We start from the raw sequence: 121896 nt of genomic DNA, 5'->3' as shown, positions 1-121896 counted from the left end.
TCATAAAGTTGCAAAGGGCCCATCTAGGTTTTGAAAAATTTTATGTATAAATTCAAAGAGAGGAGAAAGTACTCAGAATTACAAGTTTTCTAAAGTAAATTTTCTGAGAAAGAGGAGGGGAGGAAAAATCTCTTCCCTTATTTTAAAGAGAGAATTAAACCTCTTTTTTTTACATTTGCATTTGTCCTTACAATTGACATTAATATAATTTTCCTCCAGTTGTTTTTTGTCTAACTTCAGATTTGTTCTTTTTCTCTGTGAGGGCAGGGTGAAGTAATGATCTCTGACAGGGGTCTGCAAACCAGAGGGCACAGACCAAGTGCAGCACACTGTTTGTTTTCTTATGGCTTATAAACTAAAAATGGTTTTCATGTCTTTGTTTTAATGTTTATTTTTGAGAGACAGAGACAGAGAGACAGAGTGTGAGCAGGGGAAGACCAGAGAGAGAGGGAGACACAGAATCTGAAGCAGGCTCCAGGCTCTAAGCTGTCAGCACAGAGCCCGATGTGCAGCTTGAACTCACGAACCGTGAGATCATGACCTGAGCCAAAGTCAGACACTCAACCGACTGAGCCCCCTAGGCGCCTCAGTTTTTACGTCTTTAAATGATTGGGGGAAAAAAATCAGAAGACTACTATTCTACCACACATGAAAATTGTGTAAAACACAAATTCCAGTGTCTATAAATACAGTGTTATTGATTTTTTTTAACACTGATTTGTTTTCAAGAGACAGAGTGTGAGCAGGGGAGGGGCAAAGAGAGAGGGAGACACAGAGTCTGAAGTAGGCTCCAGACTCTGGGCTGTCAGCACAGAGCCCCTGTCAGGACTTGAACCCTGACATGAGATCATGATCCCAGCCGAATTTGGATGCTTAACCGACTGAGCCACCCAGGAACCCCTAAATACAGTGTTATTGAAACACAGCCATGCCTCCTCCACTATTTACTGTGGTTACTGTCTAGCTACACCAGCAGAGTTGGTTGTGATGGAGACCATATAATTACAAAGCCTAGAATATTTACTTTCTGTACCTTTACAGAAAAAGTTTCTGGATGCTTAGTCTAGGACCTTAGTAATCAAAGTATAGTCCCTGAACAAGCAACTTTACTATTTCCTAGGAGTTTGTTAGAAATGCTAAATCTGGGATCCAGCCAAAGCTGCTAAATGAGATCCTGCTTTTTAACAAAATATCTAGTGTGATTTGTTAAACTCTGAGAAACACTAATGTAAGTAATTATTTCTCTGAAAATTCTATTGCCCCTCTGGTTTTGTCAATGAAGTTATCAAGTAGGGAGTCAGCAATCTTGCTCAGTTCTCATATTGATCCATGTACTCCAGTATAAACTTTATCAGGAAGAAAAGTAATGCTTTGGTTCTCATCTGCTTTCTCTTTGTCTAATTGTTTTTTTAATTGGCATAGAAACTAGATGGGGAAGGGTGCTGCTTATTGGATTACTCCCAAAACCCAGCAGAGAAATAATAGCTAGGTGAACGGGGTATATGATAAGCAGACTGTTCCAATTACAAAAAGCTGCAATTTTTTACAAAGGAAGATGCAAGAGAAAGTAGGTCATATATTTATACTATCCCCATTATTTTATAATCTGTTTCAGTATTACTGAGACTGGAGAGGACAGTAGTCTCTGGTTTCATGTAGCCAAATTTCTGGGGTAATAATCAATCACAGTTATTCTTACCAATCCTGGATTCTTTTGAGATGGTAATTTTAGTTTGGGAACTAATCCCCAGTTTACCTAGAAGGGCAAACCTATTTACCTGCCTACTGAGGAACTTGTATTTTCAAAGAGACTTAGACTTCTTATATAGAGGATGGAGAAAAACCCACAGCAGCAATGCCTTTTGCATTAAACTGAGAGATACAATTAAAATATTTGTAGTGTTAAAAGATAAACTGAGACATAGTAAATATTTTAAGAGTTAATTGAACAAAAATAGATTTCACTGTGGCGGCACCAAACCAGAAGTGGTTTAAAAGCATTCCACCTAAGGGAGCCAGGGGAAAGACTTACATAAAGAAGGTACAGAAACAAAATAAAACTCCATTGACTATAGCTTGAAGCTTTGTTTGTGACTGGTTGTTCTTAGCACTCTGATTTCATAACCTAGAGCCATTTACGGGTTTATGTTTTGATTTGCTTATGTAGGCCACCAGGGCATTAGAACCATCTCAGTCTAATGGACTCCTTCTTTAATTAATTTAACAGTATTTATGGATTTTGATGCGTTAGAAATTCTTTACAACGGCCTTAAGATCCTGGTAAGTAATATTAAGATTTAGGAAGTAATACTGATTTGAGATTTTAAATTTTATGTGGAAGGGTAATGGGGCACCCGGGTGGCTCAATCAGTTGAGTATCTGACTCTTGAGTTTGACTCAGGTCATGACTTCATGGTCATGAGATTGAACCCAACATGGGACCCTGAGCTGACAGCTTAGAGACTGCCTGAGATTCTCTCTCCCTCTTTTTCTGCCCTTTGCTGCTGGTGCTGGCTCGCATGCCTGCTCTCTTTCTCTCTCTTTCTCAAAATAAATAAATAAGCATCTTTAAAAAAGTCAAAAAATAAATTTTATGTGGCAGGGTAAAAGAAAATGTGATGAAGATTATGGACAACACTTGAATATTAAAAATTAAACCACTGAATTTATAATTTTAATGTATTATTAGAGTTGGCTAATGTTTTAATGTTTTCTGTCTCAAGATAATTACTTCACACACTTAAAACACAAGTGTTGTTATATTTATGAATGAAGATTAAAATGTTGGAGGGAATTTAAATAAGTTCAAAATGGGATTGATCGTTTAAGGTAATTTAATGTGCTTAAATTTATATAAGTATATATTAATCAAGGGCTCCCTTAAGAGGGACTGTTACTATTTCAGAGATTTATAACTAAAGCACCAAGACTTTGAAAGTTCAATTTAGAAACTTAAGGAAAATATTGTTTGTCTACACTATTACCTTTAAAAGTTTTTTATTCCATGAAGAAAACCACCACTAACAGTATTTTTTGCATATAGAGCACACTCACTCAAAAGCAAAAATATTTTTCATGTTTATAAAGTACTTTCATATGTATTAATAATTCATCATTACCTCAATATTCAAAATAACAGTTTTGTTTTTAGATTATACTGTATCCATCACAGAACTAAGAACAGAATTACATAGTACAGCTATCACAATTCATTTTATTAAATAATACTTATGAGAAAATAAGTATTGGCTCATACTGGCTCAAAACCCAACTTATGGATACTAGATTACTTATAGTAAAATGTAAAGTGTTCTTATTCTATATAGATAATGCTATGCCAGTTGCAACTTGATACGATATGAATGTTTGGAATTTCACAATTGTCATATCCTTTATCCTTCATGCCCATACACAAAAATGTCAAAGTCCTTTTATGATAGGGAAAGATAGGATTCAGTAAGCAGAAAGGGAGAGGCTAGGGCTTGAAGGTCCCTGGGTGGGGAAAAACACATATTTTAAAACATTTCTTCTGGGAAAGTCTGAACGCGAGCAAACTCCCTCAGGCATAAAGTTCCTCTTAAAAATGTAACAGACAGCACTGACTTCCCCTCAGGTTTCCCTCAGGAATTTGACAAACAGAAGACCTGACTAAAAATAAGTAGACCATAGAACACATGACCCACAAGGAACAGTAGTATGGCCATAGACCACCTTGTACAATGGAAATGAGCCAATCAAAAAAGAATGACTAGACATTTAGAGTTAACCAGCTGGTAAGGGTAGAACTTGAAAAGGAACAAGGGGAAAGTAGAGAGGCCAACCCAAACCCTAAAAAACACAGCCCTTGCTTATAGCTGCTGGTGTCCCCTCTCTGCAGAGAGCTTTCATACTATTCTTACTTTCTAATTTTTTAAAAAATCTTTACTCTTATTTTTGAGAGAGAGAGAGAGACAGAGAGACTGAGTCGGGGAGGAACAGAGAGAGAGGAGACAGAGAATCTGAAGCAGACTCCAGGCTCTGAGCCGTCAGCACAGAGCCGGATGCAGGGCTTGAACTCACAAAATGAGAGATCAGGACGCTCAACTGACTGAGCCACCCAGGCACCCCAATACTATTCTTACTTTCTAATCTTATAATAAGCTTTTTCCTGCTGCTCATTTTATTCTGTGTCCACCTCTTCATTCTTCGAAGTGGTGAGACAATGAATCCTGTGTAGTGAAGTAAAGAATCTTGCAACACTTTTAAAAATAATATATACTTAAATGCCTATGTTTCTTCAAAGTCCAAAACCCATTCCTTTCCCTCACTTCTATTACCAGATACAAATAATGTACAATAATTGGCTGATACAAATGGCAACTTTAGATTTTAACTGGTATAGAAGATGCTTACAGGGAATTTATTTTTATTTTTTATTATTTTTTATTTTTATTATTTTTATTGGGGAAATTTATTTTTAATTTAAATACTGAAAAAGGATTATATTAAATGTAGTTTGATTTCAATTAAAACATTAAGATAATTCCTAAAGGACTGTAGAAAACAGGCTATGAAGTGTACACATTAGGGAGAATAGCTAAATTGCACATCCAGGTACTGCCTTGATTGATTTTTACTCTCATCTTCTCACCAAATTACATTTGCAAAAGTAACCATGGAGACTAAAAGCTTGACTACTGAATTGAACTAGCAAAGTAATACCAAAGAATGTAGTAAAAAGAAAGCAAAGGTGTTTTCAGGGTAAAAAGGTGCCTTATTTTAACATACAATGACACTACATTAATGTTTCTAAGTCCTAGGAAATCAACAGTGTCTACTTACTCCCTGGAAGAGTAGGAATAGAGAAGCAGATTAATCAATCATAAAATATTTTTGTTTGGATGGCTAGTCTAATATTCTATGCATTTGTTGATTATCAAATGGTTTAGTGTATAAAATTATATTTCTTTAATAAATATATCACTGGGGCACCTGGGTGGTTCATTTGTCAGTGAAGTGTCCGACTCTTAATTTCAGCTCAGGTCAGAGTCTCACAGTTCATGGGTTGGAGCCAGTGTCGGGCTCCCTGCTGACAGTGTGCAGCCTGTTTGGGATTCTCTCTCTCCCTCTTTCTCTGCCCCTCCCCCACTCACTTGAATGCGCGCTCTCTCTCTCTCTCTCTCTCAAAATAAATAAACTTAAAAAAAGGGTATATATATATATATATATCACATTCCTAGATCTACATTCGCAATCAAAATTAATCAGATCTATGGTCATAAAAAGACATTATTTTAGGGACTGAAAACCTTTTTGGACTAATGCTACTATTCATATTTTATGCTATTAATTTAAACAGAGCGCCAATGGGGTGCCTGGGTGGCTCAGTGGTTAAGCGGCCAACTTCGGCTCAGGTCATGATCTCACGGTCCGTGAGTTCGAGCCCCGCGTCAGGCTCTGTGCTGACAGCTCAGAGCCTGGAGCCTGTTTCAGATTCTGTGTCTCCCTCTCTCTGACCCTCCCCCGTTCATGCTCTGTCTCTCTCTGTCTCAAAAATAAATAAACGTTAAAAAAAATTAAAAAAAAAATAAACAGAGCGCCAATGAAAACAATCAGGAATTTTTAGAAAAATCTCAGTTATTCAATTGGCTTGAACTTATGTAAGCATATAGAAATTATAGATCTATGTTAAAATGAATATATGATTCTCTGTAATTTATAGGGTGAAGATAAGTTAAATGTAATATGTTAATAATGCAATATATTCATCTGTCAAATATTCATTGAAACCCTTCTATAATGCCAAGAATCCAAATTGGTGTTGGAAGCATAATTTTAAACAACAAATGGTTCTTTATATCCAGAACAGTGAGAAGAAAGGCATTTAAAAGCAAATAATACCCGGGAAAAGTGCTATGAGAGATTAAGTATCAGATGTAAAAGACGTTGATCAGGTAATATCAAACTGCTTGGGGAGATGAAGAAAAATTTACCCAAGACACTCTTATTTGTAAGTATCAAAAGGTAATGCGTAGGGATCCTAAGTAGTCTTGGAGTGAGATGCGCTTTCTCTCACCACTTCCCACTTGTCTCCTTGCATACCTAGCACTGCTCAATCTTGGTAGGAGGAAGGTATTTCTGCTCGTCCTTTCTTCAAAGGCTCAGAAATAATCCCAAACCGAATCCCAAAGGATTCATCTTTTCTGCCTTTCTCTCGTGGAAGGCCGTCAGAAAAAGAATCATTGTATGCATTTACCAGTCTACTTTTCTTCTTTGGAACTATAAATTATGGATAAGAGTAGCAGGAATTAGGGAACGAGCTTCCCTTTTACTAGTTTAATTCGGATAGATTTTTTTTTTTTTTAATTTGTAGTAAGTTTGATAACATACAAAACATTTCCTTAAACATTCTGGAAGTATTCTGAGTGGTTAAGAGGTTACAACTGGGGTTCAGGTCACTCAGGCTCTGTCTAGGCTCTGTCTTTCTCCATGTATGTGAGTAGGGCAAATTACCTAACCTCTTTGTTCCCGAATTTCCTCACTGTAAGTATATTGAGGATTGTGAAAATAACTTAAACCATTTAGCCCAATGCCTAATCCTTAGTTAATCCTTGATAAATGTTAATAAAACAAAAGAAATAAAAGCTCCCTTGAACTGTAATAACAAGTATGCACAGTAAATGTTTACAGAGAAACTAAAAAAATTTTTTTATTATAAAACCATTTTAAGAGAAGCAATTGTAAAAATACATTTTTCATAAAGTTTATTTATTTTTTCTGTGAAATGTAGGCATATTAATAGAACCCAGGTGAATATTAGCACTAGCTCTGAATCAGAACACAAATAAACAAAAACCCTTTTAAATATATATATAAACTAAGAAAATAACTAGATCATCAAATAACCTCATACATTATGAAAGCAATCCTGTTTGTAGTAGAGTCAAGGAAAAAAAGGAAAAACTTCCTAATATCAAAGAGAGGAAAGTAAACTGTCAAAAATTAAAATATAATTATAAATATTAAAAATTATCTCTCCTTGTCATATCCAAACCTTCCTAATGTCCGCTTCTCAAATTCTATTCACTTTATCGATCTAAAAAGTGCTGTGAAAGACCAAATTACTTAGATGGTTTTATTCGGGCTGTTGTAACAGAAGGAACATTCATTAATGAAGACATTGTAAAAGACTAGTGAGGAAAAGGAGGGTTCACAGGGAAATAAGGAGATTATGGAGGAGGACAGTGAGTCTTATTTGAAGGCTGGAGGTTTTTAATTCTTGAAATATGCCAGGAAAGTCACTCCCTTGCAGTTAGCCATTTCTCAGAACACAAGAGAGGAGGGGAGGGTCTCTCAACAAGATTTTCAGGAAGAAAGGGCTCAGGTAAATGCAACAACATTAGTCCCCTATTTATTCAATATTAATATGATTCAGTCAGTGTTGAACAATTCAGAGACAATCCTAAACCTCCTGAGTAGAGTGGATGAAAAGCTGAATGAAAGGTTAACCGGAATAGGTAAGTTAAGCTTCTGATAGTATCAGAAAACCAAAACTATTACTATACCAATGGATGAACACAGGATCATAAGGATAAAACCTCACATACTATCTTTAAGGTATAGTCCACAGGTCCAGCAGATTTTTTTTTTTTTTTGCAAGGGTGGGTGTTGTCTTTAAAATGTTTTAGTTGGGGCGCCTGGGTGGCGCAGTCGGTTAAGCGTCCGACTTCAGCCAGGTCACGATCTCGCGGTCCGTGAGTTCGAGCCCCGCGTCAGGCTCTGGGCTGATGGCTCGGAGCCTGGAGCCTGTTTCCGATTCTGTGTCTCCCTCTCTCTCTGCCCCTCCCCCGTTCATGCTCTGTCTCTCTCTGTCCCCCAAAAAAATAAAAAAATAAATAAACAAAAATAAATAAAACGATCAAAAAAAAAATGTTTTAGTTAATTCACAAAATTTAAACATATCAAACTTGACCAATGAAAGCCCATTTCTAACATTTACTTGTTAATGTTAACCAGCAAATTAAATTCATTCATATAGTCTTCCTTCCAGTACTGAACTCACAATAAGATTTCTTCTGTTCAAATCTCTTATTTAATATGATAGAGAAAAAAGAAATGAAAAAGTCAAGATGATTTCCCTAAATTATTAGGCATTAAATGAGCTCTTATATTTTGAAAATTCTAACAGCAGTCTTTTGGAAACAGCTGTAATATTTACAGACTAGATACAGTTGCATTTTCCAAATTTTCTCTTTTTGAATACCATAGGTTTTCTAAGTTCTTTTTTTATTTCTGATGTTGTCATCTTCACAACATATGTTTTTATTTTGGAGAGAGAGAGAGAGAGAGAGAGAGAGAGTGGGTGAGGCAGACAGCCAGGGAGAGAGATCACCGAGCAGGCCCCGTGCTGTCTACCCAGAGCCCAACGAGGGCTCAATCTCAGGAAACTTGAGATCATGACCTGAGCCAAAATCAAGAATTAGACACTTAACCAACTACACCACCCAGGCACACAGTCATCCTGATGTTTCTTAAAGGTACTGTTCAAAAGGGAGAGCAAGCTTGAGATGTGTGTTACAATTGCTGTTGGTATTTACAGTGGTGCAGATTGCCATTAATATTTTCAGTTTGCTAAAATATGATTAGTTGTATACTGCTTATTAGGAAAAGCTGATCATCCTTTCAGAGTCCTAAAATTCTTTCATAAAAAGGTATAGATAGTAATTGCCTGAGAGTAATTGAAGTGCCAATATTACAGCTGTATTTCAGTTAAAAAAAAAATCCAATGTTACATTTCCCAGTATTCGATATATACCTAACACTAGCATAAATATAATTTTTGAAGGGGTCCAGGACACATTACCCCAACATATTGCACACTTGCATGTTGAATATTTTCAGCTGAAGGAATTTGAGAGTTTGAGTCACTCTGGCCTTCTCTCCCAGCCCCTTGTTCTTTCTTCAGAAACGGGTCATAAATCTCTCAAATGAGAGGCGCCTTCCCTATACCAGAAGGAAAGGAGAATCCTTACCTTTGAAGACAAAGACCATCATGAAGAGTCTAAATAAACAGACCAAACTTGCTACAATTATCTCATACTCCTCACCCTATCCTATTCCTTCACAGCTGTCTACTCTTCATCAAACCTACATAAAAGTGCACAGGTCTAAGTGTTTCTTTGGGTTTTCATTTCTTTACGAAGGTTCCCATGTCATATAAAACTTATAAAATTTTTTAATGTTTTCATTTATTTTTGAGACAGAGAGAGACAGAGCATGAGCAGGGGAGGGGCAGAGAGAAAGGGAGACACAGAATCTGAAGCAGGCTCCAGGCTCTGAGCTGCCAGCACAGAGCCCGACACGGGGCTCGAACTCATGGAGTGTGAGATCATGACCTGAGCTGAAGTCAGACGCTCTAGGGACTGAGCCACCCAGATGTCCCGTCATATGAAACTTATAAATTAAATAAATGTATATGTTTTTCTCCTGTAAATCTGTCTTTACAAATTTAATTTTCAGGTACAGCCAGGGACCCTAAGAGGATCAAGGGAAACCTTTTCCTCCTCTACATTTTCATTTCTGTCTTTTTAAAATATTTTTCTTGTTATTGTTGTTTATTATTATTTTATTACTTACTATATAGTTTTGTTCTGTTTTCCTCCCTTCCCCCCACCATGTTTAACATAAACTTATTTACGTGAAAGCCATATAAAATAAGAGTAAGCCCCTATCTACGAAATGGGGTTGTTACTCTTTAATGTGATTTAATACAATACCTGAAATAAAGTGAGTACATACTAAAGATTAGTCATTAGCTGTATTAGACACATTCAATAGTTACAAGTATATTGTTTATTTAAGTTTTAAACAAACTTTATTTCTCTTTACTCCTTTTAAAATATGTCAGGTATAATATATCATGAGAAACATCACAGTTTTACTTGTTTTTGAGAATTGTAATTTAATTATATTTATACCTCTTTCTTACTTAGATGTTATTTACCCTCAAGAATTACATTCTCTCCAAATCTGATTGGAAAAGACATCCAATTCCCCCTAATAACTGAGCTACGGTTTATCTTTAAGTGGCCGTAGGTAATAATAAAACTGTTTCTCTCTCTCTCTCTTTTTTTTCTGTATTGTTCATAGTCAGCAATAAAACCAGAAGCTGGAGTACCCATTAAGTTGTATATTTGATAGACTTTCTAAAGCAATCTTCAATAGCAAATAAGAAAAAACAAAATTGAGCAATAAATAAAACCACAAATTTGAAATGAATTGCACGTTGCCTGGAAAATCATGAAGACAAGGAATAAGAACATTATCTTGCTTGTGATGCAGGCATCACTTGCTTTTCTTTTCCTTTTTGTAAAGGCTATTTGGGCGGGGGGGGGGGGAATAATATTTTTTTTTTGTAGAAGAATGGTGATTGTTACATTTAAATTTTATTCCCCTTTTTGCTATGGTATGATACAATAATAAATTAACCATTGCCCCATTTAAACTTCTTCCTGTGTGACATCACACTCCCACCACACACTTGTAGGAACTATGTAAAATATAACAAATTCCATCCCCTCTACTTTCTCTCCCTCCCTCATTCTTGTCCTTCCCTTCCTCCACCCTCCTTTCTCTGCCCTTCAGCAATTGCATTCCACTTCTAGAAAAATGTTTTACCTTGAACTCTATCCATTTGGGTTATTCAAGAACCGTCATTTATATTGACTTTTTTTTGGGGGGGGCCAAAGTTAACTTGTTTAGTGGTAGATATTTCTCTACAGTTGGGCCTATCATTATGCCCTCACATCCTGAACTTCGATGTTCTTAGGACCAAGATTTTAGCACAAAGATACTCATAGTACCTCTGTTAGAGTCTCTTGGGGTACCTGGGTGGCTCAGTCAGCTGAGTGCCCAACTTCGGCTCAGGTCATGATCTCACGGTTCAGGGGTTCCAGCCCCGCATGGGGCCCTGTGCTGACAGCTCAGAGCCTGGAGTCTACTTCAGATTCTGTGTTTCCCTTGCTCTCTGCCCCTCCCCCACTCATGCCTGTTCTCTCTCTCTCTCTCTCCTCTCTCTCTCTCAAAAATAAGTAAATATTAAAAAAAAATTTTTTTTAAAGAGTCTCAATACTCACACACATGCTTGGCACATTTTTCATACCTGGGTTTTGGAATATGTTTGGTGCAAGAAATATAATTCCAAGAGTAGCTAAAGTGGGTTCCTGATCATCTTTCAGGGCCAATAGAAACTGAGAGCAGACATAGAATGACTTCATATCTGTTAAACAATTTTAAGCTCTTCAGATAAAGCCTGTCCTCCATTAGATATTTACTAGCAAGTGGAAATAATAATTACACACACACATGCACACACACATACACATAATACATGTTGCCTAATAGTTTCAAATTACCTGTGATAAGGATCTCTATTATTTTTCTTATCTAATGCAGATGAATATTTTTGTAAAATACAATAAAAACATCATATTAATGTTAATCATTGTAGAAGTATCTGAATGTTTATTTTCTATTTATGTACTTACCTTGTTAAAGACTTGTAACAAGCAATTTATAGCATATTATACTGGACTGAACATCTTTATTCCCAGGAAATGTCACTCTATCCGCTGGGTTTAGAGTTTAGTGGAAACACCACAATTAAAGGGTCATAAACCAGAGATGATATAAGTATACCACTATTTCATATAAAGGCTGAAGGTGTGCATGCCAGGGCTGGTATGGCAACTCTGTGTCATGGAGTCCCCAGATACGCAGCATCCTTCCATTCCATTGTCAATATACTTAGGCTCTATTGGTTTTCCATTTGGGACATATAGAGGCTTTAGCACTTAGTCACCACATCTGTATAAAAGCAGTAGCAGCCAGGAAAAGACACATAAAACAAGGAAGCACTGGGGGACTGGTTAGCTTACTCGGTTGAGTGTCCAACTTCGGCTCAGGTCATGATCTCATGGTTCGTGGGTTCGAGCCCTGCGGTGGGTTCGAGCCCTGCGTTGGGCTCTGTGCTGACAGCTCAGAGCCTGGAGCCTGCTTTGGATTCTGTGTCGCCCTCTCTCTCTGCCCCTCCCCCCCACTCACACTCTGTCTCTTTCTTTCTCTCTCCTTCAAAAATAAATAAGCATTAAAAAATTAAAACAAACAAAACAAGAAAGCACTCATGTGAACTACTGAAGAAATTCCAAGCAGCTGACATCTGACATTTCTATCTTTAATTATTAGCCAAAATTTTGTCACAGGGCCACACTTAATTACATAAGAGTGTTTGAAGTAAAATCTTTATCCTGGAGAAGTTTGACTAAAAACAGAACAAAACAAAACAAAATAAACCAGTTAGGGGAAAGACACTGCAAGCTATACATCCTAACTTACTAGATAGCTACAATTTAGTGTTTAAAAGAGTTCCCAGCAGGGGCGCCTGGGTGGCTCAGTCGGTTGAGCGGCCGACTTCGGCTCAGGTCACGATCTCGCAGTCCGTGAGCCCGAGCCCCGCATCGGGCTCTGTGCTGACAGCTCGGAACCTGGAGCCTGTTTCAGATTCTGTGTCTCCCTCTCTCTGACCCTCCCCCATTCATGCTCTGTCTTTCTCTGTCTCAAAAATAAATAAATGTTAAAAAAAAAAATTAAAAAAAAATAAATAAAAGAGTTCCCAGCAATAACCCATTTGATTTATCTCTTTAAAAAAGAATATATCTGAAGTTTATTTGCCCTCCAAAACTTTTTGAAATAGTAGAGACTATTTTTTTTTCCAAAATTGGAATTATTGAAGCTCAGTTTCTGTTCATCCTCTGTCTATTCCAGGAAGTAAAATGTAGGTTTAATTTTAATACAGTTCAATGACTCTATTAGATATGAGTGATAAAGTTCATTTTACTGCCTCAGTGACTTTGACATCACTGGACAATCATATCCTCTAGAGTGTCATTCACTGAGAAGAAAAAAGGAGGATATGCTATTATCACTTTAACTTGGCAAAAGCATATCACTTCTGAGATGAATTAAGTATGACCATGGCAAATTTTATGGTCACTTTTGATATTTCAGAATGAACTTTCATAACATATGCCCTTTGAAGAACTAATACAAAAGGATAGTGCTTAAACACACATGGAGGACTTTTTTCCCAATAAAATTTATGAAATCGTAGTTGCTTAAAGTCATTGACAATGTAACTTGCTAATCCAAAAGGGCCACCGTGAAGAACAGAATATTCACATTAATTTTAAAATATATGAAGATTAGATTTCTTGGTAAAGAGAGATTTAACCCTTACGAACTTTTGGTAAGAAGTCACAGAAAAATTTCTGCTTCCCTCCCAAAACTTCTTTTCCTTTTGCAGTGTCCAGATCAAGAAGAGAAAAAAAAAAAAAAAAAAAAAAAAGGAAGAAATGATGGCTTGGATTAGGATATATTAGAGGACACTATTTAGATTACATTATGAGAATTGGGCATTAGTTGGCATACATATGCAGGTACTGAAAGAAGTGGGAATTTATAGCATGTTTATTTTTCTAAGATTGGCATAGGTGCTTTAAAAATGCATTTTCTCAAATTGTGATCTTAAAGACTGAGTCCGGTTTATAGTTCAGATAGAAGTAATTCAGTAGTTTAAGTAAGAGATGATTATATCTTGCATGAGGTTAGTGTGGTGAAGATGAATAAATGTGAATAAATTGGAGCATCCATCAAAGGGCTTAGTATGGATTCTATTTATAGAGGAGAGGTAAAAAGAATGATGCTGGGTTTCTAAGTTGGTAAAACTTAATGGATATTGATACCATTCATTGTGATAGGGAGACTGAAAGGGAACCATGCTTTAAAATCAGTGTCGTGCACAATTTCAAAATGGATGCAACAGAAAGTATTATTATCTCACACAATTACTAAATATATTCTTAAAGTAGAAAGAAACCTTAGAAGTTATCTAGTCCATCATCTTAAATGATGATAGCTATACTGTTTCTGCTCAGATGTCACAAGTGATAATATCCTCTTGGCTTTATCAACACAGAATAATACATTTTAAATAGGCATCGTTGTTTTGATATTCTTATGCTCAGACAACATCTGCCCCTTTGTAGATGATAGTAGCAATTTTGAAAGTAAAGTAGAGGTCTATAGGGCTTTCTCTACTTGTTCAAAAATATCTTGGTATTTCTTAATGAAATATTTGTTGTTTAGAAAGGCAAACCTGTTCCCCTGCCTACTGAGGAACTTGTGTTTTCAAAATGAGAGAAACTAAGAACTGATACTGATTGAAGACAATCAAACCCACAGCAGCAATGTCTTTTTTTTTTTAATAAACCAAGGAATGCAATTAACAGGTTTGTATGGTTAAAAGATAAACTAAGGTACATTAAGTATTTTATGACTTATTTGAGCAAAAATGAATTCCAATGGGACAGCGCCTAACCAGAAGTGGTTAGGAATGCTCCACTGACCACAGCCACCTATGCAACCCCCAAATCTGTGGAAGACGTCATTGCATACATGCATGATTATTATATACATGTGGTAGTTTATGCTCTTTCAGCTTAATCACAGTTTGTTGATTTTTACCACAGCCATAGATGCTTGTTTGTTTTTTGGATAGTATCATAAACCGAAAACCACAGACACCAAGATCTTGAAGGAAACAAATCTAAATATTAAGGATATTATTCAGACTGATATTATTGATTCTGTTTTGTAGAACAGATTCTTTTGTTTGTTTGTAGAGAATATTTTATGGAATATATGTTAAGTCAGAAAGTGTGAAGGGTCTGAGACTTTACCCTACTTGCAAGTTAACAAGTTAGTCTATGTAATTTCATGTGTATCCTGACAGAAGTATCAGACTGCAGAAAAACAGGCCATGCATTACTCACATCAAAAACACCAGCCTGGGTAGGATCTTAGTGCCAGTTCTTTGAGCCCCAATCCTCACTGGAACACACAGTGCAGTAGTCCAATGAGACTGCTATAGAAGAACACCATAGACTGGGTGGCTTATAGATAACAGAAATTTATTCCTCACAGTTCTGGAGGCTGAGAAGTCCAAAATCAAGGCACCAACAGATGTGGTGTTTGGTGAGAGTCCACTTCCTGGTTCATAGACAGCTCTCTTCTTGCTGTGTCTTCACATGGTGGAAGAGGGGAAGAAGCTCTCTGAGGCCTGTTTTATAAGGTACTAATCCCATTAATGAGGGCTCCATTCATGACCTCATCGCCCCAAAAGCCCTGCCTCCTAATACAATCACATTGGTGTTAGGATTTCAACATACACTTTTGGGAGGACACAAACAATCAGTCAATTGCTCAGAGTGAGAACAAGGTATTATTTGGGAATGCAGTGAGTTCATATCACAGGAGAGGCACTCCAAAATTATAACATTTAGTGCTTAAGTTGGATAGCTGGTATTTCCATCCATTAGCCCCTGTGGGAAAAAGAGAAAAAACTTTATTTTGGTCTAGAATGTCAAAGGCTCTTGTGATCTGAGGAGGGGAAGGCCTTCTTGGTTTATTACACTGAAATCTAATCAGATGTCTCTCAAGGGATGGTATATCTAAGTTTCTTAATACTCTAGAATGTAAGCAAATCTTCATGAAGATGGGAGGAATTTTTATTATCCTGAAATGTGTCCAAAGAGAGAAATGTTATGTCAACAGCTTGTAATTCTTTTCCTATAAAGACCTGAAATGTATAGGGAAAAAAAAGACAAAGAAGAAGAAGAAGAAGAAGAAGAAGAAATAAAAACAGAAATCTAGGAAAAACTATCTTCTGTCATTATACTTATACCAGAATCAACTAAGATTCTCATAGGTGCATAGGATTTCTAAATGTAACAATGGCTCCTGATCTTTAACAAGGTCTCATAGTGGTCAATCAAGACCCTGTCACCCAGGCCATTCTTAGTGAATCTGTCATGGAACCTCAGGCTCCTAATGAAGTAGATGATGATGAAGAAGGAGAAACTGTAACAGAAGAAAGTGAGAATGAACTGGATAACTCTAAACTCTCAGTCAAATAGGAATGCAGACAGGTTTCTCCCCCAACTAAGAGAATATAATTCTGATTTAATTAAACTGTGGACTGATATTCAGCAAAAAATAGAAACACAGTCACAGGTAACCCCTCCAGGAACTCCATCATCTGTCCCTCCGTCAGGGGAACAAAAAGCTGCTTTAAATCCTACCAGTGCTGCCAAGAAAATCCACACCAGGTTTCAGTCTGAAGAATCTACTGAGATTCTAGACTCAAGCTATATTGTGGGACAGGCGCTAACCCCAAGGAAGCAAAAAACAGTTGTTAAATAAAATAAAAGGAAAAATGGATTTGTTTGCTCCTTCCAAGCAGAAGAAAAACATGTCAGCAGGTAGCATAGCCTCCACAGACTTACCAAATAGCAATAAATTCAGGCTAGATGTCCTCAAACACATGATACATAAAGTGGAACACTAAATGGAAGAATATGAATGGTGGACAGGATGTGAAGTCAAGGGACTACAGAGTAGTCAGTCTGACAGGTTTCACTCTGTAGCTGGTGAGCTCCCTCTGTTGCCTGATTTGGTACCTTAAAGACAGTGAGCTGCAGCTGCATAAAGTAGACACAGGCAGCTGCTACAACAAGTGTTAGGTGATCATCATGAGCTCACTAATGCTCTTACACCTGAAATTCTTCTTGGAGAAGAAAATACTACCCAGGTTAAGACTTCAGCAGTACATGGTCACAATAGATTAAGCAACTTATATCACTCACACATGCCATAAAGAATTGTCTTTGATAAATAGCAACACAGAAAATCAGGCATTAGAAAGGGGATCCATGGGTAGGAATTACAGATAATTCAGAGGGCCCTGTTCTAAATGCTAATGTCTCTGTGCCATCGACGGTCAGAGGGGAAGAAGTGGTTGAATTCCCACAGGAAGACTTGGCTGTTAAACTATCCCAGGTGCCAACCCCCTCCCCCAGATCGTGTGGATCTGGCCAACAATTTTCCAGCACATGTATTTGAGCTCAAATAACACCACCAAGGCAGAAGATCAACTCAGAATTCTCTCCCTTGCAGCATGTGTTGAGGAGGACTGTTCAAACTTGTCCTGCTCCACAAATTCTTCCAAATATGAAAATAATTGAGAAGAAACAAAATTGAGAAAAGACCTTACCTACTGCACAATCAGAATTCAAAGAAGTTGCCTCTTCACTCAGAGGTGGAGGGTTTCTCATATGGGGGAAGATATGGAGAACAAAACTCAGGTTCCTTTTTTTAGCCTCTTCCAGACCCTCCGCAGTTCTCATTCAAACATTTAGCAGGACAGAACCCCCAATTTCTCAGAAGAGCCCCTAGTACTGGGAGATGGGCCATAGCTTAGAATAAATGAGGCAGGAATAAGAAAGGATTTCATGGCACAAATTGTTGAGTCGACACTGCAGAATTTAGCTATCAAGACACATCTGAGCAATAATATTGGGCCAGAAGGAGAGCAAGGGGATGGACTTCAGGAATTCAATAAGAGACAAGTCATACAAGTGACACGACTGCTAATTTTCCAGCAGCACAATCTCTACCACCAGGAAGCATGAAGGAACAGATTGCAGGAATGAATCGACAGAGTATACTCATAGAAAAGTCTTGCAGAGCAGCTGATACTTGTTGGTTTGGACCTTTTCTCTCCACCAGTATCGCCCATTCTGTCACGGGCCAGAGCACGGACTGAAGGAGAAAAGAGGACAATTGAAGTATTTATTATACAAGTACAGCCCCCGACAGCTCAAAATGCAGTGCTGTCTCTCCTAATTGAATAAATACAAGATCTCCAGGGACTGCTAGTAATTCTTGTTCTCCATTAAATGCTACCTCACAAACTGGGTGATTCACACCTCTTAATCCAAGAACAAAGACTGAGAAACAAAATGAAGAAGGCTCGTTTGCTTTTGCTACCCACTTGTCATAAATGAATTTGGTTTTACAGAGTTTGTTCTCAGTAATATATTCTTGAGCTTCCACTCCCCTCTCTGCTCCTGCTTTCAAGTTTTCATGTCCTTCTTTTAGATAAAACCTGCAAAGATCTTATGACTTAGTATTTTTGGAACAAAGAATAAAGCAATTATTTTAATTTTTGACTTCTTCCAATAGATTTCCAATAACTAACCAACCTACGACTTCTTGTAAATGTTGACAACAGGGAAAAAATACAAATTTTAAAAGTTTCCAGAAAATTGTTTGAGACTCTAAGATTTCTTAATTTTCAATATTATTTCCTTGATTTATTCTATCATTCATTTAAAGTATTATTAAGCTCTAATGATATAATGAACAGAGTCACAATCTAGTGTTGAAAACAATCTATAATCATACAGGTAGACATAAAGTATCTATGAAAAGAGCTACTAATAGAATTTTTTAGGTACAGAGATCAGAGAACTTTCTCCAAGGCACTGATGCTGCTTAATGAGAACGAATATAATTTACTTAGAAGAACAAGGAAAGGGGGACACTCCAAGGAGAAAGAATGGCATGTGCAGTGTTCTATGGTGAAGCACAGCCTGTTCACAGTCCAGAGCAAGCATAGGGATAAGAGCAGGTGAGATCCTGGCATAAGAAAGTGATGCTATAATATAGACTTTGCATTTGTTTGGGGATAACTGGCCTTCTTTATCTTAATAAATAAAGAGTCATGAATGAAGGTGTTTTTAATGGGAGAGTTTGGTAATTTAATACAAATTTTCAAAATATTACTATGGCAGATTTATCAAAAGAGAAGTAGATCTGACTCCCAAGATAAATCTATCTTCCAGTATGAATTCCAGAAAAGTAGAACCCACAGTGAAGTAAAAAAGCAGAGTGCAGACTTCCTATGTAACTAGTATTTCATGACACGATATCACATCTATATTATGATAGGCAGAATTCTGAGATAGCCTTAAGATGTCTGATTCCTACATGGTGCTCTATGGACTACTCTCCTCTTGAGGTAAGGAATAATTTGTGAATATGATGAGACAAAGATTGCCCTGATTAGGTTACTAATCAGATGACTTAATCAAAAGGAAGGTTATGTAAGTTGGCCTGTACTAATCTAGCGTGCCCTTCCAAAGGTCTTCATCCTTCTGAATTTAGGGAGATTTTAACATAAGAAAGCAATGAAGGATGGTGCATATCAAGGATCTGAGAGTACCACCTGGGAGCTGAGAACAGCCCAGATTTCACAGCCAGAAGGAAATGGGGCAGGGGGACTGCAATCAGACAAACACAAGGAACCAAATTCTTCCAATAACCTGGATAAGCTTGGAAGAAAATTCAAGCCCCAGATGACAATCTCCATCCCACCTAATAATCAATTTCAGCCTTGTGAGACCCAGGAGGAGGATCCAGCTAATTTGCCCAGATTCCTGACTCACAAAAACTATAGGATAATACTTGGGTATTGTTGTAAGTGCCGAAGTTTTTGATAATCTGTTATATATTGATAGAAAACTCTGTGCATTTGAGTGTGTGTGTGTGTGTGTGTGTGTGTGAGTGTGTGTGTGTGTATACTCATTCCATAATCCATTAGTCTTTTTCTTTAATTGCTCTCGACAAGCAATTGTGCCATGTTACAGAATTCCAAAACTTTAGTCAAAAGTTGTGATAAGGCAGGTTAGTCACAACTAAACCTTTATTAAAAAATTTATTTATTAAAATTTATTACACTTATTATTAAAATTTATTAAAAATATATTGGTATGAAAATATAATTACTCAAATCATTAATATGAATTTTGAAGATATGTCAAAATTTAGTAATAAAAAACAATTTTGAAGATGCTTTCCAACCAGGTAGATTTGAAGAAGTTCAAATACATGGTTTGAATTGGGGGTGGATGCAGCTGTGTAGTCATAGGTTAAATTAATGCTTTCATCTCAACGTTGTCCTCTTCAGATTAACTTCATGTCAGTACAGTGCATAACATCTCACCTAAATAGTTTCAAGCAGTTTTATTTTCTAAGCTGAAAATTAAGTGATTTGAAAACTCTTCATCCAGTATATTGAAACAGAGAAATCATGGTGGTTGGCATCAGATCAGTCTGCAAGGTCAATCATTTTGTTACCAATTGTATTTTTAATCCACATATGCACTATAACTTCCTATAGTGTGCACTATAACCAGATGTCCATTGGCTTTTCCCAAATAAATATCAAAATGATAAATATTTTGATAAATAAATAAATATTTCCCAAACAAATATCAAAATGAAGTTTTGATGACTACATATAGAGTATAAAATAGCATAATTTTGACAGTTAAATAAATGTCCATTTTTTGCTGAATATCAGTCCACAGTTTAATTAAGTCAGAATTATATTCTCTTAGTTGGGGGAGAAACCTGTCTGCATTCCTATTTGACTGAGAGTTTAGAGTTATCCAGTTCATTCTCACTTTCTTCTGTTACAGTTTCTCCTTCTTCATCATCATCTACTTCATTAGAAGCCTGAGGTTCCATGACAGATTCACTAAGAATGGCCTGGGTGACAGGGTCTTGATTGACCACTATGAGACCTTGTTAAAGATCAGGAGCCACTGTTACATTTAGAAATCCTATGCACCTATGAGAATCTTAGTTGATTCTGGTATAAGTATAATAATAGAAGATAGTTTTTCCTAGATTTCTGTTTTTATTTCTTCTTATTCTTTTTTGTCTTTTTTTCCCTATATGAGTTATTCTGGAGAATGTTCCATGTGCACTCAAAAAGTATGTGTATTCTGCTGCTTTAGGATGAAATGAATATATTTAAGTCTATCTGGTCCAATGTGTCATTCAAAGCCATTGCTTCCTTGTTGATTTTCTGCTTAGATGGTATGTCCATTGTTGTAAGTAGGTTTTTAAAGTTCCTTACTATTATTGTATTGTTATAAAGAGAGTTTCTTTATGTTTGTTATTAATTGATTTATATATTTGAGTTTCCATGTTGGGGGCACAAATATTTACAATTGTTAGATCTTGTTGGATCGGCCCTTTCATTATGACATAGTGCCCTTCTTCATCTCTTGTTACAGTCTTTGTTTTAAAATCTGGTTTTTTCTGGGGGTGCCTGGGTGGCTCAGTTAAGCGTCTGACTTCGGCTCAGGTCATGATCTCGTGGTGCGTGAGAGCCCCGCATCGGGCTCTGTGCTGACCGCTCAGAGCCTGGAGCTTGTTTCAGATTCTTTGTCTCCCTGTCTTTCTGACCCTCCCCCCATTCATGCTCTGTCTCTCTCTGTCTCAAAAATAAATAAACGTTAAAAAATTTTTTTTAAATCTGGTTTTTCTGAAATAAGTATGGCTACTTCACCTTTCTTTGACATCCATAAATGGTTCTCCATTCCCTCACTTTCAATCTGCAGGTGTCTTTCGGTCTAAAATGAGTCTCTTGTAGGCAGCATATAAATGGGTATTGTGTTTTTATCCATTCTCATATCCTGTGTATTTTGATTGGAGCATTTAGTCCATTTGCATTCACAGTGAATATTGATAGATGTGAATTTAGTGCCATTGTATTATCTATACATTTGGTGTTTCTGGAAATTTTCCCTGTTCCTTCTAAGTCTTTGTCACTTTTGTTCTTTCTTTCCCATTCAGAGTCCCCATTACTATTTCTCGCAGGGCTGGTTTAGTGGCCACCAACTCCTTCAGTTTTTGTTTTTCTGAGAAACTCTTTATCTTTCCTTCTATTGTGAATGAGAGTCTTGCTGGATAGAGTATTCTTGGCTACATATTTTTCCCATTCAGCACATTGAATATATCATATCACTCCCTTCTTTCCTGTCAAGTTTCTGTGGAGAGATCTGCTGCTAATCCTATTTGACTTCCCTTGCAATTAGGGATTTCTTTTCTCTTGCTGCTTTAAGCATTTTTTCCTTATTTGTGTATTTTGCAAATTTGGTTTTGTCCTGCTTTCATTGATTTTGATGGAGACTGTCTGTACCTTCTGAATTTGGATGCCTGTTTTCTTTCCTAGATTAGGGATATTTTCAGCTATAATTTGCTCAAATAAAATTTCTGTCTCTTTTTCTTCTCTTCTTCTTCTGGGACTCCTTTGATATGAATGTTATTATGCTTTTTTGGTGTATTGAGTTCCCTAAGTTTATACTCATGATCCAATATCTTTATTCCCCTCTTCTTTTCAACTTTATTATTTTCCATAATTTTATCTTGTATATCTTAGTTATTCCTCTGATTCTTCCATCCTTGTAGTCATTTATATCCAGATGTTTTTGCATCTTGGTTATAGCCTTTTTTATTTTGTCCTAACTAGTTTTTAGGTCTTTTATCTCTGTGGTATGGGACTGCCTGGTGTCTTCTATGCTTATCTCAAGCCCAGCTAGTATCCTTATGATTGTTGTTTTAAATTCTAAGGCACATTACTTATGTCTGTTTCAATTAGATCTCTGGCTATGACCTTTTGTTGTTCTTTCTTTTGAGATGAATTCCTCTGTCTTGACATTTTTCTAGGTCTCTGTCTTCTGTGTGTTAGGAAAGCCTATTATGTTTCCTGCTCCTGAGAGTAATGGCTATATTAGGAAGTGGTCATATACTATTCATGGAGGGTCTGTTGCTTCAAGAAGTGTTCTGGTGTATGCTGTGTGCACTGTGCTGCTGTGTTTCGTCTGGTCTTTCTCTCAGGTCAGTCCTATGCAGAGTTTCTCTCTACCTGCCGTGGGGAGTGTTTGGACTTTGTCCAGTATGTGGCAAGTTATGACAAGGTGTACTTTGGTCTGCTTGTTAAAAGAAACTAGGTCCTATGTCCAGTAGAGTTGAACCTTTGCAGCACTTTGGTCAGTAGACTTGGTCTGTCTCAGGTCATGATTTCATGGTTTGTGAGTTCAAGCCTTGCACTGGATTTTGTGTTGACAGTGTGGAGGCTGTTTGGGATTCTCTCTCTCTCCCTCTCTCTCCTCTTCTCCCACTAGTGCTCTCTCAAAAATAAGTGTAAAACAACAACACCTTCAAATTTTTAGCGATATGGCACAACTTGGATATGCACTGATCTTCTGGGGGAGGGTCTCACCATGCTGTGGCTGGTGCTGGTTTTTCCCAGAAGGGCAGTCCCATGAATGCACAGGGGCTTGGAGTTTGTGGTAAAGCACAGTAAAAAGCCTGAGTCCTGGTTAGCTGTCCTCAGCAGGTGTTTCTGTTTGTATGCTAATGAACACAGAATCTCAATGGCACCCCCTCAGCTCTTTTGCCCCAGAGAAGCAGTGCCGCCTCTCCCAAATGCACTCCAAAAAAGAGAACTGTCTCTCCCATTGTGACCCAAGGGATTCTCTGGCCATACTGTCTGTTCCTGGGTGTCTTCCCTACTTCTTCATAGGAGCATGCTAGGCCTACCAGGCTCCACACTGGCAATGACACAAACTTCTAAAACTTCAGTCTTTGAGCTCTACTGCTTGTAAAAACTCAAAATAATCAGCCCCTTTCATTTTCCCAGTCAATGGTTTTAGGGAAGTGTTTTTCTTTTGCAATTCCTTGTGTGCTGTTCTCTCTCTCTCTCTCTCTCTCCCTCTCCCTTTCTCTGATCAGGGCTCCTTCCCCTCCACAGCACCCATGAATCACATCTCCACACCTTTTCCCTTCCACTACTGGGCCTCTTTTCTCCCACTAGCTGTGTAGTTTGTTTTTTCAGTCCTCAAATCAATTTCTTGGGTAGTCAGCATGATTTGATATTTATCTAGCTGTGTTTGAGGGAGGAGGCAAGCATAGGTTCCCCCTACTATTCTGCCATATTAACCATTTTATTTTATTTATTTTAATAATATTAAAAACATTATTATTCTTTTCAGAGTAAAGAAAAATATACCTGTCTCAGTCTTTTCAATTTTTCAAAGGAAATTGTACATTTTCCCATTGATGAAGAAAGCAGTAGCTTTCGCTCCCTTTTGAGTGACATACCAGGCAAATGTTGATCGTTTTGTCAGCGCATTGCATAGGGAGATATATTTCCCAAAGGTCTCAAAGTCTTAATCAAATAATTATTAACATATAGTTAATATGTTAACATATTAACATAACAATTTGATGGATTACAGTATACAAACAATTCATAAAATATGAAGCAAGGTGAATGAAAATATAGACTCTTCTGAAATTATAATTTACCATCATAATTACCCAGTATTTTAATATATTTCAAAATATGTTACCCAAATTTATCAGTAGTTTAATTACCAACTGCATCACACTAACCAAAAGACATTGAATTAAAAAGATGCAGTACAAAAACAAGGTTTCTCAAAGCAAGGTGTTGATATATCTCTGTATAAATATCTCTAATTTTGATAAATTACCTATTTATGGCATTTTGACATTGTGTGTTTAATATTCAGATATTGTAAAAAGAAATTTAGTTATCTATATCTTCAAATGAAGACAACATTAGAGGCAAGACAGTTAAAACTAATTTTTTTTCACTGAATTATCTTAATGACATTACTGTATATTAGCTTTGATACTAAGATGCAGAAGGATTACAATTGGTGATGATGTACATTATGTGTTGTGTGATACAAAATACTGGTATAACTCCCTTTTCTTGGTAGTATCCCACAATTTATATTTCATAGAAATTATGCTTAAGATGTGGTAAGTGTTCAACAAAGACAAATGAGTCTTTAAATACCTAGTTTTTTTATGTATGACATAATGCATATTGAGCTTTCCTCAAAATAATCAAGTCTTTCTATATCAATTATTTACTCCTTTTTAAAAATAAAAAAAAAAGAAATAATGTTTAAGAATTTATGAAGGATATGATTTTTTTAATGTGTATTTATTTTTGAGAGGGGGAGAGAGACAGCGTGAGGGAGGGAGGGGCAGAGAGGGGGGAAAGAAGAGAGAGAGGGAGAGAAAGAGAGGGAGAAGAGAGAGAGGGGAGAAAGAGAGGGAGAAGAGAGAGAATCTGAAGCAGACTCCAGGCTCTGAGCTGTCAGCACAGAGCCTGACGTAGGGCTCGAACCCATGAACTGTGAGATCATGACTTGAGCCAAAGTCGGACGCTTAACCGACTGAGCCATCCAGGCACCCCAGATATGATTTAATAGTAAAAACAAATAAATTGGTTGGTGCTATTAATTTATTATATTAATTGTGCTATTAATATAGTTAAAAAACCATTTTATTCGAAAATATATAGAGCATTCACTATAGAAGTTTTTCATAAGACCCTCTAAAAAAATGACTCAGGTTAAATTAGCATAATCTATTTGTTTGGACTGTAAAGATTTTAATGTTCCCATTTCTTTAAGAAAAACAAGGCTTGAAAGTAAATATATTGACCAAGATCATATAGTCAGTTAGCAGCTAAATCTGTTTCATATCCAAGACTTAAGTCTTGTAACCATCCTGCTTATACAGCAGCAGACATAACCAATGAACTTGAACTTTTAAGCATATGAGGAAGTTTTTGGAGGAAAATTTTTTTATTTAAAAAATAACTTTTGATTGACTTTGAAATCTTTGTACAAATTGTTGAAGTAAAACACATACCTCTCGCTCCTTACTTCATTACAATTTAAATAAGAAATCAAGTGAAAGAAAAACAAAGACAGTGGAAAAATGAAGCGTTATTTAATGTGTCAATGTACAAATATTTTCACTAGAATAGAGTGCTTGCAAAGTAGTTGTATTAAGTCTTTTCTGAGAATAAAATGAAGATTTGACTGACAAACAATACAGCTTTAATTTTTTAAGTGAATTGGATTTTCTGAGTGCTTGATGTGTTGTCTCTGTAGAATCAATGAATCTCCTTTTTTTTCCCCCTGGATGGAAACAGTTGAATGAGAATGCGTGCTTCTCTTTTTCAGTCCATTATAAAGCCTAACAGAGTAGCCAGTCAATGTCAATTTGTGCGTAACATTTCCAGTTAGGTTCCTAGGAATAAGAAAAAAGAACAGCATGGGAACGAAGAGCCAGGACCTGCTGTTTAAGTGATGTTTCAGAAGAACAGAATCGTGTGCCTGTTACTACTCTTCTGAGGGTACCATGCAGAGGAGAAGTCTTTAGCAAACTGAATCTTAAATGAACATGGATCTCTTTGCAGAAACAGAAACAGCATTTCTTGGGAAGGAAACAATTAAGCAATTTGGTACGAGAAAGAAAGAAAAATCAGACGAGCTTGTCAGCTTAAAATAAGGATGATAAGGAAGTAGTCAGGGAGAAGCAAATCATTTCATCCACCTAAAATACTGAGTTGTCAGGATAAGAAAATACCATTACCGAATGTGTCTGTATTAAGATTGAAATTTGACATTCTAAATGAACAAAATATTAATATTATATTAAAAATCAGCGATAGCCAGTTTGATGACCTTATGTAAATTAAATTGTGTAAACAATTTGGTTTTCCAAAGTATATTTATGGGGGCATGTATTTCAATTGATTTTTATAGGTGTTGAAAGCTTTCTGTAGAATATTAAGTATAAACATCTCGATTAATAATTTTATTTGATCCAAGACTCCCCACTGTCTTTAATATACAAATATGTACTACAAATCTCTAAGATTAGGATAGGGTATTCAGTATTTCCTTAGTAATTTTCCTTTATCATTCATTCATTCATTCACTCACTCAGCAAAACTTTTTTTTCAGTGTCTTCCAGGCACTGTTCTTGGTGCTAGGAATACAGCAATGAACAAAACAGATAAAACATCCTACCTGCAGTGATTTTGCATTCTAATTGAGTAACTGTGGGTCTAATGTTCTCCATAGCAGTCTTCCAAAAATACTGACAAAATATATACATATTGTCTCAGAATTTAAATAGGGTAATAGGTAACATTTGTCTGAAGTAGAGTAACAATGTGGCTTTCGATATTTCATTAACAGAGAATTTGAGACTATTTATCTGATGCCACTTTGAGAATATATAGTCAAAGAATAAAGCCATTCATCATACACAATTGATAAAATTCGAAGATAAACCATTTGAGAATTCAGACAGGTAGGTTAAACAGTGAATTAGAAAATCATACAATTTCATAGTGAGGGCTACAGTTGTAAATTAAAAGAACTTCTGCACTGAAAATTCTAAAATTTTAAGGTACAAGTGGCAGGATTCAGATTATTCTCGAACAGAATAAAGTCTACATGCAAAGTGATATTCTCTTCAATATAGCCACAGACTACCACACTGCTTTTTGCCTCCTAAGAATTCCAGTAGTTGGCATTACTAGTTGAAAGACATAATTTATCAAAAGTAGAACAATTGTTCTGTAGTATCTTTCAGAGTGGTATAGAGCCATGCTAATGCAGCGATACTCTCTGGAAGCAATAAGGGTGCCCACCAAATATGATGGCTGCCTGCAGAGGAGGCTATCTACATTGGATTATCAGTGTTAGTGCCCATATGCTATCAAATGGAATCTGATCAAAAAATATTCGCAAACATCTACATTAAAATGAGACAAGAACCATTCAACGTCTCCACATATTTTGGTCACTTGAAATCTCAACCACCAATAATGCATTTATCAATTCTCACAATTATTTATCAAGGCATATAATTATTACTTATGATTTAATTACAGTGAGTTGCCATCTGTTGAGTTGTCTCCTATACAAGCACTTTTCATATCATCTTATTTAGCCCTTACAAAAGCCTTGGAATTTTATTATTATTATCCTAATGTTACAGAAGAAGAAACAAAGACATATCAAAGTTAAATAACAGGCAAAGCTCACACAGTGGCCCTTATTTTTGAAATCTGGTCTATGAGAGGCCAAAGACAGTACTGGATCCACTATTCTTCACTATAATTCAGGCCTGAGCTCTTTTTTAAGACATTTATAAACATAGGATCCTAAACACATTAGAACAGTGCTCAGAACAGACAGATTACTCAATAAATATGTGTGGATAAAATTAGCGATATGAATATATTTAGAACCCCCTTCATTCTCATTTAAAAATGAATAAATTCCATAGTAGGAATAAATTCCATACTAGGATTAAACATTAAGGTGATTGTCTCAACTTTGATCATGATCTAGCAATAGGAAGTAGTTGCTTGTTTTTTTTTTTTTTTATTCCCAACCAAAAGTGTGTTTAAAATGTGCTTCCTATCTTGAGACATCACTTTCAAACACATATTCCCTACTCGACTCATCTAAACTTATTTGAATATACAGACTGACTCTTAGATATGCAAATATGCAACCCAGTTTAAATTAAATTTAATTTGATTCCATGTAAAATAAAACCAATGATTAAATTGGTTTCTTTTTATTGTATATTTACTTCACTTTTGCTAACAGAATGCACTGCTTAAAGGGAGACAATTTTGGTGTTTATAAATGTGTCCTGATTTGCATTCATTGGAAAAAATTGCAAACAACTCAGTTCTGTTAGTCAATACTTATTGATCACAATCAGAGTTAGTTATTCAGGTGTAGTTATCATAAATTATAGCCATAACATTTATTTTATAATAATAAATTACAACTTTAATTAGAAACTCTCTCATGTGATGTTTTTTGTTTGTAAGGATCTCTTTATTGTTATTTAGGGCCCTTATACGTAATCAATACTCTATTAAGGCTTCAAGTTAATAGTTTATATGAATCAAAAATTTAAAAGCTGTCCTCAATGAAAAAATCATTATCATTATTATCTTGTTGTTTAATATTTATTATGCACTACATTTCACTGAACTTTGACATTATTAATATTGGTCTTAAAGCTCTCAGTAAAATACCTATGATAAAAGTGAAAAGATTTTCTATTTGCTTGAGCTTGAAAGGCAATTATTTTTAAACTTGAGGTTTTCTATATTCTGAATTAGCTAGAATTTTATTTGAAGAAAGGGGACCAGAAAAGATAAGCTAAAAACTTCAAAGATTTCTAAAGTATGAAAAATTCTCTTTTTGCCTTTTACTTTGATATTATTCCAAATCACTCAGTAATCAAACCAATTAGTAATAAATATTGTACTCCATTCTCCCCCGGTACACTCAGTATTTTGGTTTTACTTTTTAGAATGTAGTATGTTGTAAAGACAATTACATATTCACAAGCCTCCATGTTCTCTGATATATTCCCAAACTCACACAAAAACATATATTAGAAATTTGTACAATTATTAAATATAGATGTTATTAAGACATAATTTTTCAAATAATTATTACTAGGGTAAATTATGTTACCACGTTATCCTCTAGGAGGTGTATGAAATGTGATTACCTTTGAATTAGGTTGGGGAAGTGAAATGCACATAAAACATAACAAGTGAGAATAGAGAGTAAACAAATGTAGGAACTCCTAGGTAAAAGGCGCTCATATTGACAGGAGCCATGGGAACAAGCCCCAAGTGAAGAACATTACGCACTTGGGGCATTTTCTGTTGGCTGTTATCCTGCTTCTCTTAGCAAAACCAGGATGCGGGCCAGTATATGAGCCAGATTGAAGATGAAGGCTGCACAAACCTGAGGACCCTGGCTCCAAAAAGCACCAGGGAGTTGCCTGAGTTGCCCACCAATATCAACCAGCCTGGAGGTGGCCCTTCTGACCAAGCAGGAGGAGGCCTTTCCAACCAATCAGGAGGAGGCATTTTTTTTTCTTTCCCTTATTAGCATATTGGACCAGGGTGGGACCCTGAGCAAGAACTTTCTCTAAATACACAGGACCTCCCCTTTGTTGGGAAGGCCCACCTAACTCCTCTCTGTTAGCGCCGTGTCTCCCTTCAGCTCCAGCTGTAGCCCCAAGAAAGTTTTGCCTGTACCTTTGACTTTTGGGTCCACCCTTGTTTCTCTCCTTTCTATGGTTATTGTTGGGTCCAAAACCTTCTTGGTTCTTGGTTCTTAGTTCTCTGACCTTCAGGAACACATACTGTTGGTGAAGGTCAAAGAAGCTATTTCGGAATCCCTTTGGATTTGCTACAATTCAACAAACAAGCAATAAATTAGATTATGTTCAGTTGAGAGCAACAGAGACCCAAATCGCCCAATGGCTTAAACACGCAGAACATCTGGAAGTATGCAGTCTAGAGCTGATATAGTACTCTCTGCTCCACAAAGTCCTCACAGACACAGGATCACTTCAGCTTACTACTCTGCTACCACTAAAGTATATCCCATATTATCTAAATCCAAAGAATAATCTACATCCCAGACATAAGGATGGAAGAAGAAATTAATAAAGGGCAAAGGTCATCAACATTTTTAGTTTTGTTAAAGGATAACCAAGACTACCTCAGCTTGATTAAAATTTAGACAGTTATTTTCCTGACTGTAAATCCCTAATTTCTCTTTTGTTAGAACAATTACTTTAGAAAACTTCTAATTGCAAATTCTTCCTCTGCTCCTCTGAATCGTAGATAAATTTCTCAGCCTCTAGCCAGTTTTACAACCTAGAAATGTCTTTCTCCTGGACCTGGAGATAATCCCTTTCAAATGCAATCAAGAAAGATAGTGCCCCTATTTCCCAGGATCTGTGGGAGCTTAGGGACCTAACTTTGATGAACACTAGTTAGGAAACACAGATGGCCTAATCACAGAGAAAAATATCTGCAAATTCAGGAATGATTCAATGTGCTTAACACATCCCAGAGATCAACCTGTCCCCAATAAAGTCCTGTCCTCTACCACTTTTCACTACTTACTCCACTGTTTAGAAACTACTCCATTCATGGGCACCTGGGTGGCTCAGTAGGTTAAGCTTCCGAGTTTTGATTTTGGTTCAGGTCATCATCGCATGGTCCTGGGATTGAGCCCCGTGTCGAGCTCAGCACTGTCAGCCCAGTGATTAGAATTCTCTCTCTCCCCGCTCTCTCTGCCCCTCCCCTCTTCTCAAAAATAATAAATATAAATAAATAAATATTAAAAATTACTCCATTGCTTAAGAAACCTCCTGCCTTTTGTTTCAATCAATGGAGTTGATTTCAATATCTCTTCCTTATTGCAACAGTCTTGAATAAAGATTTCCTCGTCTATTTAAGTTTTTTCAGTACAATGTCTTTGACAAAGATTTTGCCAGAAGTTGCCACATAATATTTCCACCTATTGACTAGAATTTTGGTGGTAGGCCACCGGGAAATGTAGTCTTTCTTTTGAATATCCATATATTAAGTAAAAAATGTTATTATTGTGAAAGAAAAAAACATTTCGAGCTGACAGTAATTTCCATGCAACCATTTACTTAGTAACTTACCATGTGCAAAACAAACAAACAAAGAAACAAAAACAAGAGGTGAATGTTATTTTTTGGCAGTTTTAAAAATACACAATACTATTTTCAATATTCCTTGTGTTTTGTGTCTTTCTTCTTTTGTACACTTACTTATCCTTCAAAATCTAGCTTCATAATTAAAAAATATATCTCTTCAATTGTTTTTTTTTTTTAATTTTCATGCCTTTGTTCACTAATGACATTGGACATTGTTTTTGTGTTGTGTTGAGGCATTTATATTGCTTCAGTTTTTAATTACTTCTCTTCCCCAGTGTCAGGAACAAAAGCCTCTGGATGACTCATGTTCAGATTGTGTCATGTGTTCATCCTTTATCAATTATTGTGGTCAAAAGGATAGAATGTGTTGTTTTTGTTTAACTTCAGGTTACAAATTCACCCCACCGAATGGGCTTATTTCACAAAACCTATTTAAGATTTACTCAAATTCAGTAAACCCTCATGGAAACAGGGGAAATGTACTGAAACTGATCTTTAAAAAAAAATTTTTTTTAATGTCTATTTATTCTTGAGACAGAGACACAGGGGAGGGGCAGAGAGAGAGGGAGACACAGAATCTGAAACAGGCTCCAGGCTCTGAGCTGTCAGCACAGAACCCGATGCGGGGCTCGAACTCACGGACCGTGAGATCATGACCCAAGCAGTCAGATGCTTAACCGACTGAGCCACCCAGGCACCCTGAAACTGAACTTTAATGTTAATGTTTTAGGGTTTTCTTTTGCTCTTTGGTATCTCTCTGTCTCTTTGTTTTTGGTTCTGTCTTTATCTCCCTCCCTTCCCCCCTTGTTTATGAATGAACTGTACTGCTGGATTATTAAAGCTTTAATAAACTGGGTTTTTTAATTTAATTTTTTAAATGTTTATTTATTTTTGAGAGAGAGAGACAGAGCACAAGTTGGAGAGGGGCAGAGAGAGACAGAGACACAGAATCTGAAGCAGGCTCCAGGGTCTGAGCTGTCAGCACAGAGACTGACATGGGGCTTGAACCCACAAACTGTGAGATTATGACCTGAACTGAAATTGGATGCTCAACCAACTGAGCCACCCAGGCACCCCTTAATAAACTATTTTAATATGTGGTAAAGAAAGTTTCTCTGTGTTACCTCTCAATTTCAATACAGGAATGCAAATAAACTTTATTCAAAGTTACTTTAATCTTTTCCTAACTTATGCAACTAAGTTGTGATCTTTTTAAGAAGAAATAATGTATTTTGTTTCTCAATATATGCCTAATCTTGAACGCAGAGTTATTTTTGTTTGCTGATTGCTAATATGGCTTAGGAAAATAAATGGAAAATGATTTTTGGAGTGTTCACCTTTGAATGGTGAAATAAATTTTATATGATAATTTAATGATAGATATGATAGTTACATTCCTTATTAATTGCATATTAATAAATTAATTTTAATGCTGAGCAATTACACTACAGTTGGTTAGCAATGACTCTGGACGAGAATAAATTTTACCAAATACTATAGTGCTCAATGAGCATGAGTGTACTAAAACTACCATGAATGCTCTTTTTCCAGTAGCAGATATTCACAGTAAAAAATCTGAGCTAATTAGTCACACCCTAAAAGTACCCAGATTACAAACATAGAGTGTGCTAGCCTATCTGGGTGTCCATTTTGAGAGTGTTTATACATAACACATCCGTAGAGCTTTACAATTTATTTCTACCCCACAATTTATTTCTTGTCCTGCAATGATGCTTTATGTATTACTTCTTTGCAAACAGATTTTAACACTGGTTTTACATTTTTTGATATCCTCAAAAACGTCTCATTTCGTATCCTACCCACTTCTTATCCCCAACCCTCTCTCACTTATTTTTAATATCATTTTGTTATTGATTTATTTAAAATTTCTTTAGCACCCATTTTAGATTCATTTTATAGTTATAATACAAAGAATACCATTAAAACTGTCTTTCTGTGGCAATCTTTCCACCCCCGCCCCAAATTATGCTCTATAAGCCAAATTGGGAAAGAAAGAATGTTATAAAAGACATGATAGAAAGAAAGAAGAAATTGCTGGATATAAAATAGATCTCAATAAAGTCAAAACCCAGTTTGTTTGAATTACGATGAGGAAATAAATGTAGTCACTATAAGTCAAGCTCAGCATTTGAAATATAAGATTTTAGAGATATATTTCTGGGGAATATCAAGGTCTTAGGTCCTCTTGCAATGGCTGGCTAAATAGAAGCGTAAATAAAGAGCTGGTGGTTATTGTCAAGATCAAAATCTTAAGACAAGATCAAAATCAAATCTTGTGATACGATTATATGGATATTGTAGTCATTAATGTACATTAATATAGCATAAAGTTGAAGAATAATTGTGAGATCAGTTTAGACAGTGCATGTGAAAAAAGAGATAAGATTCATTGTTAAAGTAAAATTATCTACTTTTTTAATTTTTAAATTAAAAAAATTATTTATTTTTGAGAGAGAGACAGAGAGAGTGTGAGCAAGAGGGGGAGGGGGACCAGAGAGAGGGGGACACATAATCTGAAACAGGTTCCAGGCTCTGAGCTGTCAGCAAAGAGCCCAACACGGGACTCGAACTCATGAACTGAGAGATCATGACCTGAGCCAAAGTCTGATGCTTAATCAACTGAGCAACCCAGCCACTCCTAAACTAAAATTATTTTAGATGAGGGAAAAGCCATGATTAGCTGGCATTAAGATTCCAGGCCACATAAGTGAAAATTTTAGGAGATAGAGACTTTAAAAGTCTGAAATATGTCAATTTGTTCTAGTCAGCTGTCTCCAGTCTTTATCAGCATTCTAGAAAGAATGCCATTGGGTTGTCTGTCATGATTCCAAAATGTGAATGAGACTGTCACAGTTGGGCAAACATAAAAATAGAACCAACTTTCCCTGACCAGATAGTACCAAGAAAGTGTTCTCTGGCTTTATTATCTTCTGATAGAAAATAAAATGTGGTCTGGGTCATTTGGAGGCCTCACACTTCACAGGTAGAATTAGTCTTTTTAAACAAAGTTATTTAGTGCCTCCTTATAATAAGTCATTTGAATTCAGCTAAAAAATATATAGGTTTTAATTTACCTTTACTTACTGCATTGAGTGAGTAATTGAGATTGGAAAACATCAGTGTGCTTCCTCTCATAAACTCAAAATCAAATATTTTATGTGATATGATTAAAGGGGCAAAGACACAAATTTTTAATCCACTAGATTATTGCAGGGTAGGATGTGCTTATATGCTGTCTCAATTAATTAGATTATAAATTATTGCTGGCAAAAATGGTGCACATATTCATTTTAATAACATGTTATCCAAAACACTGCTATGTTGAAACCTAATCATTACTAATAAATAAAATTGAGCACTAAATATGTAATTTTGTATTCTTTGCATGAGAGCATAGACCTTCCACTGAGTTTGCATTGTCAAGAGTTAAACTTATAGATACACCTGATCACAAATACTCTGATTGGTGATTTTTCAGGAGGTTTATCACATGTCACATTCTGTACCTTCTACTTACTTATTTTCTATCAGAATATTCTTTGAATGCTTCCTTTTTATGTGATTATTTTCTTATGTATGGTAAATGCACAATATCTTACCTTTGACCGTTGGTCTTACATGTATAGTGTTACCTCCCTAGTTTTGATTATTTATTTCACTTTCCACCTAGAATCTATTTTTACACACTACCAAATGTGTATAAAACTGAAGGAATAAAAATAAATAATTCATGTAATTGAGATTTTTGAAGAAGTACTGGAAATTACTTAATATCAAGAAGAAGCAGCACTCTAGAGAAGAGGATGTAGAAAAAAAACTAAGATGGAATTCAGGAGCTATTATTTAACAAAGAATAATCAAATGAAGACATAATGAAAAGTAATGCTAGAAAAGTAATAGTAGTTAATGTGATCTGAATGCTGATTAAAAGTTCTGAGACTCGGGGTGCCTGGGTAGCTCAGTCGTTGGGCTTCTGACTTTGGCTCGCAGTTCATGAGTTCGAACCCTGTGTTCATTATAAGATTAGAAAATAAGAATAGTATTGGGGCGCCTGGGTGGCTCAGTTGGTTGAGTGTCCTGATCTCTCATTTTGTGAGTTCAAGCCCTGCGTCGGGCTCTGTGATGACAGCTCAAAGCCTGGAGCCTGCTTCAGATTCTGTGTCTCTCTTTCTCTCTGCCCCTTCCCTGTTCATGCTCTCCTCCTCTCTCTCTCAGAAATAAATAAACATTAAAAGAAGAAAAAAAGTTCAGAGACTTGATACAATTAGCTATAGGCTATCTTTTTAAATTCCCAAGTGAAATGTTTATTCAATCAACAAATATGTATATTCATTCATGGAACAAATGCATGTGAATACTACATCAGTGTATAATTTGGAAAGAAGCTTCTCTGTCTCTCCCTCTTCTCTCTCTCTTCCCTTAAAGAAGATATCAATCCAAGAGCAATACGAGCTATAATACTGTCTAATAGTTAAAAACCCAGTAATACCTGATAGTCGCTTAATCAGTATGTGTTACTCAACGGGTTTATATACATAAAAATGGGGACAATTATACAATTCATTAATAAAGTTTTTGACAGTATTGAATGAAATAATTCATGTTGTGCTTTAACATTATTTTATGGCTGAGGACCTGTCTCTGACATATAAATCAGTATCACTCAGATGTGGCAAAGTCAGGCAGTAAGTTCTGGGGGTTCCTTCTCTTATTCACATATTAATAATGTCCAGGGAACCTTTCCTATCTATGCCTATTGTCCAGATAAGTACAACCAGTCTTATGTCTTTAAATATGATATTATATGCTTAAAATTTCACTTTTATAACTTCAACTCATCTTTTTCTTTAATCCTCTAGACTCGTATTTCCAACTTTCTCCATGATGCCTCTATTTGGATATCTAAACTTAAACTTAACATGTCCACAACTGAACTCCCAAACTTTTCTTCCAATATCTGACCTAGCCTCAGCCTGTGATCCCTCTAATTTCTCAGGCCAAAAAAAACTTTGTGCTTTCTTTGAATTCTCCTTTTTTCCCTCTGCTCTCATTCAATAATATTTTATATATTATTGTATATAAATATATTTATTATATACATAATACTATAATATTTTATAGTATTTCAAACATAAACTAAAATATATCAAGTATTTATACTTTAGTAATTCTGGAATTTTCACTTTCATATTACTGTTAATTCTTCCAGTATTTTCATACAAAATAAACAGAATATTCTTTTTAAAAAATGTTTCTATTGAAAATTAGAATTATCTGAGATATATTTGCAACATTAGGTTTGGATTTAGCAAAAGTGCCTTATTATGTTGGGGCTGCTATAACAGAATACCAGACTGGCTAGCTTATAAACAGCAGAAATGTATTGTTCATAGCTCTAGAGTTTGGAAGTCCAAGATCAAGGTGCCAATACGACCAGGCAAGAGCCCTCTTCTGGGTCAGAGACTTCTCAATGTGTCCTTACGTGGTGAAAGGGGGTAGGGGCCTCTTGGGATCTATTTTATGAGAGCATTAATCCAATTCAGGAAGGAGTCACCCTCATGACTTAATCACTTCCCAAGAGCCTCACCCTACTAATACCATGAACTTTGGAATTTAGAATTTCAACAAATTTTTGGAGGACACAAACATTCAGACCTTAGCAAGGGTTGTTTCAAATTTCTTTTCTGCCATTTGGTAAGTTAGGTGTTATATAATACTGATCAATTGTGAAAGACAGCAAACTGTTCTCCTTCCACTATGTATATATCCATTCCTCACTTCTTCCTGGACACCCAGTAACACCATTACAGCTCCCAAATAAATGGAGATGCATACTAGTAGCTCCGGTGGTTCCACGAAAGAAAAATGTATTATAGACTTCAAGAAATGTATCAGGTAACTTAGATATTCTGATACTCAGTTCTTATAAGATCTGGTTAATAACAATAACTTCAGAAAGTAGATGAAAATGTGAAGACATAATTTGTAGAAAAATGTCAGCAGCAGTGACTGTATCTTCAAACCTGCTATATTATTTACATGTTTTTCTCTCAGGCTTTCAGGTCTTTAATTGTATAACCATTAAATTTCTCAAATATATATGAAATATACATTATATATAAAAAATACTATATACCTATATAAGTGGTAATTTAATGGCTATCCTATTATTTATATATATATATATATACACAAACACACATACATATGTATATATACACATATATACATATATGTATACATATATATACATATACATATATACATACACACACACATATATATATATACATATATATGTGTGCATATACAGATGACCCATTAAATTACCAAAGAGATAGAAAGATGATGCACCAAAGAGAGAGAAGGAGAGAGAGGGAAATAGGTTTAATGTGAATATGATATTAAAGTATGGGAAATATGAAAGAAAATCCTGCAAAATAATCACACATTTGTTTTGACCTTATAGATAATATGTGTATATTAAATTTCAGCTTATGTGAATTTATTTTTAAAGCACAGCTATGAGTATTTTCATTTTCCTATGATTCAAAACAATGAAGTACTATTGGTTTTCTGTGTTATTTTTTTTAACTATGTGGTATAGGTGAGTTTGGTTTATATATCCTGTATAATTCAAATTTGCTGTTTACATAGAGCATTTACAGAGTTTATTTAGACAAGTTTAAAACCTCCAGGAAACTGTGAAAGGTGATGTCTTGTTTGTGTTTTCTCTTTATTCTGTGATTTTACCAAAATCTCTTAAATGCTTTAATACAGAAAGAATTAAATATATCAAGGAGTATCAAAGTATTATGATTATAACAAGCAAAGGTTTTAAATAGTTGTACTGTTAAAAATCTCTTGCAGTCTAATACCTGAATCTAACTGGTTCTTCTAATTCCAATAAGTTCTTTTGCTCTCCTCATTCTTTTTTATTTTATTATTATTAAAGATATAATTGACATGTAACATTGTGTAAATTTAAGGTGTACAACTCATTGATTTGATACAACTCATTCATTTGATACATATATTGCATTATGTTTACCAGCACTATAGCATTAGCTACAACCTATTGAGTCACATATTTATCATTTCTTTTTACTTGTGGGAACAAGTTTCTTAGCAACTTTGAAGAACATAATGTATTATTGTTTATTGCAACCACTTGCTTTGCATTAGATTTCCACAACTTTTTTTATCTGCTAGTTGCATGTTTGTACCTTAAACGTCTCCTGAATTCCCCCATCCCCAGCCCAGGTAACTATTATTCTACGCTCTGTTTTTATGAGTTTAGCTTTTTTATTTTACTTGATTAATTAAGTACTTAATTAATTTTAAAGAGAGAGTGAGAGCCTTAGTGGGGAAGAGAGGCAGAGGGGTATATAGAGAGAAAATCTTTTTTTTTAAATTTTTTAACGTTTTTTATTTATTTTTGAGACAGAGAGAGACAGAGCATGAACAGGGGAGGGTCAGAGAGAGGGAGACACAGAATCTGAAACAGGCTCCAGGCTCTGAGCTGTCAGCACAGAGCCCGATGCGGGGCTTGAACTCACTGACCGCGAGATCATGACCTGAGCCGAAGTCGGCTGCTTAACCGACTGAGCCACCCAGGCGCCCCTATAGAGAGAAAATCTTAAGCAGGCTCCACACTCAGCACGAAGCCTATTCAACATGGGCTCAAACCCATGACTCTGGGGTCATGACCTGAGGAGAAATCAAGAGTTGGACACTCAACTGACTGAGCCACCCAGGGGCCCCAAAGTTCATCTTTCTTAGATTTCATTTATAAGTGATAACATTCAGTATTTGTTTTTCTCTGTCAACTTATCTCACCTAGCTTAACGCTCTCAAGGTCCCTTCATGTTGTTGCAAGGTCCCTTCATGTTGTTGCGATTGACAAGATTTCCTTCCTTCTCACAGATGAACCTTCCATTGTATATATACCAGTCATCCACTGATCTAGTGGACTTTATCCAGTCATCCACTGATATACTTGGGTTGTTTCCACATCTTAGGTAATGTGAATAATGTTGCAATAAACAGAAAGGGCGAATTTTGATATGCTGTTTTCATTTCCTTTGAAAATATACTCAGAAGTGGGATTGATGGATCATATGGTAGTTCTAATTTTAATTTCTGGAGGAATTTCATGCTGTTTTCCATATTGACTGAACCAATTTACAAGTGTTGCCTTTCTCTGCAACCTCATCAACACTTGTTGTCCCTTACCTTTTCCTGATAACCATTCTAACAGATGTGATTGAGTCTGATTGCAGTGAAAACACTGCAATTTTGTTTTGCATTTGCCTGAAGATTAGAGATTTTAAACATCTTTTCATGTACTTGTTGTCCTAGATGTCTTCTTTGGATAAACATCTATTCAGTTCCTCTGCTCATTTGTTAATTGGGTTGTTTCTCTGTTATTGAGTTATATGAGTCTTTTATATATTTGGATATTAGCTTCTTATCTGATATATGGCTTGTAAATGTTTTCTCCTATACTGTAGGTTGCCTTTTCATTTTGTTGATGGTTTCTTTGCTGTGCAGAAACTTTTTTTATATAGTCCTATTTGTTGTTTTTTGATTTTGTTGCTTGTGCTTTTAGTGTAATATCCAAAAAAAAAAAAAATTGCCAATATCAATGTCAATGAGTTTCTTTCCTATGTTACTTCTAGGAGTTTTATGGTGTCTGATCATGGGTTTAAGTGTTTAACTCATTTGGAGTTAACTTTTATAAATGGTGTAAGATATGGGTCAACTTCATATTTCTGCATGTGGATATCCAGTTTTCCCAACACCATTTGTTGAACACACTATCTATTCCCCTTGTCAAATATTAGTAGACCTTATATTCAGGGAGTAATTTCTGGGATTGTTATTCTGTTTCATTGGTGTATGTATTTATTTTTATGCCAGTGCCATATTGTTTTAATTACTATAGTTTTGTAGTACAGTTGGAAGTCATGAGGTGTGATGCCTCCAGCTTTGTTCTTCTTTCATGTGATTGTTTTGCTACTAGGAGTCTTATAGACAAACTCACAGCTAACATCATCCTGAACAGTGAAAATACTTCAAGCTTTTCCTCTAAAATTAGGAACAAGACAAAGACAAAGTTGCCCACTCTCACCACTCTTATCCAACATAGTACTTAAAGTCTTAACTAGAGGAATTATGCAAGACTAATAAATTAAAGGCATTCACTTTGGAACAGAAGAGGTAAAATTATCATTATTTGCAGATTATATTATTTTATATAGAAAAAAATACTAAAGACTCAACCACAAAACTGTTGGAACTAATAAAATAATTCAGTAAAGCTGCAGGATATAAACTCAACAGAATCAGTTGCATTTCTAAATATTAACGATGACTATCTGAAAAAGAAATAAAGGAAACTTTCCTACTCACAATAGCATCAAAACAATAAAATACTTAGGAATAAGTTTAATTAAGGAAGTGAAAGATCTATACAATGAAAACTACAAGATGTGGATGAAAGAAATAAAGAGGGCATAAACAAATGGAAAGGTATCCTATATCTATGGATTAGTAGACCTAATATTGTTAAAATGATTAAACGAAGCAATCTACAGACTCAATGCAATCCCTATCAGACTTCCAACAGCATTTTTCACAGAAATAGAAAAAAACAATCCTCAAATTTGTACATAACTGCGAAAGATCCCAAATTATGTTCTTCTCATTCTCAAGAATTAAAAATATATGTATATATTGGGGGAAGCACTTTAAATTATACAAATTAGAATCAAGTAAGTAGAAGCTTTCCTGATTGTTAAAGATACAATAATCTCTGTAGCTAGCAACAGCATACAAGGATACTTTAAGCTTTCCATAGGGAAAAATCTATAGCTGCAATAATCTTGTAATAACCCCTAAAGTTGCCAATGTTAAGGAAGATACATATTTTCATCAATCCTAAAATATGTACTCTGTATGTATTGACTTTTCATATGGAGAAGGAGATAAAACGAAGTGTGAATTTCCACTTTCAGTACAGTATAAAAAGTTGTAAACATAAAACTAATGGTTACAATGTAGGTAAAATGTTAAAAATAAATGGTAACTAATACAAATTCTATTTTAGATGCACTCTTCATTTGGTCTCTTAAAAATACATTTTATACAACAAAAGGCACTGAGTGATAGAAGATTTAGATAGCATCTCTACGAATTAAGTTTTGTTATGTATGAGTCATTTTTAATGGCTTCCCCCCCCCCACCTCTTTTGGAATTAAATTAAATATAAGAAGACCAGAAATCTGAACTGGTTACATAGATTTTAGACTAATAAATATGTTAACATTCAACAATGGTGTATACATTTTTAAAAACTTTATCGAGAAATATCTAAGCGTGAAGGTATGTGACTGTAAGAGTATGGGTATATATGAGTATTGTAAAACCATTAATGAAATAGTAATTAATTTGAGTAGTTCCTAATACACTTCTGAGTCTTATGCATAAACCTTGGCAGGTGTTAGACAACATGATAGATTCTGAAATGCTGCCAAATGTCAATGATAATGACTGCTTGACAGTGATAAGTATAAAATGTTAGCAGAGAAAATTACTTCAAGTAGATTATTACTGTCAAGCCTCAGCTGGCTGAAAGTAGGAGTGAATATAACAGTTGCTTTGATGTCCCCTAGGGTACGCGCTGGGAGAAAATGTGGGTAGATAGTGGAAAAATTTCCCCTAATTTCTGAGATTTGTGTTCTGTGCTGAAGAAAAGAAAATTGAGGACAACATTATACATTATTACATTCCATCATTTTGAAATAATGTGGAGACTGTTAATGTCTTGTGCTGTTCTTGACTTTAACAATCCCACAAAATAAGTTCTTCTATATATCCTTCAATGTGAAAGTTTGCTTAAATTTCAAATGTATACTCATTTCATCACCACATTTCTGGAAAAGGTAAGGATGCACTAGTGTAAAATCTTTTGGTCTATCATCATATTGGAAAATCTAATAAAATATTTGGAAAAGCTTATCCATTACATGAAATAAATGTATGGATTTATCTAATAGGGTGTTTTGCCACACTCTTGCCCTCCACTACAGCATGCAGGTGTCATACATTCACTGGTAATGAAGTAACTGTTTTAAACTCAATTACACACTAAGATCTGATTTTGGAGGTTAATAGTTGGAATTAAATTGTGTCTAAACTGGTGGTAAAAAAGAACAAGTCAAATACTAAATAAATAGGATAGAATTATTCTCTAATTTTAACATACTCTAAAATTGCATAGAGGAAAAATATAATTTGTCTAGACGCAGTTGTCCAATTCATAGGAAACAAAAGGATCATGAGATAGTTGTGACAATAGTATCTAAAGTCTTCAAGCAGCTGCTTTTCTATTATGTGTCTTGATAGAGTGCTTAATATAGTGTTTGTTTAAAACTAAACAACTCTTCTCCAGCCAATATAAAGGATCTTAGTTCTTTTTCTTACTTTTACATTCACGTGGATATTCTGAAATTTTATCGATATTAAAACAACAGGCAACACAGTAAGGACCATAAAAACTCAGCGAGTTTTGCTCTTTGGCAGTAATTCTCATTTTTTTTCCATCAGAGCAGAGCAATAAAAATGCTGAGAAAAAAAATCTTAATAGGATATATAGCAATTTCCAGCCCCGAAGGCTGAGTTTTTATCTTTTCTATAAGCTGAACCTGCCTTTACTATATTCTTCTGAGTGGTAAAGCCACTTGGGGTGTGTGTGTGTGTGTGTGGAAAGGCAAGGAGAGATTCATAGACCTCCAAGAGTCTCAGCAAAGTTTTGGCTTTCTTTAAATTTTTAAAAAAAATTTTTTATGTTTATTTTTGAGAAGGAGATAGAGCGTGAGCATGGGAGGGGCAGAAAAAGAGGGAGACACAGAATCTGGAGCAGGCTCCAGGCTCTGAGCTGTCAGCACAGAGCCCAACGCCGGGTTCGAACTCACAAACCATGAGATCATGACCTGAGCAGAAGTCTGAGGCTTAACCAGTACCCAGGTGCCCCTCTTTTAAAAAAAAAATTATAATTTTTTATAATTATATATTATATAATATTATATTCTATTAATATATTAAATTAATATTATATATTTATTTATAATTGAGAGACAGAGAGACACAGAGCGTGAGCAGGGGAGGGGCAGAGAGAGAGGGAGACACAGAATATGAAGCAGGCTTCAGGCTCCGAGCTGTCAGCACAGAGCCCGACGCGGGGCTCAAACTCACGGACTGCGGGATCATGACCTGAGCCGAAGTCGGCCGCTTAACCGACTGAGCCACCCAGGCGCCCCTCTGTTTTGTTTTTTGTAAAGCATTTAACACAATGCTTTTGTGTATTATTCTGCAATTTTTTTTTCACACAGTATTATATTTCTATGAGTTAGCCACGTTTTCCCTTTAGTTCTTGCATACGTTGTCTTATAAAATTAAACATATATATATAACCTACAATTATATTCTTATGTGTATACATAGGAAAAGAAACGTGTTCATGTTCACTAGTGGATATGTACAGAATTGTTTACTGCAGCATTGGATAACAGCAAAACACAATCTAGAAGGAAGTCAACACCTATAAAGTTGAGAGAATTTGAAATTGGATGAATTGTGACAAACTTACATCATAACATATCATGCAACAATAATTTATTTTTCAAATACAGAGGTAATTAGTCCTATTTTTTTTTTTTTTTTTTTTAGCTAGCATAAGAGCTATATTCTAAGGGTATCATTTAGAAGTTGACAATCTCTGATTGGAATGCAACTACTATCGTTTTTTAAACCTGCTTAGTTAATATCAGCCTTTCCCCAGTTTCTCATCTCCCTTTTAGTAACCACCTTGTTAGAGATATGAATGAGCCTGCTTTGATCCAGAGCTTCTTTTCCCCAGGTGCTTCTATCTGCAGATAAAAATCTTTCACTGTCCATACAGCACTATCAATTATTGATATAATATAGATTCTACAGCTGCTCTACTTTTATAAGTGCTCTAAACCAACAATGAGAATGGCATTAATAAATAAATACCTACCAGGAATTTTGCTGGTTGAAGAACAATATGCTGGAGAAAGGAACTCTAATTTTTTTTTTTCAGTTCAATGATTTCAGCTTGAGTTAGACATTGTTTCCTATGAGGTTTGTGGATGAATTGTAGAGCAGGTCAGAGTTTGGCAGAAAAGGGATATTGCCTATGATAGTGTAAAAGGGTCCCTAGGGTATGTATAATACATCCACAATAAGAATGATACGTTACATGCATTAGGATGAGGTTCCCAAGAAGATCATCCTGAAAATAAAAAGATTAACTGTTATGAAAAATTATTTCTTTCCACTAAAATAAATTTAAGACTGTTCAACATAATACTTATAACAGCGCACTTCTACTGGCATCCTCGAAATTTGGTGACACAGATGAGGCTAAAAGGATGGAGAGAAAAGAACACAAGACACAGAAATATGGGATGCCTTGGATAATTAGGTATGCTTTCTTTCTTCTCTTTCTCTTAATGTTAAATTTCTCATTATAACACATCAATTCAGAGAACAATAATTCATTTTGCTTACTGATAAATGTTTATTATGCTTGGTACTGCAATGCACGCTAAAATTACAGTGGTGAGAAAAAGAGAAGTTACCACCCCTCCTGACATACATATGCTACTACTATCTGTACTTTTGATCCCTTGAATCACCAAAGACAGATATTAGTAGATAAATTGTCAAAGATGTTTGTCTTATAGTTAGATTACAGAGTTGAAAATTAAATTATAGTTTTGGTATAACTATTTTACCAATACTTACTGTAAAACATGACAAAGAAATTGGTCAGAGTCAAATCATGAATCAGGAGTGTGAGCAGAATTACAAAAAGTAAGCTTGCAGTAAAAAAGAAAATCTGTCTATTGGTTAATCTAGCTATCTACACACACACACACACACACACACACACACACACACCCCTACATTCATACATATATATTATATACTATAAATGTAGAGAGTACATTTTTTATTGCTTGAATTTAGATTCACTGAGTGAGCCCTTCCTAGAGTGTAATATGACTTGGCAAAGCAAAAAATCAAAACAACAACAACAACAAAGAAAGAAAGAAAAAAAGAAAACAATATATTTGTATTAAAAAAGAATTTAATGTTTATTTATGTTTGAGAGAGAGACAGTGTGAGCAGGGGAGGGGCAGAGAGAGAGGGAAACACAGAATCTGAAGCAGGCTTTAGGCACTGAGCTGTCAGCACAGAGCCTGACATGGGGCTCGAACCCATGGACTGGACTGCTAGATCATGACCTGAGCCAAAGTTGGACGCTTAACTGACTGAGCCACCCAGGTGTCCCTCAAACAATATATTTGTATTAAAACAACTGTTAGAGGTGCGTAGGTGGCTCAGTTGGTTAAGCATCCGAGTTCAGCTCAGGTCATGATTTCACAGTCTGTGAGTCTGAGCCTGGCATTGGGCTCTGTGCTGACAGCTCAGAGCCTGAAGCCTGCTTCAAATTCTGTGTCTTCTTCTCTCTGCCCCTCCCCTGCTTGTGCTCTCTCTCTCTCTGTCTCTCAAAAGTAATGAAAAACATTAAAAAAATTTTAAAACAACTGGTAATATCATTTAAAATTTATTAATTTAATTTATTAATTTATTTTGATTTATTTTGGCTTAATTTTTAAATATAGCTAGGTATTGTACCAGAACATATGTGAAGTAATATTTGTGACCATTCTTTATTGAATATTCCAATTCAAAGAAGAAATACTAAATAGATAATATTGACATGGGAATAATCCTTATTTAAAAAAAAACAAAATTAATGGAATGGAAAACATATTGTAAGCGAATTAGGTTCAGTACACCATGAAGAAATCACTGGTCTCTGGCACATAGAACCAATGATACATAATATATTTGGAAAACATGTCTGATGCAGCATAGTGGAAGAATGAGGCAAAATGTAAAGCCATCGAACATTATTAAATCTTTCAGTACAAATGATTAAGTAGATTTAATTTCAACTGGATTTTCTGGTTACATTTGACATTGCACTATTTACGTTAGTAATGCACATTTGGGAAGGACGATAAACAAGGAAACATCACTGGTATATCACAGTAGATGCTTGTTGAACCACTCTAAAGAATTGTATATACATATATGTATTTATATATGTACATATATAAAGAAATGGATTAATTCTATTCTCACAGAATATAAATGCATAACACGTAGAAATATTAAAATGTATCAGGGACTTCTGTTTTTACTCTTACAGTTTCAAAATATTTATGCAAGAGATTTTATTTTTTCACAACAGTGTTTACTATAGAGAAACTAACAATTTATTCCACTAAAAATCTAGCTGAATATTTTCTTCATATGAAAGCTATATTACATACTTTAATCTTTTTCATGGTAGGAATATTCCCTAAATCAAAGGACATGAAAATGCTAATAGATAGTATATTGGAAAAAAATGTTCTAGCACCTTCAGAAGTCCAAGAAATTAAATTACAATAACAGGAGTAATAAGAATTAACTTACAACCCCCCTATCAAATTTGTGAAATTAAAAACAAACAAAAAGATAATAATCAATGTTTGTAATGCCCTTCTGTATTAAAAGACAGTGAAGATATAAATTGGTGAAGCATTTTTGGAAATCTTTTTTTTTTAAGTTTATCTATTTATTTTGAGAGACAGAAAGATGGAGAAAATGCAAATGGGGGAGGGCAGAGAGAGGAGGAGAGAAAGAATCCTAGGCAGGTTCAGCGCTGTCAGTGCAGAGCCCAATTCAGGGCTGAGCCAAAATTAAGAGTTGGACACTTAATTGACTGAGCCACCCAGGAGCCACCTTTTTGGAAATATTTTTAAAAATATGTATCAACAATCTTAAAATTGTTTATACCTTTTGACTGTGGCATTTTATTTATTAAAATATATCACAAGGGAGAATTAAAAATCCAGATAAATATCACCTTTGTCAAAATTTGAAAAAAAAATAAGTCCAATGTTACTAAAAGATACTTAACACATAATCACATAAAGTAGAAAAAATTTAATTAAAAAATAATTTATTGCATCCTTTCTTTTTTCCAAGCACCATATTTCATAGATACACAAACAACACTTACCTTCAATGAACTAAAGGGAATGTGTGTATTTCTTCATTCTACTCCTACTCTTTGATCATGATGGATTGCTCTCCTTTACTGTTTTTTACTTCTCTTTATAGTTTAAATATAACTGCTCCTTAAGACTCAGTGGCTATCCTCTCTCTATAGATTCTTTCTTGCATGTATCATTGAATTTCCTCCTGGTATGATAATAGCTTCAACATTATGTTCCTATCCAGAACTCTTGCCTGTGCTCTGAACCTATATTTCCATTCCAAATCATCTACCCAGATGTCTCAGATGAAACACAAGATTAACACCCCCCAAACCAAACTTTGTAATTTCTCTGAAACCTGCTTTACCCTTGATATCTGTGTTTGGTGAAGAGCTCCAGATCTTTACAGTTGTGGAGAGGAAGCTACCCTCCTGTACCATTCATATCCAGTCATCTTGAATTCCTGTAAAATATTAGTCTTCAGTAATGCCATTATCTAATTCTTTTTCCAAGAGGATCCATTTATTAAACGTGGTATGTCCTCATGGTTTAGGCTAGTAACTAGTATTAAATTAGCTCAATAAATGTTTGCTGAAGGATTGTTGGATGAATGAAAGATACTCGAAAATATCTTTAGAGATATTTCCATTTCCATTAAGAAACTTAATGTTTTTGGGTGATTTAAGTTCTGCCACTAGAATGTTATGATTAAAAATTGACATACAAAATGAAATGGATTCCTACTTACGTAGCTATTAATGAAAATTGATTTTTCTCCCACAGCTATGGATTTTTTAAAAGAAAAATATCCCCTTTCTAGAAACAGAATGCACTCCATAAAGATTCCTTAGAAAAATTCAGATATTAAAATTTCCATTATTTCTATAAGCTGTTCACAAAATAATATGAAAATACAAATAGTTCTGAGTATATTATATCGAGGACAAATTCTATTGTTAATGAAGGTAATGTGGATGCGTGTTTTTCACTGAAATTCAGATTTAAAATCTAAGGATTGTGGATCTAAGGATTGTATTAGAAAGACAAAAGGAAACAATCCTTTAAAGTAATTTTAAAATACGTATGAGAATTTCTATACAGGAAATTCACTTATTTACTTTCCACTTCAATAAATATTTATTGAGCATCATTACACGACATTGTTCTTGGTACTAGGATACATTAGTGAACAATAGAGACAAAGTTTCTTGCCTACATGTGGCTTACATTTTAGTCATAGTCAATAAATTGGAATAGACAATAAATAATACATATGGTAAGTAACTGAATTTTATGTCATAAATTATATGAAATAAACCAGGCGGTAAAACAGGGTTAAGAGGAATGAGAATGTTTATAGAAAATGATAGATGTAATATGAGATCAAATTAGAATTTAAAATTGGGATTAAGTTAGATATCATCAGAGAGGTGAAATTTGAAAAAGATGTTCATTTGTCTAGGTTAAGAGCATTCTTTATTTTGCAGGTAGCCAATGCCCAAACTGTAAAGTGAGAGAGGAATGGGAGTGTTAGAAAAATAGCTAAAGGGGAAGCAAGAATATAAATATGGTTGCAGCAAAGTGAGGTGAAGAAAATAAATAATAAATAAATAATTGCAGTGATGGAGAGCTGACTCTGAAGGTACCTTTAGGATATACAAGGACTCTGGCTTTTCTTTGTGTAAAATTGGGAGACAATTCAGGTTTCTGGCACAGAACTGATATGATCTGGCCAACATTTCAAAGATCTCTGTGGTTACTTTCAATATTATGTAAGAAAATATTAAAAAAAATAAAAATAACTATTTAAAAGACCTAGTGTGGTTTCTGTTTCCACAAGTATTTCTTGTTGGATCATGGTGAGTTAGGTAAAAAATGGCTTCTGAGCATGGGGGTGGGGGGTGGTGGGAATGGAGTTTTTCATCAGTAGAGATAGGCAAGTCAGTGAGTATAGCAGGATGCAAATTAAGTGGGCATCATGATCTTTATATATTTATAAAACATAATAGTGGAGATATTGAATCGAAAGTTTGAATAAAATAACGGATCAATGAAAAGCGAATTCATAACTAGAAATATAAATATGGAAGTTAATACAGAGAATTATGGTAGAGACTGCTAATCATGTAACACAATTTCGTCCCTTCTTTTTCCATTATAATACAATTTTCGCTTGCACAATGCTATTTGACTAGATATTTTTAAGCCTTCTCATCTTAACTTAATGAGTTAAGTTCTGATCACTGGACCACAAGCAGAAGTAATGTATGCTAATTACATATCTAGGACTTAAGACATGAGACATGCTTCCTGGAAGCAATCTTTCTTCTCCCCAATGATTGGAAACCAGGTATGAATTTGAACCATAAAGACAGTAGCATTATAGGGAACTGTGAGGTAATTGTCCGGATGACATTTAGGTCTCTGAGGTACAAAGATGAAACACTTATTTCAAAATTCTAATGAAAGACAATAATCTTTATGTTGTATAAACCACTGTATTTCAAGGTCTCTTTGATATAACAACTTTGACCCTAAAATACACAGACACTAGAGTCACAAATGTGTGATATTTATTTAAGACAACTTCTCACTTTTTAGTTCTGGGTTAACTGTGTTTCAAAAAGCTCTAAAAACTTGCAAAAAGGGAAAGTGTCAGTTATATTTCAGACAACTGTGAGAAATAACTTCTGGCAGAGTCTTGGAAACAAACCACCGTATTCTTCCTTGTATATTAACATTTTCTTTAATTTCTTGGCCAATTTTTTTCCAGAGGTCTCCTCTGCCAAGATTAGCAAGCACTGCAACCCCATCTGTCCTTGCACCCTAAAGTAAATTTAATTGAATAAGTACATAGCTCTCAGTGATTATGATCACAGAATGTAGATCAAATATATAATGAATTTGCCGATTTCAACTTTTTGTGCTCTTTTTTTTTTACATACTTCATTATCTGTCATTGATATATAGGCATTAAAGTCCACCAGTACTTTTTCACGCATGTTAACTTCTTCCATTTTTATTTTTTAAAAAAGTACACATCAGTTTAATAGTATAGATTTATCTACATGTTGACCTATTGTTTTACCCAATCATATTCAATTAAAATAAATAGAAATGTCTTTTAAATATTTTAGGAATTTTTTGACAAATATATTCACCACAGTCATCCACACCATATCCATATTTAGCATATAAAAGTTAAAGTATTCTTAATTATGGTCTGAACTCTACATTTTCTGTAAATACATTATGAATCCTTGTGTTGAAATTAATCATCCTCTCTAAATCAAAAGAAATGGACAGCAGTCACTGAACTGCAATTCTGGGAGACTAACTGAATTGCATTTCTGGGAAGACTACCTGTAATCTCCGAGGCATACATTTCAGAAAGAAAACACTAAACTAAGGATTTTCAATCATATCATTTTCAAAGGGAATGAGTTTACATTTTCTCTAAATATAAAAATGTGTACTAACTTCTGCCTTCAGCCATAAAGAGGTAACAAGAGGTTTACTCTCTTAAGCAAACAAAGAACTAGAAAGTATATGAAATAGTGGTTTTCAGACATTAGACAAAAGGCAACAGTGGACAATAATTCCTGAAGTGGGAGAGATTCCAGTCTGCAAAACAAAACAAAAAAAAAGGAAATGTGAACAGAGCCAGCCTGTAGTCCCTTGACTATCGTAGAAGCTAGAACTTACAGGGAAGAGCTCCAGAGAGGAGAGAGCTCTTTTTTTTTAAATGTTTATTTATTTTAGAGAGAGAGAGAGAGAGAGCACACAAGAAGGGAGCAGGCAGAGAGAGAGAGACATAAGATTCAAATGAAGTGGGTTCCATGCTGATAGGAGAAAGTCTGAGCGGGGCTCAAACTCACGAACCCAAGATCATGACCTGAGCCGAAGTTGGACACTTAACCGACTTAGCCATCCAGGTGCCCAAAAGGAGAGAGTTCTACAAAGAAATAAAGAGTTCCAGAGATTTTCACAGAAATCTGACTGAGTCTTTACATTAAGCAGAATCAGAGAATATGCATGAGAAAATAACCAGAAACTTGTAAAAGAAACTCTAGAAAGGATCAAGTTGTCCTGAGGCTCATCTAGGGTAAAGAATTATCTGTGTTTCCACCAGCCAAAGTACAGAAATCAATAAAATATAGGGCTTGAGGGTTGTTGAGTAGAGTACTCAGAATGACAATGTCTTGATGGTGGGTCAAAATTCCTACAAAGTAATGCCCTGCCTAATAAAGCTTAAAAGTGCATTTATAAAGGGTAAAACTGCTTCCAAATAGTGAAGTTTTGTCACAGAACAAAGGTCAAGGATATTTTTTTGTATCCAATTTTTATATAAAAATTATTTGGATATATATAAAAAAACTGCACATGTTTAATGTATATATTTTGATGAGTTTGGACATATGCACACACCCACAATACCATCACCACAATCAAAATACTTAATATATTCATCACCTCCAAAAATTTCTTAGTCAGAGCACCTGGGTGGCTTAGCTGGTTAGGTGTCCAACTCTTGATTTCAGCTCAGGTCACGATCTCACAGTTTGTGAGATTGAGACCTGGGTCAGGCTCTGCATTGACAGCGCGGATACTGCTTAGGATTCTCTCTGACCCTCTCTCTCTGCCCCTTTCCCTCTTGTCCACACTAGCACACATGCTCTCTCTCTCTCTGTAAAAATAAATAAATAAATATTTAAAAAAATCCCAGTGTTCTTTTGTGATTCCTTCCTTCCTTCCTTCCTCCCTCCCTTTTCTTCTTTCTTTTCTCTTTTTCTTTTTTTCTTTCTTTCTTTCTTTCTTTCTTTCTTTCTTTCTTTCTTTCTTTCTTTCTTTCTTTCTTTCTTTCTTTTTCCCTCTCGCTTTCTTTTTCTTTTTTAGCTTTGAAAGAACACTTAAATGAGATCTCTCTTCTTAATATATTTTAAGTGTACAGCGATGCCTGGGTTATGCATCCAACTCTTGTTCTTAGCTCATGTCTTGATCTTACGGTCATGAGTTCATGAGTTCAAGCCCTGTACTGGGCTCTGTGCTGGATGTGAAGCCTACTTAAAAAAAAAAAAAATATATATATATATATATATATATGTATATACACATAGTGTGTGTATATATATATATGTATATACACACATAGTGTATATAATACACATAGTGTGTGTGTATATATACATATATATATATGCATAGTGTGTGTGTATATATATATATATATACATAGCGTGTGTATATATATATATATATATATATATATATATATATATATATACACATATAATTTTTAACTTTATAATACCATATTATTAACCAAACATACTATATTGTGCAGTAGATCTCTGGAATGTGTCTTGAAAAAATAAGGGACCTGCTCAATGGGGTAAACATCAAGGATATTTAAAGAACTACAAAGACATTTAGCACATAAAAAGGTAAAACTCATAATGTCTGGTATCCAATCAACAGTTACTAGACATGTAAAAAAAAATCAAGAAAAAATAAACTATACTGAGAAAATTAATCAAAGAAAAGAGACCAAGGAATAACACAGAGGATAAAACAGTTCTTAAACCTGTTATAACTATATTCCACATTTCAAAAAGGGAGAGGAAAGCATAAGAATATTTAAGTATTGCTGTTCATATTTAAAAAAAAAAAGACCCAAGTCAAACTACTGGGGGTGAAACTAAAAGTGTCTGAGGAAAAAAAAAAAAAAGGATTAGACACTATTGAAGGAAATATCTGAACTTGAAATATAGCAATAAAAAGTATTCACATGAAGCACAGACAGAAAAAACAAAACTAAAAAAAATATTCTGATGATAAATGATATATGAGATAACTTCAGACAGGCACATGGACATATAATTTAATCTCTGAATCAGAGGAGGAAGTAAAATAGAATATTTGAAGAAATAATGGCAAGCATTCTCCAAATATGATGAAAAATTCAAACCTCTAGAACCAGGAACTCAATGAACCTCAAGAACAAAAGCATGCAGAAAACTATACCAAGGTGTAATCCAACCAGTGTTAAATATACATTTTTAAAGAAGTCACAGGAACAAAAAAGAGATTTTATATACAGAATAACAAAAATAAGAATGATTACTTCTCATCAGAAACCATACAATGCAAGCCAGACATCAGTAGGAAAATATTAAAGTATTATAAGAAAAATACCATCAACCTAAAAATCTATATATGGTAAAAATATCTTTCAAGAACAAAAATGAAATAAAGTCTACTTTATATATACACAAGTTAAAATATTCATCACCAATAGATCTGAAGTATTACAAAAATAAAATTAGTCTTTCAAGCAGAAGGATATCAAATGGAATGTCAAATGGAAATCTGTATCCACACAACAGAATAGATAGATTGAAAATGGTAAATATGTGAGCAAAAATAATTTTTCTTATTTATCTAAAACAAAAGTGAAAAAAAGGAAAAGGGGAACAAAGAACACATAAAAGAAGTCAAAACTAACAGCAAAATGGTATACTTAAATAATTCGTACCAATAACCAAATGAAATTGGGGTCTACATATCCCAATTAAAAGTAAGAGATTAAATTAATTAATTAACAAGGTTTTTAAAAAGTAAGTAAAACTCAACTAAATGCTACTAACAAGAAACCAACTTCAAATATAAAACTACAAATGAGTTAAAAATAAAAGGACAGATAATATATACTACCATGCTAACACTAGTTAAGAGAAGACTGCTGGAGTGGACATATTAATATCAGGCAAAGTGTATTCCAGAGAAAAGGATATTATCAGAATGAAAGAATCATTTCACAATGATAAAGGGGTTAATTCATCAAGAGGACATAATTAATCTATAATGACAGAAAGTACCTTCATGTTTGCATGCCCATGGATTGGAAAATCAGGGTTGGATAACAAAGGACACAAAAAAGTCTTCTGTGGGTGACAGATGTACTCATTTTCTTGATTAGGGTTATTATTCCAAGCTGTTTATATGAAAGTTTATAAAATTATTTAATTTAAATATGTGTAATTATGCCTTCATCATAACTCAACAAAACTATAAAATGATACATGCTCTCTAATAAAATTCAGAAAATAAAAAGTAAGAGGGGACATTCCCACCTCTTTTAAAACCTTAGGGGAAAGTTACTCAATTTTTTACCAAGTGTGATGGTAACTGTGGGTTTCTCCTACATGCCCTTTATCAGTTTACATTCCTTTCTGTTCCTAGTTTTCTAAGAGCTTTGTAATCAATGAAGGTTGGATTTTGTAAAATTCTTTTTTTTTTGCATCTATTGAGATAATTTTACCGGTTTTCTTTTTTAGTCTCATTAGCATGGTGAATTACATTGCTTAATTTTCAAACTTCAAACCACTTTGCATTTCTAAAATAAACCCCATTTAGTCATGATAAAATTTTGGATTTTATTAAAATTGTGTTCAGAATTTTTGCATCAATGCTCATAAGTTATTTTCTTGTCTTGCCTTTTCTGGTTTTCTGCCAAGACATTGCTAGCCTTACAAAATATGTTCAGAAATATGCCTTTATCTTCAATTATCTGGAAGAATGTATGTAAAATTCATATTATTTCCTCCTCAAATGTTTGGCAGAACCTGCAAGTAAACCCATCGAGGTCTAAAAATTTTTGTTAGAATATATTTAACTGCAAATTCAATTCATTTAATAACCACAGAAATAGTCTCTTTTTGAATGAGTTTGATAGTCTATGTCTTTCAAGGAATTTGTCCATTTCATCTCTGTTACTAAGTGTATTTATATTAAGTTGTTTATAACATTCCCTTATTAGTCTTTTACTGTCCATAGGATTTTCAGAGATGTCCCCTTTCTCATTCTTCATATTGGAGGATATGTTCTTCATTGTCCCCATTGAAGCAGAATATACAGCTCACTATAGAATTTTTAAAAGACTTTGTTGTCCTATTAAAGAAACTTTTCTTTGACATGAGGCTGCACTTCAGCCCAGTATAAGGAGAATCTATTAGGTACAAGTTCTTCATGCCTATTTACCCACATGAGTGATACATTGGTTAACTCCAATTCTATAACAAAAGGTTGCAGATGAACTGACACCAAAATGTTGCAAACATCTAAAGCCAGAGTCTATCATTTAGGTTCACCAAGATATGATAACACTCTTTCCTCTGTCCATACCTACAGACTTTAGTCCAGTAACAGTTGCACGACCAGGTGTTAGATGTCATCTGAAATGGATAGCTACACTCATTTCAGGCATCTTTCTCTCAACCTGGAGCATAATGATTTGAACATTATATAAACTATTTTTAGAATAAACAATCATTATTTTATACCATGCTTTTTAATAATCTAACCCACTAAACAGGGAAGAGGTCCCAAACATTTGCTATAGATCACCTTAGATGCTTCAGTGGTTATTCTCATAAGAAAAAAAACCACATTCCACATAGGAAGCCTAAGAAAGTGCTTCTACTTTTAGGTCAGGATTATTTGGGTGAGTTTAAGGGTCTACAATGTGCATCAGTCTGTCCAGAAAAGTAACACTCATGGAGCCTTTAATATTCCCAAAAATAGTTTCAGAACTGCCAGACTGATTTATCTATACCTCACTAAATCATTTTGTTATTCTGTTACTGGATCCAACATTCCTCAGTAATTCAGTCCTTTTCCTTTAAATCCCTCAGTTTGACAAACAGCTTTATGTATATTATCTAAGAACATATATGTCTCCCACAACTTTTTATCACCTCCCATATGCATATACCTTGGACGCATTTTTTAATATTTTTAAATTTTTGAGTTCTCTTCCATGGGAATAAAGCCTAATTGAGTGCCCTTTACAAAACAGTAAATTCTTCAGTGTCTTCATCAAAAAGAAGAGAAAATACAAGATGAGAATTCCAGGAAAGTATATTGTTAGGTGTATTTATAGCCAAATAAACCTTCAAATTATATCTATGATACATTCAAGTTATAGCTATATATACATAATTCAAATTATATACATTGATATACAGTTTCAATTATATCTATGTATAGCCAATTAAACTACCGATAAAACTGACCTTGAAATAAGTGTAGCTTTAAGTATTACATTACCACAAAAATGATCAAGATGATGTGGTATTGAAGTTATTATAACTATTGTGTTGTGCAGTTTGGAAAGAGGAAAGGCAGTGTTGCTAAAGAGCTTTGTTAAATCAATATGTGATTCATTAAGTAAAAATTCCAAACCCTTATGCTAATTTCCCTTTGAATGAATATTTCCAGTGGCAAAACTTACACATCAATAGCTAAGAAATTCATTGTCTATTGAACTGTTTACTATGAAATCAAAATGAAGTCTTCACAGAGTTACTCATCAAATGAATTTATAACTTTGAAAATAAAATTTTTGTAGTTACTATTGAAAAATAATAAAATTATAGTCAGTCATGGCTAAACAAAAAATACAACCTAAGAAATTTAAGTACCTTCCTGTTCTTTGATATATCTGTTATAATGGAAATTTTCCCTTCTGATGAGAGCTTTTAACATCAATCTGAGCCCTAGGTAAAAAGAAATTGTCACGTCCTGTATATATCTCCTGTATCATACAAATGTTTTCAGGACAATTTTTTAGATGAGAATTGAAGTTTATATTCATTTAGCACCAATCCAACAGTTCTAATTGGATTGCAGTTCTAATAATCATTGAATGACATTCCCCACAATGTTGTTTTAAATTCCCAGTATGGAATTCACAAGTGAAGAAACTTATTCATCTTTCTTAATCAGTGTGAAACATGTGGTCTACTATCACTGCATTGGACTTGCCCAGCCATAATGCATCAAGCTGTGTATACGGAGTCAAAAATCAAGTTGAACTCAGAAAAGAAATAGTCACAACCAATGATAATCCTAATTTTAAAAGTTTGGCCTCTCACTTAGACAACTGCCATAGACTACAAATTCTGCTCTCTGCTTTCTCATATACTTTCTTCAGTGGATTACACAAAGCAGAGAGTTTTTCCTAAATAAATCCTAAATCCTCCATAAATTATGTTGTGCTATCCACACTTGCTTAACACTTAATATCCTTGGGAAAAAACTGACATTTCTTATCATTAGCTATGAGGCTTTGTATCTTCTGGATCCTGCAGAGCACAATACCCTGATCTCTAGCTCAATGCTTCACATACACTGGCTGCTTTCAGATTCAGTATTATTCCAACCTCCCTGCAAAATAAGATTGATTCCAGTGATTCCATTAGTGGAATCTTAATAAATATAACTTCTGAAACTTCTTCCCTGAACTCCTTCTCCAGAATTGTTTGGCTTTTGTAACTCTTTAGTTTTAATCATTGCAATTTCTTCTTATAGTAATAGCAATTGCTATCTTTTTATTATTTTATTATTTGGCTGATTAACTGTATTTCTCTCTTCCCTCCCATATTATAAGCTTTATAAGGAGAGGAGCTATATTTGTTTGTCTTTATCCACCCAGCACTCAGCACAATGTTGGCACAAAGTAGGTGAACAGTAAATATTTTAGCAAATAAATAATTTACACCAAACATCTGGACAAGTACTTTTAAAATATTATACTTAGTGTAAAATTGGTATTTTACTGATAGAAAAAAGTCACTGCTTTTCTATTAGCTTTGGTGAATATGAACGCAATTTACTCATATCCTCATGCCTTATTCCTCTTGTGACTAATAGCATTCATTAGCAAGTTGGCTTTTAAGAATCATGAGTACATTTTGAGTTTACATAAGAACCAAATTTATGTCATTAATATAATTCCTCCTAATAGCCCTTTGGTAAGAAACTCAAGAAGGTCACCATGCAGGGATAGACAAATTTGTGTGAAACCAAGGGATCTCTTATGAGTAAAGGAAGAGACATCTTTCCTCTTTTTAATGTTACTAAGGCATGATGAAAAAAGTTTATCCAAACTGAGAGACACTGGGACCAATAACGGAAATGACCATGAGGAAGCAGGAAGTCTGGGCAGGTAATCCAGGTTTAGTACCAGGGCCCAAATAAAATTAGAAAGGGGTGGCTCTGGTACAATGTGTGGCTGCTCTGGAACACTTTACTGACACAATCACCCTGGATGGAGGAAACACTTTGGAAATATGGTCATTCATGGAACTGTAAACTAAACAGCTACCATCTCTTTGGAGAAGATTGTCTGGAAGTAATCCAGGAGGTGTAGTATTGTGTTTTACTGAAAGACCACTGAGGCCTGTATGAAAAACAGCACAGAAGTGAGCAAGATTCTCCTGAATTGTGAAGGACTAGTTTTCTACAGGAATCATAACAAAACAAAAGCAACTGCAGCCAAAAGTCTGGCCTACTAGAAGATTACTCAGTGAAGACCTACTGAGGTCAGGAGTTGAACAAATTTGGAGAAAGATCCGTGGGCCTGATGGTCCATATAGTTTGAATGTGAATAAACAACATGGATTTATTTGAATATCTGTAGCAGACAACTGTCAGTGTTTCATCTGTCCTTACCATTTCCAAGCACAGAAGCTTTAGTTCCAGCTGCCAGCCTTTGTGCCCTCTTGACTGAAAGACCACCAGAACCTGTTCTGCTCAAGTGCTTAATGTATCAGAAGTGTTGGGGAACAAAAGAATTCTCTGGAAAACAGCATTTAACCAATGGTACCTGGTAGAAAATTGCCCTAATTCCTGCATTTTCAAGAGGAATAACTGAAGGATGTGTTCTGTATGGATACTCAGAATTCCTAGGTGGGATTAAATTGCAGTGGCTCAGAGCTTGATAACCCACCCTTTCTTGACTTTCTTCCTTTCCCTGCCTGTGTTATTTCTTACGGCTGCTTTTATAAAAACCAAGGAAGCTAAGCGACTTAAAACAACAGGAATTTATTCTCTCACAGTTTTGGAGGGTAGAAATCCAAAATAAAGGTGTAAACAGGACCATGCTTTTCTCTGAAGGTTCTAAGGAATTTGCTTCTTCATTTTTGATGGTTGCCAAAAATCCCTGGTGTTCCTTGTCTTACGTCTGTACTGCTTGAGCCTTTGCTTCCATCATCACATGACTTTCTTCTGTCCCCTCTGTGTCTCTGTATCTCCCTTTTCTATCTTTTATAAAGACATCAGTTGTTGTATTTAGGGCCTACCCTAACCCAGTATGACCTCATCTAATTACATATGCAAGACCCCATTTCCAAAGGTCACATTCCAGGTAGACATGAATTTTGGGGGAACACTGGCAAACTTCCTCATTTGTTTTCTCCACATATAGTGTTTCTTAAGATCACCCTTCAAGGAAACAACTTGCATTTAAATGCTTTTTTCAGGGATAACTTTTGGGAGAACTCTCACTCCTTGCCTAAAAACCATGCTAAGGTCTCACAGGAAGTAGATGTCTGGCAAGATAATACCTTCCTCCACTTTCCCTCATTGCTTCTGGAATAATACATGTGACCAAATCTCGGTATGGATTAATGAAGGAAGTACTGTCTCTGCTGTAGGAAGTAAGGGATTATTCATTGAAAGATTTGGCAAAACCAGTTATCAGAAACCAACCAGAACAGAGAGATCATGATCGGGACTAGATTGTGATGATGCTAGGTCAATGGGGGCTGAATATAAAGCTGAATAAAGTAGAGTGTATTAATAATTGGGTTCCTATGATTTCATAAATTGTACCTGTCAAGGACACCTGGAGATAGCCCTAATATTATGTTGATAGGATGATTTCTTCAAGAATGGGAAAAAAAAAAAGCTAGGTGATTAGCAGTAATGAAGTAGAAATGCCAGAACTGCGTATGGTCAAAAGGCTGAAAACATAGCAAGCAAGAGTAAATTTATTATACAAAATTAGATAACCCAGTAGTTGCCTCTGATTTCCAAGGATTATCTTGAAGGATAATGTCTCCAAAGCAATGAGGAGCCACCAGTATTGTTGAGAAGCCAGTGGTGGCTATTCACCTGTGGTGGGATTGATGGTAGAAAGTTAGCTGTTCAACTGGATAATACAATGTCAGTGAGAAACACAGAATTCCAAAAGAACAAAGATCAAGTTTCAGCACTTAACCATCAGAGACAAAGTAGGCATAATTGTGGTAGTAGCAGAAAGGATGAAATGACACTTGTGACTCCTAGGAATCTATGGATGACTAACAGACTCTGGTATTCTTCAAAAAAGGGGCAATGAGCAGTCAGTGATTTCTTAACTTTTATAATGAAGAAATTTAAACAGTGGGGAATAGAAGGCTGATGGCAATTGTTATAATGCAAATTATAACAGTGAGCCCAATTTCTAGACCTTCAACATTCCTCAAACACAAGTCCCTTCGACTGAAGGGGAGGCCAGGGCTCTTTGAGAAGTAAGTATTTGGTGTTACAACATGTATACATAGTAGTAATTATTACTGTATATCTCAAAGAAACCTATGGTCATTCACCAGAGTAACTGTAGAAAGAGGAATACTCAAATATTTCAGGATTGTTGAGTGTACTTTGAACTGTCATTGATACTAGGGACTCCTAGCTGGAGTGGGGATTTCAAATTCCAGATGCTAAGTGAAAAATTGCTCCAAATCCATCTGACAGTGTATGAAGTGGGCCTTAGTGTCATATTCTACATCATCAGGAAAACAGCTAATCTGATAGAACATTGGAGTGTACACTTGAAGATATAGCAAATGCCCTGATTATGACATCCTTCTCATCAGGGTAGTGCTCTTCAAGATGAAAAATATACAAGGGCCCAATAGCCAGTACATGCTGCTTTATCCCATACGTGCTTTGAGGTCTAAAGTTTGGAAGTAGAAGAAACCTTTTACTGTCATTATCAGTGAGTCACATGTGGAATTTCTGCTTCCTTCTCCCTGTAAACATAGATTTTGCGTGATGAAAAGCCCTGATCCCTAAAGGCACTTTTCTCCCAGGGATCACAGTAAGCCAAAACTGTGGCTAGTGCCTAGTCACTTTGAGATCCTTATACCAGAAGACCAAATGGCCAAAGTCACTACGTAAGCAGGAGGAATTGATGATTCTACTATAGAAAGCATACAGAAAACAATGTCTGAAACTCATGGGATTGGTGTTTCCATGTCTAGTGACCATGGTAAATGAGTATTTATATCAGCTGTGGCCTGACAAGGAAAGGGTCATCTGCGGGCTCAAATCCCATCATGCAAGTAATTGAGAACAACAAAACTGTTGACTATGGATGTAGATGAGGGGAAATCTAGGAATGGCATGATAGATGTTGCTGCCATCGGGCCAACTGAAGCAGTAGGTATCTCTGCTTCAAGGGCATCTCAGTAACCTTCTCATTATTTGTTGTTTTGTTTTGTTTCAAGAAAGTTGACCTGCCAAAATGTTGAAGAATTCTGAGAGGACTGAGTAAAATTGACTTCTTATACAAGCAGTACATTTCTCATTAACAAAAAATGTTTATTTATTTATTTTGAAAGAGAGAGAAAGCAGAGAAGGGGGAAGAGATTAGGGGGGAGAGAGAGAGAGAGAGAGAGAGAGACCCAAGCAGGCTCTGTGCTGTCAGCACTGAGCCTGACATGGGGTTCAATCCCATGAACCGTGAGATTGTGACTGTGACCCGAAATCAAGGGTCAGTGCTTAACTGACTGAGTCATCCAGGCGTCCCACATTTCTCATTTTTATTAGTGCATTTTCTAAGATATGAAATTGCGATCTTATAATATTGTAAATAGTATGTCAAGAGAAAAAATTCATATAATTTTGTCATTATTTACTAGAGTTTGGCAGCATATGTAGATATAGAAATTCGTGCCCACATCTTTGAATATTTCTGAAAGCAGAAGTGTTACTAGAGAAATTTGCAAATACACAATGAATAGGCACTCGTAGAATGGTGTTTCCAGGGAAAGAAGAAGGAGAAAAATGCTCTCCTAAGTTCCCATAGCTTTCAGAGTCTTCAGAAAAACACTGAAGTTTTCTAAGTATGTAAGTATAAAAGGAGGCTAAACACTGATCCCCATCCCTTCCGAATATCATTTCAGCAGTAGTCATGGTCAACTAAGAGGGCCAGACCCAATGAGACCTATATCTGGGTTGTTTTACCACTGAGATGTGCTTAGTTTCTAAGAAGATTCCCAGCATGGCCTTTCTTTCCTTCTCAGCCCACAACATCAGGGGATGCAAACCCAGAAGAGGGAGCGAGAACAGAATACCGGAGAAGACATAACTCCAACACACTCATCCCCATTGTAGAGAAATGACAGAATGAAAGATGTCCTACCTCCTCCTCCCTCTGAATTCCTAGGACTGAAACAACCATTTAGGCAAGATATAAGACTTGAATTGGATTTTAATTGGAAGTTTAAACACAGGCTATAAGGAATTCAGTAACAGAAAGTATAGAAAGTATCATATAATCTTATCACTAAGGAATTTACTAATTAGAGAAGAGTGATTCTACATTATCCAGTTGGGGATATGTTTAAAAAATAAATAAAAAATAATGAAACAAGTCCAAACTTACTCATATTTACATGCATTGATTTGCATTAATAAACTAGTTACATATGATAAAACCAAAGTGTGGGGCACCAGATCACAGAAGACACTACATCCATTATTTTACAAGCAAAAGTACTGATAACTAAGACATACCTATGCAACCAGTGGGCACTGCATCACTAGCTAAGGTTGTCTTTGTTAGGGTTCTCTCAAGACAATAATTTACAAGAAAGTAATTTATTTGAGGTCTGATCCCAGTAAATATCTGTAGAAGAGTTAAGAAGTGAAATAGAAAAGGTAACAAAGCCTATTAATTCCTACCTTTTCCCCCACCTCTACTTGGGGAAAGTACCCAGAGAATTAGGGGAGTTATTTACAACTCTGACAGCTCTGTCTATTCAATGTTTTTCCAAGTATTTTTCTTTTAAATTCAGGTAAGAGAAGTGCTGGAGTTATGGTAGGAGTAGTAGAGCCTGTTAAACTACTTTCCAAAACAGTATCTGGCTTTTTAATGTTGTGTAACATCCCACCCCAAAAATTACTGGCTTGTCACAAGAAGAATCATTTCTTTTGCTCACACATATGCAATATGATCAGAGCTTTATGGGGAATTTTTTCTCTGTTCTCTGTGGCATCATTAGAGTGTTCCAACTGGGGCTGGAAGATACACTTCCAAAGATGGCTCAATAAACATGGCTAACAGGTTTGTGCTGGTTACTAACTAGCTGGACACTCAGCTAGAGCACTGGCAACAGTCTTGTGGCACATGAGCCTCTCCATGGAGCTGTTTGGGTTCCTCACAACAGGACTCAACTTCTTCTGGTCAAAATACACAGCTCTGGGAGATTCAGGAAGGAGGGGCATAGAATCACCTTTCTGTGGAAAGAGTGAGAGAGACTCTGGTACTGCCACAAGCCCTCAGGTAAATATCCAGTTATGTGTGCTCTCTGGAAAATGGATTGTGGGACCCTAATTCCTGTTAGTCCTCAGGAGTGTGACATACCAGAAACCTTAACCAATATTTTGTTTTTTGACCATTTAAGTTTATTTGCCCTACTTTAAAGGTAACGGAGTTATTTCATTAGCTGCTTTGAGAATACTTTGAATTTCATTTATGTTTTTATCCCTTACAAATACTTTCTTGCACACATGAGATTCATTCTTTTAAGAAATGTATAGGAAAAATGAAAGAATTAGCAAAGGAAATAACTTCAAGCTAAGTCTTACACATCTCTTTAACAAATCAAAGTACTGCTTCATGATGTAGCTATCAGCTAAATCAGGCCTATCAGTTTGAATTTCTCATGCCTTGTTCTTTTTCCCTTGCTTCCCCTGTCTTATTGTGTTTTCAAATCACTACTGATGTCTTCCACTTCTTTGACAGTTCCCTTTGTCACTAGGAAGGCTTGAATCTGGCATTGAAACTGGGTATGGCCAGGAGGACACTCAGAGTTTGTTGGCAAGAAAATCATCCTGAAAAAGAGTTTTCTTCCTTGTGTGCTTAAGTATCTGTTGAGTCAGATGGCTTTTTTTCCCCCTCAACAAAACTTTCTTCTTCCTAGGGAGAGAAATGGCCTTGTGGAGGCAAGTCTCTGTGTCTGAATAAAAACAGGATTAACTGTAGGGGAAATTATTTCTGTGCTGAAATGAATTCTTCTCTGTGGCTTTATTTTGAACTATATTACCAATACTCCTCACAAATACAAAATTGGACAGCTGAATTTCACATCATTTTGATGAATAAATTCAGTGGGGACTACCACTGGTACTGAGGGTCTTCAAGATGGGAGAGTGTGTGCTTATTCTGAAGAGTTATCAGATAAGAACAAAAGACAATATAAGCTCCAAACAGGCAAGCTGATTTCATGTTTGCCTCAGGCAAACCAAATGTTCACTGTTGATTTACTGTTGAATTGTGAAAGCAAAGACTATAAAAGCAAAAACAATCTTTGTTCTTTTTTTCCCCATTGTGGTTCCTTGATACCCTAAAGTAATATGATTTGCTATGGAGGAGATGAAGAAGGGTTGGTTAGACTTATGGTTCTGGAAACTTTCAACAGTTTTAACATTGTGGACACGAGCGTTAAAAAATCAAACCATTTCTGTAACAAAGGTTAGAAATATTGTTACAAAGACAGGAAAATTGAGTTTCAGTGATCTCTTTCCACCTTAGTGTCCCTGTAAAAGCTGTGAGTTTGAGGTAAAGCAATAACACCACAAAATGTTATTTCTGGTATACTGGCATTTCTTTAGAAGGCCACAGGATTATAAATATTAGCTATAATGACCAGAGAGGCCAATAATATTTCAATGCTACCTCCTATATAAATAAGAATCTTTGTTATTGTAAAACATCTTGCTGAGCATGAAGCCAACATTTGTCTGAGTGAATTATACTAATTAATTAACATAAATTGTGATGAGTCAAAATGTTAAAGCAGCATTTTTCCCCCTCCACATTAAGAATAAAAGTGCTCACTTTCCTAACTTTCTTTACTGGAAAAACTGGGGAGAAAAATTATAATACTTTGAAACTTTCATAGGAATCTTACTAACCTGATATAATGTATCTTGTCAACAATGTAAATGAGTCAGATGAGGGACTGGAAACTCATAACGATTTACCTAAATGAGCAGGGCTAAGAAAAAGCCAAACATGGACTTAGACTCATACTTTACTGACTTCAAAATATCTGCTCAGTCCTTTACACATTACAGCTCTTACTAGTTCTAAAAGTTATTAGCATCATTTACTTATGTTCTCATCATGAAGAAAAAAAATGTTTTAGAATATATCCTTCCCAGGTGCCTGGGTGGTTTAGTCGGTTAAGTGTCAGACTCTTGGCTTCCCCTCAGGTCATGATCTTACAGTTCATGGGTTCGAGTCCCATGTCAGGCTCCATGCTGACATTGTGGAGCCTGCTTGGGTCTCCCTCTCTCTCTGCCTCTCCCCTGCTCAGTCTCTCTCTCCCTCTGTCTCTCAAAATAAATAATTAAGCATTAAAAAAAAAAAAAAAAAAAAAAAAAAAGAATACAGCCCTCCCATTAGGTAAAAAGGAGAAATCCTTAATCATTTTGACGTTATGTTAAAAATGTAATACTTACATTTTGAATAAAATAATAAACTTGATCCTTTAAATTACATTAGAATTAACAGCAATAGCCATGGAGTTCTCTGGAATTTTCATATGTTCCGGGCCACATACTATTTCTAGGGCTGCTGTAATAAGTACCACAAAATGGGTGGCTTAAAACAACAGAAATTTATTGTCTCACAGTTCTGGAAGACAGAAGTCTGAAATCCAGAGATCAGCAGGGCTGGGTCTTTCTGAGGGTTCTGATGGAGAATGTGTTTCCCACCTTTTTTTCTAGCTTCTGGTGACAGCTGGCAATCCTTGTCATTCTTTGGCTTATAGATGCATCACTGTAATATCTGCCTCGATCCTCACAAGGCATTCTTCTTGTTTGTCTCTTCTCCTTTCTTATTTATTTATTTTTTTATGTTACCTTATTTTTGAAAGAGAACACAAGCAGGGGAGAGGAAGAGAGAGCGAAGGAGACATAGAATCTGAAGCAGGCTCCAGGCTCTGAGCTGTCAGCATAGAGCTGGATATGGGGCTTGAACCCAGGAACCATGAGATCATGACCTGAGCCAAAGTTGGATGCTCAACTGACTGTGCCCCCCAGGCATCCCTCTTCTCTCTTACGAGAGGATACTGGTCATACTGGATTAAAGGCTTACCCTATTCCACTATGACTTCATCTTCATTTACATCTTAATTACATGTGCAAAGATCATATCTCCAAGTGAAGTCACATTCACAGGTATCAAGGATGAGGACTTCTACATATCTTTTGGGAGACACAATTCAATCCACAGCATGTAGAGACCATGAATCAAGGATCAGTTAAAAAACAATCAAGCAGAAAACTATAAAGCTGGAAACAGCTGGATAAATGTGGTCATTATGTATGAGTGTATGTATATGTGTGTTTGTATATGTGCTAATATATTCAAATTTATGTCTGATGTCAATTAATACATTGCTTTTAGACTAGTTCCAATTTGTTTTATAAAGTTATTTATTTATTTTGAAAGAGAGAAAGTGTGTGTGTGTGGGGGGAGGGGGGGAGAGGCAGAGAAGGAGAGAGAAAGAGAATCCCAAGCAGGCTCCATGCTGTCAACACAGAGCCCAAGCAGGGCTCAAATCCACGAACCCTGAGATTACGACCTGAGCTGAAATTAAGACTTGGATGCTTAACTGACTGAGCCACCCAGGTGCCCCTACTTCCAATATTTTTTAATTTTTGTTTTCTAATTTTTTCTTAGTAGGCTCTGTGCCAAACATGGGCTTGAACTCACAGCCCTGAGATTAAGGGTCATGTACTCTATGGACTGAGCCAGCTAGGCTCCTTCTCCATTTTTTTTTTTTTTTGACTAGTTCCAATTAAAAAAAAAAAAGAAAAAAAATTAAGTTTTTTAATTTATTTTGAGAGAAAGAGCCCAAGTGGGAGAGGAGCAGAGAGAAGGAGAGATGGAGTCCCAAGCAGGCTCCATGCCATTAGTGTCTACAAATAATTTTACCAATTTTAAGATCTCTTAGCTGGAGATTTATTTTCAAGAAGTCTTTCTGAACTTCACCTTTGAGATTTGTAAATTTTTTCTTTGAGAAGTTTATTAGAATTCATCAATCTTTTAATTAAAAAAATGTAGTTTTGGATGTATAAATTTATTCTTTTTTCATACAAGTAGGAATTGATTATACTTCAGGAATTTTTATCATGAGGAGTCATTATACTCTTGGTTCCATATCTTAATTTTCTAGTATTTAGACTTTTTGTAAATATTCTTTGAACAGCTAAAGTTATACCTTAGTAATTATGAAGTTTTAATTAATATATAGACTATACAATATAAATCTGAAAGCAGCTTATAGAACACTGAAGACTTTGATTTTATAGTTATACAGCACAGGAGTTAAGAAGCTATTCATCTGGGAAACCAGAATAAACAATGTTAGGTCAATGTTCATTTAATATTTTTTTAAAAAGTGAATTACCTCCATAATATTTTCAGAAGATTCTTTGCCTACCATGCCCAAAGTGGCAGTTCATTTGGAGCAAAGCATATTGGTTAGGCTGCTTAGAACTCAAGTCTTCCTATTTTGTGTATGCATTTTTATTTATTTGTTCCCCACTTTTTATGTGTCTGATCTATGCTTGCCTATAGAATTGAAAAGCTGTTTTGAAACCTAATTGAATTGTTTTATTTTACTTTCTTTATATCATTTTTTTTTTCCAGTAATGCTACTCTCACAGTACACTAATGCTTAGATGTCCTAAAAATGTGTTATTTGCTTTGGTTTAGAAACTAAATTAGAGTAGTAAAAAGTACCCATAGTATCTGCCTCTCTCATTTTAAATGTGCTAGCTCTGGCTTTTATGTGACACAGATTCCAGAGCAAGCGTAGCAGTAGACAACAATTATTAATTTTTATTCTCCCCTTCCAGCTCAGAAGGTAGTTACCTAAATGCTACACTAAATTTGGAGAAAAGAATGTTACCTCTGTGATCCATATTCTTCCCCCTAATCTACTGAACTAGGTTTATTGCCCAATGAGCTAGTGAACAGGAAAGCAGCCATGGAGCACACAGAGTGAAACGGTGAAAAGAAGGGTGAGAACTGGAGTCATCCAGCTCTTCTCCACACTCAGATCCTGGCTCCAGAAGTCAAGCATCGGAAGATGTAATTAATTTTTTTTAGGCATTGGAATTCATGAAGACTGTCATATGGAGGGAAGGTTACAACCAAATCTAAAGGACAGCTCATGACTGAGAGTTCTGTGAAGTGTTACTGGGTGATAAGAGGGGAAAAACAAGTGTTTAAGGCAGAAATTATTTTGGGAAATCATGGTTTAAATAAAGTTAAATAGGTTTACCAAATTCAGAACGTCTCAGATCCCTAAATATGATAATACACATCGTAAACCACTAAAAACAGGGATATACTCTGTGGTTAATGGGCTCTGCACCCAATTCCAAAGTGGAATCAGAAAATCCCCACACCCACCTGGAAATAGCATCAGATGCTGCAGGTAAGGGGTTCAGTTCCCCTAGACAGCCATCAATTATAGATGCCAATCTCAAACTCAGGTTACCTGTACTTCTGACCAATTGGCTACAAACTGAAGGTTCCAACAATGACCTCCAACTCAGGGTACCAATCGCAAATTCAGGTTCTTACCTGTACTTCTTACAGACTGGCTATAAGTGAGGTTCCCACTGACCCTCCTTGGATTTGATTAATTTGCTAGACTGGCTCACAGAACCCAGAGAAACATTTTACTTAACAGATTACCAGTTTCTTAGGAAAGGATATAACCAGGAACAGCCGGAGGGACCAGAGGCACATAGCAAGGTATGTGGGGAGTACGTCAAGCTTCCATGCTCTCTGAGCAAATCACTCTCCTCAAATCTCTACCTGGAAGCTCTTGAAACTCAATCCTTTCAGGTTTTTCTGGAGCGTCTCTTACGTACATAGGTGTGATTAATTAAATCATTGGATGCTGGTGATTGATTCAAACTCTGGCCCCTCTCCTTTTCTGGGAAATTGGGGGTGGGGGAAGTGTTACTGAAATTTCCAACTCTATTCACTGTTGGTTCTCCTGGCAACCAGCCCCCATCCTTAGGTACTTTCCAAAAGTCACCTCATTAACATAAATGCAGGTGTGATGATAAGGGCTTGTTATGAATAACAAGACATTCATTTCACTTTATGCCTCTGAAGTGATTTCAGGAATTGACAGCAAGAGACAAAACATTTTACCAAAAGATGCTCTCATTGCTCTTATGAATGACCAAATATATAGTTTTTATAAGTCATAATATTGAAGTCCACTACCTGGTCTTCAAAGAAAGATTCCTTATAGCAGAATGGTCGTACTTGTCAAAGTATTACGGTGTATCATTATACAACAGATATAGCAATACTATCTGATGAGGTTTTTGGAGTGGTGGGGGATCCGGAGCCGACAGCCAAAAAAGAATTCTTGAGGCATATTTGGTGCAGAAAGGTGATTTTGTTAAAGTGCAGGGACAGGACCTGTGGGCAGGAAGAGCTGCCCCGGGACCATAAGGAGAGATTGATTATATAGTATGGAGTTGGGGGAGGTAAAGTCAAGGGGAAGGTTCCAAAGGGATATTCATATACTAAAGAAGACTCAGGATGCTGGAGGACTAGCTATTGTCAAACTAAGGTTGTTTTCCCCTCTAGCAAAGCACTAACATTAAGACAGTAGGGAGTTCCTGGAAAAACTTAACTCTTCCGGCCTCAAGTATTTGTCAATGGGTTGCGTGTTATAAGGAAATTTAGTTCTATCTGCCATTTCCTTCTACCTTTGTTTCCCACATCAGTAATTACACAAATATGTCTAACATTTGGAGAAGCCAGAGTAGGGTAGGGCTAGATTTAAAGAAATAATTCATTTGTTCTATAAAGCCTTTACAAACATTTTCATATTCTTATATTAGTTTGACTATTGTTTTCCTCCCTTCATCTATGGCTACTTGTAGATAGAGCCTGAAAAATAAGAGTCAAAAGATACTGGCTACGTGCATGTGTTGTGACATTCCTCAGGACTCTGTAACACAGACCGCCCATTTAGACTGTACGTTACCATATATGGGAGACAAAGGACCAAAAATTGTACAAAAGGCAATCCCCCACTGCACTAGGGGCTCAGCCTTTTAGGTCTTAGTCCCCTGAGCTCATGCTGGCACAAATAAAGCTTTTTCCTGGAAAGAAAAGCCTTGGTGCCCCCACTCTCTGTGCGTGACTCACTCGTACATTCTATTTAGTAATTAACAGTAGGTCAAGTTCATCAAAATATTTTATAACCAAAATGACGTCTCCCAGAGCAATATCACTCAGGTTTTCAGGCTGTACTCAATGTGTCAGGTTCTAGAAGCAAGAGTGGTATCAGCAATATATGGCTTCCCCCTTTCAGCATCCAGTATAATTGAGCTAAGAGACATTATCATCTCTTGCTCTGATCCTCTTTTGAGGTGTTAGTCTAACATTGGATTTACCTCATTACATAACCCATTTATGTATTCATTCCTTTATCCACAGCTACTAGTTTTCCTTCTCTGCATTGATACTCAAACTTTTCCACCTTTGGAAGGGATGTCAGGTCTACCACTGTGCTTGTGCAGCAAGCACGTGGCAACACTAGTCTAGCAAGTTTCTTCTCCTCAGCTCAGTTCTTTTTTTTTTTTTTTAGTTTTTGTTTGTTTATTTGTTTGTTTATTTATTTATTTATTTATTGGAGAGAGGGAAAGAGCATGAGTGAGTGCGACATGGGGCTTGAACCCACAAACCATGAGATCATAACCTGAACTGAATTCAAGAGTCTGACGCTTAACCGAATGAGCCATCCAGGTGCCCCTTCTCAGTTCACTTCTATTCAGATAGGGAGAGGTTGCTCACCTACAAAACTAGTGGGCTATCTTCACTGTTAACCCCAATTTTGCCAGATACAGTGAAGGTACATCCTGCCCCACCAGGCCCTTAGAAATTGACAAAAAGGTTAAAAATAGTTACAGTTTCTTGGCTAGGAATCATCCCTGCTTCCTTTGTAGTTGCATCCTTCCCTTGTAGTTGCAACCCTGGCCCTACAACCACTGCATCAAGTGGGAGGGGAGTGGGGGGCGGTGGGGAGAAGCTGTGGTGATGTGGGGAAGAAAAAACACCAGCATCCTTGCTCACTGCCTCTTCTTCAGATGCACCAGAAACACAGAGGAATCTATCCAGTGGGGACATTCCTTTAGCCCCAATCATGTTCACATTGAGTGTGAGGACACACTCATGAAGACGTGTGCCAGCCCTTCACGATTTTATCTCCCTGTTTTAGACAACCTATGTTTTAATTGCCCATTCCAAATCTGTTAAAACTATTACTGCGAGGAGGATATGTCTCTGTCCATTGCTGGCCATTATGGGTTGTAAAATGTGTTCCCTGGCCTGCAGAAATGATGGTCCACTGTCCAAACTGGTATAGCATCTTCTGTTCTGGTTCTTTCATAACACTCAGCATTTACCTCTATGTGAAGTAAGGAAAGCCCAGTGTAGAGCCAGTGTCTAATCCTATCAGGACTCATTTGTAGTCTCCAGTGCTACCGGTATCCACCTGACTCGCCAGCTATGATCAAGGCCTTTTTCTACCAGGGGATCTGCCACAGAGCATCAGCAGTCTCTGTCTCTCTTGGTAGAACAGTTCTTATTGGCATTTTTTGCCTTGGAGGGTGCAAGGGAGGTATGTTTGGATTCAGCCCATCTCTGCATTGCTGCAGTACCACCTGTTTCACTCATTTCATGGATCCAGGTGGCCACTGTAAGTAAGCACACAGGGATATCTGCTTGTTAATTCCAATCACCTTCTGAACCTGAAAGAAGATTCTTCTGATGGGCATCAACTTGTCCTACTTGAATGTCCTCCTCAAATTCCCAGTGATTTCCATAGGGTTGTGCTCCTCTTTAATAGGTCAGGCTTCCATTGCCCTCCTGCCTGACCATATGACTAGGCCATTGAGCCCTTTCTGGTAAAAACCAATACATAGGAGATTTTACAGCTCTTCAATTCTTCCATCACTGCTGGGATGCAGCATGCAATTCAGCCCATCAAGCTGATTTGTTTTTACCATCTTCACTCAGAATGGTAGCCTTCTATATTGGATCTTGTCCATTCCATATTGGATCTTGTCCATCTTCACCTTGGAACTGCCACCTCTTTGTGGGTCAGTTGAGAGCTGTTTATAGGGCACTGTCCATGTTAACAGAATCCAGCAGCTTCTCATGTACTTCCAGAGTCAGGCCAAGGGAAAAAAGGCTCCCTGCTTGTATCTCTTCCTTGCATTCCCCAGGCAGCATGATCCTGTATAAATCATGCGAACTTTATTGTGGAGTTTTTGGGGCACTGATATCCTCCTAGGATATCATCCAAGACATTATAGCTACTTCAGATTTTAAGATCACTTTATATCTGCTTCATAGACATAGCTTTAATTTATAATATCCAATAACAAGGTGGTAAATGCCCTCAAATGGAAACCCCCTAGTCCAAAACCCCAGTAGTATTGCTGGGAGGTACTCATAAGCCCTAGTCTATGTTTTGCCTAGGGCTATCACACAGAATTTGTCCTTCCTAGCACTCCAACTTGTATTCTATGCTGAGTGGGCTTAGGCAGTCTTACTGGTTCTCACTTAGTATTTCCAATTATTATTGCCTGAATGACAGATTTACAAGCCTTCTATTTTTTAGTACTAGGTAGGGGAAATGTTTCCCAGTGAGATACAATGTCTATCTCTATAATACAATCAGGTAAAAGAGACTTCACATAAAACCCTTTCAACCACCTCACATAAAGCCTCAAACATACCAATTCTCCACACATTTTTTACCTTAATTCTATTAACTCATATTCTTATATCAACTCTTGTTTCCTAACTGTAGCCTCTATTAAGACTTTATCCACAGGCTTTGGTTTTATAATACTAGACAGGGGAAGTATTCCACAGCCAGACATAATATTCATTCCCTAAAAACATTCAGGTAAAGGAAACACAACTTCTTTACATAAAGCTTGCTTAAACATTCCAACTTTCATAATCCTATCAACCATTATATTTTTTATACTCTCTCAATCCAATTGTAGCCCAAGTCAGGGTGAACCACAGTTCTTGGAACATCTGTATTAAGGAATCCTGGCAACTTCTCTACTCCCAACGGATTTACCTACTCCTGTGCAATAGGCTTGGGTCCCCCAGTAAGGAGCAGAGGGACCTGGCCCTTTTGTCAGTCTTTACCTTTATTAGCCTAATCACTGTCCTAAGTGATTTCTGGTCAAGTTTTTCATAGCAATCTCTACCTTACAACTTTTGAAATTTCTTCCAATTGGGGTAAATAGAAAAGATGTGTTTATGGTCCTTTTATGTTGGAGATCCAACAGGGCATCCCTTTGGCACCTCAAAGCTTTGGTAGTAGTGTATTATAACCTTTGTTTTAACCCATCAATGTCCATTTTATTCATCCCATTTCTTAATAACCATCTCCAGATTTCCACCCAAGAGTTCTATGACTCTTCCCCTCCTATTTCCTCTTTGTTTCACTCCCGTCACATTTGCTTTACCCACCTTATTTCTTAAAATAACCTTTTACAGATTTCCACCTAATTGGGAACAACCTCTTGACTCTTCCCTAGGCCTCTCTTCCCATTCTCTTGTTAATTGACCTAATTTACTTATTTGTATCTATAAGACCCAGGAGGGGAAGTTGAGGCAGCAAATTCTGTTTGTCCCTTGGTTATATGGAGTGCCCACATGAAACGTGCCCCTTTAACCACAGCATTTACAATGACCAGGATAACTGGCATATTCATTGAGTGAATATCAAAAAGATAAAACCTTCAACAAGTTTTGGACTTTCGGGAAGGAAGTATTATTAATTTTGAAAACAGGTGTTTTTTGTTTTTGTTTTTGTTTTGAGAACTCAGTGCATTAGCCTATAAGATAACACTTCTTTCTCACTGAGTCTAAATGAAAATTAAAGCAACATTTTTTTTCACATTAAATTATCGGAAAAAATATCATTTGTTTTTCCCTATAAATAAAAGGCTCATTTTGAATTAGTTTGAAAAAATTACTTTGAATTAAGAATTTATAGAATCATTTTAAGTAAATTTCTCCATATATGTTTCTATAGCAGTTAAAAATGTATTATTCTTCAGAGTACCTAGGTAGCTCAGTCTGTTGAGTGTCCCACTCTTGACTTTGGCTCAGGTCATGATCTCAAGATTTGTGACTTTGAGCCCTGCATCGGGCTTTGCACTGACAGTGTAGACCCTGCTTAGGATTCTCTCTCTCTCTTGCTCTTTCTCTCTGTCACTCACTCTCTGCTCCTCCCACACACTCTTTCAGAATAAACAAATAAACTTAAATACATGTGCTATTCCTATTTACACAGTTTTTACTGATTTCTCTTTGACTTTCAAAATTCTTCCTTCATGTTCCTTACATTTTGTAAGAGGTGGGGAGAGGCAAAACTGTAATTTATATCAAAGCAAAATTCTTATAATATCTTTGAAGATTTTAGACTTTTAAAACATGGTTTATCTTTGAAAAATCAAGTATCACAGCTGTTATGAAGAAGCACTGACTGCCAGAGTTAAACGTGGTAAAAATGTTAAAAATCCATCTCTTTTATGAAGTACTTTATCTTAGTCTTCTAGTTCAGGACGTGGATTGGCTGAAGTTACTTTAAACAGTAAATACTGAGAGATCAACACCATATGGTTAATTAAGTTTTCTCTCATCTTCCAACATTTACATTACCCCTCTCACCACACACCTATTTAGGAAAACATTTCTGTACTTACCTATCTCCTGTTAGCTCCTCCAGTTGCTTTCTTGGCTTTACTTCATTCCTACTTTTAATTCCTAGCTTCTGTTATTCAGCCTCAGGCCAGATGTTTCTTCCTTAAAAAGTAGTAATACAGAATATTTTCTAGAAATCATTCCGTTCTTATTGTGTTCAGTGCCAAGCTTCCTCCTAACTTTCTATGTGGGGGTTCACCCTAGGTATCCATGCATAGCCAGGGATATTCCTTTTATTATTACTTTTACAGATAATAGCAGAAATGGACAAGAGTTGTTGCCTTCCCAGTATGTAGCCACCATGAGCATGGTGGGAAGCCATACATGGCTAAGTTTGACTGTACTCCTAGCTTTCGAGTTTGTTCTATAATCTCAGCCCCCCTGCCCTAGTGATTGATTTTAACCATGCCTATCTCAATTAGCACCAATCAAGGTTGGAGATCTGTGGTAGGCTGAATAATGGACTCCCAAAGACGATGTGCATTATTCTCCAAATCTGTGAATGTTATCTTATATGGTAAAATAAATTTGGTACTTGTGGTTAAATTAAAGATTTGTGTATAGAGATTCTCCTGCATTATTCCCTTGGGCCCAGAGTGTAATCACACAGGTTTTTAGTAGTAGTACTGAGAAGGAGTAAGAAAGGAAGGAGGAAGTTATGTGATGATGGAAGCAGAGATCTGGAATGGGACACCTTGGAGATGGAGAAAGGGGCCATAAGTCATAGAATACAAACAACAAACACTAGAAGAAGCCACTAAAAACTGAATAAGGCAAAGAGACAGAGCTTTGAGAAGGTACCAGTTCAGCAGACACCTTGACTTTAGCCCAGAGAAACTGATTTCAGACTTCTGGAACTGTAAGAGACGAAATTTGTGTTATTTTTAAGTCACTACACTGTCGTAATTTGTTGCAGCAGCAATAGAAAACTAATACAGGATTAGAATCCAATTCATTGACTTTTCTTGTGTAGTTGGTAACAAAACAAATTTCATTTCTTCTGTATGCTATATAGAACAGATGTGAGGTATGAAACTATTTTAGCCATTAACCTGTATGATTGAGGACAGCTTCGATGTGAAACTGACAAATATAGGAGAATAAAATTTAAAAAAAATGTACAGAAAAGCAGGAGCATAGCCATGGTCAAAACATATTTGAAACCTGCAATGACTCAGGTACGTAACTGTTGCAGTTATGTACGCTTATAAATTCCTTTCATTATTGACCAGACTTTTTCAATTACTTGCATTGAATGCAACTCAATCGATGTAACAGTTTGGCACAAAACCTGTTTTTCAATACAATATCTAATATGCTTTCATAGCTGGATGAAACCAGAAGGAAGCTGTCCTGGTTTGAACAAGTGTAACTGATCAGTAAGAACTGTGAAAGCAGGCATGGTATTATGGTACCTGTCTCGTTCACTATCATATCCTCCTCTCTAGTACTGTTAACAAATGTAAATAGGTGTTTAATAAATATTTTTAAAATGGGTTGATGACTAAATATAAAATGTACAAAGTATGACTGGAATACCGTTATCAGCTAATCTTGCCTTAAAAAATATGTTTTGAGCTATGAGAGCCTGAATATAAAAATGCACAATGACCAGGCAGTACCTGAAAATGGAACTCTGACCTACAACCTCTATAGCAACCAATCAGGAAAGCAGATCACAACCTCTACAAGCAATCGGCCCCAGTCAGAACTCAGTCAGTGACTACCAGCTTCCCTATCTTCGTCCTAAAATTCCAACTCAGGACCAATCAAAGAAAGTCCAATACTCTCCTCAAACCAATCACATAAGATGCTGAGCTCCTACTTTGCCTGCCCCTAGCTTCCCCTGGCCAACAATTCCAACAAGAACGTACGTGATGTTGTCTCTTTTTCCACTATAAAGCTTTCTCATTGCCCTGACTACCTCTAAGTCTCCGCTAAGAAAAGATGGCTGATTCCTTTGCCATAGCAAACTCTGAATTAATAGTTTCTGTTTTTTTGCATTTGGACTATCTTCATTTATTTCCACAGCTGTGTAAGTGAGGCTGACATTCTCTCTTCAGGTTATTTCTTGTCTTAGTCGTTTATGCATAAGACACAAGTTTCTGTGAAAAGGTACCTTTTCAATAAAATTTCACCATATAAATGGGTCAGACTTTTTTTTTTTTTTTTTTTTTGGGGGGAATGTAAAGTAAATAGATGGGAATTAAATTATTTTGGTCCGGAAATAATCTCCCACTGATCTGGAATTTGCTTAAAGTTTGACCACTGGGGTTTCATTTAATTCATTTATTAATTTTTAAAAAATGTATGTAACAATTAAAACTCTCTATGACTGGCGCTAAGTACATGGTCACAGTGATGGACAGACAAATTCTGCTCCAGATCTCAGGAAGTTTATATTCCAGAAAGATAGTGAAGTTACTGCACATTTACATAATTATATTTTTAATTACAATCTTAGTAAGGGCCAAAGGTAGAAATTCAGGAAGATAAAAGGATATGGCAGGGTTCCAGGCTTGTGTGGGACTGAGAAGGGCTTTATAAAGTAGCGGTAGGGGATCAAATTGCCCCTCTCTCTAATTATCTTCTAAAACTTTAGAGATTAGCATGATTCCAGGAAGGGTTTAAACCCTTGACTGTAACTGAATTCCTGTCATTCTGGCAGAATGGGGCATAAAATTAGAAATCATTTTAGCTTATTAAAAAAATAAAGTTACATTTCTTAATACTAGAGATTTTGGACTCTAATTCATAACTACTACACTTACATACCCTATACCCTAAGGTGTTAAAAATGATTGTCAGATTCATTTATTTTCTTTGTAGATATATCTGTGTTTTTTATGGTAAACTAGTTATTTGCAAAGAAAGTGAATAAAGACTGCTTGAAAACCCTTTCACTTTAGCTTCCTGCAAAAAAATAGGGCAGACACCCTAGGAGAGTCTTTAGGAATACTCTTCATAATTTATCCCCAAACCTGTCTTCCTCTACTTTTCTAGGACTATCCATCACTCTCTTTGACACCCTCAGTATTTTCAACATGCCAAGCTTCTCATCCTTATACACTCAACCTGTTTTCATAGCGCCCTTTTTCTATTCGTGTGCTTTAGTCAACTTGAATTGCCTTGTTTGCGTATGCCCAGGCTAACTATGATCTCCTCTGTGAGGCCTTCCCCGCCAACCCACCTCAGATAAGCACTATTAATGTCCTACTTTACCCTTATAAGGTAGCATATTTTCTTATAGCTAATTAAGTTTTTTGAAGTATTAGGGCAAGTATTTGGAGATGAAAACCATATACTTCAGTTGTCTTTGTTAACAGCATTCTCTATATCATTGTTTAAATTTCTATGTGACATTTTTTTAACCTGTATCTAACTTATTATGAAACTAATTTAACGTAAAACAATATAATACTTCACAAAACTAAAGTGTGTTATCAAAGATATAGATTATTTCAACCATATTTACAATTTTAGAAAACCACTTATTCAGAGAAGTTAATGGAGCAGTTATGAGCAGTACTTTATAGTGGTTAAGAGGCCATCTCTGAAGCTCTGAAATCAGACTGTCTCAACTTGACTTTTGGATATGCTACTTATTAGCTGTGTGCCCATGAGTAAATGATTTCAACTTTTTTTTTGGGGGGGTCTCCATTTCTTCATCTGTCAAATGGGGACATTTATAGTACCTGACATAGAGTGTTGCAGTGAGGTATAAACAGATGAAAAGAGGTTAGAACAATGTCCGGCACATGCTGATCTCAGTACATTTTACCTATTAATTCTATTAGTAGTGATGATTGTAGTGGTAGGAACCAGAGGCCAGGATCAGTTTTGGTGTTACATGTGACAGACAATATGCTAGTTAGTTCTTCCATCAAGGAGTTCTAGTCTACTGAGGGGGCAAAAATATAAGTAGATCAATACACACCATTGTGTTTGATGCCACAGGAGAGTAAGGCACGTAGGAGATCGGGAATATTGTGCAAGAAGCAGTAGGGAAGAAGTAACATGTGGGGTGAGTTACGGAGTTCTGGTAGAAGTTAGCAACAAAGAAATGGAGAAGCAGTGTCTCAGCAAAGATGAATGCAGGAAGCCTGGCAGACCATTGCACTTAGAGCCCCTCACTGTAGAAGAGATGTGGTAGTCAATACCATGGTAAACAGAGAAAGACAGCCTTTAGATTGGAAAAGGGTTTGTGTTTCATGTGAAGATGTTTGGATTTTTCACAGGAGTTAGGGAAAAAAATTAACTATGGGAATTTTATTTTCGATTGAGTAAAAGTATTACTTGCCATTAGTGTGGACAATGGAGTAAGTTAGGAGCATGTATGCCAGGTAGAAATTTATTGTACTAATTCAGAAAAAGCCAGCAAAGCCCTGGATAGAAGTAGGAACAGAATACAGAATAGAAAGACACTATTTCAAAAATATGAGGAGGACTGAAAAGAATCGAAAGCTAGAGGCAGAAATGGGAGGTTACAAGGTTTGGGCATGTTTGCATAAATTTAACTATAGTTAAGACGTTTAAATTGAGGAGAAATAGGAAAAGATATAAAACTGGCCACTTAGCACTGAATGTTCACACTTAAAGTAGTTTTGATCAGTCAACTTATGTCCTGAACTTGGAGACCACACTACATAAATAAAATAAGAACTAAATAAATATTTATCAATCACATTATGAGGACACTGAGGCTATAACTTATTATAAGCTATAACATAAATAACTTATTTTGAGAAGGAAAATGGAAGGTATAAAATTGGTAAATTATGTTACTTATGTAATTTATGTTAATTATGTATCTTTTGTTACTTATATGTCGTTCCCCGCATTGTGTTGATTATTTTAAATATCACTATAACACAAGAGCAATCTTATGAAATGGTATTAATATTCCATCTTATATATGAGGAATGTCAAGTTGAAAACATTCAAATAATTTAAGGTTAGGTAAGAAGTGGCAGAGCCTGGCTTAAAATCTTAATCAAACCCTGCATGTTTTAGTCCTATACAAATCACATTACACTCCTGACAAAGTAAAAAACAATAATAATAAAACAAATAAAAAGACTAGATATACAGTAGAAGCTGTTTTGTAGAGGAAGGCCACATTTGTTCCATATGAGAGGAAGAAAACGTCCTCCAGTATGAAGAAACATAAATTGATATTGTGCTCCTTACAACATGCTGACACTGTGACAAGAGTCAGACTTTAAAATATGAAAAGTATTGTTTTTGCATGTAAAATATATATGGTCTTTTAAGGATGTGAACTCAAAGAATATTTAGAGACTGCTACTGAAAGTATAAGAAGGCAGAAAAGTGGGGCTAAAATGGTGAAGCAATTTAATCCAAGGGCACAATTTTGCATAGTCTGAATTTACTTTCATCTGTATAAGGATAAATAGAAAGTATCTCAGATTTCAGCTTTAGGAGATTTAGGTTATTATGAAGAATTCAAAGAGGCTCTGATGGCATTCCCACGTGATGCCCTTTAAATAAAACATTTTATCCCCCCAGAAATCTTTTTTCCTTTTCTTTTAGAGGGAAGGAAATAAGGTCAGACACTTCCCGGCTCCACCCCCTAAGCTCCTGCCTCACTCAGAACATGGAGCGAAGGAGGGACAGGGCCCAGTCTCCCATAAGTCTGCCCTTCCTCCAACCATTCCTTCCCACAGCGTGAAGATTAGAAAAATTTAACTATATGGTTCTTCCCCTGGCGCTGAACAGAGACCCCCCCCCACCACATCCAAAAAGGAAGTGGGGGAGGCAGATGTGGAAAAAGGAATTGCACTGAAGCCCCCTTCCAGTGAGGGGGTAGGGATGCAGGAAGAGGTGGAGGTAAGAGACAGGGCAAGGAGAATAGAAAATTCCTAAAACCTTTTCCTTTTAACCTGACATATTTATATATTTACAGTGTTGGGGGAGGGGAGGAGATCTGGAGTGATAATAATACTTCAAAGGCAGGGAATGAAAGCCAAAGAGCAGCGGTTTTGGTCATAATTTCCTGATACTGGGAAAGGGGGAAACAGGAAGTGGGAAGTGGTGGGAGGGAATGTGTGAGGGTCCTGAGTCCACAGCTCACTTCCAAAGGTGAGGCAGCAGAAAAGAGGTGGCTGGGTCCAAAGGAGTAAAGGGCACTGGGAGGGGAGCCTGGGTGACTCAATCAGTTAAGCATCCAACTCTTGATTTTGGCTCAGGTCCTGATCTCAGGGTTGATGAGATCCAGCCCTCAAGGGGCTCTGTGCAGGCAACAAGGAACCTGCTTGGGATACTCTCTCCCTCCTCTCTCTCTCTCTCTGCCCCTACCCCGCTCACGCTCTCCCTCTCTCAAAATAAATAAAATAAACTTTTTTTTTTTCTTTTTAAGGGCTCTTGGAAAGACATATAAGAAGTAGCCACTCACGTCCTGTCTCTCCGTCTCTCCACATCTCTGAAGGCTGCGGGACTACACCAGATGTCTCCTAAAGCAAACTGAGTGGCCACTCGTCCTGCGTCACAGACTTCAGCACGCTCTTCTTGAAGCTGTCCTGGGCATCTCCCGTATCAAAACCTCATACTAGATGAAACAGACTTTCTCAGAGTTAAAGATGATGTCCATCTCGCACATGCTGGGCAAGTATTTGTCCAGGAGCTCACCACCTCGGTGAGTCAGCTCCAGCATGAGGAGCTCATTGTCCCGGCGCTCAAAGGCGCAGCAGAGGTAGAGGCTGGCATATCTTTTATAGAGGATTTTAAGGTCCGTTCTCTCCAGGAAGCCGCACACCATGAGCTTGCAAGCCAGAACGACCGCGTAAGTTCTCAAGCCACCTTATTTCTTTGTTTGTCTGACAAGGCCATGTACCACTGTAGCAGCCGCAACTTCTCCAGCCCGCCGAACAGTTGCAAGAATCCCATTAACTTGCAGCCGGCAGCTCTGCATGTCCCTCTTCAGCCACCGTAGGCGCTCAATCCTCTCCACATCTTTTTTTTTCTTCCTGGCGTGAAGCCTTGTCTGTGCCAGAAACTTTGTTCGAAGCCTCCTACGTGTGCGGGGGAGTTTCCAAGACGTCTGGTTGAAAGCAGTGAAAGGTGAGAAGGGTATCTTCTTACTAATATGATCACCTTAGGGGCCGACGGCCTTTTGACAAGGCTAACTGTTCCCTGCTGCCTTTATCTAGACTACACAAGTCAGACTTGCTTGGGGCTTTGACATTCAGGGATCAGTTCTTACTGAGGACTGCTGATATTTCAGTTTTTTCCATGAGCTGAACTTTGGTGCACTTGAGACATAATTGTTATTCTGTAGTGAAGTTGTTATATATATATATATATATATATATATATATATATATATATTTTTCAAAGCAACAATTTGTTATATATGTAGACATCTTATGAATAAGCAAATACATCTTTTATCCAGTTTTCCAAAACATTTTTAGAACTGACTTAAGATCATGGTAATTTAACTTGAATTATTTTTGAATGCAATATAAAGTCATTCTTTTCTCATGATTGCTTGATTCTAGATTTCAAATTTGTCTTTGTATATAATTGTAATCTCTCATTTTTCCCCCACAAATAATATATTAGGTGGATTCATAAAGCCTGTATAAAATGCAGTTAAACAATTTACATATCAAGTATTTATCTATCAAATATAAGTTAATCATGACTTTAAATAGTGACAAATTGATAGTTCAGTGACAAAACGAAATCTTGTGTTATCTGTAGAAGAATGGCATCTATGCAATAGAAAGTTTGGCTAGAATGACTGGAGTGAAATGCTAGCTCTGTGAAGGACTAGGTGTGGGACTTTGGAAAAGCATTTCACTTAAGTGTGCCTCATTAATAAAAGTGTACTTAACATTGTATTTTAGGTGACTTATAGAGATATTGCATCTGAAGCATTTAGGACGTTACTTGCCATATAGTTAGCATTCAGGAAGTATTAGTATTTACTTATTTCATACAGACAAATTTGGGAAGGAGGTAGTCTGATAGTGAGTTGCCTGATTTTATTTTTTCTGTTGCCTGAAATAACCTGATAGATCCAAGGGGGTACTGACGTTGACTTCCATTGGGAGGACTGATGATGTTGATGATGTTATGTTGGGGGCTTGACATTGGCTATGATGGGATTATTTATACCAATTAGTCCCAAAAGGCAGTTGCTAAACATTTACCGGGATAATACTGAAGTTAGCTTTGTTATTCAAGTCAATAGTTTTCTCCTGCTCTGGTCTCCTGGTCCCGTGCAAAGGATCTTTAGACAGATTATAGAAAATATTCCATTTATTAAAAAAAAAGAGAAAGAGGGGCGCCTGGGTGGCGCAGTCGGTTAAGCGTCCGACTTCAGCTCAGGTCACGATCTCGCGGTCCGTGAGTTCGAGCCCCGCGTTGGGCTCTGAGCTGATGGCTCAGAGCCTGGAGCCTGCTTCCGATTCTGTGTCTCCCTCTCTCTCTGCCCCTCCCCCATTCATGCTCTGTCTCTCCCTATCTCAAAAAATAAATAAACGTTAAAAAAAAATTAAAAAAAAAAAAAGGAAAAAAAAGAGAAAGAATTTTGGCAGTTTCTTGTACTATTAAATGTTTATCAGTGACGTGACCCAGAAATTGTACTTCAAGGTATTCACCAAAGAGAAATGAAGGCCTATGTGCCCAAAAGAATTGTTCAAGAATTTCCTAGCAACATTATTCATAATGGGCAAAAATGGAGTTGTCACAAGACAAGAGTATAAAAATAATTGTTGTATTTGTACAAGTGAATACTACATAACAACAACAACAAAAGAAATGAACTGTTGATGCATGAAGCCAAGTGAAAGAATCTCACAGAAAGAGAGTTAATTGAAAGAAGCCGTACAAAAAAGTGTGTAGGACATGACTTTGTTTATATAAAGATTAACACCAGACAAAAACGATCTATGGTGAGAGAAATTAGAACAGTTGTTGCCTTTGGTGATTGAGGGTGGTGGTGGTGGTGGTGGTAGTGGTGGTAATGATTGACTGGAAAAGAGCATGACAAATTTCTGGGGTGATGGAAGTGTTCTCTATCTTGAATTGGCTGTTGGCTACATGGGTATACACATTTATCATATCTTATCAAACTATCCACTAAAAATCTGTATATTTTATTCAACATAAACTATGTGTCAATAAAGACAAAACAATATATACATATATATGTGTATATAATATACATATATACGTACATATATAATATACATATTATATTATGTATATGTACATATATATGTATATTATATACGTATGTATGTATATTATATACGTATATATGTATACATATATATGTGTATATTATATACATATATATGTATACATACATATAATATACATATATTTATGTAATATATGTATATATATTTAAGTTTATTTTAAGAAAGAGAGAGCACAAGCTGGGGTGGGGGCAGTCAGAGAGAAGTAGAGACAGAATCCCAAGCAGGCTTTGCAGTATCAGTGCAGAGCCCAATGCAGGGCTTGAACTCACAAACCATGAGATCATGACCTGAGTCGAGATCAAGAGTCTGACACTTAGCCTTCTGCACCATCCAGGTGCCCCTAAAGCAATATATTTTAATAAAAATGCTGCTAACAGCAGATATGGGTGATGACTAAATTTGATAATTAGAAAATAAAGTTTGGGGAATATGTATATTTATATGAAAAGAAAAAGAAAGGTAGCAATTAGATATACAATCCATCTAATCTATCTTTCAATCACTATAATTTTTTGAATTGTGTGACATTGAACAACTAACTTAACCTTAAGAATATTCTGGTTTCTAATCTGCACAAATGGGATTAAATATAATATTGACCTCAAAAAATAGCTGGCTGGATTAAAGGAAATCATTCATCAAGAGAATTTGTGATGCCTGGCATTTAGTAAATGCTTAATCATTTATACTTAGTTCTTTTATAGCTATTCTACTATAGCCATTTTTATTAGGAGATAAATACATAATAGAAAAGATAAAACTCAAAGAGACCATCTAGTAAATTTCCAACTCCATCTCATGAAAGTGCCAGAAAGAATGAAGCAGGTAAATGTGCAAGCCATATTTTTATGTAGTAACAGTATGTTATTTTGTTATACCGTTAAGAACTGACAAACAGTTTTCCAAAATACTTGGAGAATTTTCTCACCAGCAGTGTGTGAGTTCCAGTCACTCCCAGCTTCACCAACGCTCTGGTGGACTTTTTAACTTTATGCATCCTAGCTCATTGTGATTTCAATTTGCATTATTCTCATGCTTAAAGATGCTGAGTGTTTTTGATGTGTTTGTTAGTCATTTGTGTATCTTGTGAAGTTTAAGTTCAAATGTTTGCCCATGTTTTTTGTATTCTTTGCTTTCATTTTTTATAGCTGATTTTTAATAGTCTTCTATTTTGTGGACATATATATTCAGAATATAAGTCATTTGTCATATATATATATATACATATATACTATATGTATATATATACATATACATATATACTATTTTCCATATATATATATACATATATATATGTATGTATGTATATATATATATATATGGAAAATAGTATTTTTTTTCCTTGCTGTGGCTTACTTCTTCATTTTCTTTCCTTTCCTTTTGTTTTCTTCATTTCTTAATGGTATTCTTTAATTAACTGAAATTTTTAATTTTGGCAAAGTTCACTTTTTAATTTTTTTCCTTTTATCAGTGCTTTTTATGACCTTTGTAATAGATCTTTGTCTACCGAGAAAATATTTATTTCTTACACCTCTGGTTTTATTGGGGGAATAGTCTACCAATATTCTACCTAATATTCTACCAATATTCTACCTAATTATTTTTCCCTTCTTACTGATTATCTATATCTACCTTCCTATTCAAAGAAAGGGATATGACAAATTAAAATAATGAAAGCACCTTCCTGTTAGAGATTGCTAAATTAGTGTGGTAGCTCCAAAAGGTTATTAACATTCCAAAGCAACCCCACAGTGTTTTAGTAGGTTGCATTTTTGTGGAGGACATTATATTTGAGCTATTTCCCTCAGAGAAGGAGAGAAAAAAATTCACATTGTAAGTCAAATTTTATACAAACCATGTGGATATAAAACTTTAAATATACATCTGGTCTTCTGGGAAACTCTTTCAACTTCACAGACTAATGATATAATCAAAAGTTATAGAAATTTTAATCTATAAAGTGTTTTAAGGTAATGATTATTTAAATATAAACTCGTGTCTGTTTTGCAGGATACATACATTTGCTACAGATAGATCTAAATTTATACTAAAAATAAAAACACAAACTTTCTTGGCAACATTGCTTCTTTTTTTCTAAGAACCAAAAAATCCAGTTATGTAAAGGCATAAGCATTTTTACAGGAAAACATCCTGCACTTTAAAAGTGGTACTTGATTGTGTAACACAAGTAAAACATTTAAGTTCTTAATTGAAAGTTGCATTGCTCTTTAGCATTTCTTTATACTTTCAATTGATGGTCATGTAATGCAAATAAGTAAATTTTGAAAGAGTAATCAGTGCCCCAAAACTTAAGACAAAGTTTGTCCAAATATTCATCTTTCTTGCAATTCAAAACTCTGGAATTAAAATACTGTTCTTTCACGCCTATGTCATATGTATTTTTAATATGTATGAACAGATATTCTGCACATTTATTTTGTATATTTTAAAGTATATATGGATAAATAAAACACTGATGAACAATCATGCTCTATTGTTCTGCCCCAGATATCTGAAAAACAACTAAGTAGCACATCATCCCAAGGTTAAGATTGTTAACATGATATTTTTTCCAAAAATGAACTAAAATCTATAATTACTAAAGTTGGTTTACAGGGATCACAAGAGGGATGTGTGATCCCTGATTTGTGTTTTTATTTGATCCTAAAATTCAGGGCTTTAATCTTTTTCTTCCCATTTTAATTGTAATGCTTGCTTTCTATAGTTATTTAATGAAAATTTCTATTCATAACTTTGTATTTAGAAATCTATAGAGATTTAAGATCTTTTACGTGTTCAGTAAACCATGTCAGGCTTTACAAAGCTTGGATTATTTCTACATGTAGACCTTGATCAAGGACCCCTATATAGAGTTAAGTCAGGCACCCCAAAAAGAATTTAGAAAATATAAGCAGTTGCTGAGACGACTGGTTATTTGTGAGCTGGTTGAAATTATTAAACTTCTTAATTTCTTATGTTGTAGGCCAGAGAGGTCATGTAATGATATATGGCACAGAGATGTCACAAAACATGTGATACCTTTGCTCAGGATATATCAGCTTTCATATTTTTTCCCTTTGAGCATTAGATGCTCAATTTTTAAAGTTATTTTCAGAAGCATGATATTTCACCAAGTTTGTAAATTACAAAGCAAGAAAGAGTGTCAGCAATCCCCTTAATTTTCAGGTGTGTGTACCATGTAGAATAGTATGTAAATTACTTGGTTAGAGTGTTGTCATAGTTACAGTAAAGATAAGAATTTATATTATAAACATATACCAAATATTAACTTGATTTATTAAATAATATAAGAACGGGGATGGTACGGCAAGATTTAGTTTTATTTGCCACGTTCAAAATATATATTCTACATATCTTGCTTTTACTTACTTATTTCATTACATCCATTCTTTTTCATCTCTTAGATAAAGCAGAAATAGCAAATACTATATAAACTAAACACAAATACAAGGAAGAAACATAGAGTGCCTAGAGATATTAGGGAAGACTTCAGAGAGCCTTGAATGATGACTGGAAGAGTAGTAGACTTTTTCCAGATAGACAACGTTCTAATTATTCTATTTACTCTCCCATCCAGCTGTTTTGTTTGTGATTTTTGTTTAAAGTGTTGATTCTTGTATTTGTAATATTTTTTTCCTTCCCACATACTGCGCATTTGGGAAAATGGTTACCGCAACAATTCTTCATTGGTTAGTTCAGATGCCCAAAGGGTGAAGAATTTATGGAAGATTTTCTTTTAGTCATGACATAGGCAAGTTGATTCCTATAAACTTTCTTAAGCCCTATTTGGCAAAATACCTCTCTCTCTCTTATTGCTATTAAATCTCCAGTCAGCATTTATTATACATGCAAGAGTGTAAGGAAGTAAGCATCTCTTTTATGTTTGGTCTAGTTAATCTTGTATCTAAGGCAAATGTTTTCTTATATTCTTTCTACAACTCTAGGTACATAGAAAAAAAATCATGAAAAATCCATTTCCTGGAATTTTCCTAAGGCAAAATAGCAAGTAGCTAAATCACCACCCCACCATTTATGTTTGTGCACTTTCTTGGCCCCCAGTTTAATTTGATTTAATTCTTCTGTAGCCTTAATTGCCATCTCTTTTTTCAATGGTTAAGTTATATATTAAGATTTGCACAGTTTCTAATGAAGTGCACATAAAGGTAACTGTTATATATTTCATATTAAGACTGTAGAAAAATGTAAGATTTTCTACTCTTAACATGGAGAAAAATGTCATATTAAATGCTTGTTAATGTATATTAAATATAACCTTCCTATAAGATGTAAGTGAGTCTATTCCAGCAAATCCCGTTCATGGAAAAAAGTAATAGGAGACCCAAAAGATTAAATAGGACTATTAAATTGTAACTCACTTATGTGCTATATTTCATGTCCTTTTTTGTAAGTAGTTTTAATCACAGAGCATATAAAATTATTTCTAACCAACTGACAATCTAAAATTTAAGGACGAATTTTTACTTAATAGATTTGCTATTAAGATTATTGTTTCTGGGGCGCCTGGGTGGCTCAGTCGGTTGAGAGTCCGACTTCGGCTCAGGTCATGACATCAGGGTCCTTGAGTTTGAGCCCCATGTCGGGCACTGTGCTGACAGCTCAGAGCCTGGAGCCTGCTTCAGATTCTGTGTCTCCCTCTCTCTCTGACCCTCCCACGTTCATGCTCTGTCTCTCTCTGTCTCAAAAATAAACATTAAAGAAAATTAAAAAAAAAATAAACGTTAACAAAAATTAAAAAAAAAAGATTATTGTTTCCTAAGGAAGGCATTAGGCCTAGCCTTCTGATTTATATGGTAATTTTGCAGACAAAATGCTTGTGTTTAGGTGTTTGCAAATTGTATAAGAAAAAGTAAACTAAGAAAAGTTTTCCATTTTTAACCTTAAGATAAGTGTTTGATAATTACTTGTGCATTAATTACATGGAATGCAGTTTACCTTCTGAAATATGTGACTTGGTTTAAGCATCCAATGAATAAGGGTTTAGTTAAGAGTACAAATTACCTTATTTTTGTGGATTAGTTGAATTTGTATTGGCTTAACTAACCCCTGACAATTTTGAATGTTACCTGAGCCTTATGCTCCTGGAAAATAACAGTTAAGAAATGCCAGTCCCCCACCCCTCCCCACTTTATGTTCTAGGAAATGCCCTACTGCAAGTAACTATCCCCGTGTGACTTAAATAAGATTCATGGATAGCCTTCTTGTTTATAAATGATAAGGCTAGGCATAGACTCTCCAAATTCCGGCTCATAAACTGTGTTACTGAGAAATGTGGACAAAATACTTGGTAACCTGGCTTGATCCATGTTTGGTCGGCTTTCCCTAGGCCCCTCAACTGTGGTCCCTCCTTTATGAATCCCTCCTGAGAATCAGCTCACTTCACAGAAGAACATTCCTGATCAACTATCTGAGCACACCACCTGTTAATCCCACTCCCTGAAAAGGGTTTTTTTTTTTTTGTTTTTTTTTTTTTTTTAGCCTGTTTACTCATTCCTATAAACCTTTGAGAGGTTGATAGATGTCTTAAGTTCAGAGTATTTTCGTTACTGTCAAAGTCGGCCTCCCCCTATTCTGGTAGCCTCTGGACTTGCTTTTAATTGAAAATCCCTTTTTGTTTTTTATTTTTTGAGACAGAGAGAGAGGCAGAGGGAGAGAGAGAGGAGTCTGACATGGGGCTCAATCTCCCAACCTTGAGGTCATGACATGAGCTGAAATCAAGAGTCAAGAGTTGGATACTTAACCCACTGAGCCACCCAGGTGCCCCGATAATCCCTTTTTAAATTATGATCAGTTTCTGACTTAAGAAACATTGTTACAGACAATTATTCATGCAAACCCATCTGTACAAATCAGAAATAGAATTAGGAACCCTCTCAAATTTTGAGAATTTAACTTAGATATTTTTAGGAGGAAGGAGAATCAGAATAATTTAGTCTTCATTTTAATGCTGGCCTAGCTTTCAAAACACTGAATTATATCCAGTTTACTATTATAGAAGTCTGAAAAAGCTAATGAAGTATCATAAAATTGAAGGACAAAATGAAGCCAGCTCAAGACTTTCACTTGCATATTAGGGCAGAATTCTGATTTAAATGTGTACCTTGGGAAAGCTAACATTCTTTACTTGTTGAGAGGAAAGTTTTAGGTATAATCAAACTCCCAACTGTATATAGGGTGTGGCAAGTCAGGGAGGAAGACAAGAAGCCATCAGGTATACCTGGACTATTTATTATATTATATCCCAAGTACCTAGCCCAAGGCATAGGGCATAGTGTATACTGACTTAGTATTTATACAGTACATTTATAATATCTTTTTTTATGAAATTTTTTTGACACAAGGAGGCTTCATTTTTTAGTTTACTTCACTCAAAAACATGTCAGTTCTTGGAATAAGATTGACAAAAGGCATAATGTACATATTTATTCATTGAACAGAAGAAAGAGGATGTTAGGAAAATGAGGAAGTGATATGTATACATATTTATATCACTCATTTTCAAGTTTAAAAAACAATGCTAAATTTTATGCTTAGTCATCTTGAGATAAAATTTTGCATGACATTATATATTTTCTGGTAATTTGTTTTTTATTTTGACTTTACAAACTGATGTTATTATATAATTTTATGAATGTATAATGTCATGATAACATTTTATGAGTTAACAAATGTAAGTTAGATTCCAAAAGTCCAATCCAATGTAAATAACAATTTAAAAGTCAGACTCAAATCAATTTGTTGAGATCTGCAATCTTGACCCTGCAATTTTTTTCAAATAATATAATGTGATAACATCATTGTCGGGCCACCTGGGTGTCTCGGTGGGTTGGGCATCCCACTTCAGCTCAGGTCATGATCTCGCAGTGTGAGTTCGAGCCCTGCGTTAGGCTCTGTGCTGACAGCTCAGAGCCTGGAGCCTCCTTCAGATTCTGTGTCTCCCTCTCTCTCTCTGCCCCTCCCCCACTCACGCTCTGTCTCTCTCTCTCTCTGTGTCAAAAATAAAAATAAACATTAAAAAAATTTTAAAAAATGAAAAAAGATAAAGTCATTGTCAGCTGTAGTATTGGCTACTCTTTTCATTCTCTCTGTCTCAGTGTGTACCCTTCCTTTACATTATCAAATTATAGAAAATAAGCACCCTTTATGGTACTATTTATGTAGGGAAATTTATCCTTTTTATGCACATACTTATGCTACAATAGACCTCTCCCTCTAACCCACTTACTATTCCCTCCCACACCATACTGGGTTGGTGTTGTGTCAAAATTCATGTTCATATGAACCTCAGAAAGTGACCTTCTTTGAAAATGGGGTCTTTGCAAATGTGATCAAGTTTGATTAGGTCATAATGAACTGTGGTGAGCCCTGAATCCAGTATGACTTTTGTCCTTATAAGTAAGAGGGAAGTTTGGACACAGAATCACAGACCTGCGTTAAGAAAATCAAGGTATGCCCTCAGCCACCAGAATGTAGAAGAGGCAAGGAAGGAGTCTTCTCTTGGGATTTAAGGGGGAGGAGCATGAGTCCTTTATCTGGACTTCTATTAGAAAGTAAATGTCTGTTGTTTTGAGCTACCCAGTTTGTACTACACTGTTATAGTAGCCATAGGAAGCTAATATATACCCCACACCTAAAAGAACCCTTGTGTGGGTGTTTAGGGAGCGATTTTGTAAAGATGACTAAAAAGTGAGAGTGATAGGAGCTCTCATTACTAACAGAGTGCCATATGTTTCTAAGAGTTGATAGTGAGTGTTTTCTGTCTCTAAAGGGTGACATCATCGATTCCTTCTGTTACAGGGGAACAAGGTTTCTTATTATTTTTAATAACGTCTGACTTAGATAAGGTAACTATGCTGTAACACATCCAAAAATAGTGAATGGCTTAAAAATAATGAAAACAGCATGTCTCACTCATGTAACTGCCTAAAACACGTGTTCCTGATTGGAAGCCTATTCTCCAAATGTAGATTCAGGGACCCAGGCTCTTTCTCCTGTTTTGCTCCCAAATCATCAACACATGTCTTCAAAATCACCATGAAATGGGAAAGAATGACATTACTGGAAGGTTTTAGTGGGTCATATCTGAAAGTGACACATTTTTAGTAACTATATTTCACAGCCAGAACTCAGATTGCATTGTTGCAGCCAGGGGTTCAGTAAAAGATCTGGATAATTGTTGTTCATATCTTACACCTAGCAATAGATGAAGTTTGGTAAAGTTTTGGTCACAAGGTCAATTCATTTCAATAAACAATTACTGAGTAATTATGGTGGGCCAGGAATCTGTGCTATCAGTCTATAATTAATGAGTTATTAGGGGATTATCTATAATTCAGAATTCATAATAATTTAAGCCAAGCTTAAATGTCTCTTAATGTATTAAACAGTAAATATAAGGTTGATATTATGTTTTCCATTTTATTAGTATTTAGGTTTTAAATTTTAATTGAGCTTTAGTCTTGATATTTAATGTTATTCTCTTATTCATTTGTAAACGTTTTGCAATTCTATTTTAAACTTTCTGAAATTTTAAAAATAAAAGTCACTTTGGTACAGATATGGGACAGAAATTAAAAAGTATTTAAATATGTACTCAGTTCAAAACTATAATCATACCAGAAATATTAAACTGTGATACATATTGGAAAAGAAGGGTTAAAGGAATTGAGAAATTTTGAGTCTCTGAGAGAGCTAACTGAATGAACCTCAATGTCAGCTGCAGCATTTGAAAACACTGTTTACAAGAGTTATTCTAGGTGCCATTCGAAGAAAGTATCCTTGTGCAGTATCTGGTGAGTTTAGCATAGGATTGAATAGCATTAGAAGCATCTTAATTCTTTTTTTTTTTTTTTTTTTTTTTTTTTTTTTTTTTTTTTTTTTTTTAGGAAATACTTTTTGTTCCAATGATAGGCATAGTATTTGTAGACTAAATCAACTCTGTTTATGAAAGTTAAATGTTGACAATGTTCTCAGTAATTTACACTGTTCCATTTTAACAAAGAGAACTTCAGATGTCTTCACTCTTCAGCTGAGGCAGGACTTAACAGGTCCTGGGAAGGCAGCCCCTGTAGTATTTGGATATAAAGTCTAGAGAAGGAACTGACCTCAGCAGGGTCTTGAGACAGAGTGACACTTACCATTTCAGTCTCTTGCACTTAAATTAAGAATTTCATAAAGAGACTATAGAGTTTAGTCTTAGAATTTTCAGGGTGTTTTGATCAATGGATTTATTTTTGGCTGTCCTGGGACAAAACCATCTGGAACAAAATGTTCTCTGTCTCTCAGTCTCTGTCTCTGTCCTGCTCTGGAAATTGTCTTTGCAGCCTTTTATCTTAGAAAAAGTTATATGGTAAATGGAAGTAAAAACCTGAAGTGTTCATTGTTGTATATTAGTATCATATTTATAGTAGAAAGTAAAATGTCTTTTACTAAAACTAAATTGAAGGCTGAGTTAAAGTTGTGGTTGAACAGGAAACAACCCGCAAAAAATGGTAGTTAAATACAACAAATTACAACAACTACAACAACAACAACAACAAACAGTGTGTCTAAGAAATATGGAGTGTGATGGGTAAAAAAGTTACCACTATCACATTTCAGGCTAGTTATTAGCTATCAGTACCATTACTAAACTGTTGCTGAAATTTGGCACGGTCCAAAATGGAAATTGCATTAGGTAGAAGTAGTTTGAGAGGCAATGGAAATCATAATAATCCCAGGTAGAGAAGTTGCAATTCTTATTGTTATCGAACAGATGGACAAAATGGTTGTTACACTCTGCAGTAAAGCCATGTACCTAACATGATTGTACATTATGAGATTTGATAGGGAAAATTCAAGATGTGAGAGTGGATTGGTAGCTTTTCCCTTTCTTATAGATTCCGTAATATCCTGTAATAAAGATACAGTCCTGGGTTAAAACTGATTCATGGGAAAGAATAGGCATACTTTTTGCCTCTGGCCAGCCTCCAGGGATGGCTGAGAATATAATAACCTGGAGCCTTGTTTGGATAAAAAAGCTAAATTATTTAACAAAAAGCTTGTTAGCGTTAGCAGAGTTAAGGAAGTCAGAACCAAAATTGGCAGTAAGATTGAGTTATGTGAGAAGCCTGATTCCCACAGGCCCTTTCCATGAATCTCCTGTTATATACTACCAGGCAGACACAGGAGACAATTAGTTTTATGGTATAAGTTGCAGATAGCAGGGAGAGGTGGAGATTAACTGTGCCTTCCCGTCCTGAACCATTGTCTCAAATTGTCCAAAGCAGATGCCTCAGTGGAGGTCATTAAATTAAGGGTTAGGGAAGCTAGCATATAACTGAGAATTGTTGCTAGGAAACAGATAATTCCAAGTTCTAGCTCTAAAATCAGGAAACATGGCTCAACACAATATCTGCTTTTAAGGGAGTTACTTTCCCAGTGTCTGGGATTAACAGATTATGTTTGAACTTCCATTTAGCAATCAATTCCCTATTCACAATTGCTCTTCTCACACACAAATGAAGACACATACATACAAACCTGCAGGAATGAGATGATGAAGAAAATCAGTACCCAGATTAGGCATTCTTTCCAATTACCACTGCAGACGTGGTCATGGATAACCCTAAATAAGGGACTCCTTTAAAAAAAATTTTTTTTAACGTTTATTTATTTTTGAGACAGAGAGAGACAGAGCATGAACGGGGAAGGGTCAGAGAGAGGGGGAGACACAGAATCTGAAGCAGGCTCCAGGCTCTGAGCTGTCAGCACAGAGCCCGACGCGGGGCTCGAACTCATGGACCGTGAGATCGTGACCTGAGCCGAAGTCGGACGCCCAACCGACTGAGCCACCCAGGCGCCCCAAGGGACTCCTTTTAGAGGCCAGAACCAAGAGGCATGGGGGGCTGGGATGTGGGCAAAGAAGCTTTCACCAGAAAAATATCTAGGAATCATCCCACTATCAGGGCAAAAAGTTTATACTAGTCTTTGAAACAGGATATGAGGTATGAAGCAATGACCACCTTACTTTGTTTCCAATTATTTTTTTGTTCTCCAATGATTTTTCTTTTCTGTTGTATTATCTTCTGTTTTATCCAGAAATATCTGAACTTTGCAGTTACATGAAATAAAATATTTCCCTAGTTTTCAGTCAGGGTAGATTGGCCTAGTTTTTAACTGATATTAGAAACTGTCTTAGAATGGATACATGGAAACTCTATTCTCTGATCTGTATGTTTTAGAGAATATCTTTATTTTGTCTTCTGATTTAATTGTTTAGTAACATCCCGTAGTGAAAATTATGTCCTTTCTGAATTTTAAAGACATTTATACTTGGCCTGGAAATCCAGAGAGATGTCTGATTCAAATTTGATTATTGTTCTAGTGTAGAAGACCTGCTTTAAAAAATCTGGAAGCCTTTCACCTCTATGTTTTTCCTCCTTTAAATTCTGAAATAATTTTCAGTAATAAATCATTTACACTCATCCTGCTTGGCCTCTGTGGGCCATTTGAAATAAAAGACCCCTGTCTTCCTTCAGTTCAGAGAAATTCTTGATTACAATTTGTTTTTTTCATTTTTTTTTCCTGGCTTTAGTCTCACTGTCCGAGTCATGTATTTTAATTTCTGGTTTGATTCCTTGTCTTTTCTTTCTTTTTGACCCTTCCCTTTTTCTTTTTGCAACTTCTTCTGGGAGATTTCTCCAAATTCATAGTCCAAATTACTCTATCAACTAAATTTTATTTAGGATGGTGATTTATATTTTTATATTTCTTTAAATTACATTTTCTATTCCAACCATATCCCCTGCTGGATCCCTCACCTTGTTTCTCCTAGTACACATTTTAGCCCATGCAACAAACTCTTTATAAAATGCTTTTCTACCTGCTTTTATATAATTCCCACTTATTCATCATATTTCAAATAATATACCACCCTCTCAGGGAATTCTTCTTTAATTCCAAGAATGTTTTTACTGTTATTAAATTTGTTATTTTTTTACTTTACTTTTTTTAAATTAAAAAAGAAATTGATGTTTATTTATTTTTGAGACAGAGAGAGACAGAGCATGAGCATGGGAGGGGCAGAGAGAGGGAGACACAGAATCTGAAGCAGGCTCCGGGCTCTGAGCTGTTAGCACAGAGCCTGATGCGGGGCTCAAACTCACGAACCACAAGATTATGACCTGAGCCAAAGTCAGATGCTTAACCAACTGAGCCACCCTGGTGCTCCTTAAATTTTTTTAATGTTGGTTTATTTTTGAGAGAGAGAGACAGAGTGTGAGCAGGGAGGGGCAAGAGAGAGAGGGAGACACAGAATCCGAAGGAGGTTCCAGGCTCTGAGCTGTCAGCACAGAGCCCAACATGGGGCTCGAACCCATGAACTGTAAGACCATGACCTGAGCCGAAGTTGGATGTTCAAGTGACTGAGCCACCCAGGCACCCCTAAATCTGTTATTTTTATCTTCATTGCATATATAACTCTCAGTATTTTTGTGTTGTTATTTAATGAGTTTTCTTCAACTAATTTAGTACTTCAGAATCAAAATGGTATGTGCTTACAGACTGTTGTAATATCAGTGGGGAATGTTATAAATATGTGTGGAGTGAGTGAATTAACAAATTATGGCATGGGAGAGGAAGTTCTTTTTCATTCCATCCTCTTCTCCAGTTCTTTTTCTCTTCTTAAAATAAATACTCCTTAAGGATCTCTGTCGTTATTATAGTTAGTGATTAATTTCCTAAGACCTTGGCTCTACAGTCCCCATTAAGTAAATGCTTGTATTTTTATTTTTTTAATACTGAGATATTTGCCATATAGCTTATAAGAATCTTATCTGGTTTTTCTTTATACCCCAAACTGTGATCCCAGTATTATCCTTATTATCATTTTTAATTTCTCTGTCTCTCCTCTCCTCTAGGCATGGTATTTCTGACTCCCTGTTCCACAATTGCTACAAGGAATTCTTCATTGAATATTCTCATGGTAGCTTTGTCATCATACAAATTCAGTCTGAGAACATTCTCTTGATCATCTGTTGTGACACAGTAGCGCACCTCCTCATTTGTAGAATGTGAGGCTGCCATTTTCACATTTCTGAATTCTTACTGCATCTTGCAATTATGTGCATTTGTTGATTCCATCTATCTCTTGATTTATTATATATATCATTTAAGTCTCTCTGCAATGAAGAATCTGAAATTCAGAGATTTAAGCAAAGTTCTCACTATCTCTCATTAATAAATGACTGAGGAAACTTACTCAGCCAAGTTGTTTTTAGTATGGAAATCTATTTTAAAATCACAATTTGTCCATGTCAGTCATTTCCCTGTTTAAATTCTTCAATTGCTCCCTGTCACCTAAAAGATTAAGTCTAAATCCTTAAGCATGATACATAAGCCCTTCCATGAATTGGTCTCTTTTTATAGATACTGCTTCATTTCTTTCTCTTTTACACCACAAACTTTGTACAAAGTGCTTCACACAATATATCATTTCATAGTTCTATTCTTTTATTCATACAGTTTCTTTTGACAGAAGTGCCGGCTCCACATTTTTCTTTAACATTTATAGTTCTTTTTCTTCAAGTCTCGGCTCATTTCTGCTCTTAATGCTTTCTAAGAATATCTGGGTGGTTTAAATGTTCCTTTCTGCTCTTTTAAGCACTTTGAATATTTGCCTTTTTACATATATTATATTACACAGAAATCAGCAACGTTTTGTCTTTGTCTCCTCCACCAGGATGTAAAGTACTTGAGAAGAGTACCTCTAGTTTTACGAATTTATTTGTTTTTAAATTAAGAAATAATTGGCATACAATACTATAGTAGTTTTAGGTACAGCATAGTGTTTTGACATTTGTATCCACTGCAAAATGGTCACCACAAGTCTAGTTACAATCTGTAATCTTACAAAGTTAGCGTAATGTTATTGACTATATTCCCTATGCCATACACCACGTGCCCATGACTTACTTACTTTATAAGTAGAAGTTTGTACTTCTTAATCTCCTTCACCTATTTTGCCCCCCTTCCAACCTCCCTCCACTCTGGCACTCACTAGTCTGTTCTCTGTGTCTATGAGTCTGGGTTGGTTTGGTTTGGTTTGTTTTCTTAGATTCCACATTTAACCAAAGTTGTGTAGTATTTATTTTTCTCTGTCTGACCTGTTTCATGTAGCATATCCTCAGAGTCCATCCATGTTCTTGCAAATGGCAAGATTTTGTTCTTTTTTTTTTTTTATGTCTGAGTAGTATTCCTTTGCTCATATACCACATCTTTTTTATGCATGTATATGTTGATGGGAAATTAGGTTGTTTCCATATCTTGGCTATTGTAAATAATGCAACAATGAACATAGGGGTTCACATATCTTTTCAAATTAGTTCTTTTATTTTATTTGGATAGATACCCTGTAGTGGGATTTCTGGACCATATGGTAGCTCTTTTTTTTTTTTTTTTTATTTGAGGAACCACCATACTGTTGCCATAGTGGCTACCCCATTTTACATTCCCACCAACACTGCATTATTATTCCTCTTTTTCCACATCCTCACCAACACTTGTTATTTCTTCTCTTTTTGATAATAGCCATTCTGTCAAATGTAAGGTGATATCTTATTGTGGTTTTGATTTGCATTTCTCTAATGATTTAGTGATGTTGAGCATCTTTTCATGTGCCTCTTGGCCATCTATGTGTCTTTGGGAAAATGTCTATTCACATCCTTTCCCCATTTTTTATTGGATTGTTTTTTTGTTTGTTTTTGTAATTGAGTTGTGTGAATTCTTTATATATTTAGGATATTAACCCCTTTTTGGATATGCAGATATCTTCTCTACCATTCAGTAGGTTGCCTCTTTTGTTGTTGTTGTTGAGGGTTTCCTTCACTTGGCAGAAGTGTTTTGGTTTGATGTACGCCCAGTTATTGATTTTTGCTTTTGTTGTCTTTGCCTTTGGAGTCAGATCCAGAATAATATCTCTAAGACTGATGTCATGGAACTGCCTAGACATGTTTTCTTCTAGGATCTTCTTTAACTGAGCTCTAGGCCGAATGTGGGGCTCGAATTCACCACCCCAAGATCAAGAGTCACATGTTTTAGTGACTGAGCCAGCTGGGTGCCCCTCTTCTAGGATTTTTATAATTTTAGCTTTTACATTCAAGTCTTTAGTCCATTTTGAGTTGATTTTTATATATGGTATAAGATAGTGGTCAAGTTTCATTCTTTTCCATAGAGCTTTCCAGTTTTACTAGCAACATTTATTGAGGAGACTGTCTTTTCCCCATTATATATTCTTGCCTCCTATGTTGTAATTTACTTGACCATATACATGTAGGTTTATTTAAATTCTTTTCCATTGATCAATGTGTCTGTTTTAAGCTGGTACCATACTGTTTTGATTATTATAGCTTTGTAGTAGTGTTTGAAATCAGGGAGTATGATGCCTCTGGCTTTGTTCTTCTTTCTCCAGACTGTTTTGGCTATTTGAGGTCTTTGGTGTCTCCATACAAATTTTAGAATTATTTGCTATAGTCAGTGAAAAATGTCATTGGAATTTTGATAGGAATTGTATTGAATCTGTAGATTGCTTCGGGCAATATGGGCATTTTAACAGTATTAATCTTTACAATCCGTGAGCATGGGATATCTTCCCATTTATTTGTATCTTTTTCAATTTCTTCTATCAGTGTCTTATAGTCTTCAATATACAAATCTTTTACCTCCTTTGTTAAATTTATTTTAAGGTATTTGATTCTTTTTGGTGTGATTGCAAATGGGATTTTTTTTATTTCTCTCTTTGATGGTTCCTTATTAGTGTGTAGAAAAATAAACTCACCAGATTTTTGGATATTCATTTTTTATCCTGTGACTTTATTGAATCCATTTATCAGTTCTAACAGTGTTATGATGGAGTCTTTAGGGCTTTTTATATATAGTATCATGTGTAATACAAATACTGACAGTTTTACTTCTTTTTAATTTGTATGTTTTTTTAAAAGTTTCTTTTCCTGCCTAATTGCTCTTGTTATAATATTCAATACTATATTTAATAAAAGTAGGGATAGTGGGTATCTTTGTTTTGTTCTTGATCTTAGAGGAAAAGTTTTCAGCTTTACACTATTGAATATGAAATTAGTTGTAAGTTTTTCATATAAGACCTTTATTATGTTGAGGTACATTCTCTCTATAACCACTTTATTGAGAGTTTTTATCATAAATTGGTATTGAACTTTGGCAAATGTTTTTTTTCTGGATCTATTGATATGATCATATGATTTTTATCTTTTATTTTGTTAATATGATGTATCACTTTGATTAATTTGCAGATGTTGAACTGTCCTTGCATCCCTGGAATAAATCCCACTTGATCATGGTGTATAATCCTTTTAATGTTCTGTTTAATTCAGTGTGCTAATTTGTTGAGGATTTTTGCATCTATATTAATCAGGGAAATTGGCTGTAATTTTCTTTTTTTTTTGTGGGGGCCTTGTTGGTTTTGCTATCAGGGTAATACTGGTCTTATAAAATGAGTTTGGAAGCTTTTCCTTCAACTTTCAGCAAGAGTTAGAGAAGGATAGGTATTAACTGAATATCTGACAAAACATTTTTCATCTGCAAGAAACAGAAGAGTGTATATTTTATATATTACGCTCCTTGCTTTTTCTACCAATCTGCCAAATAGAATATAAGAAATGTTTAAAAGGAATTATTTTTGCAATCTATTGTGTAAAAAAATAAAAATAAATCAATCAATGGCTTTTCTCTTAAAAGTGAAGAAAAGAATGCTAAAGTTCTTTATGTGACTGACATTAGAACAGATGGTATAAATCCTTAATTCTGTTTGTTTTAAGACTTTGGAAGTAGAGAGCTACATGGTATGAATGAAATAAACTTCCATTTTCTTTCCTTATATAAGACTTACAACTTGCTCAAATTCTCAATTACTAGATCATATGGATTCAAGATATAATAATTTTGATATTGAGCTAGTCTATTTGATAATGTTTTTCAAAATTACAAAATTTTCCAACAATTAACATATTTCCAATGAAAAACCATGTGGTGTCCTTGTTCCTTGCAGCCTCATCTTTACTTTTGGATTTAATTTAATTTGGAAGCACATTTTTAAATAATTCTTTCATACAAGGTTTTGAAGTTTTTGGTTAAATATCAATTCTTAATTATTAATCTTGAGGAATACTTTGAAGGTAATAATATGATTATTTTATATCATCATATTGAATATATTATTTATATTTGATGTCTGTTTCTCCAAAAATACCCACTTTGAGTCAACTTGTTAATCCATTTTGTGAAATGGATCTTTTATTTACAGTAGGTTCTAAGATTTTCTCTTTGTTTTTGATATTCTTCACTTTCAACACCATATATCTAGAAATTTATTTCTTTTTATTTATCCAGATCAGAACTTCGTGTGATACTTGTCTCTACACTTTGATTAGTAATAATGACTTGATGGCTGAAAATGACATGATGTGTTGGCTTACTCATCCTAGAATTCCCACCCTCATCTCACACATGGAAGATAGAGAAAGATCTTTGAAAGCTTCTATACGAAATTGAGGTGTCAATATTTGATATAGTTACGAGAGATTTGTAAGGTAGAGGTAAAGATCATCTACCTGTTCATTTGTTTTTTTCTACTAATGTACAAGATGAAGAAAATATTAGTTAAAGTTATTACTGTATTATTTGGGGTATCTGACAGGCTCAGTCAGTAGAGCATGTGACTCTTGATCTGGGGTTCTGAGTTTGAGTCCCATGTTGGTCATAGAGATAACTTTAAAAAAATTACTATGGTATTATTCAAGTGCTCTTTTCTAGTGTTCTGAATGTTAAGAGGCGGTTGTATTTGGACATTTCTAGTAACTGCAGCTCCTTGATTTTGACTTTCTTATCTCTTGATTTCCACTATATAGTGTTCTTTTCCTGTAACATGGTGCTGCATAAGCAGGTGTCACTAAGCCTACTTCTTGTCATCCTATGTGAATCGAGGCTTGGGCAATTTATAAAAATGCTGATACTCTGCTATTGCATTTGCTGTGAGTGATAAAGTTCTTTGTCTTTGACCTAGGAGTCTTGTATCTCTGCCACTATTCAAGAAATTAGAAGACTAATTTGTTAACCCGCAAGTACAGTAAAATCTCAGACCTTTCACCTTTCACATATGAATGTGTCTTGATCTCAATATTGCCAGTATTGATCTCAAAAACAGTAGCATTGCAATTTGCTTTAAATCCTAATTATTTTAAAATTATATTTTATTTTCTGACTTTCATTCTGATTTAATATCTTTTACCAATTCTAGAAATTTCTTGTCAAAATATTGTTTTCAGTATTGCATTTGCTTCATCATCCTTATTACTAATTTTTAAAACTCTTTTTGTATGTATGTTGACACATTTCGCTTCCAGGTTATTTAAATCCTTTTAATTATCATTCATCTTTTCAGTTCCTTGTATTGCATTTTATAATATCCTCATTTTGTCCTCTGGCTTATTAATTTTCTTTCTCTGCATATATTTTTAAATTAACTGCCCCAAGGAGTTTTACATTTGAATGTCTACATTTTTCTATAATAGAAATAAAATTTTGGTTCTATTTCACCTCTACTTATACTTTTTCATATTGTATCATTCTTTTTATATCTCTAATCCTTTAAGCTGTTAATCATTTTGTATATACCCATTTTTAAATATTTCCTTTTACATTATAATATTTTTTAGCTTAAGGCCTTGGCAGTTTAATCATTTTTGTTATATCTGATTATTCTAAATTATGGTTGATTGCTTCCTTACGTATTTTGTAATTTTGAATTACTCATATTTTAGAAGGTCTGTGTTATCCTTTGCAACATGAATGGAGCTTCTGTCTTAAATGCTTATGTGGATCCATCTTTTGTTCCTGCGTAGGCATTCCACTACAAACACTAATTTTAAAGACCCAACATCTGTCTCATAGCAGCCTTGCCATATACTTCCCTTATCAGCCACAGCAGCACTTGTTTTTAGTGTCTCAAAACCACTTTCAAATTAATTGATTCGCTAGAATGACTCATAGGACTCAGTTGCATGTTTTAGTAGTAGCTAAAATTTGTTACATCAAAAGGTACAGAGCAAGATCAATATGGAAAAAAAATAGGCATTGGGTAGAGTTCGCAGGGGTCAGGTGGAGGCTTCCAAGTCATTTTAAGTCTCAGAGGACACATTTTTCTCTCCTGTGGTGAACTGTAGGGACCCATGCAACATGCCTCCATTCAAGGAAGCCCATTTGAACCTCAGGGTGCAAATTTTTATGGATAACTGGTAACATAGACATGTTCTACTGTACAACCAGCATGGTAATAGCAGTTCAAGATCCTAACAGTGAAAGCAGGTGCATCATTAATCTTCGTTAATGTTTGCATAAAAATTATTCTCATATGTCCTGAAAATCTGGTATGGCATGCCCCATTCTTCTGGGTATATGAAACATAAGTAACATAAAAATATTTCTCAAAATCATATTTTGAGTGTTTGACCGAGAGTGAGTCTTGGTTTCAAGTGACTAGAGACATGCAAGGACCGCAAAACCAAAGCTGCATGTTAATCTTTTCTCACACTGGGTGGCTCAGTTTTTCACTCCCTTCTTGAATTCTGTTTTTTGGGCATTTTACTTTCATTTGTAAGTATAAATACACAAAATGCTTCTCTATTTTATTCAACATTTATACATATATATATATATAACATATATATATATATATAACATATATATATATATAACATATATATATATATAACATATATATATATAACATATATATATATAACATATATATATATATATATATATATAATATATATATATATATATATAAGTTTTTCTTATTTCTCTGCCTTTCCCTGTATGTATTTCTTTATATGACAGGCTCTAATTTTTTTAAAGATTTGTTTATTTTTGAGAGAGAGAGAGAGCACAAGTGGGGAAGGGTCAGAGAGAGAGGGCTCTGTGCTGACAGCAACAAGCCCAATGTGGGGCTTGAACTCAAAAGCTGTGAGATCATGACCTGAGCCGAAGTCAGACATTCAACCAACTGAGCCATCTGGGTGCCCCTGAAGAACTCTAATTTTTTATAAAAGAATTATTTATACATATCTGTGTGGCTCTGTATTTCTCACAGTGGTACTAAAGAGCTGAATGTGCTGAAGTTTGCTTACAAAGTATGTACATTGCAAACATTTTAATAATAATCTTTTCACGCATTTATTTGTCTATCTATCCATCCAATCTTCACTTGTTAAAGAATTGTAATGAAAATTTTGTTGTCCCAGAAGTGAAAAAATTAAGTAAGATATTAAAAAAATTATGTATAGTCTTCTACAATTTTATCCTTGCGTCACAAATGATTCCAGTTTAAGAGAAAATTATATCAAAGATATGAACTATCCTAAACCATCACAGAGTCAGAACTTCTGATTTAAATTGATTTAATCTGAGGAGCACCTGGGTGGCTCTGTAGGTTGAGTGTCCAACTTCTGCTCAGGTCATGATCTCAAGGTTCGAGAGTTCCAGTCCCATGTCGGGTTCTGTGCTGACAGCTCAGCCTGGAGCTGCTTCAGATTCTGTGTCTCCCTCTCTTTCTGTCCCTCCCCACTCATGCTCTGTCTCTCTATCAAAAATAAATATACACTAACAAATTAAATTGATTTATTTTGAATTTTCAATGAAGATATTACTCTCTTTGGAAAACTTTTATGTTTTCACTCAATACCACTTTTTTTTTTTCATTCTAGAGAGAGGGAGCATGCATAAGAGTGGGAGAGAGAGGCAGAAGTAGAGAGAAAAAGAGAGAGAGAGAGATAGAGAGAATCTCAGACAGGCTCCATGCCTGATGCAGGGCTCTATGCAGGGCTCCATGTGAGGCTCTATCCCATAACCCTGGGATCACATCCTGAGCCTAAATCAAGAGTCAGACACTTAACTGACTGAGCCACCCAGGTGCCCCAGCTCCATACCACTTTAATATTGCCTTTATCTTTCATATCCTTCACATTTACCTATTTTGTTTATATACATTAATTTTGAACATCCTGAATTTTCGCTGATAGCTATTTAGTTGTGTTTTGCATATGTTCCATTCCTCAGTTGTAACTGGAGTTTCTCTAGAAGTGTTGGTGTAGCTTTCTCATTAGTTGGATCCCTGTTTTCCCTGTTTTATTGCTTTGTATCAAATGTGACATTATTTACTGTGCTGTCCTAAACACTGGGAATACAGAATTGAACAAAACAAATAAAACTTGAGACGTCCATGGAGATTACTGTTGGATAAAATTACCATGCAACACATGTCATCTTTTTAGGTAGGAAGAAATTGCCACCTCTTACAAGAACGTACAGAGCATTTTCTTCTTTTGATATTCTTTATCTATTACAGTACCAAAAATTTCTCATGGAAATTACTTCTTGTCCAAAAATTGGATTTTGTTTCAGATTAGGGTGATGTTTCAAGCCAAAACATTAATTAAAAAATGGTATAATCATGCTTTCAATTAGTTCTGATGGTGTGTTTAGCTCTGGAATGGGGAGCATGGGATTGTGCTTTTCTGCTTGGAATGCTCTTCTTGTTCTAACACTGCATTCTTATTCAATTTTTAAGACACAAACCCAATTTCATTTATTAAAGTTTATTTCTTTATCTGGAGAGAGACAAAGACAGTGCAAGTTGGGGAGAGGCAAAGAGGTAGGGGGAGAGAGTGAATCCCAAGCAGGTTCTGGGCTGCCAGCCCAGAGCCTGACACAAGACTCGATCCTATGAACCTCAAGATCATGACCTAAGCCAAAATCAAGAGTCAACTGACTGAGCCACCCAGATACCCCTCCAATATCAAATTTTATATACCAATTCCCTCTACCATCCGGAGGGAAAATGCTATATTCTAATGTGCTATTGCTATACCAAATGGTTACCTTAAAAATCCATCTAACATAGGGGTGCCTGTGTGACTCAGTGGGTTAGGCATCCAGTGGACTAGCTTGATTTTAGCCCAGGTCTTGATCTCATGGCTGATGAATTCAAGCCCCATTTTGGGGTCCTTGCTGACAGCATGGAGCCCGCTTGGGATTCTCTGTCTGCCTCTCTCTCTGCCCCTCCCCTGCTCATGCACACACACTCTCTCTCATAATAAATATGTAAACTTTTAAAAGTCCATCTAACATATTATATTGCATTAATTAATTAATTAATTAATATTTTTTACTCTTTTTGATAGGTTGGGAATTCCTACAATGTAAAATTTGTCAGTGAATTATTCATTTTTATTTCCCTGAAGCACAAAGCTTACTGTTGAGCACATTTTGGCTAATATATAACATAGTGTTGGATTAAAAATTAATGAATGAATGAGTGTCATACAAAATAGGTGAAGTCCAAAGATTTTATGAGCAGGGGTACCTGGCTGGCTCAGTTGGAAGAGCATCTGACTCTTGATCTCAGGGTCATGAATACGAGCCCCACATTGGGTTTTGAGATTACTTAAATAAATTTAAAAACTTAAAAACGACTTTCTAAGCAGTTTTCTTACTTCTCTTGGCTTGAGTGATATTATAACTTGTTTGATACCTTTCATTTCGTTTTACTAAAAATGTTTGTTTCATCAGTTTATATTATAATTGCATTCTGTAATGGAAAATAGTATTTTTTTAATAGATCTGATCGTCTTGCCAAATGTTGAAATGATATAATCCTTCTACCAAAAACAATATGTGTCTTATTACCAGGAACTAGAATTGAATAAATATGTCCTAGATAGATTATCATAAAGGCTGCTTCTCTTGGTAGACTCTAAGATATCAAAGATAGTATGGGAGGTAAAAAGAGAAGGACCCAGGCTAGGACATTTTTATTTTTTTAATTTGATCTCTTAAGTGAGAAACATGTTAGCTGTGATACATAGCTGTTCTTTAAAACCAGCATTTTAAATGCTTTATATCCGTCACTTGATAATGTGTATTATTATTATTATTATTATTATTATCATCATCATCATCATCTAAAGCTTTTGTAAAATTTCCCCTTCTTTTCAACTCTTCAAGGAAGAAGAGAGGGATGGTTTTTATCCATGCTTAATTCTCTGTGTATTGCTGGGGTAGTGTTGGCACGCAATAAGGAATTCCCATGGAGATTTTCAGGAATTGATGGTCAAGGTCATGTGGACCAGAAGCTCCTTTCTCTCAGGAGAGTCATCTTCCAGGGTGAGTTTGAAGTTTCTAGTGTTTTCTCAATTCACAAATGTGAAAGCTCTTTAACTTCTGGTTTGTAATCACACCCAGACCCAGATCTTTTTTAAAATTTGAGTGTGTGTTTATAATGTGTAGGGGTGTACTTAGTGAGAGGTACCAGTACTTCAGGAAAAGTTGTCAGAGCAGATTATTTGCTCACCAAGAATTGAACACACATCAGTGAGTGGACTGAGTCAGAACTGACAAGTTTTGTTTACTGTCATAAGTGATTATTAACAGTTTGGGTGAGTAGAACTCAGCATGACAAGCAATAAGGGCTAAATGCTGAAATATTACTAAAATATTATTGTATGATAATCTGGAGTTTCTAAATGATAGCAATATATCTAGCTGACATTTTCAAAATAATGTTGGACATGGCTCAGAATTTAGAGAAAATAGACTCGGTGTCCTTGATTCTGTGATCATTCTGTCCTTGAAGGTCTGTTTTTTTTTTTGTTTCTGTTTTGTTGTTGTTGTTGTTGTTGTTGTTGTTTTACCATATATCAGTTAAAGATTGTGTTTCACAAGAGACTTGATTACAGTAGCTCAAGCAAAAAGGATTTGTTTACCTCATGCAAAAATAAATCTACCGGTGATACTATAAGACTGAAATTCTTCCTCAATGATGACAGGAAATGGTCTCCTTCTATCTTTTGCTACACTTTCCTTACCAGTGCTACTATATTCCCAGTTATCACCAGTATTCTAGAAAAGGAAGAAGGAAAATCCATCAAGGTAGTGCCAGTTGACCTCCCTTTTCATTTCACAGTTCAGCAGTGAGTCACATGAATACTTTTTGGCTCAAAGAGGTTTAAAATAAATGTAGGAGTATTAAAAAAGATTTCTGGCCTCTCTTTTGGAGGCAGGGTAAAAAGCCATTTTTTGTTGAGTGAGTCAAACTCCAGTATCTGTCATACTTTCTTCTGAAATGTCACTATATTTTTATCATCTCAAACCTATGGTTGGTTGACTTTTCTTAATCCATATTTACTGAATTCTCTGCGTTAAAATTCGTTTAAATGCTTTGTAGTTGCATTGGTAATGCGTATCACTAAAATTCCAAATTAAACACCATTGAGTTAAACAAAAACAAAAACAAAAAGTGATCACTGAGATACATGATAAGATGGTGTATTTCAGAAAAAAAAAATAATTAAGAATGGCAGGCTTTGTGATGGTTGAGAAAGTCATTTATGACCTCTGTAATTTGCCATGTGGGGGGCTGTGGAAAGCAGGATTAATGACTATAAGGAAGATATAAAGAATATTTTATTTATTGTTTCCTCAGTATAATTTTGGCTCCTTTTAATGCAGTTTCAGTCTTTTGCTGAGTATGACCTATGACAGCCATTTATTTTTCACCTTCACTGAACTCTTATTTTTCTGCCTCTATTCATAGAATACAAGGGTGTATAATGTGACTGAGGATAGAGGGAAATGGACAATGCCAATTCTGTAATGTTATGTATAGTAGTTATTTGTGAAGAAGCATATAGGAGGTGAGGTCAATATGATCACAGTGAGCAACAAAAGCTGGTGATGATGATGATGATGATGATGATGATTTTTACTGTACTAGTAAACAAAACAAAACAGTAAAATCATCTTTGGGCACTACCATGCCTATAGAGAGAATCTGGCAGCAGAATGATCCTATACTTTGTTTCAGGGGACCTGCATTAGATGAATGCCTTCTAGGACCTGAACATTTCCTAGGGAGTGTTCATATTGGACTCTAGAATAGTGCCACTAAAAAGTGGGATATATGTGTGGCTAAGAACCATGCATATACTGACTTTGTGCTAGACACTGACCTGGAAATACAGCTTTTCCTATGAAGTTACATAAAAGATCTGTACGGCATATATAAGTCATAGTACTAATCTAGAACTAAAAATCCTAAATGCATTAATGGCTAGGCAGTAAACTCCTCCTTTTATCAAGGGAGCAGTGAAAAGTTTCTTCTTAAAAAAATTATGATGAGGGGCGCCTGGGTGGCTCAGTCGATTAAGCGTCCGACTTCAGCTCAGGTCACGATCTCGAGGTCCGTGAGTTCGAGCCCTGCGTCGGGCTCTGGGCTGATGGCTCGGAGCCTGGAGCCTGCTTCTGATTCTGTGTCTCCTTCTCTCTCTGCCCCTCCCCCGTTCATGCTCTGTCTCTCTCTGTCTCAAAAATAAATAAACGTAAAAAAAAATTGTTATGATAAAGAAGTAAAATTTTAAGTTTTAAGTCTGTGGTAGAATAGCTAGAAAGAGAAATTAAATTACTTGTTTCTTATCTACTAGCTTCACATAATAGAGAAATTAAGTGACTTGTTTCTCATCTGTAAGCTTCATATAACTCAAGTATGAGCTTCCTCCAACTCAAGTAACATTAAGAGAGTTTCATTCCATTTGGTGAGGGGATTATTAAGAGTTATTTTTTTAAAGTCATAAGTTGCTCATAAATTCATAGCCAAGGGGTCATACATGGCCCATACACTTATTTGCCTTACATAATATAAAAAGGTGAGTCTTTTGATTTTAAAATACGTCAAATAAAATATACATTTCTGATTTTTCTTTCAGAATCAGTAGTTTTGTCTATACCAGTTCCACATTTCTACATAGCAACATTAGCTGTAGTTGAACAGTCCCACTCTCTTTGGTTTACTGTTTTCATGGTATTTTCTCCCCATCCTTTCACTTTCAATCTACTTGAACCTTTGAATGTAAAATGTGTCTCTTATAGACAGCATATATTTTGGATCATATGTTTTAAATACTCTGTTCTGTAAGTTTCTCACATTTTACTTTATATTTAATATAATTTCTAATAAGGTAGAATTAACATCTGAAATTTTGATATAATTTTCTATACGTGTTATGCCATCTTTGTGCCAAATCCAGGCTTGGTGAAGAGAACTATTCATTATTTAGAGTTTCCTGGCTTTGAGCTACATGCAGTAATTGATGGAGTGTTGGAGTTGCAATTGTTTACATACTTCAGTTTAATTTAAACAGACCAAGAGATTACAGAAAACAACTATAAGAATTATAATAAAATGTAATATGGTATATGTGGTCCTTGGTTATTTTTTAGGTCATTCAAGGTTGAATATATATGAAGTAAAATAAATTTTGAATCAAATTATAGCATTAATATTTTCATTTTGAAATTTCTGTCCATGCTTATAGCATCTTCTGTTTTATAAAGTAGAAAGAATTTCAATTTTGGTCTATTTCTGTATATGGGATAATAATCAGTGGAAGCATAATCCAATCAACTTTTAGAGGAATAATTTTTTCCCCCACATTCATTATGATGAATAATAAAGCAGGAAAGAAAGGTGCAACTTTAATTCAGCTTTCTCATGGTTGAGCATTTTTTAATCAACATAGCCACAGGGTGTCTAATTTTCCCCTTTTGGTATGATTCTTTTCTGTATTCAATAACAACTGCAGTTGATAATGGTTATGATAATAGAGGCTACATTTATTGAATTTGTCCTCTGATCCAGGCTCTAAGCTACTAGTGTCACATTCTCATATGCTTGTATGCCTTCTTTTTAAATCACTGTCTCTGTGTCTTTCTCTAGCTCATTGTCTCTCTTTCTAAACTTAGCTCTTCACTCAGACTTAAGAGCTGCTGGTTTATAGATGTTCCTGCATCATTAATAATAAAGTATGTTTGTAAAACAATAACAAAAAGTTGACATTCACAAAATATTGTGTGCTGGAATTTGAGATTTACTCAGTACAAGCAAATTGGACTGTATTCTGCCACAATGGATGTATTAGTGTTCTCCACGTGTGTGTGTGTGTGTGTGTGTGTGTGTGTGTGTGTGTGTGTGTGTTTGCGTGTGTGTGAATAAAAGGATCTATTTTAAGAAATTGGCTTATGCTATTGTGAAGGCTGGCAAGTTCAAAATCTGCAGGGTGGGCTGGGCAGGCTATACACCAGGACAGAGCTAATGCTAGAGTTCAAATCCAAATGCAGTCAGGCTGAAGACACAGAGAAGAGCTGATGTTGCGGTTCAAGTCCAAAGGCCATCTGCTTGCAGAATTCCATCCTTGTCAGGAGAGGTCAGTCTTTTTTTCTACTCAGATCTTCAAGTGATGACACGACACCTACTCACATTTTGCAGATCTATCTGTTTCACTCAAAGTCTACCAAGTTAAATGTTAATCACATCCAAGAACATCCAGAATAATGTTTTACTACATATGTGGGCACCAGAGCCTAGCATCCTCTGTTAACTTGCCATCCAAATGCCTCTTTTTAAGCAATATTTATTTTCCTGATAAAGACAATGTCTACGTCATAACTCCTCTAACGTGATACAACTATGCTGCATGCAACAGAAAACATATTCTTTGTCCAGCAGAGGATGAAAAGTCCTTGAGTAATGTTTACTGTTCTTGTTAGTCCATAATTTAAATACTATAATGTAAAGTCAATGCATCTAATGTTACATGATTACATGATAAGAGGATAAGAGAGAGAAAAAAACAAAGATATGTATCATATATGTATATATAATATATATATGTAGATCACTCACACACATATGTATACAAAGTAAAGAAGAAATATGAAAATTAGAGTACTAAGTTCTAGGACTGCTCAAGTGATCATAGCTGGTATTTATAATTACCTTCTTTCACTACCAATTCTGCATTCCCTATGTCTTCAGCAAGCCCCTCTTCTGGTAATGGTTCTTTATCTGTTGAGATGACCCAAACCTTAAGGATCTGGGTTATTAGTTTAAATGTCTGGATTGGACTGCTACAGTCTTCCACTGACTTTATCACAGGACATGGTAATACTAAGAGATACCCTCGAGGATCACCTGTATTTCAGACATATTCTTTTTTTATCTCTGTGGTAGAGGAGCAGTATCCTTGGTCATCAGGATTATTCATCCTAGCCGACACAATAACTCCTTTTGTGCTTTTTTATTCAGAGTCATGAAGAGTTTAAAGTGGCTGGGTGGCCTTAACTTCTAGTTCAATGGAATCTTTGTTGTGTCTCCTGGTGGACATATTCCTCCCTCTGGAACTAAATCCTTGGGCCAGTGGAGTATAAAGTTGCAGGGATAGGGAGCAAACATTTTGCTACTGGGTCATTAGATGTAAAGTGAGTGATACACCTCCCTTTTCCACCCTTCCATTCCCATACGTGGATATCTGAAAAAGCACCACATATTTGACACTGATTCGGAGCATATAAAACCTCTTAGATAACCTTACCTCAGTCCTGCAAGGTATTGCCATCTATTCGGCACCATAACTGAGTCTTTGAAAGGCCAATCCATGGACTTAATATTAACCTTATCTAAAACACCCTCATAGAAGCATCTAGAACGATATTATACTACATTATCTGGGCTCTGTGGCCCAGCAATATTAACACATAAAATTAACCATCGCAATGGATGTAATTCTTCCAGAATTAAAACTGAATTAAGAGTAATCTTCCATCAGTTAAGTGATTATGGTGTCAAGAGGAGAGAGGGTGTTATCCACTACCATATACTGAAAGGGGTATTTTAGATATCCTTATCTACTTCCTAAATTTAGAAACTTACTCTGATGGGCCTAAGTCTTCATGACTTGAAGCTGTTTCCTTCTTCATCCAACATATTTAAACCCATATAATTTCCACTATCCCTCAACCTTCCTTGACACCACGTTCTGAACTGATTATGAGTTTCATTTTGGGAAAACGTCCTTTCTCTTTTGTGAACCAAGCACCACATATCTGCCTTAAGGTATCCTCCAAGAAAACTTGCATTCCGTGGAGGGCCTGTCTCGTATCCAACATGTCCTTGACACATTTTATTTATGCATTGTATTGGTTGCTGTCAGAGCTTGTTGATACGGAATTTCTTTAATTATTAAATGTGTTTGAATAAAAATTTCTCTAATATTCCCATATTTGTTTTCATTAGAGAATCATCACTGATTCCTATATTCAAGTAATTACTTATGTTTATAGAGGCAATGCTCACAAGTCCTGGGGAGGACCAATAACTTCATTTAATTTTCTCCCAGGCATTCCTTTCCCCAGCTTTGGAATTTTTCTGTCCTCGCATAACTTTGATATTTTAATGGTAGCCCCTGTGCTTCCTTCCAGTCATTCTTTTCCTTTTGTGATAGAATATTATTCAAAGTTTCCAATTCCATATGATCATACATTACATCATTGAGTAATTACTAAGCAAATAGTATGTTCATGCACACTTTAGGCAATTGGGGTTCATCAGTGAGCAAGATAGACAAGGATTTCTATCGTGATCCTCTTCAAGTTCCTCCTGCGCTATTCAGATTCATTCAGTTGAATATTTCAATATTTTAATCTTTATTTTAGTTGGTCACTTTTCTTTTCTACCATATGTGGATATTTGAGAACAATGGAAATTTGAAGACATTTTTACAAAAACAAAGGTTGAGGTTTTATCAACAACATAATTTCACTTCAGGAAAAGATGAAAATATCACAGAAGAAAAACCTGAAATACAAGAAGAAATGGTGGGCATAAACATTAGTGACATAAAGGGGGAAAAAAGGCAAAAATTATCCATATAAAATTTTTAAAAATATGATGATAATAATGTATTTTTAATAGTAATATATAATTTAAAGGAATAGAAAACTCCAGATAATGTTAGCATGTAAATCAACATGAGATTTATTAGCATTAAATTTCTCTAAAGTATTTACATTTGTAAAGAACAGAGTGCATTTAATTACACTAGATTCTGAAGTCAAAATAGTAGAATTTCAAAGGTAAACATTAAAGGAAGAAATGAGAAGGAAATAGTTGACCCATTATAAACATGTTCTCAAGGTAAATGGTAACCAGTCCTCAAGAGAGAGGTACTATTTGTTACATATAGATCATCTTAACTTTACCTGATAATTGGCAGCCATTTGTGTACATGAACTGCCTTTATTCAGAGGAAAAACAAACTGACATACCTTTATGACAGGGAGTAGTTTTGCAATTTGGAGCAAGGCATTCATGGAAGTTAGGCCTCAGCCCTCCCACAGAAAGTGAGAAAAAAGGGTTCTCTTTCCCTCAATATTTACAGTTAAGAGATGTCTCGAAAGTCATTAAGAAAGACATTCCTGGATTATACATATGACAAAAGGTCTAACTTTTCTTCAAAGGGATTTATAAACATTTAAAAGAGAGGAGAAAGTACTTAGAATTAAAAGTTTCTAAAGTAAATGCTCTGGAATACAGGAAAAGGAAATATCTTATTATATTTAATTTGTACTTGTCCTTATAATACTCATGAGAACAATACAAAAAAAAAAAGGGAAAGAAAAAGAAGGAAGGAAGGAAGGAAGGAAGGAAGGAAGGAAGGAAGGAAGAAAATAAAAGAAGTAAACTCATATGCACCTGATAAAATAGGTGAAATTATAGAATGTGACTACTACACTGTAGCATTAAAATATTTCAGTATACGCCTCTCCTTAGTATTAACAGATAAAGCAAATAAAAATAATATCATTCAAAATACGTTTTAACACAATACACAAGATTGATTTAATGGAAATACAGAGAAGTCTGTTCTAGTATTAGTAGACTAGATATTTTTATCCTCCACATTCTGGTCTGTAGAATGGTGAGAACATTATAAAAGCACTCTTAACAAGAAAACGATGGCCAATTGTGAGGTTATATTTATTATTGTACTGTTGGTCCTTACTAAAAACAAGACAATGATTAAGTAAAAGAAAGGAATAAACCTACCTAGGGCTGTCATCATAATGAAATATAGTAGATTGAGTGGCTTAAACACAAATTTATTTTCTAGCTGTGGGGGCTAGAAGTCCCATATTAAGTCTGATGGTGTCAGTTTCTGTTGAGGACGTCTTCCTTGCTTGCTAATAACTGCTTTCTTGCTTTGTCCTCACATGACATTTTCTTGGCGTGTGCACATGTTGGAGATGGGGATAGGATGAAAGGGGGTAGAGGGGGGAGAGAGAGAGGAGGGAGGGAGAGAGAGAGAGAGTTGGTTCGTTCAGCCTCTGGTGTCTCTTTTTATAAACACACTAATTCTAATGGATCTTGGCCTAACTTTTATGATCTCATTTAATCTTAATTAGTTGTTTTTTTTGGGGGGGGCTCCATCTTCAAGTATAGCCATACTTGGTTGGGGCTTCAATATATACATTTTAGCGGGAGCACAAATATTCAGTCCATAACTCTGTCATTGTCTTTGTTGTATAAAATTTGCTGCATAGAAAACAGAAAATAATCTGTAGATCCTTTATTATGGTTTATAAGAGAGTTTATAAACATTGCTAGGTAAAGTATCATTGAACAAAAATCAGTATGACTTTTGTGATCCAGCAGCCAGAGAAAAGTTAATTAATACAAAACACTAATTCCAGTGATAGCATAGATGTGATTTCTCCAAATGTGAAGAATTGGAGAAAATTTCATGTTTATTTTAGAAATAGAATTTTAAATATTATTTCAGACAATTATCTATATATTCAGTATCATTCCAACCATAATTTCAAAGAAATTTTTGAGATAACTTGATAAGCTCATGCTACATAGAAAATGAAACGCTGCAAAAGAATCTCAATTACTCCTTACAAGAAGAAATAGAGTATTTTTATTGTTTATTATAAAGTTACAGTGACTTATAGGGATGTATAAATTAGCAAAAAGCAACAAACAAACCAAACAAGAATGTACAAATTGAATCTAATTGTCTGGATCAAGGAGCCTCAAAAGAGCACATGATTAGGGAAACATGATATATGATAGAAGTTATATTGAAGATCACTAAAGTAAGAAAATGTAAGATCAATACAAGTGGAAAAGTGGGGAGAAGAAAGAATGTGGCTACTTATCTTAACATTCACATTCACAAAAATTAGTTCTTGACAAAAAATAATGGCAAATGTTAAAAATAAATAAGTAGAGAAAAATATCACTATAATATTGGAAAAGACTGAAAATTAGACTTCATTAAAATGAAAACACTTTTGTGGGGCACCTGGGTGGCTCAGTTGGTTAATGTCTGACTCTAGGTTTCAGCTCAGGTCATGATTTCATGATCTGGAGATCGAGCCCCATGTCAGGCTCTTTACTGACTCCAAGGGGCCTGCTAGGGATTCTCTCACCCACTCTCTCTGCTGCTCCTCTGTTCTTTCTCTTTCAGAGTAAATAAATAAACATTAAAAAAACACTTTATTTAACAAAAGAGAACAAGATAAAAATGAAAAATTTACAGATTAATGCTACTCTTAAAAAAAAAATTCATAGACAAGGGCGCCTGGGGGACTCTTGATTTTGGCTCAGGTCATGCATGATCCCAGGGTTGTGGGATTGAGCCCCATGGTGGGCTCCTCACTGAAACGTGCTTGAGATTTTCTCTTTCTCCCTCTGCCCCTCTCCCCTACTCATGTGCTCTCTCTCTAAAATAAATAATAATAGTAGTAATATAATAATAATAATAATAATAATAATAATAAAATAAACTTTAAAATTCATGAATAGAGTCTAAAATGACATCAAAGTCAACTAGATGAACAGAATTAAATGAAATGTAATAAGATCCAGTATACAAATAGTGGAAAAAAATATAAACATTTCATACATAAGGAAACACAATTCTGTATTTAAAGTTTAAAAAAAATCTCAATTTCCTTAGTAATCAATAGAATGCATATATATTTAAAGTTTATTTACTTTGAGAAAGCGTGTGGGAGAGGGGCAGAGAGAGAGGGAGTGAGAGAATGCCAAACAGGCCCTGCACTGTCATCGCAGAGCCCAGCGTGGAGCTGCAAATCATGAACCGTGAAATCATGACCTGAGCCAAAATCAAGAGTCAATCTTTTTTTTTTTAATTTTTTTTAACGTTTATTCATTTTTGAGACAGAGAGAGACAGAGCATGAACAGGGGAGAGGCAGAGAGAGAGGGAGACACAGAATCCGAAGCAGGCTCCAGGCTCTGAGCTGTCAGCACAGAGCCCGACGCGGGGCTCGAACTCACAGACCGCGGGATTGTGACCTGAGCCGAAGTCGGACGCTTAACCGACTGAGCCACCCAGGCGCCCCAAGAGTCAGTCTTTAACCAGCTGAGCCACCCAGGTGCCCCAAGTGTGTGGTGAATTTAAAGGTGTCCATTTTATTATCATGTGCTATAACTTACATGTATAATACATGTGTTCTTTTTGTCGCCCATGTATTAAAACAAAAACATTAAAAATACAATGAAAAGAAATAGAAAATAGAAATTGAAGGAGATGATTTGTGTTAATTATCTGTGTCTGGAACACATAATTTAAAGGCCAGAATGTGACATAAGAATTGTAGCCTGTACCACCTCTGACACCTTTGTGGTGTTAACCCAAGACTGCTGCCCTGGCTAAACAAATAAAAAGAAATAAGTAAAAATTGTTCAACCCACCAATGCTTGAAATTCCCATACACTGAAACTGTCACTTTTAAAGTGAGCCTGTCTTGCATTAAAGACTCTTTCTCTAATTATGAAAATGCTGCCTTATCTATCCCCCATCCTGCAGAACCAGCTGTGGCCAAGTGCTGAGGTTTGTTGGACACAAAGGTCTGCGCAATCTGTTCACCCGACTCGTGCAGCTTGCATTGCTCAAACTTGCACCTGTCATAAACATTCACCTGCCTGCACACACCTGCTGTGACAGCTGCATCAAGAGGCTGGTTCTTACCACAGAGTATTTTGGTCCCCAAATAGGACTCCACTTGCCAGTTTCTCAAGGTTTCCTTGCCAGGGCCCCATGTGTTAGAGTGTGAAGGTAATGATTTTGCATATACTCCTATAATCCACGTTTTGAAACAATTAGGAAGTCAATTTAGAATGAGATAGAGATAAAAATATGCATGATGTGTTGTTTTTTTTTCGCGTTGTGGTATGTCATTATAGGAGACTGCAGCTTGTTCCTGAGACCAAAGTGATCTTTTTAATGTTTCCTTCATTATCACTCTTAGACCTTTGGACCCATTGAATGGTATGGTCATTTTCCCAGCCTGCTTTACAGAGGATTGCACTCTTCCTTGGATAGGGTTATTAAAGGTGTGGAGCTAAAGTCAGTCTTACATTTTATTGTTGATAGCATAAATAGCTAGAACCATTTTGAAAAATTATTTATCATTATCTTATAAAGTTAAAAGTGCACACTCCCTATACAATGTGAGGATGTTCATAACAAAGTTGTACACAGATATACATGCACACAAATACATAAATACTTATAATACTCATATATACCCCCACTATCATATATATAAGTATATAATACATATATAATGACTCATAATATTTTTATGTGAGTATATAATATTCATATATCCCCCAATATAAATACACATATTTAATGTAAGTATTTAATATATATGTATATAAAATTATTGGCATTTATGTGGAGAAGGTTGACAATGATACTCTCTAAATTGTAGGTTTCTTATGCTATACACTGGTTTATTATATAATTATGGATAAAAGTATAAAAGTTTTCAGATGTACAACATTATTTTGTACTGGTAAATATTGTTTGTGTTATTCTTCTGTTCATCAGCTGTATTTTTACAATATTTTATGTGCACTGAAGATTTGCCTAATCTAGACTGGGATCAACATGGTTTACTTTTCTTTTGTTTTTTTAATGTGTATTTATTTTTGGGAGAGAGAGACAGAGACAGAGTGTGAGTGGGCGAGGGGTAGAGAGAGAGGGAGACACAAAATCCGAAGCAGGCTCCAGGCTCTGCGCTGTCAGTACAGAGCCTGATGCTGGGCTTGAACTCATGAATTGCAAGATTATGGCCAGAGCTGAAGTCGAACGTTGAACTGACTGAGCCACCCAGGTGCCCCAACGTGGCTTACTTTCAGTGTGTACTATAGACTCAAGCTCTAAATGTTGCTTAATGACTTACATGTGCCCCACATGTTTGAGGGCTGCAAAAACAATTAGATACATAGATACACCTTTGAAGAAGCTTCATGAGAAATAGAGGGAAAAAGGCATGAAAACAAATGCAATAAAATCTTTTATACGTGCTGTGGTATAATCTGTATAAGGATATGTGCTACAGGCAGAAAAGACAATAGGAACAATTTGTGTTTGAGAATATTGTTTCACGGGTGACTTTTAAAATACAGTGTAACTTGGATAGAGTCACAGACTATGAGAGGATTTTCCTGGGTAGATTAATGAGAAAAAATATTTTCCAGGAAGGAAACTAGAGGAATCAAAGACTCTAGGAAATTTAAATAATCAAAAGCCCTTTGAATCCCATATTTCTGGAAAGAGAAAAGTGTTTTTTTACTTCACAGATATCTTATAGAAGGAACAACCAGAGGTATAACCAGTAATTCACATTTCTTTAATATCAGAAAGAGAAAATAAGACAGAAAATTGACTTTATTTGGACTTTACACTAAAAAGATGTAAAGTATCAAATCTTAAATATTAGCAGCAAATGAAAATTTATCCATTCACTTTTTCCTAGAAATGTACAAATACTGAGAAATTTCATTATACCTTATATAAAAATCTCATTTGTGTACTCTTTTATATGAGATACTTTTATTTTTTTTTTTTTTAATTTTGTCTTCTTTAAGATTTGCACTTTTAAGTGATCTACACACCCAATGTGGGGCTCCAAGTCACAAACTCAAAGTCAAGAGTTGCATGCCCCACCCTCTGAGCCAGCCAGATGCCTCTAAAGACTGTTTATTTTAATCTTCAAAGCCATTGTGAATTTTATGCATTAGCATTATCCATTTGTTGGAATTTTTTTTCTTGGTGTTAGTCTACCTTTGAGGTAGAACTTGGCATTCCATAATGAAACCTAGCGTTTCATATCTACCCAGCCCCAAAAGCTAACTTGTCATTTGCATGGGAAGAAAATAATATGTAAAATATTAATGTTTTATTGTTATTTCCCTGTTAATGTTTCAGAGTAAAATAGCAAGCAATTTATTCTTTTAAGGTAGGTGTGAAAAAATATACAGTCTCATATACAATAATATTTGACTCATCATGTAGTAGAATATTTGACACCTTCAAAAACCAAAAGCATAATACAGAGAATAAAAATATAATCTTTGAGGGATGTCTGGGTGGCTCAGTCAGTTAAGTATCTGACTTCTTTTTGACTCAGGTCATGATCTCTCAGTTCGTGAGTTTGAGTCCCATGTCGGTCTCTGCACTGACAGTGCAGAGCCTGCTTGGAATTCTCTGTCTCCCTCTCTCTCTGTCCCTTCTCAGCTCTCTCTCTCACACAATCTCTCTCTCAAAATAAATAAATAAATAAATAAATAAATAAATAAATAAATAATTAAAAAAAATATATATAATGTTTGAGCAAAAAGTTGCAGTAGGTCTCATAAAGCACATATGCTTTACTCTTCAGTGTTTCCTTTTTATTTTAAAGAAGTTTGATTTTCTGGCTCCCATTCTTATCACATGGTGCCTTTCTGGATAAAAGTTAGCAACTGAGAAGGAGGGTTGGGTTTGTGAGACATATAAATAGTGAGACATGAACAGTCTTAAGAAGAAATATTTACTTTAACATCTAATCGAGTTGTGGTAAAGAAAACCACAAATGTTGCATCAATTATAACAATCTTAAAGCACAAGAGTACTTGAATTGTGTTAAATATTTTCTGTTTACTAAAGCAGCACATTAAGAAAGCACTCTGATTCCTTAATTAATTTTTCAAATTGCAAGCAGAATAATTTCTTCAAAGATGAGGATTGATTACGCTAGTTTGCTGCTATAAATTTTTCAATAACTTCCCATTGCTCCAAGGAGTTAATCTCTTACATTCAGAAACTTTTGGTTTTATTGCTGGAACACTTTGTATCTAATTCCATGTAGGAAACTGTAGCAATCTCACTTTCTTAAGAACCTTTCTAGACTAGGTAATTTCTCCCTATCCTATAGTCTCAGAGAATCATTTCCTCTTTTGAAATGTTAATTAATTACAGATACTTGTTCAATGGCTGTATAATGGTTTACTTGTTCAGTGGTTTACTAAGACTGTAAACTCCATGAGGTCAGGTGCAATGATTGTTTTAATCCAGTTGCTATTTAATATAATATATTGGTACCTAAATGATGAGATCAATAATTTTTATACCT

The 121896-nt window shown here is 35.5% G+C and overlaps 1 long non-coding RNA gene and 1 pseudogene across 2 annotated transcripts; one reads left to right on the top strand and one right to left on the bottom strand.

The window, feature by feature from the left end:
• Positions 1–15122: 15122 nt before the first annotated feature.
• Positions 15123–17935, top strand: LOC107178938 (annotated as a pseudogene).
• A 7632-nt stretch (positions 17936–25567) lies between these two features.
• Positions 25568–82217, bottom strand: LOC122236558. 2 transcript variants are annotated; one of them, XR_006214611.1, is made up of 3 exons: positions 81644–82217; positions 75231–75330; positions 25568–25869 (listed from the first exon to the last, which is right to left on the bottom strand). It is a non-coding gene; the product is annotated as an uncharacterized LOC122236558 (long non-coding RNA). The 2 variants fall into 2 exon arrangements; XR_006214606.1 differs by lacking the exon at positions 25568–25869 and adding an exon at positions 44254–44497 and having other exon boundaries at positions 81644–82216.
• Between the last annotated feature and the right edge of the window lie 39679 nt (positions 82218–121896).

The sequence above is a fragment of the Panthera tigris genome, chromosome A1, assembly GCF_018350195.1.
Source record: "Panthera tigris isolate Pti1 chromosome A1, P.tigris_Pti1_mat1.1, whole genome shotgun sequence".
Classification (NCBI taxonomy): domain Eukaryota; kingdom Metazoa; phylum Chordata; class Mammalia; order Carnivora; family Felidae; genus Panthera; species Panthera tigris.
Note: the sequence above shows the minus strand (reverse complement) of the source record. Positions and strands in the feature narration are given on the sequence as shown.